General features: G+C 39.8%; 1 protein-coding gene across 1 annotated transcript; it reads left to right on the top strand.

The window, feature by feature from the left end:
• The first annotated feature begins 1052 nt into the window (after window positions 1-1052).
• Window positions 1053-96343, top strand: CLVS2 (clavesin 2). The gene is made up of 5 exons (XM_089686378.1): window positions 1053-2365; window positions 35896-36070; window positions 80188-80298; window positions 84369-84592; window positions 95252-96343. Exons 1-5 carry the CDS (start codon window positions 1977-1979, stop codon window positions 95340-95342), a joined length of 990 nt encoding a protein of 329 aa, XP_089542504.1. The 5' UTR covers window positions 1053-1976; the 3' UTR covers window positions 95343-96343.
• Window positions 96344-144179: the final 47836 nt, after the last annotated feature.

Here is a 144179-nt window from a genome sequence, read left to right on the forward strand (position 1 = left end):
CTGGAGGTGCCTACAAGATAGGATTAGACTGATGTCAGCTTCACCTTGTTGTCTAATTAAAGTGTTTATTCCAAAGTGTAATATTTGTTTTATTGTTCAAGGGGGTGATGGGCCCTATTTCTGGAGTGTATAAAAACTGTATTTCTGTTCAATAAAGAGTTCCAGTTTTGGCATCTAATCTATTCTCGTCTAGTCTTGGGTGCAATGCCTGGCTATAATACCTTCCTGTGGAAGTGCTTCTCTGATGGAATCACCCAATTAGGGTGACAGGCATTCCATCACAGCAAGTATGCCTAATCAGAATTGAGCTCAGGACCTTAGCGCTGTAAGAAAATATTGCTAAATACAAAGCCATTTTTTTCTTTTTTTTTGCAGGTCGAAAACCTCACTGTGCGGGAGGCTACAGGAGGGGAGATGCGGAGACCACAATGTCTGCGGTCAGTGAGTGCACAGTGGAGCCCAACCTGCACTACAAACATTGTTGATACACCACTGAGATAGAGCCAGAGCTTTGCTCTCATGTGAATGCAGAGAAAAAAATGTATTTAGGTGGTGATTAAATAGAAAACGTCTGCAGGGAGTATAAATCAATGGGAAAGCATTATTTAACAGGTGTGTTGTTTATGAAGCCATTTCTTCTGCTTTAAATGTAATCTGCTCTTTGCCTCTCTAAAGTGTTTCTTTTTGTGATTCTCACTAAGTGCATCCCAGAATACGCAGCACATCGGTTCCATTGATTTTACTTATAAAACAACTGTTCAACTAACAAAGACTTGAGAGATAGAGGGGAAGGAGGGGGCCGTGTGTCTTGCTTTCTGCACATGTAGCTAACCTTCTGGGGAGCTTGGACCATAGTGGGAGGGACCGTGCAGCAGGACCACAAAAGAGAGGACAGCAGGTGCAAAATAACAGAGATTGGCAACAAAGAATATTGAGTGGCATGTTGAGGGGGAGATAAGAACAGGGAGGATGCTGCATACTGCTGAGTTGTTGGAGGAAGCAGGCAGCTGGAGTCCCTGCTAAGGCTATGAGCATCATCAGCTCTAAGCAGAGATACTAACTGCATAGTATTGGCTCAGCCAAGGCTGACGTCACCCACCCTCCAGCAGCAGCAGGACCAGAAGTGATTGAATGCACAAAACAGACGGGCAGCCTCTCATCTCATTGCCATCCAAGCCACAGCAACTGCACAGCAAGAACACAAGCTGCACAGACAGACTGTCCACTTTCTAGCTGCAATGTGATGAACAGGCGTCATAGGATCTGATGCTGCATGTGAGGATAAAGGCAGTGGTCCATTCCCTTTGCCTTATCTCCTGGGAAGGTGCTGCGCTGTCATCACCGCTACATAATCAGCTGCAGTAGCCACATGTAGAGGGGACTCAGCCTCCTCCTTGATCTTTTTTTTTCCCTACACTGATGCTGTCTCTCTCTGCTGATGGATAAAGGTCATCTCTTACTGGAACAGCTACTGAAGGTTGCCGCATTAATCAGGATTTTTCCCCTGAACTTTGGATGTATGCATGTGGATTTGTGACCACTAGGATTACAGCAGTAGGATGGGAATTGTCAGACCATTAAAACACCCCAGCTGTTAAACATCATACTGTGGATGTTTATTCAGATACACAGGGATGCAATCCAAAAAATGATGTACTTCTGGCTTGGTATTAGTATTTTGGGATATAGGTGGTAAAATCATGGCCAAAATGCTCAATGTACTCTGTTCTTCTGATTATTAGTACTGCCTCCTGCTGCCTGGGGCTAGATCTTCATGTCTTGTAAGGCCAAAGGACACAGCAACGGGGTCTGTGTTTTGTTAAGAATATATATTTAGACAAACACTAAAGTATTGTTGTTATTCGCACTGTATACACGATTTTACTTCATTTTCACTGTTGGCATATTTATTGTTAGTTTGATCTGGTATAGTTTGCCTCTCAGGTATACAGTCAAATTGTTCTTTCCCAGACAACATGACTCACTTGCAGGCTGGCCTGTCCCCTGAGACTCTAGAAAAAGCCCGGCTGGAGCTTAATGAGAACCCTGATACATTACACCAGGATATCCAGGAGGTAAGGGACATGGTGATCACGCGGCCGGATATTGGTTTCCTCAGGACAGATGATTCCTTCATTTTGAGGTTTTTGAGGGCAAGGAAGTTTAACCACTTTGAAGCTTTCCGCTTGTTGGCACAATACTTTGAGTACCGCCAACAAAACTTGGATATGTTCAAGAACTTCAAGGCCACTGATCCAGGAATAAAGCAAGGGCTTAAGGATGGATTTCCAGGAGTACTCTCCAATCTTGATCACTTTGGCAGGAAGATCTTGGTATTATTTGCTGCCAACTGGGACCAGAGCAGGTAAAGTGGTGGCATTACCTAACAAATATATGAAAATGGTGATTGAGGTATAGGTTACTATGGGTTACTGTGCATCCATTGTACTTTGATCTACCTTAGTAAATGATGGATGGGTTAATATGGGTTACATGAGTACTCTCCAATCTTGATCACTTTGGCAGGAAGATCTTGGTATTATTTGCTGCCAAATGGGACCAGAGCAGGTAAAGTGGTGGCATTATCTAACAAATATATGAAAATGGTGATTGAGGTATAGGTTACTATGGGTTACTGTGCATCCATTGTACTTTGATCTACCTTAGTAAATGATGGATGGGTTAATATGGGTTACAGGAGTACTCTCCAATCTTGATCACTTTGGCAGGAAGATCTTGGTATTATTTGCTGCCAACTGGGACCAGAGCAGGTAAAGTGGTGGCATTACCTAACAAATATATGAAAATGGTGATTGAGGTATAGGTTACTATGGGTTACTGTGCATCCATTGTACTTTGATCCACCTTAGTAAATGATGGATGGATTAATATGGGTTACAGCAGGAGAACTCTCCAATCTTGAACACTTTGTTAGGAAGTTCTTGGTATAATATGCTGCCGACTGGGACCAGAGTAAAGCGGTGGCCTAGATAATCTATCTATCCTATCTATCTATCTATCTATCTATCTATCTATCTATCTCTACATCCCCCTAAAACTGGATGGGTTTCTGAAAAAAACCTTTGGGTAATCTCATTTACCAAAGATCTGTTCCAATGGATTTTCATCTCTGTCCTTACATTGATATAGTCTTGTTAAAGAGAAAGTGCAGGGTGCCAATAGACAAGATCTCTTACTGATCTTTCTTCTATAGGCACCTGAAATTGAATGGGTTACTATGGGTTACTGCAAATGACCACATCCCTTGCTACCTTGGTAAACAATCACATATCAAATAAACCTGTGGGTAAGCAGTCAGCACCATAATCTATTTTGGGGAAACGGTTTATTTGATATGACATTTATTCTAGTGGATACGATTAAGAAATGCATCTTTTCAGGATCCCAGTACAATGGCAATTAGACAGTCCGGGGTCCTAGAAAATGACACAATGGTGTTCAAGGCCCTATTGTATAAGAGGCCAAGCTTTAATTTCTTATTGTTACCAGTATAAAAAGTGGATTAGTGTGCAGTGTACACAATAGTTAATTTAACCAATTCAAATGAATCGGTCACATAAAACTGGTAGTTTGACTAATGACTGATCCTTGCCCTTAATCACTGTTGTCATCTGTGATGCATTTCTAGGAAAGCTTTGTCCACGAAAATACTGTAAATCTTAAGGAAAAATGAAACACTCAGTATGCAGTATGCACAGTGCACTGTTTACATGGATTTACATCTCTGTCCTTGGAATTGATTAGAGGAACTCATTAAAATGCAGATCTTTGTTCTCATTGTTACGTAACAATCCCCACATATTGATTTGTACAGCCATGTTTGGACCACTTTCAAGACAGATCTGGACATTTCTGCAACAGGATCCACCTTTTGTTCATATATTTAAAGAAATAGTACCAATAATATTTACATTGTCCTTCTATTAGATACACATTTTTATATGCATCTAGTACAAAACTCTGTGTCAGAATATTTGTGTATTTTGATCGTAAAGCAAGAGTTTTTTTTTTCTTTCTGTAGAACTTTTTGGTTAGAACAGGTTACTGGACAGCTTTAATTACAGGCTTTGATGAATCAGCCATTTTACATTGACTACATAAACCTAGTTTTGTACATTGCAAACTCCAGGAACTACAGGCTATAACTTGAGTTTGAATTTCCCATGATGATTCTCTTTTGAGAGATGATCCTGCTTGGGGTGGGAGGCATTTAGGACATTAAAGGTTGTAGCATCGAATTAAAGGTTGTTCACACCAAATGCGACTTTGAAATCGCACTACTTCAGCGTGATTTCAAAGCTGCTGATCAGTGCGACTTCATGTGCTGCTTGCCAGAATCTCAATGCAAGTCGCACATGAAATTGAAAATAATAGTGCAGAAACAAATAGGGTGCAGCTTGTCATGGGAATTTGACCTGTTAAGTCACTTGACAAGTCGCACTGGTGTGAACTGGGATTTACTGAGTGGTCATGTTTAATGGAAATTAAACACAAAACAGTCTTAAGGCCTTTGCATTAAGGACTTACGAATGATTGTCAAACTTCCTTTTTTGATGCCCATGCGTACAGTCAGTATTCCATCAAACCATTAAGTTCTAACTGAGAAAAGGATGGCAGCACATCAGGCAATTTTCACTTGTAGTACCTAATATTAAAGGAAACATATCACCCACGCTCCCAATGTGTTCCAGGCACCTTCTGTTCCCTTAACTCACTAATAGCATCGATGTACACCTTACTGTGTAAATCTTATGCACAGATTAAACTAACATTCTATTTGTGAATACTGCTAGCCTCACTCAGAACCCACCATGTGAGAGCATTCAGGCCTATTGTATACATAGGCAGGAAGCGCACTGCTTTATGGTAGGGCAGAAGTATCATGTGTTGCTTTATGCCTGCAAGTACTTTGCTTTTAAAGGGAAGAAGATTGAGGGCAGTAATGCTATTAGTAAGGTTAGGATGCTTAATACATAGTGGAGGATGTTTACTTAGGCAGAGCCTAAGTGTCCAAAGCACAGTGAATAACAATAATCCATCAGAAAACAGCTTTTATTACTCTGCACACACTGTTAATAAAGTTAATAAAAGTATGTTGACTGTTGTATGCACCCACTGCTCATTACATTTGTAAATAAATTAAAAAAAAAATACCATTCAAAAACAAATTTTTAAAGATTATAACCAAAGGTGGAAATCTATACAAGGGAAAATGCATATACTGTATCTTGGTCTTGGTTTCCTTGTAGATGGTTAATTGCTTTAAAGGTTCTGAAACATAGCTACTCTGAGAGCTCTCTGAGAATCAGTTTTGTTAAACGTCATCTAGCTGTTCATACATTTTAGAGTGGCTTGTGAGAAAACCAAGAGTTAAAGACAATATGGAGGCAGTTACCTCTCCTTTTGCCTGGCTGTCTAGTTGACTCACTGGATTCAGTACTATCACTGACCCAAAACCTACAGATTAGGAGTTATGACTTTGCTTTGCCTTTCCTGACCTGTAAACTTGTTTAGGCCAGAGTGTCAGTATAACAACCAGTCAACAACCATTTTCAGAAGCAGGTGAGCAATTGCGGCCCTTGTATTTTTCTCAGGTTTACTCTAACCTTACATGGCTTCAGTTCTCAGCCAGTTGATGAGCTGACCTCGGAAAACCTAAAGCACTAATGTCACAGGGGTAATGTCAGTAGCTCACAACCTAAACATTTTTATTGGATCACCATTATGATGGGCTCTGCTTTGTTGGTCAGTAGTAATGCTTGTGAGGCAGGAGCAGGTTGCCAAAGCCCATCACTAAAAAGTAGTGCCAGAGTTTTCATATTCAGAATAGCCCAGCAGGTAATCATATCAAAAGGCAATACAAGCTTCTGCAGGTATGCAAAGGGACCTCCATACCTAACCACATTATACCTGCCTAAAGCTTTCCTTTTTTAGTGACAGTCCCTTGAAGGTGAATTCCAGCTAAAATGTTATTGTCAAACTATGCTAAAGTGTCAACCTACTACTGTAATATGTATAAATAACCCTGTAATGAGAATTTTAAACTAGTGGCTATTACTTTCTCTTTAAGCCAGCACCATCATTCAGTATAAGTCTTTATAAAGTTATTCCGTTGATTCATCCAATGATCTAATTTTTGTCAAAGGCCTTTGACCCCTTCAATTGGTTGCTTTCTAGAGCAATCATCCCAACAAGTTAGAAAGCAGGCCAAGCAAAATATTCTTGTCCATGGATTGCTGGGGCCTTCATGAGTTGGTGAATAGTTGGGTTGTGCCTACACCTACACAACTTGCCACCTTCCTACACCTATTGACATTTGAAGTTGCCTTCTGAATAATATTTTATCTTCAACTTATCAAAAGTACGTTGTATACATCTATAGACAAAGTAGAACTCCCTTGCAGGACAGTTAAGTCAAGATAAGGCTTTTTTAATGTGTTGTGTTATTGAACATATTTGATTCTGTTCAGGAATAGCATTTTTTTTAAATATTTATTTTTAGCTAGGTAAATGTAAAATTTTGCATATAAATATTTCTTATTTACTATGTACATCCAGAAGATGATAGAATGACATGAGTTCTGTAACACTTCTGCTCAGTCACATATCACTTACTGTATCTTTCTGTAAAGCTTCAAGGATTGAGCCTATTTTATTCAGAACAAAAATTCAACTGAATGATTTAGAAGAGATATACACCCCTCCCTAGTTTAGGAATCGTCAACCTTTTTAAGCAAAGGGCCAGACTGTGGTCAATGGGAGTAAACCATGTGCCATCATTGGCTTTTGATAGGAGGAATTTTACCCCATTGTTGGTATTAGTGGGGGGACAAGCGCCTCATCAATGGTGTTAGTTGGAGGAATGATAGGCCACCAGGGACATATTTACTGCAAAGCAAACAAGGCATTTGTCTTGGGCAGCATTTTTTAGGGGAGCAGATTTGCTCCCAGGCAAAATGGACACACATGGCAGGTGATAGAGGAAGGAGAAGCAGGTGAGGCACTGCAGGAGCTCCTGAGGATGGTGTAGAGGAGATAAGTCATCTCTGGCGACACCGCCTCACACAGGAGATGTTATGTTTGCAGCAGTCTTCGCTGGGATCCACGAGAGGCTGTGGGCTGCTGGATGGTGCCAAACTCTCCCTCCTGGTCCTGATCATCGCTTTATCGGTGCCCAGCAGATGTCATTTTGTGAGCTGTGCCAGTGGTGGATGTCATTCTGTGAACTTTGCTGGTGACGGATGTCATTCTGTAAGCTGTGCTGGTGGTGGATGTCATTTTGTGAGCCGTGCCGGTGAGTGCTGGAACAACAACCCCCCCCATCCATCAGTATGCCATCACTGGCTCCAATTTGGATGGAGGGGGGTGCACCAAATGTTACTCTTGCCTAAGGCAGCATGAAACCAAAATACACCACTGCCCATCATAGGTGTCAGTTGGAGGAATAGTGCCCCAAAGTTCGGAAACAGGCAAGCAAAAGGCCACATCTGGCCCCTTGGCCTCAGTTTGGAGACCACTGCTCTAGTTTATGCATCACTGTATGAAGTTTTAGTTAGAGAGGGGCAATCAGAAAGTGAGGTTGAAATTGGGTTTTCTTATCGGATATCCCATAGAAGCATTCTGTATTAAAGTTTAATTTCTAAGATTAAATTGATGTAATACAAAAGACATAAAAAAATGTTGACAGATGAGTAAGCATTAAAAAATTACTGATCCAAACCAGTTTAGTTTCCCTTTAAATTATAAATTCACCTTTGGAAACCACAAATTTTTAAGGTGGAACATGTAACATGTTCCGACTCCCGGAGCCACTGCTCCCTCTGCTGCATCTAGTGACAGCTAGTAGGGGATCTTCTCCCCCCGCTAGCTGTCACTATTTAAAAAAAAAAAAGCTCCACCCGCCCATTCATTCACAGAGTTCTGTGAATGGGAAACTTCAAGTGACGACAGCCTTTGCGGCTATCGGCTTGTAGCTCTCAATGAACTACCAGGGTGCTGTGGAGCGCTGTGGTAGTTCATTGTCTCTTCCTGTCAGTGTGTATCTGGCTGCCCATATGAGGTATGAGCAGACAGATACACTGACAAGTCTGCAGGAGTCCTACATTGCACCTGCGATCTGCTCATCATGAGCGCAAAGCTTCCTAGGCTCCAAATAAAAGTAAAAAAAAAAAAATTAATTTTTTACCTGTGCATTTATTGATACCTTTTTTTAAAAAGGTGAAGTTATCCTTTAACTACCACAACATCATGTTCAACTTTCAGTTTGATGGATTAGGATCTATATCTTTACCAATCTCAGCTTTGTTTTTGACTACAGCTGACCCTTGGCTTTCTTTGTGACCCAACACATATAAGGGCAGGCATATAAAGCTTAAGGGCAGTTGCAGCACGAGCGGTCTTTCATTGCCAGAGCTGTACAGGTACTGGCTTAAAAACTGCAACAGATCAATAGTTACACAACACGAATAATTGTGTTAATATGCTAGAAAGGTATGCATACTGCTGCATTCAGTAAGGCAAATACAATTGACCAGCATTACCTCTATATCGTTAAAGGACCCTCTAAAACAACACAAACAGAGAACCTGGCCCCATTACCGTCTCATCCCTGGCAAGGCTTTTCACTGTACAATATCAGTCAGCTGTTTCTAGGCAACAATAATGGCATCAGAGCAGTCTGTGTGCAGACGTAATAGGTTTATCTTACCCAGGACTCCTTGGTATCTCTTCGGCAGGGTAGTACCACCCCATACACAGAGGATACTTGCTCTAAAATATCAGCCATACAAAAATTCTCACTGATTGAATCATTCAAAGGTGTTATGCACCAGTTTTTTATGTTAAGCAGGTGTGAGATCCTCATCAATAATTTGCATTAATTAAGGCACATTGAAAAAGGTTATACTCTATACAAATTTAGAATTTTTGAAAATCTGAGAAGATTTTATGCTCCAATTTAACAGCTAAGCTAAAGTCTGCAACTTTAGTTTTACGTAAATGTTTAGCTCTACAGAAAAATATGCATTGCAACTTACACAGCTTAAGGTTTTTAGTCCTTCAGTCCATTCTTGAACTGTACTGAAATTGCTTACAGTGGTTTCACTAAACACTGTACGCTTCTCATAGTGTGCATTAGAAGCTGCAACATGTCAGCTAGAACCTGCCTTATGAGGAAAGAACAAAGAGAGGGCGCACAGGCCTAGTGCATTACCATAAAAAATGTTTAATAAGAAATAAAATAGGTGTTGTACTCACAAACGACAATAAAGCTCTGAGGGCTCTGAGGAAGAGGCAAGTCCTCGAAACGCATCAGCCTATTGGATGTCTACATTCCCCATTACGGACTGTTACTCAGCGCCGTGTTGAGCCAGCTGTTCTTTTATGATGTGCCTTGACTTTATTGTCGTTTGTGAGTACAACACCTATTTTATTTCTTATTAAACATTTTTTATGTTTAATAAGAAATTATTTCTTTCCTCAGAAATGTTCTTTCCTCATTCAGTATATTTGGATTCCCCCGGTCTATTGAGGGCAGCAAGGTGTGCATGTTCCAGGGCATTCTTAATGTGGTTGCATCCTGCATCGAGTCCATCCCCAAGCGCAGGAGCATTTGTGTTTGCTGGTTTATAGAACCTGCCTTATGTACTGGCTGCAGGACATGCAGAATCATCTAGCTTTAAATTCTCCAACCTGACTCTTTCTGGCTCACCCATTTTATTCATTTTATTTCAGTTCTTTCATTCATGGAGGCTCATCATCACATGTGGTTGTTAACTAGGTAAATGAAGTCCCCTCCTCCAGAACGACATCCAAAAATCAAGCCATTTTTGATACTTTCATAACGCCTCACAACAGCCCTCAGCCCTGTTTGCTTCAGGGCTGAGGGCTCTTGAGAGGAATACTGAGGCAAAGTGAAAATGTAATTAGCATGTTGATGGGGAGGGGTGGGGACATAAATATAAGCAGGCTATACTTCAGCTTTAGGGTGGCAGGTGCATATAGTGATGCAGAAGAAAGCAACTCATGAGCTACGGTGGAAAGCCTCTCCACTGCAAAGATGGTGATTTCTCAAGGTGTTCAGTATGACTAGCTCCCAGATGCTGCAGAACCTACAGTGGATGTACTTTATAACAAGGATGGAGAAACTAAGTCAACCTATGTATGGCTGTTGCCCCCTAGCATCAGGGATTCCATTTTCTATTGAGCTGTTCTGTTTTTTCTTTTGGGCTTGCACTTTCCTGGCTATAATGAATCATTTTTTTGCTTCACAGCTAACTTGCTTAATGCTTTTCTTCTGTCTACTAGCTTTACTAAGACATGAAATTCTCAAGGATTTAGCTGAAAAACAAGGTGACCTTAGTCCCAAGAAAGCTACCCCTAGCCCCACCAAATACAGTTGCATTTTGATCTATGTGAAACTGGATTGCCCTACAAACCCTATATTACTGATACTACTGAAAAGCCTGTGTTATTGCCATCATGTTAAAAACAGCAATTACAGTATATTACTAGAAACTGCTGCTAAAAGAGAGACTGCAATACATAAGCTGTGTAGCGCAGTCCCTATATAGGCCCCACTGATGTGCCCCAAGTTCTCTTCCCAAATGGGTGTACAGACAGCCAGGCACATAATAACTCTGACAGTCTGACATCTAACTGACAAGGCAAGGAATGTCTTTTTATGCTTTAATGTTCATTGAACTTGGTTGGGATGCAAGGTGGGCCTAAAGAAACCACACTTTGTCTTGTCTACACTCTTCAGGATAATTCCCCTATTGGCAGACAATAGGAGAACAAGCAACTCTGGAACTCCAAACACCAAAGGAAAATTCCCAGTTCAGCAGCACTGGAGTAGATGCTTAAAGGATTAGAGCAGCTAACAGTCACTAGGATCCTACACTCAGGCCTATACTCACAATGTCTCTGTACAAATGAATGCCTCCATCCAATACTGGCCAGACGCTTCTGTGAATCTCCAGGCAAGATCCTCTGTGAATCCACTTTATTTGGCTCCAGATATTTCCAGAAAATAGCCCCCCCCCCCAGCTCTTACTAAGCTAGGACCTCATGAACTCCTGCAGACTTCAGCTACACTACCCAAAAGGACAGTAGACTTTCAGGCTGGAGTCTTCTCCTGCTGGACAAAAATCCTGCTGCTCCAGGCCCCAAACTATTTATGCATTCCTCAACCTTATACCGGGCAATCTCCCCCAGGGATTGGCTGAGACCACATAAATATTCAGGCCAAGGGTCTGCCTCTTCCAACCCACTACATTTCAGAATCTACTAGAAGGCGGGGGAAATAGTTAAGCCTACAGTCAGTGAGACCAGAACAGGCAAAAATTATTACACACCGCTCCAATGATTATAGAGGAGCCAAAGAACTAGATTTACCTGAACCTCTCTAGCAACCTATCCTAGGAGGGTGCTACATCTGCAACCTACAGAGAAAGTTGCAAAGACTCATCTACACAGAGACACCGCAAGGTCACGTCATATTGTGAGACTACTACTGTACCACAGAGAAAGAGATGGCTAAGCATTGTGCCATAGACTATAACAGGCTGTGACATACAGAAAGACAAAAGGGAAAATCGCCTCTAAGTGTAATATTAAAAGCAATGGTTTGTTAATAATCTAAATTGGCCACTCACATAGTTACAATATAATCAGGCTCATCATTGTTGCAGATGTCCACTGGGAAGCACGCCTGGAGTCCACTGTATCCATTCTAGAAGTCACTAGGAGGAAGGGAAAGCCGGATTGAGTGGACATCTACAACAATGATGAGCCTAATTATATTGTAACTATGTGAGTGGCCAATTTACATTATTAATAAACCACTGCTTTTAATATTATACTTAGAGGTGCTTTTCCCTTTTGCTTTGCTGTACGTCACAGCCTGTTACAGTCTATGGCACAATGCTTAGCCATCTCTTTCTCTGTGGCACAGTAGCAGTCTTGCAAAATGATGTGACCATGCAGTGTCTCTGTGTAGACAAGTCTTTGTAACTTTCTCTGTACTATGCAGATGTAGCACCCTCCTAGAAAAGTTGCTAGAGTGGTTCAGGTAAATTTAGTTCTTTGGCTCCTCTGTAATCATTGAAGCGATGTGTAATCATTTTTGGCTGTTCTGGTCTCACTGCGTATGTAATAATTCTCTCAGGAAAGGTTTCTTTAAAGCCAAATGGTAAAGTTTTATCAGACCAGAAACAGCGCTTACTCCCAAATTCATTTGAAATTCATTTGTTACTTTCATACTTTCCAAGACAAAATGCATTTATCTTACTCTTCTAGACAGGCTGGGAATGGGGAGTGCCAGCAAGCAAATGACATGTATTTAAGCACTACATATTCTAGCAGCATGTAAACCTCCTATGTTGTTTAATTTACAAAAAAGCAGATGTCAGGGTCATGATGTCAACTCATTCATGATAGTTGGGTCATGGAGGAAGTGGTGCATCATATCATATAGCCCCAAAGTCCAGTGATGTTCACTGAATTAATGGAAACTACAACAGGTAGGTTACAGTACATTGAAATACAGGAGCTACAGTTATAGAATAAGTATTTTACCAATATCTGAAAGTATTTAGTGCCAAGTTCCTTTCAAAGAAATAGTAAATACTTCCAATTTCCCCTGCCCGTGCCACCAAACACTACTCTAATGAAGAGAAATTGTTGCTTGAAATTTCTGTGGATATTGAAACATAGTGAGTGTCAGAGTCCTGATCCCCTGCTGCATACAACGGTTCCTCTCACTGATCCCTATGTCATTTCTGTAGCTACATCCAGTATCATATGTAGCACTACCCCCATTGGAGCTGCTGAGTTTTAGGTCCCCCTATAGTCCTGCACACCCAGGCAACACGCATTTTCCTTTTAAATTTGCATCCAGGAGACAGTAACCAGTGCTTGAGCTTGTTTTTGTTGGATTTTATTAAGGGGTTTAGAACTTGGATTGGATAAGGGGAGTATGGAATGCTGAAGGGAAGGGCAACTGAGGACAATCTTCCTGGAACTATGTACAAGTCTCTTTAACAACAAAAAGCTCTTCTTGTAGTGCTAGCCATCCTTTCCTAATGTACACCCCAGACCCCAGATACTCCTCTATCCAGCTGTCTGAAAGAATCCCTGGGCAGGGGATCTAGTGCCTGTCACTTTAAATACAAGACAGTCCCGGGTAGCAAGCTAATCCAGTTTCCCACTAGAGTGCTCATTCCCCTTTCTGGCCCAGGGGGTGTAGGTCTACTCACTCAGTCCTGTGTCTGTGAGTTGATGGGTCAGTGGCTGCTCTCAGGCCTTCTGCTGGGCTGCTTCTTCCTTGCTGCACAGAAGGTCCTCTGAGCTTTCCTCCTTTTTTGCTCCTCTGTGTGTAGGTAATCCTTTTCCCTTCTGGGCCCCCTCCCAGGCTCCTGTTCTCCAGCCACTCGCTTAATCTTCCACCCAAACTCTCCCTGCTGCTTCGCAGGCTCTTTCACTCTTAAAGGCTGTTCTGAACCCATGCCAAGCCTCCTGCTTGGGGAATGGCCAGGATCCCTTAAGAGTGCAGATCAGCCACTTCTCACCCACTTCCACTACTTCTAGAATCTTCTCCAAACTTCTTGAGTAGGGGGAAGTTCCAGAGAGCTGGTCTGCAGAGCCTCTCAGCTCTGACTGAAATTTGACCCCCATCTGACTATTACCACAAGCTACTACTCAGCCTCATAGTTGATAATTGGACTCTACCCCCCCCCCCCAAGCTACGTAGGAGGGTGCTTCACATAAATACCTTAACAAGTAAATGAAATCTTTATACTATAACTGTAGCTTCCAATTTTAATGTATTCTATTTACTATTTTCTTTGCAGGTGACATGTTATGGCACTTTGATTTTTTAAATTCTTTTATCTGGAGGAGGGGAGAAGGAACTTTCTCAGCTAGATACACCCTACTATATGTATGCCTGAGCTAAGGGCAGATAGGCTCCAGGAAGTAAATGCTACATTAATAATCTGCCCTTACTCTAGATCAGTGGTTTCCAAACTACGGCCCGGGAGCGGGATTAGGCCCTTTGCATGCCCTTATTTGTCCCTTGGGCACTTTTTCACTCACTGGTACAAGACCCTATTCCTCTCACTGACACCAACAAGGGGGCATAATTCCTGCTACTGACATCAATAACAGGTAATATTCCTCCCATTGACACCTACGATGGGGCACTATTCCTCCCATTTACACCAACAATTGGGCATTATTCCTCTTACTGAAACAAACCATGAGGCACTATTCCTCCGACTGACATGAACAATGGGGCACTATTCTTCCCACTGACACCAAGGATGAGGCACTATTTCTCCAACTTACACCAAGAATAGGGCAATATTCCTCCCCCTAATGCCAAAGATGCATTGTTTACTCCAAATGGCGCAGGACAATTTCTACTTCCAATGGCCACAGTCCGGCCCCCCTAAGGTCTGAAAGCCAGTAAACTGGCCCTTTGTTTAGAAAGTTTGGAGACCCCTGCTCTAGATAGTCACAACTAGAAATGCTAGGGAAGTGTTTTTCAAAGTGATGCCTCAAAAAATAAAGCATGCAGACATAGATGGATGGGTGAGTTGGCTTTGAATAACAAAAGTGAATTAAATAGCGTTTTCAGTTTGTGGTGCTCTGATACAGTTAAGTTCCCCTTTAAGTACACTTAAAGTATTCACTAGCATCTCATAGAAGCATGTGAAACCATTTTTATCTTTATGCTCTGAAATTCTTATTATTTAATAAAAGTATCTTTGGCCTTACTCATCATCTCAATGTTAAGCAGTGCTGTCTGCATTTTAATCGACCAAAGTCTGCAGGCTTCATTCACACATGAGTAGTTTTCCTCAGTGTCTTGAAGCATATTAATGAAGTAGCAAAAAAATATTTTTTTTCGTAGGCTCAGTTTTTACTTGTTTTGGTCTTCAGTTTGTCCTTTCAGGTACATTAACATCACATATTTGCACTGATTTACATGCAGTTAAAAAGTTTTAAGTGCCCTATCACCACAGGTTCTATACCTATAGTCTGTAAGTGCCGATTCACACTGATGTGAATTCTGTGCAAATCAGATGCGATCCAAAAAGCATAGATTTGCATGTAATCTACAAAAGCATTATTTCCAATGCAGGCTGTTCACATATATGCAGTGAAAATTTGATCTGATCCAAAAAAGGGTCCTGTGCGAGTTTAGTGCAGGTACAGTGCAAATTTCATCTCCTCCGATGCCTAGTCGCCTCAGAAATTGCATTCAATTGGCACCTATCACAGCAGAAATCTCACTGTGCTACCGTATCAGATTCTCACCACATCAGTGTGAACCGGGCACTCAAAAAGAAACTTACTTTCCTGGTAGTCCGTGTGGTAAGAAGTTGCTGCTTCATTGTTCCCTAACCACTGCAGGGGTTTGACATATGGGGTGGGTCAAATATCTACTACCCTGGCTGTATGTTGTGGTTTCACTCAATGGCTTATACACCTGTAAAGACAAACAAGTTTGTGGGGGGAATCACAGTGTGTGATGGGGAAGTATGTATTTTACACACCGGCAATATGGAATGCACAAAGCAGCTGGATTTTTCAACATATGAGTTGCCAGAAAGTAAGCTGAACTGGCTGAATTTTAATCATAGTGTGGGTAAGTGCAGCATGATGCGGCTGTCAGAAAACACATAGAGACCAAGTGCAATAGCAGGAATATATTGTAACTGAAGTCCAGTAACACACAACATGGCCAGCGGGAAAGAAACCCGACTGCAAACACTGACAGATTATGGCAGCATTGCAATAGTAGGTAGAAGACCCAGAGGTGTCGACAGCATCTTTCTCGAGAGGCAGAACACGGCCTGGCTGGTCCATTCCCAAATGGGGAGGCTTCCAGGAAGGTTGGCGTGTTCCTTTCCTTTCCCTAAAGCTAAGAACTGTCCCTGACAGATGGTCATCCTTTTCCTACACTGCCACTAGTGAAAATGCACGCCAAACCTGCATTTTCTTAAATAAACTCTGCCTGACTCAAGATGGCCACCAAAGTCACATGGAGCACCAGCGTCCAATCAGGTAGCTGTCTTCTTCTGACCACGAAAACCATAGAGGAACTAGGCTCCTCTTGACTTCCTCCCCCACTTGCATTGCTGCTGCAGGCGAGCGCCACCTACAGTGGAGAAAGTAGACTGCACCTGCCTACCATTGTATGATACTATTGCTAGCCAGTTTGCTAAGGTTGGAGTAGCAGCACAAGCCATTTGGCCTTGGGTGACAGGATATATAAATATGGTCCAGAGGGTAACACAATGCTTCTTTGCTGTGATTATAGAGACCCTGTCAACAACTTAAAAAAACTGCAGGTAAAAGAGGAGACAAATCAATTATTTTAAATGCTTGCTTTCATTGATTCTCTATTCGTTGCAGTGTGCCTTTGTCCTTGCTAGGGAATTTAATCACTCAGAAAAAGTCTAAAACGTTGTATACATGGGTTTCAAATCAGTTGAAATCAGTTTGTTTTACAGGAACTGGCCAACATTCAGCCTGTTCCACAGAAGCTGGTCCCACATCCAGCTCTTGTCAGCCTGGCATACTGAAAAACCAGCATCCATCCTGCATCAATCAGTGCTGGTATCCAGTGGCTGCAAGCACTGATCAGTGTGTTTCGGCCAGGATGGGGGGGGGGCACAATTTATCACATCACGCAGCTCCCATTTTTAAAAAAAATAAACTGTATTTGAAGTATACAATGTGAGACTTCATTAATTAATTAATTTATTTATTTTGGGTACTTGTATAGCGCCGTCAATTTTACGCAGTGTCTAAGGTCCCTAACTCACATTTATACATACACATACTAGGGCAAATTTATACAGGAACCAATTCACCTACCAGCATGTCTTTGGAGTGTGGGAGGAAACCAGAGTACCTGGAGGAAACCCACGCAGGCACAGGGATAACATGCAAACTCTAGGCAGGTGGTGTGGATTCAAACCAACGACCCTAGTACTGCCAGGCAGAAGTGCTAACCATTTAGCCACTGTGCTGCCCATTCATTCATATAACTGCAAAGAAGTGCAGCATGGTTTGCTTCTGTGTAGTTACATGTGGGATAGATCAGAATGGTGCAAAATTATGCAAATAGTTTGCATAATATTGCCCTGCTCTGGAACGTAGTGGAACACTGGGGGAGATTTACTAAAACTCATGAACACAGATACTGGTGCAGCTGTGCTTATTAACCAATCAGCTTCTAGGTTTTATTGTCAAAAGCTTAAAGTGGAGCTCCAGTCAATTCCAGAAAAAAAAAGTCGGTAGCTATAAAAACTGTAGTTGCTGACTTTTTAAAAACAGCCACCCACCTATTCTACGATCCAGCAGTATGTTCACACCAGCTGTGTTCACCAGCGCCGTCATCTTAAATGTGGGCACCTGGCTGCAACAGCTTGCGGATTCACATCCGGGTGCCCACTGCGCATGCGCGAGTAGCGCTGTGCCTTGTCAATGGTCCAGTAGTCTTCTGGGACCTGTCACATGTTCCAGAAGACTGCGGGGAGGGGGACACCTTCCGCTTGCCTAGGCTGTTGGAGTGGAAGTGGGAGGGGGTACCTGTCAAAATCGGGTACACACTCCCCCCCCCCACTCCACAAAGGTGCCAATTCCTCATGGGGAATGGGGTGCCAGTGGAACTCCCTCATTTGGGTGGAGCTCTGCTTTAATTGAACAAGCTGAAGTTAGAAGCTGATTGGATACTATCCACAGCTGCACCAGTTTTGGTAAATCTCCCTATATTGTTCTGGTCTAAACATGACACACAAAAAAATATTGTTTTCTGTGTGTGATTGCAGTTACCTGCATTTTTCCATGCAGAAAAATGAAGGCAACTACACCTAGTGTGAATGGGCCCTTACATAGCCAAAGGTTTCTCTCCCTGTTATCACACCATAGCCCTCTCCTCTTCCGAGAATCTCTAATTACTGTCAGTGCTGGCCCAGCAAATCAACTCCTCTTCTCCCCTCCCTGCATAATCTTTTATGTAGCTGCCGGGGATTAAACTAAGTAGAATACTATAGATTGTCACTTGAGTGATGGCTGTAAGTCTGGGCCTGCTGACATCATGCATGACATATTGTCAAGTCAGCCTGGCTGGTTCAGAGGACCATGTTACTGTAATTGAATCCCCTACAGGCCTGTCGCTATGAAACCATGAAGCTATTATTCGCATGTTTCACTATTAAACCCCTTTAATTTGCTGTGCTACATTTCGCTGTTTCCCCCTACATTTTATGGCTGCCTTGGGGGCATCAGAGGGCTTGCAGAGCAACTTGGAATTCTTGAAGCAAAGTTTAACTAAGCAAAACTATACAGCAAAATTAAAGCATAATATTGATGGAATTTCAGCAAAGATAAAATCTTTCCAGCAAAATGACTCTGCTCATCCCTATAAATCACATACACAACTGTAAGATGCTGCCACCTATAGAAAAGCTAGGTGTGCTTTTGTGTTTGTGTATAACTCTGGAGCTTTATGGACTAAACCATATTACAGCCAGTTGCCTTAATGTTTTTAGTATATATATTTACCCAATATCTATTGCTAGATGGGAATATACTTATGGTAAATTTCTGATGTTTGGCACTTAATTTGGACACGTACTAGGCAAATATGGGAGTATTAAAGTATTACCAGCAGTATACCTTTATTGTATTCTGCTGCACATGGTACAAAAATAGAAAAGCATTTTGCCCTGTGCCTGCCTGTCATAAATTATTTGAGCATGAACATAGCTGTTAGCATTTATGAATTGAGAGCAAGTGTGTTGCATAAAGGATGCTCCAAGAAAACTGCTGAGGAATGATCTGAAATACACAAGCTAACACTAAATGAATCCTTGAGGGAAAGTTGGTCCAGCTCTATGACTTGGTACAGATGATTTTAAAATCTGCATTTCTTTGGTGGTCATATGCTGCATGATATCCTAAGGGAGATTACTCGGTAAATAAAGTGGATCTGATTTGTTAACTGTCAGTCATATATTGAAAGCAGACTTCTTGGGGATATGAGTCAGATCCAATGAGATTACTGCAGGACAGAAAAGTCTGGAATCATTTTTTTCAATAATAATATGACTCCCATCAGATTTTATTGCACAATGATTTTCTATGCCAATATTGCATGGAAAGAGACTTTTTCTTAAAGTGGTGTTAAACCCCAACTCAAAAATGTATTATATTGTAGCTTACCAATTCTGACGATGTGTTGGCTGCATTAATTTCCTTTTTTCAGCTTTCTTTCTGCTATTTTCATCTGGTGATCCAGCCAGTAAATTAGTTGCATTTTAAAATAACAAGATCACTTGCAGAAGTTAGGTTTGAGACAAACCATTCAACACTGGCAGGAGTGCTTACATTGATCAGATTTATTTATTTATGTAAAACATTTATTTCAAAAAGAAAAAACCTGTTTGCTGTAACTGCTTATAAAGTGTTAGTTGGAGTTTGGCTTCAATGTGTTTAGTTTTAAATCTGCTAGTACATCTAACACTTCCCTACCTCCAGGCTGACAATGCTGCTGTCCAAAGCTGCTCCTGTGCTCTTTCATCCAGAGTGGAGGCACTCTAATACAAGAGGTGTGTTACAGGCCAGATGACTAGGTGAAAAAAGTGGAAAAAAAAGCTTAAAAAGAAAAACAATTTGGCCACCACAAAAAAGAGTTGGTAATTGATGGCATTCCCACTCTACCTCCTATGTGTTAACAAACTATTGTGCAGTTGTATTAATTTTGTGTAGGTTGCTGAAACCATCAAATTGTGTTTCCATAATGCAAAAAAAAAAAAAAAAAAATAAGATGATGCTGCACAACAGTTGCTGTATAAAATATCTGTGCATATGGTATGCAAATATACAAACCTGTTATTAAAGAAAAGTGTCCAATAAAAATTAATTATCTAATAAGTGTAACAAAAATGTTCAGTAAATAATAAAACATGTTCAATAAATCAATAAAATATAATCAGAACTCCTTAAAAAAAAGGGTTGGTAAGCCGCAATAGATTACATTTTTGGTTTGGGGTCTAATATCGCTTTGAGAGAATAGATTTTAATTAACGCATGTTATCAAGTCATTTGTATGGAAATGTAAAACTTGGGAGGAATACAAGCACAGCACACACAGTGTTGTCAGGGTGCTGTGAAATGATCAGTCTGATCCACTACATGAAAATCATCCCAAATTAACATGTAACTCATAACTGACAATTTAGGTTATATTTTAATTGAATAACTTTGTTCCTGACATGGACATGATTCGTAATACAAGTTGATGGGTACTTACAATTCTCATCGGCGTTAATTGGAAAATAATGTACTTTGAATGGATTCAATCGTTTTTCTTATCGCTCCCCATTTTGTTTGCATTGCTTTAATATGGAGGATGTTTAAAAGGAAATAGCCATCAGCAGTAATCATTGAGGGTTATTTACTAAAACTGGAGAGAGCAAAGTTTGGTCAGCTCTGCGTAGAAGCCAATCAGCTTCCAGGTTTTATTGTCAAAGCTAAATTGAACTAGCTGAAGTTAGAAGCTGATTGGCTTCTATGTAAAGCTACACAAGATTCTGAGTGCTCCAGTTTTAGTAAATCTCCCCTGTTGCATTCTGCTGGTGGGGAAGGCTAACCCGCCTGCAGAACACTATAGCAGTGCCTGAGGGATTCCTTTGTCAACACTAACTGTGTTGATGAGGGAATGAAGCAAAAATTGTTTAATAATATTAGAAAAGTACAGCGCTAAAGCAAATGAATAAATAAAATAAAACGAAAACCGGTATCAAATATATAAATTATAAACGTACAGGCGAAGTACAATAATAGGAAGTCCCCAAGCAGGGAAAAAATAATAATAGTCCCAAATATGTGATGTGATCAGCCAAGCAGATATATATATCAGTGACTTCTGTGTTTTCCACATTCAAACATATGAATTCTAAACATACAAGTGATGTACAATGATATGAAGCAGATAGCAGATAGAAGTGTGGGCAGATCCCTTTGAGAACGTGCGTGTGCACGAAACGTGACAGGAAGGAGCCTACGTGGTGACGTCACGCCACCGCGTCCACGTGACGGTCTGGCAGCCATCTTTGTAAATGTTTTTATACTTTGTCTGTCAGAGCTCCACATGGTTGCTGTATTTTATAATAAACATACTACACTATATGAGGCTGTTTCCGTTCTCGATTTATGAGCTTGCTCTTTAGGAGGAATCCTATCCTTGAATAAGCTTGGGCTGGAGATGAATATGGAGCAAGTTTATCCCTAAGTGTCAGTCTGTTCCCTTCTCACTTGCTGCTGGCTTCTGGAGAGATCTCATCCCTGGATAGACCTGCTGACTGGAATATGAGAATTAAGCGGAGTTTCTCTTAACCCTTTGAGGACCATAAGATTACGGAACGCCAAAAGAATCAATTTTTTGTTTTTAAAGTTCGTACACTTCAGTTGCTGTAACTAAGCTATTTCATGAAATAATTGGCAAAAAGCTAGATCCATTTGTTGATAAGAACTAATATTTTGACTCAAACCAAAAAAAAAAAAGTATTTTAAGTTCTTAATCAGATGATACAGGCAATTAAAAACATGGGACAAATACGTCCCTTGATCCTCAAAGGGTTTTAAGGGTCAGTCCATTCTATGCTGGCTTGCTACTTGCTTCTGGTGAGTGTATAATGGTGGAGGATTAATGCGGAAGTCATAGAAGTTACTCATATTTTCTTTGGCCGATCACATATTTGGGACTATTATTATCTTTTCCCTGCCTGGGGACTTCCTATTATTGTACATCGCCTGTACATTTACAATTCATATATTTGATACTGGTTTTCATTGTATTTTAATTATTCATTTTCTTTAGCGCTCCACTTTTCTATTATTATTTTCTGTTTGGTGGAGACGGAGGGTTTGCCACATTGTGCTAGCTGCTTTTTACATTTGTTCCTTGTGCTCACTGTTCACTTTATTACTAAAAATTGTTTAATGTATGGCATGCCTTAGTCTCCTTCAACAACAATAGATCACTGTAATAGTGATTAATTGTCAGCTGATCACAACAGCAATAGATTACCGTGTGGTTGCGTTTCCTGCTACTATAACAGGTTGTTGGGTGCCATTTAAAATAATTGGCACTGCAATGTCATGCGCATCAGTGTACACGTTACCGTGCGTTGTGGTACTGAAAAACATTAGCTTTATCATGCGTTAATGAAATCTGAAGATGTGAATGAACTATTTAAGTTCCAGTAACATTTAAAATAATAAGATTAGTTATTTTTTCTGGGTAAATTGCAATATTATGTACTAATGATACCAATTCATTTATTTTGCAGCCCACTGGGCATGTCGGTGGCTGCACTTGAGGCCTTATTGGCATTGGTTTAGATCTTCTGTTTCAGCAGTCTCAGAAAGCTTTGGATTGGAAAGGACAGGGAAAATAGTGTTTTCTTCTGAGCTAATTGTACCCACCTATATGTTAATTTCACACTTTAATGCCACCCATATGATCTGGATGTTGCCTCGGGCACTATATGCATGTGGCCATGCCTAAGTATCACATAAACAGATGTTGGGGGATTTCAGATAACCAGAGTCTGCTTGAGCCAAGAAGTCTGTATACAATATGAAACAAAAAATGCTGCAATGTTTCTAAATATAGTTTATTTATTATTTCTAGATGATCTCTATATGTCCCTTATAAACAATATAGGTTCCCTAAGATCTAGCATTGTATTGGTATTTGCCTGTTTTCATATAGTGTTTGGTTTATTTCCTTGAATTTGTTAATTTATTGGCTATAAGTGTAGGCTTAACGGAGAAGGGCAGGATATAAAAAAAATAAACATCTATATTCACCTATGTGGCTGCAGCATTGGTCTAATTCTGCAACTGTCCCACACTGGCTCTAAGACCAAGAATTGAGTCTTTTCACTCAGCAGAGAGCAATGACTGTCAGTCACCTGATCTGTGCTGTGCCCCTTCAGCACTCACTGTCCAGACTTTCAGTGGCACACTGAGAAGCTGAGCCAGCTGCTCCTCAGTCATTTGGGTGGATCCCTACAATATTGCCAGGATAAATCCAGAGACTTGAGCTGCTCGTGATGTCAGCTGAGAACAGGCAATAGCTCACTGTTGACTGAATCCGAGTCTCAGGAGTGCAGGAATAAAAGCTCCTCAAAGCATGACATTCCTTTTTGTCCTGTAGTGGAGTACCCATTTGCTCAGCATGTTCAGATACAGGCACATGCCCTTTTTTTCTGGTTTTCCAGACACATCCAAGAAAGAAGTGTTTTGCTTCCCACCCTCAGCATCTCAGAGAGGCCACACCTGGCGAGGCAGAGGTGACCTACAGCCAAGTTAGAGGCACTTTACTGTCAGAAATGGTGTGTGGGCAGCAAGGCAGAAACCCAATAACATGCAGATTTTATGGAAGACTCAGTTACTGTAGGAACACCTCCCTAGTTACTACTATAGTACATAGTTTTAGTGGGGTGGAAATTTATCTTTGGATCCTTCCAGTTGTTTCTTTGTGTTGCCAGAGCTACTTTGGACTTTGCTGTGAGGAACACTGTCTATGAGGATAATCATGATTAGCTGTGGTATGTACTGTGTTAGGTACTGAATTAATGAAGTAATGAGCTAGATTTTCTATTGTTATAGAGTCTTATAGAGCAATGATTCTACCTTAGGAAGACCTGAGCCTGGAAAATACTTCCAAAACCTTCCATGCCCCCCCCCCCCCAAAAAAAAAAAAATAAATAAAAGGGATAAATATTTTTATGATTGCAATTATATCAGACAGTAAGAGCTTAACAAATTGCAAAAACATAATATACAATGTTTCCTTAGTTGTGTCAAATTAACTCACAATTTTGCATGATATACATAGCTATCAACTTTAGAATGTAAGACAGAGAGACACATGAGTTCAAAATAAAAAGAAAACAGCAGCATGCACAGCCCATCATGGGAAAAGGATATAGGGCATAGGCACACTGGGGTTGAATTACTAGAACTGGAGAGAGCAAAATCTGGTGCAGCTGTGCATAGTAGCCAATCAGCTTTCAACTTCAGCTTATTCAATTAAAGTGGTTCGAAAAGCTTAATTTTTTTAAACATAACAAACATGTCTATACTTACTTGCTTTCTGCAGTGGTTTTTCACAGAGCAGCCTGGATCCTCTTCTAGGGTCCACCGTCAGCGCTTCTGGCCCCTCCCTCCTGTTGGGTGCCCCCACAGCAAGCAGCTTGTTATGGGGGCACCCGATGCTCTGTGTGTCCAATCATACACAGAGCTGTGGCTCGGCCCTGCCCCCTCTCTCTTCTCATTGACTCACTGGCTATGATTGACAGCACTAGGAGCCAATAGTCCCCTGTCTCAGCCAATGAGGAGAGGGAGTCCTGGGATAGCTGAGACTCCAGTACACGTTGATGGACTGAGAGGGGAATTAGGTCAGTATTAGGGGGGCTGGGGGGAGGGTGATGCTGCACAGAGAAGGTTTTTTACCTTCCTAAATAGAATGTATGAAGTTAAAAAATCTTGAGCCTTTAGAACCACTTTAAGCTTTGACAAAAAAAACTGGAAGCTGATTGGTTTCTATGCAGAGGTGCATCAGATTTTTCACTCTTCGGTTTTAGTAAATCAACCCCATTGTGCTGTATCTTGAGCATGGTTTGAAGAGGTGTGCTTAAAAAGAAAAAGGTTGGAGTTCAACTTAGATTAAAGGATAGTTTTACCTTTCGTAACATGTTACATGTTATACTCATATTCAGGGTGTAACATGTAACATGTTACGATTAGACCGGCCCCCACTCCAGCTTTCACCCAGCTAGCATGGGGGGTAGGCAGAAGATCCTCCTCTAGCTGTCAAAATTTAAAATAATACTTTGTGTATGAGAGACTACAAGACCCGACAGCCTTAGCAGTTGTGGAGCACCGTGGTAGTTCACTCATTCTTCCTGTCAGTATATCTGCTTGCTTGTACATCCTGTATGGGCAAGCAGATATACTGACAGATCTGCAGGAGACCTGCATGGCACCAGCAATCTGCAAAAATAATTTTTTTACCTGCAGAAACGTATCCTTTAACTGCTAGAATGAATAGAGATTAAAGTAAAATAGTTTTAGGTGAAAGCTAAGCTGTTAAGGTCCTTTTCTCCTTTTCATCATCCCTGCTATTCACTGTCATCAAAATAGGATTTTTTTGGTTTGATGGTTTGAGGCAGTTTTTAGTTGTGGATTTTTATGAGAGTTGAATTGTGATATAAATTATATGTTAATGTAGGAATGTACCCTTTGCCATATACTGTATATTGCTGATGTCAATGTCAAAGCTCTTTGTACAGTGTAACATGAAGTTAATTATTTCATAAGCAGTTTATTATAATATAATATAGAGGACAGAAAAATTACATTGGGATTGTTATTTCTTTATGATGATGTCAGATCACTGCTAACATGAAAATACCTATATAAGTTGTACCTTACGGGCCTTTGAACATGCATTTTACCCTAATTTAAATATAACCTTGTCACAAGAAAATAGATAATGTCCAGTAGGACTAAGAAGTAAATGTAGTATAATGTTCATATACTGTATGTGCACTAGCTCTGCTAGCTTAACCACTTCAAGTCTGGAAACTTTCACCTCCTTCCTGCCCAGGCCAATTTTCAGCTTTCAGTGCTATCACACTTTGAATGACAATTGCGCGGTCATGCAACACTGTACCCATATGAAGTTTTTAGCATTTTTTTGAGTCAGATAAAACTTTATTTTGGTGGTATTTATTCACAACTGGGATTTTTATTTTTTTGCTATATAAATGAAAAAGACCAAACATTTTGAAAAAAAAGTGTTTTTCTTATAAAATTTTGCAAATCAATAATATTTCTTCATAAATCTTGGCCAAAATGTATTCATCTATCTTTTTAGTAAAAAAAAAAAATAATAATAATAACCCAAATTAGTTTATAACCAAAAATTCTAATTTTTCAAAAATGTTTTTTACATTTTTATTTATTTATATTTGTATTATTATTTATGTTTTTTTTAACATACTGTCACCCTAGCAGTACAGTGTTACCACAGTGACACTGTACTACTTGTGAGGGGTGATGAAGATTTTTTTTTCTTTTTTTACACTGATTGCTTTTACACCAATAAAGGCTGTAAAAGCAATCATTTCTCCTTCTACACCCATAAAGGCTGCAAAAGCAATCATGTTTCCTTTTCTCTGGCTGCGTTCCTGCAGCCATTGAGAAATACTGTGAGAGCTGTGATTGGGCACAGCTTGTCACATGGTACAAGGCTGTTGTGAATAGCCTTGTACCATGTGACCTCTGTGATCATTCATAGATTTCACTAGTAGTAAGCAATGATGTCAGGAAGTGACATCTTGTTTACTACTATTCCTGTGATCACTGATTTGCCAATCACTGATCACATGATTGGGACCTCACACAGAGGTCCCGTACATCGATCGGTGTTCCGCTGTGTCCAGAGGACACAGGGGGAACCGATTGTGGTGCCGCATGCTCCCAGGGAGCGGGCACAGGCAGGGAATGCGGGGGCCATTTATAAACGGTGACCCGCTTCGGCACTGCTCCTCTCTGACAGTTTATGTACATAGGCTGGATGGGAAGTGGTTAAAGTGTATTTACACTTTTGCAGTCATTTTGGGTTAAAACTTTATAATTGGCACAGGTTGATGTTATTATAGCATAATAGCAAAACAATGCAGCTTACCTTTTTTAGATGCTCTATTTTTGACCCTTTGGTCAGGAAAAAATTCTAGACATTTTTCTTGGTTTGTGGGGGGGCTGGGCAGCTGAGTTCGACATATTTAACCCTGCCTATACTGTGCAGGCATAATCTTCATTATCAAATATAACTAGATTTGAGCAATGTCTGTCCAAAGGATTAAAGGTGTAGATGCTGGACTTCTTGCAATGCATGTTAATGAGGACAGACCAGGGACAGGTTCACCTTAATGTTCAAAAAAAACGTTTCAGTCAGCCAGTACACTTCTTCCTGTGAAAAATCTAAAAACATAATACATATTAAAAGTGAAACTAAAGGGATCAGAAGTTTTCCAACAGTTCCTCACCAGCGCCCTCGTCAAAAACAAAGTGTAATTCCCCCCTATTTGTTTCACTGAATTGTTATTTGGTTAAATTAGTGGTAAATATAAAATGTATAAAAGTAAGCAAATTCATGTATTACACTGAAATGAATTTCTAATATTTTGATTTGACAGATTTGTTTTTCCATTTGGAACAGGGTGACTCATGCATCTGTCAAGAACAAAATGTAAAAGCTTATTTAGACAAGCACTTAAACTAATGTCCTAACAGTGCTATCTATTGTAAAAAAACATGGCTCATCCTTGGCCTTACGCTGTAAGCAATTTTGATTTTATACATGACATTATTATGAGCCCTACATTCACTTATTTAATGAAAACGAATGAAACACTTGAAGATAACCAATACTTCCTATTTGCATGAGCAATTAATGCCTAGGGCTTATTATGTTCACAATAATTAAACTGGATAGTGCTGACATAACCAGCAATACTTTACAGAGGCATACATACAGGGAGTTATTTGCAAAAACTGGAAAGTGCAAAATCGGAAGCAGATTTGCATAGAAACTAATCAGCTTCCAGGTTTTATTGCCAAAGCTTAATTGAACAAGCTGAAGTTAGAAGCTAATTGGCTACCAGGCACAGTTGCACCAGATTCTGAGTGCACCAATTGTAGTAAATATACCCAACATCGTGGTGAGTTGTGATTGGACAACAACACATTTTAAGTTCGGCCTAAAAAAAACACACAGATCTAGAAGCCAGATCTAAAAACCTAGAAGCCAGCATTATGCAACCTGCACGTGACTGTATAGGTAGATGAAAGGTGCATAGCTAGTCAACTGTTCCAGTTGTATTGAAACCAAAAGCAAACCTTTATTATATTACTGCTTAACAATTCTTTTATGTGATAGCTGCATTTGTTTTTTTTTAAAGGCTTTCTTTCTTTTATTTTCACCTGGTGATCTGACCACTAAGGGCTCATGTACACTGCAGCTGATAAACTCATGTTTAGGAGCTGTTCAGGGTTTTTTCAGCAGCCCCTGAACTCACCCTAACGTTTTCCTATGTGCCCATGTACACATCTTCATTTACAGTCGTTTGCAGGCAGTTGAGGTTACAGTCGGTTTTTTTAACACAACAAACTTGCATTCAGGGGTCGATTGTATCAGCGTTTCAAATGCAAAATGCTTGTAAACGCGTCTAAACGCGGCAAATCACGTTTGTAAGCGTTTGAAATTTTTTTTAACTCTTCCAGTTCCCAATGCTGTCCAGAGCCTTTTGTCATCATGAAAAAGAGTTTTCAAGGTGCTCCGATGGACAAAACCTTTAACACAGGATGTTCCTACCAAGCTTGTCACATATTGTAATGACCAATTCACACCTCAGACCTCTCCCACCCTTGGAAACAAAAGATATGTTAATGTCCATTCACACCTCAAATTCCTGATGAAGACCCCCTGCCAGGTGACCTTAATGACTCACTCCAGCAGACACCTTCCCACCCTTGGAAACAAAAGAAATGTTAATGAGCAACTCACACCTAATTATCTCAACACATACTTCTGTATCTGCTTCTACTGTGTGTATTTCACTGAAACAGTCTGGTGTAGCTAATGATTTACCACTTTTCAGTGCATTCTGGGCATTTGGGAGGTTCTCCTGTGCTTATCTTTAAAAAATGCCTCTAAATGCAAACACGCATAAACGCGTTATGCAAACATGCCTAAACAGACGTTTTTTAACCTACGTTTTCCATCAGTCAGTTTCCATCGTTCAGAAACGCCCCGCGTACATGTGGCCTAAGTCTGTTGTTTTTCCAAAAAACAAGCTGCCCTACATACAGTATGTAGCAGTTGGAGGATTGAGATAAACCATTTAACACTGGCAGAGATGATTACAATGATCAGCTTTTATTCATTTATGTAAATCATTTATCCCAAAAGAAAAAAAAACTGTTGCTGTAACTTTTTAAAAAATGCTAGCTGGAGTTTGGTTTCAGTTTGTTAGTGTATTTAAATCTGCTAGTACATTTAACACTCCCCTCCCTCCAGACTGACAATGCTGCTGTTCAAAGGTATCTCTGTTGCTCCTTTATCCAGAGTGGAGGCACTCTAATACAGGAGTTGTGTTACTGGCCAGATCACCAGGTGATAATAGGGAAAAAGGCTAAAAAAAAACAGCTACCACATCTAATGATTGGTAAGCTGCAATATATTACATTTTTGGTTTTGGGTTTTTTAATACCTTTTAAAATCTCTGGGGAAAACAAAAATTCTCAGTTGCAGTGGGGATGCCCCTGCACTGTAAAGGTTAAATGCTTGATTGCGTCTAGGGTACCAAAAAAGCTGTTTACTTACCTGATTCCAGCTCCCCTGGCAGTCTGTACTTCCCACACTCTGGTTTGTGGACTGTCCTTTGGTGTTCCCATGCCTAATCCAGGCTTATGGGCCATTCATTGTAAATTATGATGTCAGAATGTAGATGAGTTCAAGGTACCCAGAGTGGAGAGAAAGCACACGGAGACCAAGGAATGCAGTGTATTTACCACTTCAATACCGGGCACTTATATCCCCTTCCTGCCCAGGCCAGTTTTCAGCTTTCAGTGCTGTCGCACATTGAATGACAATTGCGTGGTCATGCAACACTGTACCCATGTGAAATTTTTATCATTTTTTTCACATAAATAGAGCTTTCCTTTGGTGGTATTTAATCACCACTGAGCTTTTTATTTTTTGCTAAATAAAACAAAAAACACCTGAAACTTTGTTTCTGTTATACAATTTTGCAAATAAATAAAATTTCTTCACAAATGTAGGTCAAAATGTATTCTGCTACATTTCTTCGGTGAAAATAATAATAATAATAATAATAATAATTGACATTGTATTTTTTTTCAAATGTTTCTATTATTTTTTTTTTTTATTAAATGTTTTCTTTTTTTGATATTTTATTTTTCAGCACACTGTGACCAATGCAATACAATGTTACCATAGTAACATTGAACTATTCTGGGCAATGATCAGGATTTTGTTTTTAACATATTATGATTGCTAATACCAGTGTATTTTATTGATATTTGCAATCATTGTTACTGAATTAAACTGATTCATTCAGTCTTGTGTTGTGATTAGCTGTGATTGGGCACAGCTGATCACATGATACACATGGGCTGTGATTGGCCCTGTCTGTACCATATGACTGCCTTGACCAGTCACAACTAACAACACTAACAACTCAATTGGATACAATGAATGGCATGACAGGAAGCAATCCATTGTATACAATTGACATTTGATCTGCTGTGATTGGTCACAGCGGTCACATGACACTGGCAACAGGCTGGTGTAGTGATATGTCATCGGCTGTGCGTGTGGCTGTATGAGACGCTCGTTTTGACAGGATGTAATATGATGCCCAGTCACAACAGCGAGTGTCTCGCCCAGCTGTCAATCTGCTATAGGCCAGGCAGGAAGGTGTTAAAGTGTTATTAAAACCCAGGACCATGCATTCTCTATATCCGGTCTCCCACAGTAAACATGAAAATGCAATTATTTTAGTAAATATAAAGCACAAAATACCTTTTCTCATCAGCAGTTAGAGCAGTCTTGTGACTTCTATTATTGTCCAGCAGAGCACTAGTTAAAGCTTGTAGGAGACGTTTTCATTCTCCCCTGATTGTACTAAGAGGCTGAAGGACTCCTGACCCTCTGTCTGGACAGTGCTTATTGGCCCTGTGCTGATCACATGCACTCTCCCAAGCACAAATAAAACTCTCTACCAATATACACCAAATTGAGCATGTGCAGCTTGCTCCCAAGGCTGTGTTCTATCTGCAGATGGACTGGGGACAGTAGAAAGGGAGGATCAGAGATGTCAGGATCAAACATCCTTTTTACACAATGCAGAGGATTAACCCCTTAGGTTCCACAGTGAGTATAACAAGCATGCTTTGCTGCATATACAGACTGATTTTATTGTTGTGGGTTTAGTAACACTTTAGTAACCACACAAAAGGTCCAGCAAGCTGGAAACAGAATCTGTGGAACAAGGCCGAGCCCAGCACTGCAGTACCTTACAGAAGGTCTTGCAAATGCAGTCTTAGTATTACAGAAGAAACTCAAAGGAGGTGGCTGGAAGGTGGCCAGGCAACAAGGCACCTGAAGATGGGAAGAGCTCCTGACTGGAAACACAGGCATGCAGCTCCTTCTCTGTCCCTCTCTCACTGAAACCTTTCCCTACGTTAGACATGCTGTCCCTAGCCAGCTGGTTCCTGTCCAAGGCCTAACCACTTCACAGTTGCGCACCAATTGCAGTATTATTTATTAGCACTGCCCACAACAAAGATGGCAGTCAAAATAATCCAGGGCAGCAGCATCCAATCAGACAGCTGCTCTCCTAATGATACCTACGGAGGTTTCAGAGGAACAATTGTTCCTCCTGTCCTCCACCCTCTATGCAGCACCATCTGCTCAGGGAGGCCATAGTACACCTGCCTGCAAGAGTGCGTGAGACCACTGGAGTGTAGGTGAGAACAGGCTGTGAGTGTGGCTTACTGCCTGAGGTAAAAGTCCCTAACTAGAAGATTTCCATTTCACCAGTCTTGATGGAAACCTCAAATTTTAAATTTCCCCCTATATTAATTCCTGGTGACATTGGTGAATAGGTAAATCTCCCTGATCGGGTTATGGGGACACAGACACCATAAAAACCTTACAGTTGTTCTATTTCCTCACCACTCTATCCGAGACTCTAACAGACTTTAGGCAGTGTACTATCTTCCAAACTTACCAGCTGTCAAGACTGCAGTAATTCATAGAAACAGGTAAAATCATTTGTTTCCAAACTACTTTGGAGTGTATAAGTAGCGTAGAATAACTGCTGCTCATTGTGAAAGATTATAAAGAGACTCTGAATTCCCCTTTGTGCATCACTCAGGAAGAATTTAAGTCCTAACAGTTTCAAGGTTCATTGACAGCAAAACAAGCAGACTGCGGTAATGCTGCCTATAGGCTTCACGGGAACATTCGCTAGCTGTGCCTCAATGCAATCAGATTCAAGTTGATAGGACATATTCAATCAACTCGCATTACATCCATGCAAAGCAGTTCAATGCAAGTCTTCACAGCCAATACACTCCAAAAAAAGGCTGTGACCTTTAGAATTCTTTCTGCAGTCCACTGGAAAGGTATGTTATAAACCTTGCAACTGATGGGGTAGGTTGTGTGTGCAAGAGCTCCTAGTGAAAGCAAAACATCTATAAAGAAATAAAAAATAATAAAAGTGGGTAACAGCAGCCACCTCCTCCATTTGTTTTATGAGCATGGCTCCTGCTTGCCCAAGAATCCTCCAGCTCTTACTATTCCAATATTTGTTTTCTGAGCATGGCTCCTGCTTGCCCAAGAGTCCTCCAGCTCTTACTATTCCAAGGTGACTGAACCCAATTCTAAGCCTCAACAACCCACAATGCAAAGTGTGTTCCTTTGCTAAAAGGGGCATGATTTGCATTGTGGGAACTGGGACATGCCAAAGCACTATCCTGCATTCAGCTTCATTCTAATATTAGAACTTTTGAGGTGCCATAAAAATTAAAAATCAATGTAGTAAAATATTACATGTACAATTGTATTTAGTTGAAGAAGTTGAAAAAAAAACACATGCAGTATATGTAAAACTAATTTTCAATGGATAAATTGGAATCCATGGATAAATCAACATCTACAGTACCTCTAATGGTACCAACTGAACCCAATTCTAAGCCTCCACAACCCACAATGCAAAGTGTGTTCCTTTGCTAAAAGGGGCATGATTTGCATTGTGAGAACTGGGACATGCCAAAGCACTATCCTGCATTCAACTTCATTCTAATATTAGAACTTTTGAGGTGCCATAAAAATTAAAAATCAATGTAGTAAAATATTACACATACAATTGTATTTAGTTGAAGAAGTTGAAAAAAAAACACATGCAGTATATGTAAAACTAATTTTCAATGGATAAATTGGAATCCAGGGATAAATTAACATCTACAGTACCTCTAATGAACCACCTCTATCTGCCAATGTTCTATAATAAAGCATAGAAATGTACTCAAATACAGTATGCCAGCTCTGTATTGGGGCTGCTCCTGCACTGTAAGGGCTAAATGCTTATTAATGTCAAGGGTACCAGGAAAAAAAAATACTGTGCCCGCAGTCTTTTCGCTCCAACAGCCACATCATCAAGGAACACATCATCTTGTACAAATCAGGGCCCATTGACCTGCATTGGATGTAGGGAAGCCTTGGGACAGTCTACAAGAATGTAGGGGAGCTCTGGCTGCTAGGAAAGTGGGGATCAGGTATGTAAAACTTATTTTTTTGGCACCTTAGATATAAATGAACATTGAACACTTGGGGCAGTCCAACTGCAAAGGAGGATTTTTTTTACTTGGAGATGTATGTTTCTTCTGCATGCTGACAGGCCACAAAGCCCCTATGGATGGCTGCACATTCTTCCTCCAGGTTTTGAGATATCAAGACCTTCTGCCTCTTCTCAAGTTGTCATTCTCTCCTTTACCTGAATTACATCTCATATATACTTACTGCTGCCTATATCAGAAAAAAATGCTCACCTACAGGATAAAAGTGCTCTCTCTCCTGTTTTTTGTTGCTACATCCCAGGAATAACAGTGCTGTCACTTCCAGCTCATGCCCATGCACAATTGATCTGGCTTCCTCAGTGCTTGGATTAGGAAACCGTCTTCATCTTGCAGCTTTTTCTGCCACCTCCTTCATATTGTTTAATTTTCACACTGCTCCAACTTGCTCAACAACAGACGTGACATCACACAGCCAAATAAAATACTCATTTCAGTGCTCATCTATCCCCAGCAATAGTTCTAAAGGAACCAGTCACAAAATAATATTTTCAGTTTCCATGGTGACCTGGGGACCAAGACTTGGTCATCCCTATTTTAAGGTCACCCATTGAAACATGAGAACCAAATGCAAACAGAAGAGTTAATTAATAAACCACTTATTGGCATTTTAGCTTAGGGTTTATTGGCCATGAGTTAACACAATGGGTTATTGCCTTGGGAATCATAAAACTTTTTTTTTTAAAGTGAGCCATAGAAGGAAAAGCAACAGGGTCTCTTAACTTCTCCCTCCATAGCAGAACAAAGCTTTCATTTGCTTCCTCACTGCCTCGTTCAGCTGCTGGAATCGAAGACTATGTAGACACTTTGGGGTTGATTAACTAAAACTGGACAATGCAAAATCTGGTGCAGCTCTGCATAGAAACCAATCGCCTTCCAGGTTTTTTTTTTTGTCAAAGCTTAATTGAACAAGCTAAAATTAGATGTTGATTGGCTACCTTGCACAGCTGCACCAGATTTTGCACTTTCCAGTTTTAATAAATCAACCCCTTTATCTATCAGCATGTGATAGTGCAGGACCAGTGGCAAGGGAACCAAGTGAAGAAAAATATATAAACTCCAACATATACCAAAACCAGCACTCGGGTCTTCATGCTACACAGAAAACACAGAATCAGACACTCGCTAAGGTGCAGCCCTCAATAGATCGGGGAATCTTGATGATGGCAAAAAAGAGAATAAAACAGGGTGCACTCTCCTCGTGCATTACCGTGATAAATAGAAAATGTATTAAAAAATCACAAACCAAAGAGGTCATAAAAACAGAGAAAAGGAGCCAAAGATGATAGTTGCGGACAGTGGAGGTCCTTGGGTGAAACTCCCTTCCTCAGAGCAAAGGAATGGAGTTTGACTCCCGAAACACGTTAGCACATTTCACCCAAGGACCTCTGCTGTCCGTGACTGCCATCTTTGGCTCCTTGTCTCTGTTTTTATGACTTCTTTGGTTTGTGAGTATGCATTTGTGATTTTTTATACATTTTCCATTTATCACGGTAATGCACGAGGAGAGTGCGCCCTGTTTTATTCTCTTTTTTGCAAAGAAAAATATATGCTTTTGGAGGGGATAGGGGACCTTAAATAGATATCCTGAAGGTTAACTCTGTTTCAAAAACAATACCATCACTGAGCTTTCTCTACAGCGTAGACATTCCCTACCCCACTTTAAATTACACATTTTTCTTTTTTTTGTCTACAAATCTTATTTTTGAACTGTAAAATGGTGGTCACTTGATCCTTTTTGGCTTTTTTCCATATTTACGGGCCTGAAGGAGGAGCCATCATACATCTCCTTGTTACCATAACTTCCTTTCATTTGCTGAGACTACATTCCGCTACATTCCTTGTTTTTACATAGCCTGTGTTGTTCTAAGGGACATGTGTAAGGAAGGAGACGGAACATTTATTAGAGGGGAGAGTGAGCAGGAGTATGGCGTTGGGCATCGTTCAAAGTGGAGGAGATGTGGTGCTGGACCTTCGAGTATTGCGTCTGCTGGGAACAGCACTAGAGATAAAGTGAATATTGCAACTAAAACTGTATTTTTTACAATCACAGGAAAATTTATTTCCTAATCAATTCATGGGTGAGTAGGGATGTACAAGTAGGGCTGTACAAGCACAAGTTCACTTTAAAGTGAGTGAATTTGATATTTTCCTGTGTTCTTCTAGTGTACCTCTTCCAACCTTTGCTTACCAAAATTTTATACTGAGTTTGTTTCTCATTTTTACAACATTTAACCATTCTTCCTTCCTCAGTGCCATTCTTAAATCGTGAAACTGACCTTGTATTTTGTATGCATAAGCTTACTATACACAATAATTTTTTGTCTTTCTTAGATACACACTTGTGGATATTCTGCGTGCGATACTGCTGTCGCTAGAAGCTATGATAGAAGACCCAGAACTTCAAGTGAATGGATTTGTTTTAATAATAGACTGGAGCAACTTTACCTTCAAACAAGCATCAAAGTTAACCCCAAGCATGCTGAGACTAGCAATTGAAGGTCTTCAGGTGAGAGAACCTTTTTTGTGAAAAAGTTGCTCACTGTCTACTCTAAATCATATAAGATGACAATTCAGATAAAACAACTTTTTTTGGGGAAAAAAGGAGGTTCAGTCCTTTGTTTTTTTTATTTTATTAGGGGAATATAATTTGGATAAGGTAATAGGGATTATGGGATGCCCAACTTGACTGAATCAATGCAAGGGGACAACTTCCTTCCTATTTACAAAAATTTAGCTTCTCGTCTCATCTGCCCTGGAGAACTGCTCCCAGCTCCACAGCCTGCAGACTCTACCATCCCTCCTGGCTGCACTGAAGATCTCCCAGGGCAAGGATAAATGAATAAGCAGAGCGCTGTCCTTTGACAGCTTGTTACATGTGGCAGGCTCTTTCTTTGTGAATCCCAGGGTGTGATAATCTACTCACCTTGTCCTCTTTGCTCCCACTGTTTGCAGGCCATGATCCTGTTCATGACATACTGCTGAATGGATCCTCTTTAGCCAGCCTAAGCCCAGCCTGGAGGCCAGTCCCCCAGCCCTAGGGGACCCTTCCCAGGCCAGCAACAGTCTCCTCAGTACTTCATCTTCCACCTGACCCCCCCTCCCCCCCAGCTGGCTTGACTATCCCACATTCATGGGCTGGTCCACCACTCTACCTGGGCCTTCAAACCTGGAATTGGTTAGACTCCCACAAATATGCAGATTAAGTCTCCAGCTTTTCCGCCTACTGGCTTCTGGAAGGTCCCTATGGTCCTCCAGAAACAGGTGAGGGCAATAGAGTCCCAACCTGTTAGGTCATCTTGCTTGACCTGCAGTAACCCGACCTTAGTCACGGACTCACACAGTTACCATTAATCATACACAGATTTTGCCTACAATATTCTAGTAGCACACTAGAGGGTGCTACAAGTTTAAAATTAAAACTAGTTCTAGACAATGTTGTTAACCATTTGCCCTCCAGAAGATTTACCCCCCTTCCTGACCAGGCCATTTTTTTGCAATACGGGACATATACTGGAACAGTGACTTATAGTGGGATATTGCAGCTGACATTTTTACACTAACTGACACTTTGTGGGAACCAGTGACACTAATACAATGATCAGTGCTAAAAATATGCACTGATCACTGTACTAATGACACTAGTTGGGGAGGGGTTAACATCTAGGGTAATAAAAGGGTTACGTGTGTGCCTAGCTATATGCGTGGTGTACAGTGGATGGTACTGGTACAAGGAGAAGTGGTGACTGTCTCCTGTCACAACACAGCTGTACCTATGTAAACAGCTGTGTTCTTCCTCCCTGCCTGAGGATCTGCGGATGCAGGCAAAGATCTGTTCTCCAGGACTTGCAGATCGGCTTCTGCTGTGACAGTTCAAAGCAGAAGCGATCCCCCGGCGGCGCGTGTGTGCTCGCCCCCATCAGCCAGAACTGCAAAATCACGTATATATAGAGTAAAACTGCTATAGGGTGGAGTAAAAGTGGTTAAAAACAATATTATTCTTTATGTAAATAATGGCAAAAGATATGCTTATGAAAAAATATGTATGTCCACCCAAACTAATGGGGTTTGGCTCTATTGCTCCATAACTTTGTGTGTAGCTTTTGCAGCTTTAAGGCATTTTTCAAGCATGTTATTTAAATAATATGTGTACTTTGAATGTTGTCCTATAAGCCGTATTTAATTTTGCATTGGTACAGTACACATCTCCACTGTAGTTCCCAGTCACCCATGTCCATGCCCATGCCCATTTTTAAGTAGGTCTTGAAAATTAACTTGAATAAGGCCAGAAGAATAGAAAGATTTATCTCCTGTAGACTTTAAAGGGGTTTGCCTCCATGTTCAAGGTTTTCCAACTTCTTGCCAAGTCCATTGAACATCCAGCAAAGCAAGCTTTGTCTGGTTTGCTCATCCCTGTTTGTGTAATCCATGGTTTGTTATACTTTAAAGCTTAAATGCCATGGTGCTTTCTAGTGGTGTTTCTGCACCCTGCTTTAAGATTTTTTTGATACAGAAATTAATTAGCCTACTTACATCTTGCCTGTTGTATTGCTGTACTTGAACAAATTATCTTTTTTATCTAAAAAATAAATCTCTTTATGTTTCAAAGTGTTGTGCTACCCCCCCCCCCCCTCCTCTTAAGGGCTGCTCAGTATTTTTGGGTTCCCTGTCTGTCTTGAGCCTGCTTTGAAAACTCAGCCCCTGCTGCCACCACCGTAAAGCTTTGACCAGGAGGACTCCCTGGCTTGGAACCATAAATAAACACACACAGTTTAGGATGAACAAGTATTCTGATTATAATGAGGTCAGAATAATAAGTGTGCAAGCACAAAAAAAAAAAAAAAAAAGATGAGCATGAAATGCTCTAGAAGGTTCAACAAAGTATTAAAACACAGTATCACTTTAAGCAACTCCAAATTGTCCTGCAGGATCAGAATTTGAGATCAGTCCCAGCTTTTGAGATATCTCTACCCAAGTGAGTTGGACAGAATGATCAAACTGTCCGACTACCTCACTTTTGGACTCTCAGTTACTGATGACTGGGTTTAACTCTGGAGGCTAAGACCTTAGTGAAAATCAATAATGTTCCCTTTTGGCAGCTCTTTTTTAGAAAAAGTGTCCAATCTTCTGCACGCTCAAAGAGGCTCTAGTTGGTATACAGTACATTAACATTTAGAGTCCTTTTATTTTCCTTGTGTGAAATCAAGTTTCCCTCAAGATGGCGTTGTCTCAGAAAAGCAAAACTCCTTGAAGTGATGTTGAATTTAAGTGACATCTCTTTAATACAAAAGGTGAAGGCAAAGATTTACTAAGATTGTAAAAAGGGTGGAAGCAGACTTTAGCAGAGGTGAACTCCTCCTCTAAGGTGGTAAGCCAGTCTGAAGAAGCAAGTTTCTTGAGCTTTATAAGAAACTTTAAAGAAGACACTAAAGTTATTCTGTATACAGGGTGCCTACACTGTAGAAAAGTCCTCGGGCTTAGGATGCTAATAAAGCACTAATCAGTAGGCCGCAATAAACTGAATAGTCTGGGACTCAGTATAATAAGCTGTAATGTGAGGTGTACTGAACTGAAAGAAACAACTGAACCTAACACAGTCAATTGCAAGTTATGATGATCTGGGTATGGAACCCTCTCAACTGGTCCGTAACCTCAGTAGCGTAGCAGGTAGTCTCTCAGTTAAGGGGGCCCCTGTGTTCTTTTGGTCCCTCTGTTAAGGAGCGATACCGATGGTAATACCACAATCCTCCAGCCTGCAGGATTGCCTGTCCTGCTTGTCAGTGATACCAGTGGTCTGCGATCCCTCTCCACTTCTTCTTTCTGCAGCCTGGCCCAGTCTGGATCTCCAATGTCCTGCACAGCTTTCTGCACACACCCGTTCTCTGTCCCTCACCATCCACTTCCTTCCTGTAAGGTACCCGGGCTTTGAATATATATATATATATATATATATATATATATATATATATATATATATATATGTGTACACTCCCGCCCCTTTGCCAGCTCTTCTGGGAAATGTAGTCTGTTTACTCCTTGTCTGAGCACAAAGATCCTACTACCAGCATACAAAATTAACAAGGCTTTTCTTCAACAGTCTGCATAACTGAACCGCAGAACTCTTCATCTTGTGTTCACTTAACATCCTGCAACCAGTATTCATGCGGGGTGTTACAGAAGGTTTGTATGGTTGAATCTCCTGATGCTGTTTTGCAGCATTGAGGTTTTTTTTCTAAAAAATATGTATATGTTATATATTATTATATTATTATTTTCTTTTTCAACATTTGGAATCCTCTCTTCTAGTCCATTATTGGTGGTCATCCACAGATGCAAATACATGATACTCCTTTTCAGTGTTGCCACATTTAGTGGAGTGCTATTTGTTTCTGAATAAAACAGGTTTTTTTTTCAAAATTCCAGTCCTCTAAGGCCAGCCTTTAAAGTCTAAGTTCACCTTTTTTTTCTTCTTAACAGCTCCCCTATGTACACACATGCATTAGCATGCTTTCCCCAGCGTCCCTTCAGATGGGCTCAGACTGCATGCTAAACTCCGTGGGGCCGCATGCAGCCCACGTGACACCGCTGATGTAGTACAAATTCCTGCTTGATTGGATACAGAGTGATTGCATAGATGGTGTGCCCTCCTATTATATAGTTTTGGTAAATCTAAAGAAGATTGTACAGTCAGATTGTAAAGTGTATACCCACCTTTATACACCTAAAATTACGTAGTTGTGCTTTCAGTCTCATTAATTATTAATGGCATGAAGAATACATGAAGGTAAAAAATTTGAGCCTTTACAACTACTTTATTATTTCTCATAAAGGTTTGGTGCTAGTGGTACAACCCAAGATTTTGGGACCATTTATTTTTCATTTTTTTAGTTTTAAACTGTTTAAAAAAGGAAGTGAAGTTTTGGATTGAAGTGTATGAATAGCCAAAACTTTGTTTTTGGATTACTTTTTCATGTAGATGGATTAGGACACCTACCAAATTTTCATTTCTGTCTGTGTCCCTGCTGGGAAGATTCACCCTCTCTATTTGTCCTGATGAGCATAGTCAAAGAGATAGAATGTAATAGGAAATCTCAGATTTTACAGTTGTCACCAGAGCAAGAAATGGAGATAAATCTCACTATAGGGACACCAGTTCCTGTAGCAAGTTAGAGGTAATTACTGCTCACTTTTGAGAGATTTCCTCTCACTTCCTTTTGCATCTTCAGGGCAGGAAATGAAGGTGAATCTCTCTAAGACAAAGAAACAATTAACTGACAGTTATTTTAACACTTCCAAACTCTATGCAAAACATTTACTTTATACATACCATTTCTTGCAAGATGTCTCTTATTTAGAAGGCGACCTGAATTGGGCAAATACATAGCAAATGAGGTTTATTTTTGATAAAAATAAATATACTGTGTACTCTTGGGGGCTAAAACATGCATGATTTATATAATCTAGTGAGAGCAAAACTAGATGAATCAGTGTTGAAGAAGGTGTCCTGGCAGATCAAAGGCTTAATAGTCTTTGATCTAGAAGCTGCTAATCTGCAACTTCTAGAGTGGACAAGATACAATCTTCTATTAAAACAGTCGTGGGGTTGATTTACTACAGGAAAATAGGCTGTTCTTTTTGCAAAGGAATTTTCAGTTTGTAAGGGAATTTTCCCTTTGCTTAGTGAGTGTTGTGAAAATTCACTTTGCAACAAGTACCCAAGCACGGATAATAATACAAAAAAAAACCCTGTATTTTTGCTTTTGCATGAATGATGGAACTTCATAGAGCTTCAATATATTTAAGCTAAATAAAAATTCCCCTGCAACGTGAATAGCCTATTTGGCTTTAGCAAATCAACTCCCATGGACTCAACAGAGAGAGGATTGTGTACCTGTAGAAAGCATTAGTAAGACATGGAGATGCGCTGTGCATATAGCACAGATTTTAGCAACATATTTATTGATGACAATAGAAAAATATTTCAGAATGATTTCCACAAAAAAAATTAGATGTATTTAATTTTGTTAAAAAATACACTAAACTCTAGTAATAATATCCACAGACTGTAGGTTAAACACTGTTCCTGGTTGCTACAGCTGATTCCTCCTGTGCATACTGCTCTCTTAAAATGTATGTATTGCCCATTTTTGATTTGGATAGAGTAGGGAAGGGATAAAACCCCTTTCTAGCTTTTTTGCTGTTTGTGTGTTGGTGTGGAGATTTATAACTACTGTTGGAAATGCAACATGAAATGAGAGGAAATCTTGTCTGAGACAGTTGGCAGTAGAACATTTGTCCCCATTGGAAAATTTCCCCTTACCTCTCGCTCTTATGACAGCTATAAAATGAGGATTCCCCGTTTACTTTCTGTCACAGTTACAATGGCCCCCAGAACAAGTAGAAGAGCAAATATCCACAGAGGGGACACAGACCACAATAAAGAAGAGCAGAGGATCCTTCCCCACATCTTTCTAAAACAAAAAAAGTTAAGCCTTTAAATACACTTTAACTGCTTCCCATCTGGCCAATATATGAAAACGGCTATATGGGAGTTTTGTTGATGCGAGAGGGCACATATATTCAACCTCTTGCATCCGCTGCTCATGCATGGCTTCTGAGCTACTTCAAGCCTCAGACACAGTGGATCACAGATTGGAATACAGTGCCAGTGAAATTGGCTCTGTTCCATGTGATCAGTGTGACCAATCACAGCAATCATACTTGTAAACAAAGGCTGCAGGACTGTGTTAAGCACTTAGAGCAGGGATAGGCAACCTGCGGCTCTCTAGCTGTTGTGGAACTACATTTCCCATGAGGCATTGCAACATTACAAAACTGACAGTTACAGCTATGACTTGCAGAGGCATGATGGAACTTATAGTCCTGCAACAGCTGGAGAGCCACAGGTTGCCTACCCCTGACTTAGAGTGTAAAAAAATGACCACAGCCCACTGTTTTGATATCACTGTAAATAATTGCAGCCAGCCATTGTCTCTGATAACTGCCACAACACTACAATGTCACCACAGTGACACTGCAATTGCTCTGGTGACAGTATGTAAAAAAACAAAAAACAAAACAACAAATATATTCTTTTACATACTGTCACCAATCAAGTGCAGTATACAGTGACAGTGTACTGCTGTGGCAATGCTAATGTACAATGGCTGGCTGCTCTGATATCACTGTATATCTGTGCAGCCAGCCATTGTCTCTGATGACTGCCACACCAGTCCCAGTGTCACGACTGGCAAGCCCACTATGCCCACCAAAAGTGACAGAGGGTGTTGTTTTTTGCCATGGCTGTGAAGCCAAGCATCCCAGTAGTGGCATTTGTACACCCCCAGCCACTGCAGATAAAAGTGATAAGGGGTGGTAACTATTGTTCAACTGCAAGGATTTACCTCCCTCCCACCTCACATGTGAACAAGCCCGAATAGTGCAGCCAATCACAGTGTCTCCAATCACCACTTCACCAGCCACAGTGTCCAAAAATGTGGTAGGTAGTTAGAAAGTTAGATGCATAATTTATGCCTCTAGAAAACCTGAAGGTGCTCCTTGGATTTTGGGTCTCTCTTTATAACTAGGCTGTGAAATACATGTGGTATCCTCATATTGGGGATGAGTGCTAGAAAGTATTTTGATGTGTAATTCTAAGGATGGCAGTACATAATACAAATTTCTTGCATAATTTTCTTTTAGATTTACCAAAATCATATAATATGAGGTTAAACCTTAACACTTTCAAGTTGTATGCAATCAGACTGGCCCTTGCACTACATAGTTGAAGGAAAATCTAAAGGAAATCAAATAAGAAAATTGTATAACGTATGGCAAGCTTTAGTATGCCTATGCTGTATGTTAGAAATATCTTCCTAATTGACAACTTTGTGTAACAGAATGCATATTCATTTTTTTCTTGCATTTTCCAAAAACTTGTTGCAAAAAAATGACCCTTTCAAAAGATTCACTATACCTTTTAGAAAATACCTTTGGGTGTTTTGTTCTAAAATGTGGTCAGTTTGTCAGTGTTTCTCCTGTCTTGGGACCTCAGGAACTCAAGAAATATGATAAGTAGTCAGGAAATTAAATGTATAATTTATGCTTCTTTAAAGCCAAAAGGTGCTATGGAGACTTGGAATCTTGCTAGTATAAAAAAATGCATATATTATAGCATTGAGTGACTCACTGAATCATTTGTTTTATACTACTGATGAGGACCAAAAGACCGTAAAGTTTACGGAATGTGTTGACTCCTGTTTTAAGAAGTCCTACTGTACTTGCGGTTCTTAAAAAAAAAAGGGGGGGGGCTTCTCCGTTCCTACTGGCTTGCCTCATGTTAAGCTAACTATCTTAAACTGATACTAAAGGTGCAGATTTTTTGAAAAAAATAATAAACATACTTACCTGCTCTGTGTAATGGTTTAGCACAGAGCAGCCCTGATCCTCCTCTTCTCGGATCCTCCTCTGGCACTCCTAGCTCCTTGCCCCTGCTGAGTGCCAGAGCAAGCTGTTTGCTCTAGGGGCACTCATGCTTGCTTTCTCCCAAACCGCCTCTGTGTGTCTATAAGAGCTGGAGGCCCCACCCCCTGCTTCCTTCTCATTGGCTTTGATTGGAAAATGGCTCCTGCTGCTGTGTCTTAGCCAATGAAGAGGGAGAGACTCGGGAGAGTCGATGCTCTTTTGCACATTGTTGAATCGAGACCGAGGATCAGGTAAGTATTGGGGGGCTGAGGGGGGAGCTGCACATTGAAGGTTTTCTACCTTCATGCATAGAATGCATGAAGGTAAAAAACCTTCAACCTTTAGAATCACTTTAAGCTGGCCATATATGGTTCATTTTTTTCTTTAAGCCATTAGGCTGAACAAAAAAACCGAACCAATCCCCTATCCACACATTCAAGGTGGATGGGGGGATCCTCTCTGCTGTGCTACCGTATTCTGATAGTGAGGAGACTCTCCCACCATCAGAATACACAGATCAGCGCTGCAGCCATGTATGAATCAGCTCTTATATTACATTGTGGGTGCCAGCGTTCCTTTAATACATTAATTCCTGAAGCCTGAAAATCTTTCTTTCCAGCACACACAAACACATTTATAATGACATTTAAAGTCTCATAATTTATTTATACCAAAAAATGTATGCAGAGGGCATTTATCAAGATAATGACACCAATAATAAAACCTGTACACACTTTTCTGATGTAACCATATAATGCATAATATAACAACACTATAGTCTTTTTGGGACAGGGGTCCACCATTTTGTGGTGTAAATCTGCATTCTCAGGACCAGGGGCAGACTGACAACTCATAAGGCCCCCCAGGCAATAAGAGATAATGGGGCCCCCTGTGTCCCTGCCTGCACTCAAGCCACACCCACACAATGCCCCACCTACATATTGCAGCCCAGCTGCATAGAAGGGGCATTTAAATATTTACTGCAGCAAAGACTGAATGAATGTTCACACCTTCTTTCTGTAGAAACCACTGGGCACTTCCAGATGTAAAGATGGCTGCCATGTGAGGGAAGAGAGAGGGGAGAGAGAGAGGGGGGGGGGGTGAGAGAGAGGAGGGGTGAGAGAGAGAGAGGAGGAGGAGTGAGAGAGAGGAAGGGGTGAGGGAGGAGGGGGTGGGGGGATGTGAGAGAAGAGCGGTATGTTTTAAATTGCACAAAAATGGGAGTGGCTTGAAAGGGGTGTGGTTAACTAGTGTCTGAGATGACTTACATTGCGGAGTGTATGACAGTGAGAAGGATGTACATGAGAGGAGTGTGAAGGGTATAGCGGTGGATAGTATGTGCAGGATGGTGTCAGTAGGGCAGTGGATGGTGTCAGTAGTTCTTTATTTTTATTATTGTTATATTTGTTTTACAATTTTATGATAACATGATACATGTCATCCATGGGTGCAGGGTGTGTGCAGTGAACACCCTGCACCCATTGATGATATGCCACTGTCTCTCACCTTCCCACTGCCCACTGGCTCCATCACCAGCAGTGTGATGGCACTACCACTGCCTGGGACCCCGACTCACTCTGCCACCATGTGAAGTGAAAGGTGAGCTACTTCCAGGTCGGAATCTGAGACTGCCTCCTCCTCTTCTCCCCTCACTGTCACCAGACACTTCTCACAGTGCCCCCTACTGACCCAAGGCCCTCAGACAATGCCTAAATGCCCAAATTGTCAGTCTGCCCCTGCTCAGGACCCAGTATATATTGGATGTAGTTTAGCTTTGTATTGAATATTTTCTTGGTAGGTGGTCACAGGAATTTTCTCTAATGTCAGGAACAAACCACACTTGTATAACACATAGATATTTACATTGTATAAAAATTGCAATCAAATACATCATGTCTAGCATTATCACCATGGTAATCAATATGTGCAATATTAGTTACTTACACATAATGCTTAATATAAAGACAACAGATGGGTATGTGTCCAAATAGCACCAGATATGGTATTGCTCCCGAATGGGACCAGGTGCCCTCAGGCTAGATCGCTTCTATCTGCGAAAAGGCACAAAGAGGAAGGACCCATAGGTTAATGCCCATGTGCTCTACAAGGACCGCTGGAGGGGGAGAGTAAGGCAGTATAGAAATTGAGTACTAGTAGTAGATAGTTAGTGCAACAATAGCTGTGTACTTGTAGGCTCCTGGACAAAAACGGCCATGGTGTTGTTGTATTATGTATTATATGTTGTATTATATGTTGGTTGATTAATTAGAAAAGTGTGCACAGGTTTTACCTTGGGAGGGAATTCTTTGATGGATGCCCTCTGTATACATTTTATGGTATGCATATATTATGAGATTTTAAAGGGATCATTTAAATGTTGTTACAAATGAGTTTATGTGTACTGAAAAGAAAGTTAAATTTTTTTAAGCTCCTGAACTCACTATCCTAAATGATGTAAAATGTAAATAGCCTCTGGTTTAAAAAGCATACAGTGCTTTGCAGTATTTTGGAGGCAATGCTTTTCTAAATAGAAATAAATATTTTCTATTTTAAAAAGCATACTGTATTTTACAGTACTTTAGAGACAAAACTTTTTGGTTACCTTTGGCTCACCACACCAGCTGACCATGACTTTTTAAAATAAATGTACAAGCTAGTTGAATGGTGGTCTTCCTAATCTAATGAAATTTCTACTTTTATTACTATCCCCCACCCCTGTTATTTGCTAGGAAAAATCGACTTTAAAAGAAAATGATCAAACTATAGTTGCGTCCTGGAAACAAAAATACTCCCCCCCCTCAAGTTAAAACAGTGCTCCTAAATGCCTTAAATATCCATATGCTATTTGAACTTATGTCCACCATACAAATGGCAAGTTGGGCACCTTCTGGAAACAATAGGGTGGCTGGATGATGTACCATAGCTGCATAACTTAAATCTGTTGAACATTTTTAATACCTGCTAGGGCACCCCTCTATCTTATATTCTACAATTTCCATTGCATATCTGTTAAATTCAGTATGATAATTTTGTGGGTATCAGGAGGCACTCTACAACATCAAATACAGATGGAGTTAACACTTATTCTATTGTATATCCTTGTACTATAAAGGTGCTTTTCATGCAATAGGTCCCTTCCCTCCTTTTTAATGTTGAACTGAGCCACATATTGTTTTCTACTGTTACACCTGTATTTAGTTATTGGTAACAACCACTCTGCATGTGACATATTGCATTTTAAATGGCTTCTCTTTCTGTAGTGTTTCATATGTCTCAATGTGAAACCTTAAGAAAACATCAAGCTAAAAAAAGAAAAAAAAATTTCATTGGTAGGTTTTAGCTTTTTGAAAAAAGGCTGTTAAAGCCTACAGCTAGAATGTTTAGCATTTTATTCTGTATGTCAGGCAAAGACCCTATGTATGGACAGTGACAGTTAGATAAGCAAATACTTGGCTATTAAGCCTGTGGTCTTCCTTATCTACCTGGATTTCAACTTTAATCATTTCCCCACCCCTGTTATGTGCTAGGAAGAATCTCCTTTAAAAAGAAAATTATCTTTGGTAGGTTTTAACCTATTGAAAAGGCCATCATGCCTACAGCTAGAAAGTTTAGCAGTTATTCTGTTTGTCAGGCAAAAAAACCTTCATAAAGACAGTGACAAGTTAGATAAGAAATATATCTTCCATGTAAGAACGGAAAAACCTAATTTTACTCATATATCATAGTCATTTTTACATGGCTGAAGGCTTTAAATTCTACGTTTATTCCACTATCCTTTAACTTCCCTTAAATATACTGTCAGAAAACAAGACATTCACTTATTGCCTTATATATCAATATCTGTTCTACAGAATGTCATTGCCTACATTTTTTACATGTTTGGTTTATATACACCACCAGCTTGTATGCATTCATTTGATATATATAAGTACAATTTATTGTTCCATTTGGACATTCATTTGCTTCTGTATGATTTTGTAACAATATCATAATAACATTCAAAATATTTTCCCTACAGAACTTTGTAGCCACCCAGTAAATTTTTTTTTTAAATATTTATTTTTATATTTCGGGCACAATATTATGTTACACAAACAGTACTTAGTATGCACCTTGCAGCATACAGCTAGTTTTTCTAAAATGCAATCAACTGAAAAATTATTGAGGCCCTAACCAGTAAGTAAAATTGCACTAATACTACACCTCATTTCACCCTTGCTTTTCTATAGTGTTCTGGAACCCTTTATGGACAACCAGTAGGGCACCACAATATATTTTCAGGGTTTCACAATCCCAAGGCACTCTAGAAGAATACAGGTGGATGTGTAGAGTATTTTTGCAAATTTTGTGTTTTTTCAAATTTAGTTACTTTTAAAGTAGAACTAAAGGCGATTTTTTGTCCCAAGTTGGATAAAGTAAGGGAGGGTATAAATACTACAGTGGCAGAATTTTTTTTGTTTCTTCCATGTTTCTTGATATTAAGGACATTTTTTTAAAATTTGTGTATATCAATGCATTTTTGCATTAATGTTTATTGAGTATTTATAGATGCAATTTATTCTTCAGAGTGGGCAATCATTTATATATGCCCTGGCAAGGATCCTGAAAAAATGCCACACACTGGTATACAATGACATCATCTATGATGGTTCTCACAGAATAATAATTCATTGTCACACTTCATACATGTGGATTGTATTTTTTAACTTTTGTAATACATTGTTATTGAATTGTTATGTGGTTTTTGCCTCTATGAGGCACAAATTTTTTTTAGCATTTTTTGTAGCTTCTTTCCACCTATATAATTGGTGGACTGAGAGGTATGTGATTTTGTTCATAATAGGGATGGTACCTGTGACGGGCGCGGTGTCGGACCCCAGCCCTTCTCACCAACTTGTGACCGAAGGACTAGCCAATCTAAAACCGTGCTGCCACTTGCGTAACAATGCCACTCTCAGCTGCACCCTGCACAAAGCTCACTGGACCCCAATCTAGGTGCCAACAGCCTGAAAGCGATTGTTACTGGGTCAGGTTAATTATGCAATTAACCCTTCACACTGCCACCACCACCTTTTTTCAGAGAAGGAGGAAACTCACAAATCTTAGCAGTAACACTATGATGTTATAAATAAGCGTCTGTATACACACTGTCACCACAGAGAGATGTATCCAGAGGTTTTAAAACACACAGTGGCACTCTTCAGAGACAGGGATTCTTAGTTTGCATTAAAGAACTTTAGAAATAGTTCAACACTTTTCAGAAAATAGGATATATTACTAAAAAGGTCAAAATGGTGCAATGAAAATATTTACAGAAAAGATGTAACCAATATATACATATAAATAGAGAGAGCAATAACACAACAGAGAGATAAAAGAAAGAAGTTTAAGAAGGTAGGATACTGCAGAAGTCCTGTGTTTAAGCAGCGTTCAAGTGTCCTGAACAAAAGGGTTCCTTTTCTCCCAAAGTTGGCTCCTGATGTTAAAAGGGAGAATCTCTTCATCTCTCTCCAGGCACGACAGCCTCTTTTCTAGGAATCCAGCAGGGTGTCTCCTTAAAGCAGAGAACCAATCGCCTCATTTGGGGAGGGGTGTTTAGGCGGGGACTATAACCCAAATCCCTCACAAGTTTATACCATGGCCAATAACCTTCACTAGGTATATGTAGCAGCCTAGCCACTGGTAGATTAATATGCAGAATGATATCCTGAACGTCCAGACATCAAATATGACATATCTTACTGTTCCAGATAAAGACATATTGATTTCTACTCTCGTGTAGGTGCCACATAAGGGTGTAAGGTATCAGGTGACTCTTATTAAACTGACCTATCTGAATATATGCTTTTTTTTTATTGTACCTTGTTCCTGGCGGGATTTATGAATTTGTATGGAAAAGCGGTTTCAAGTGGGATGTATGTTTTACTGCCATTCTGGAATGCTTTTCATGTCCAGTGATGGACTGATTTATATCTGTACGACCAGGCCAAGGCAAGAGTCTGACAGACTTCATGGAACCAGCTAATTGGGTTTACAACCATGAAGCATATCCAGCTGTGTCGTGTACACTCCTGAACTTAGCACACACACAGACCACATTCCTTGCAAGGGGAGGGGGCTGGAGGGAGAGAAAATGATATTTGTATGATACAAGATGGTAGATCTTTAACAAAATGGTTGTTGGTGTCCAATCTGTGCGCACAATTATCACAGTACCTATAGAGGATATTTTACATATAACATTAAGCCACCTTTTCTTGACATAGTTATACATCTAGACATGCTCTAGAAAGAGCTGGAAAATCCAGGAGACCTTGGATTTTAAATTGAAAGATCAGTTAATATTGGAACACAAAGCTGTTACATTATTTATGGGTGCAGGGACTTAGACGTGTGCTTTTGGAGCTCTTGTCAGTGCAGTGGATTGAAACTTCTATAGAATAGGGAATAGAATTGAGGAATGACTATGACCACTATCAGAAAATAAAGAATAAACCTTCAAGTTTGGGATTTGTGATGGAAGTGAGACAAGCAGACACCTTCTATTTTAAGAAGTGTGTGGGCAGAGCCTACAACACCTGTGCACTAGGGGTTCATTTGCCCAAGGATGCACCCGCCAATGCCTGGGACTAGGCAGAAACTGCAATCGTGTACAGACTAACATTAGGTTGAGGTGAACTTCCACAGCGTATATTAATAAAGCAAAGTTGTGTCTTAGGTGATGTCCCATTGCTCTATGCACTGTGAATTCTACTTGTTGCATTGAAAATGATGGAGCCTCCACTAGCCAGCATACATCTGTAATCTCACTCCCAGTAACAGAATGAGATCCCGCAAGACACATAAGGAGGATGTTATGTATGTCCCTTGTTAACTCTTTTGCTCCCATATCATTTGGTTAGGCTGTGGGCCTCTGTAACACTGGTCTGCTCAAGGTTGCTATAGGAGATGGACAGCTAAGGAGGGAGCCCAAGGCAGTGACTACCTGCTACCAGAGGACACCTCACCTTACCCAGGTACCATGCCTTGCCTGGTCGCAATGTGTCATGCATATGTACTTGGTAACATATGCATGACACATGCATATGTACCTTGTTTTCCTCTTCTTACATGCTGACTTGACACTGTAGTGTAGTGCTTTCTAGGTCCAGGTTCTTTTGGATACGCCAGCCCCATTGTGCACCTTTTGAATAACTTCAAACCAGGCTCAAGAGAACTTTTGATAGTCTTTACTGATCAACTGTAATGCAACCATGATAAAAGTGCAAACAGTTCATTTTTTCCTAAGCCTGACTAACTGATACATGGCCCAGGCATAACTTTTAGGCGTTCATAGTGGCAGAGACTATAGTTGGCGGCTTCCTGGGATACTCGGTATAGAAGATAGTAAAGAGGCTCTCTCCTTGTCCTGGGATGTAATGAGAACAGCAGCAGAACACCACAGTGCATGGGAGACCAATTTATACCACAGGTAGGCTGGCAGAAAGCCCCAGAATGCCCACTCACTGGGAGCAGTGAACTTAACCCTTTTCCAATGCAGCCTGGCCTAGTAACTAACTTATTAGGCAGTCCCCAACCTGCTTACAAGTGTCTGCTGCACTTGAAACAAGAAAAAAAACTTGTTGCATTACATAATTCAAACTGGCATATACTGTTTTAAAATGTTCATGCAGTCCCACAGGTTTAGTGGAGGGCATTATGGTTCCTTTCTGCAGCCCTCTTCACCATAACAGTTTTATGAAAATGCTAATAAGTACTTCTGCCTTGATTCTGGGATTTTTTTTCTGGGATTTATAGTATATTTTAACACTTTTCCATGAAACTCTTAAAAAAAGAAGTTTTATAGTATATAGTAAAATGCCTTAATGCTAAGACTGGCCTATACTGAAGAAATGTTAAATTGTGTATATTACAAATCTTGGTAAGCCTCTTAATGCAGCAGCAATGCATGATCTTAACCACTGTATCATTCTTTTTTGTGATGTTTGTGTGTCAGCTTTTTATCTGTATTTGTAATCAATAAAATCATAGATTGTTTTCATTCTTATGTTTGGAACCTAGATTACAAAGCCATGCAGCTCATTTGTTGATATTCCTTCATGTAGTGCAAGATAAAATGTAGTTTGTCATCTTACAGACAGATCGATTTCTAAAGAGGCGCCAAAATGACTTGGTGACCTTTTTTCTTGTCGGTTTCTAATAGCTTCATGTGCCATCAATTAAGGCTAGTGACAGTCTCTTGAAAAGATGTCCTCCTGAATAAAGCCTCTATGTCTTTGATATGCTTCAACATTTCCTCTGGCTTCTTCCATATCACTTGCAGTGTACACAGATTTCCATATGCATTAATCACAATGAGGCACATATTATGTAGTCAGTAAAACCTGAGAAGTGCTTATATTACAGTAGAAATTCCATTACAAGGAAAACCAATGCTTGATAACAAGCTGAAATGCATGGGAATTTATACTGAGGAAATATAGAGATTAACATTGCTGACCTCTCCTTCTAGAAATGTTAGTTGCCTGTCTTCTTATACTGAATCAGTGGTTTTAGTGACTTTGGAGTAACTGACCCAAAACTGATATGCGAATCAGGAGCTTAGACTTCACTCTGATTTTCCTAGTCTGCATGCCATCTAGGCTGATAGAGTTCATAGATTGACGTCAGCAGCATAAGCCTTTATGTTTTTCTCAGTGCTGTACAGGTTTCCCTTAACCACTTTCGGTCTGGCCCATGTACAGAAACGGCTGGACGTGAGCAGTGCAGAAGCGGGTTGCCGTTCATAAATGTCGCCCGCATTTACAGCCTGTGCGCCCTTACTGGGAGTGCATGGAATCGATTGCTGTACGGGACCTCTGTGTGAGGTCCGATCATGTGATCACTGATTGGCCAATCAGTGATCACATGAATAGTAGTAAGCAAGATGTCACTTGCTGACATCACTGCTTACTACTAGTGAAATCTGTGAATGATCACAGAGGTCACATGGTACAAGGCTATTCACAACAGCCTTGTACCATGTGACAAGCCATGACCAATCACAGCTCTCAGAGCATTTCTCAATGGCTGCAGGAATGCAGCCAGAGAGGAGAAATACAGTAATTGCTGTGTAAACGTAATCAGTGTAAAAAAAAAAAATCTTCATAACCCCCCACAAGTAGTACAGTGTCACTATGGTGACACTGTACTGCTATGGTGACAGTATGTTAAAAAAAACATAAATAATAATATAAAAAATTAAAATAAAATTGCAAAAAACATTTTTGAAAACTTATATATTTTGGTTATAAACTAATCTGGGTTATTTTTTTTTAACTAAAAAGGTAACTGAATACATTTTGGCCAAGATTTATGAAGAAAGATTATTTATTTGCAAAATTTTTTAAGAAAAACACTTTTTTTTCAAAATGTTTGGACTTTTTCATTTATATAGCAAAAAAAAAATAAAAACCCCAGTGGTGAAGAAATACCACCAAAATAAAGTTTTATCTGTCTCAAAAAATACTAAAAAATTCATATGGGTACATTGTTGCATGACCGCGCAATTGTCATTCAAAGTGTGATAGCAGTGAAAGCTAAAAATTGGCCTGAACAGGAAGGGGGTAAAAGTGTCTGAACTTGAAGTGGTTAAAGTGATCATTGAGAATTTTACAGAAGGATACTGCGAGTGAATACATCTCATACTAAGTAATATGTATTCATTAGGAAAGAGTACTGGCTATGAAAATGTACCAACAGTTCGCAAAACTAAAGTGCTAGCAATGGAAAGTAGCTTTCATTCAATATTATGTATATTTTTTATTGTTAAAACAAAGACAAAGATTTGCTACAGGAATATACACTCACTGGTCTCTTTATTAGGTACACCTGTTCAATTGATTGGTAACACAAATTACTAATCAGCCAATCACATGGCAGCAACACAATGCATTTAGATATCTAGACGTGGTGAAGACAACTTGCTGAAGTTCAGACCGAGCATCAGAATGGGAAAGAAAAGGGATTTAACCACTTCCCTTCCGACCTTTATGGGTGTAAAAGCAATCAGTGTAAGAAAAAAAAAAAAATCTTCATAACCTACCACAAGAAGTACAGTGTCACCATGGTGACACTGTACTGCTAGGGTGACAGTATGTTAAAAAAACAAACAAAAAAAAACATAAATAATTATATAAAAAAATAAAATAAAAATGAAAAAACATTTTTTTAAAAAATTATAATTTTTGGTTATAAACTAATTTGGGTAATTTTTTTTTACTAAAAAGATAACTGAATAAATTTTGGCCAAGATTTATGAGCATCGGAATGGGAAAGAAAGGGGATTTAACCACTTCCCTTCCGGCCGTTGTATATAAACGGCTGGACGGTGGCAGTGCAGGGGCAGGTGGCCATTTATAAACAGCCTCCCCACCCCCTGCTTGTGCGCTTCCTGGGAGCGTGCAGTACAGAGATCCGGTGCCCGCTGTGCCCTCCAGACACAGTTGAACACCGATCGTTGTATGGGACCTCTGTGGGAGGTCCCGATCATGTGATCACTGATTGGCCAATCAGTGATCACATGAAGAGTAATAAGCAAGATGTCACTTCTGACATCATTGCTTATTACTTGTGAAATCTGTGAATGATCACAGAGGTCGCATGGTACAAGGCTATTCACTACAGCCTTGTACCATGTGACAAGCTGTGACCAATCACAGCTCACACTGTATTTCTCAATGGCTTTAAGAATGCAGCCAGAGAGAAGGAGAAATGATTGCTTTTACAGCCTTTATGGGTGTAAAAGCAATCAGTGTAAAAAAAAAAAAATCGTCATAACCACCCACAAGTAGTACAGTGTCACCATGGTGACACTGTACTGCTAGGGTGACAGTATGTTAAAAACAAAAAACATAAATCATTTTATAAAAAAATAAAATAAAAATGAAAAAACATTTTTTATATATTTTTTGGTTATAAACTAATTTGGGTTATTTTTTTTTACTAAAAAGATAACTGAATACATTTTGGCCAAGATTTATAAAGAAAGATTATTTATTTGCAAAATGTTATAAGAAAAACACTTTTTTTTCAAAATTTTTGGATATTTTCATTTATATAGCAAAAAAAAATAAAAATCCCAGTGGTGAACAAATACCACCAAAATTAAAGCTTTATCTGTCTCAAAAAAAATGCTAATTAATATGGGTACAGTGTTACATGGCCGCGCAATTGTCATTCAAAGTGTGATAGCGCTGAAAGCTGAAAATTGGCCTGGACACGAAGGGGGTAAAAGTGTCCGAACTTGAAGTGGTTAATTGACTTTGAACGTGGCATGGTTGTTGGTGATAGATGGACTGGTCTGAGTATTTCAAAAACTGCTAGTCTACTGGAATTTTCACACACAACCATCTCGAGGGTTTACAGAGAATGGTCCAAAAAAGAGAAAATATCCAGTGAGTGGCAGTTGTGTGGCCGAAAATGCCTTGTTGATGTCAGAGGTCAGAGGAGAAAGGATAGACTGTTTCAGGATGATAGAAGGCAACAGTAACTCAAATAATCCTTCCTTACAACCAAAGTATGAAGAATATCATCTCTGAAAGCACAACATATCAAACCTTGAAGCAATTGGGATACAACACCAGAAGACCACTCCGGGTACCACTCATGTCAGCTTAGAACAGGAAACGGAGGCTGCAGTTTGCACAGGCTCACCAAAATTGGACAACAGAAGATTGCAAAAACGTTGCTTGGTCTGATGAGTCGATTTCAGCTGCGACATTCAGATGGTAGGGTCAGAATTGTAAATAGCATGAAGGCATGGATCCATCCTGCGTTGTAGCAACGGTTCAGGCTGCTGCTGTAATGGCGTGGGGGATATTTTCTTGGCACACTTTGGGCCCCTTAGTACAAATTGAGCATTGTTTAAATGCCACGGCCTAACTGAGTATTGTCCATCCCTTTCTGTCTACAATGTACTCATCTTCTGATGGCTACTTCCAGCAGGATAATGCACCATGTCACAAAGCTCAAATCATCTCAAAATGGTTTCTTTAACATGATAATGAGTTCACTGTACTCCAATGGCTTCCACAGTCACCAGATCTAAATCCAAAAGAGCACCTTTGGGGTGTGGTGGAATGGTAAATTCACATCATGGATGTGCAGACGACAAATCTGCAACAACTGTGTGATGCTAGCATGTCAATATGGACCAAAATCTCTGAGGAATGGAGGAACCTTGTTGAATCTATGCCATGAAGAATTAAGGCAGTTGTGAAAACAAAAGAGGGTCCAACCCGATACTAGCAAAGTGTACCTAATAAAGTGGCTGGTGAATATAATTGTATCTAGAAGTAGCCTTTAGCTGATCCAAGACCCTCCCAAAATGCAAGGCTTTCTAACATAAAAGGTTTAAAATGATACTAAAGAGTGAAGTGTTAATTGCCATAATTAATGCACATAAATCATATATATCATTCCACTGTATTTTTTTTAATCCTCTACATTTCTTATTCCTGCAGTGCTGTGTGGTTACATGATCTTTCCGTATTCTTTGGCATCTACAGGGAAAGATCCTTGACAGGGGCTTCTATTACTTGGCTGATGTATGCTGTCTACAGTGTGAGTCTGTGTCTGGCCAGCCCTGATTGGTGTTGTGCTGGTCACATGACTATAAAAAGTTTCAAAAGAGCAATTCAAATTAAATTATAAATATAAAAAAATAAATTTACAGCTCCCTATAAATCTTTATTGAATATCAGATGTGTATTTTACAGCTGAGTTCAAAATAATAGCAGTCAGACATCACTAACCTGATCAATCACTGTTTTTGGTAGAAATTATATTTCTGCATGACAAATAATTTACTAGCAGGTGTAGCAGAGTAATAGAAATCCAACAGACCCAACAGTCATGGCATGCATGCTGCTGATTCTGTGTAATTGGATCACTAATTGAAAGGGGCATGTTCAAAACAATAGCAGTGTGGAGTGAGGGCATTAATTCTTTGAAAAACAGGTGGCAATTATTGCCCTTATTTAAGGAAGGAAGGCAGCAAATGTTGTACATGCTGGTTACAGTGCATTTCTCTCTGAAATTCTGAGGAAAATGGGTTGTTCCAGACATTGTTCAGAAGAACAGCGTATCTTGATTAAAAAGTTGATTGGAGAGGGGAAAACATATAAAGAAGTGCAGAAAATGATAGGCAGCTCAGCTAAAATGATCGCAAATACTTTAAAATGGCAACCAAAACCTGAAAGACGTGGAAGAAAGCGAAAAACTACCATTCAAATGGATAGAAGAATAGCCAAAATGGAAAGGACTCAGCCAAAAATCAGCTCCAGGAACATCAAAGAAGGTCTAAAGTTACCTGTGAGTGCTGTTACAATTAGAAGATGCCTATGTGAAGCCAAGCTATCTGCAAGAAGCCCCCGCAAAGTCCCACTGTTGAAAAAAAGACGTGCTGAAGAGGTTACAATTTGCCAAAGAGCACATTGACTGGCCTAAAGAGAAATGGCGCAACATTTTGTGGACTGATGAAAGTAAGATTGTTTTTTTTGGGTCTAGTAGCTGGAGACAGTTTGTCAGACGACCCCCAAACACTGAATTCAAGCCACAGTACACTGTGAAGACAGTGAAGCATGGTTGCGCAAGCATCATGATATGGGGATGTTTCTCATACTACGGTGTTGGGCCTATTTATCACATACCAGGGATCATGGATCAGTTTGAATACATCAGAATACTTGAAGAGGTCATGCTGCCTTATGCTGAAGAGGAAATGCCCTTGAAATGGGTGTTCCAACAAGACAATGACCCCAAAGACACCAGTAAACGTGCAACATCTTGGTTCCAGACCAACAAGATTGACGTTATGGAGTGGCCAACCCAATCCCCGGATCTTAATCCAAAGAAAACTTGTGGGGTGACATCAAAAATGCAGTTTCTGAGGCAAAACCAAGAAATAGAGAAGAACTGTGTTATGTAGTCCAATCATCCTGGGCTGGAATACCTGTTCACAGGTGCCAGAAGTTGGTTGACTCCATGCAACACAGATGTACAGCAGTTCTCAAAAACCGTGCTTATGCAACTAGATATTAATTAAGTAATTCAAAGGAAAGCAAAATCTTCAAACATTTTTCAGTTTATATAGTGAATGTTTGAGTTTATAAAGAAGAATACAAACACTGCTATTTTTTGAACAGTCTAATATTCACTTTTCTTCAATTGTTTTAGAGGAACAACACAAATTTGATATATTTTGCTTCAGGTTTTGATTTGGAATAGAATGTGTAGTGTTCCCAATGCATCTGTGTGTATGGAAATAAAAGCTATTAGAAGGATTTTGAGCTTTATTCACTTTTTTCAACACGCTGCTATTATTTTGAACACAACTGTATGTGTATTAATATAATCCTAACTTTCATTCTGTTCAGCTGGCATCTGTATCCAAGGATCTTTTTTATTTTATACATATTGGAAAAAAATGTATATACTTAATACTAATTTATATCAAAACTAAGTTTTTTTTGTAAGTTTCTTAGTAATGTAATCGATTAGCATTCTATATTCCGCTCCCATAGTGTTTAGTAATAGGAGGACATGGAGGAGAAGGAAGGGAGGGGAGTGTAATTTACCACTGTGTATATGCCCACATGTGTGACTTTATAGTCATGTGGACTGCACAGATAAGAAAAAGGAGGAAATGAAGAGCTTAATAGGGAACTGAAATATAAGCTTGCTTAGTAGAGGACACAACCTCGTCTACACAATCCCAGGTTGCAGTGGGGACACAGAAGATGGGAGGGACAGCTGAAAACAGGATCAATCAGGTGTATTTTACTCTACACAAAACAAATTCTTTATTGGCTTTGTGAGTATTTACACTCTGTTATATAGCATGTAATGAGAGTGTTTCAAAGTCTTGGTTTAATGACACTTTAATCATGAACAGATTGAATCATCACTTCAACAAGGATGTCTATTGACCCACAGGCATCACCAGAGGTTACAGATGATGCCCTGTAATATACAAAGTAAACTGACCTTGGTGGTGTCATTCTCAAAAATAAAAGTCTATATATTACTATCGCACCTTAGAACCTGTGAAAATCTTGTTTCTAGAAGCATTCCATTTGTAATGGCATGGTTCAGGACATGGAGAAAAATTTGGCAGTCAATGACTGACAATGGGATTTTTTTAACCTCTGTGATAAGTACAGGTTCCCGAATGTCACAGCAGTCATACAGTATGCAGATTGTGCTTTGGGGCAGACCAGAGCTGATTGACTTACACCTTGTAAGATCTCAAATTTCAATAGAAGTTGGCCGACTAAATAAGGCAAAAAGATCCTATAGTTAGATAAGGGGTGTCAAACTGGTGGCCCTCCAGCTGTTACAAAACTACAAGTCCCATCATGCCTCTGCCTTTGGGAATCATGCTTGTAACTGTCAATCTTGCAATGCCTCATGGGACATGTAGCTTGGCAACAGCTGGAGGGCCACCAGTTTGACACCTGTGAGTTAGATCTATGGACTATGATTTATTGACGTATGCTGTGCTGCAACAACAAAATTTGCCTTGAAGACTTATGGGATGTCAGACATTGCTCTGGCCTAGGCCAGAAACAAGGAAAAAAAAGTTTAACCTCCCTGGCAGTATGATTATTTCAGATTTTTGGTGCTGAAAGCGGTACCATTATTTTGCATGGAAATATGTAGCTTTTTTTATTGTAGGCCTGTAATTTTTAGGAATAACTCACTGAAATCTGTCCGAACAAGAGTCTAGTAAACATTCCGGATATGATAAAACTTGGATCGGAACACGGAAGCCAGATGCCGGCATTGGCCGGAGGAGATGGCCGGGGACGCTGCAGGGGACACATCACAGGAGCGAAGGACAAGGTAAGCGCTACAGGGAATCTCTGAGCAACGCCGCATGGTAAGCCCGAGTATAGCTCGGGGTTATCGCTTGTTGTACTGAAACTTTACCCCAAGCTACACTCGGGAATACCGCCAGGGAGGTTAAAACAAGCAAATATAAAATACCTTACTATCTATTTACTAATGCCAGCAGCATAAGAATTAAAAATAGTTAATATTGATTTAGAGAGTAAAGTTCTGCTTTATTCCCATCTGCATTTCAGCAAATGCTCCTATAATCCTGCATGTGTGTACATTTTTTTTTGTTTCTGGCCTAGGCCAGAGCGATGTCATACATCTTCATAGCAAATTTTTTAAAATTTCCTCTGGAAAAGGGATGGAGGAGCTTTCTTAGCTAAGCAGACCCCCCTCCCTGCATGTCTGCCCTAAGGGCAGATGGATTCCAGGAAGTAAATGCTGTATGAATCATCAACCCTTACTTAAGATGGCTAGAAATGCTAGAGGGTGTTTTTCAAAGAAAGTTATTAACAAAATAAAGCATTGAGACGGATGAATTAGTTAGCTTTGAACTTCAATAATTAATGTGGTAGCGTTTTCAGTTTATGGCTCTAATACCGTTGGGTTCCTCTTTAACTTTCATCTTTTGGTGTCTCTCATTTATCACCTAAATCACTTTGTGAAGTAGTACTGCTTGGACCTTGAAGAAGGGTACATACCCCAAAAACTTGTCCTGAAAATTGTATGTTAATGCAAATAAAAAAAGGATCATGGATAGTACTCAATTGTTTCTGTCACGTATAACCTAAAAACTGATGAAGAAACACTTGAAAATCATGTTTGGTCTGCATACCACTGCAGCATTATCACACAGTTTTCAACTGGCAAGTTTCCTATTCAGGATTTTGGAGCTGATACATTTCTGGGGGCTAATGCAGAGTTTATCAGTTTTATATATAAAGTCTAAAAATGTAGCTGAGCTTGAGCTGAATTGCTGGGGCAGGACTGCAATCAGTTTCATTCAGTTCTATTTTATTTCTTTTCTAATTTTCATTAATCTACATATACCATCTCTCATATGTATGTATATATATATATATATATATATATACAGTGTGTAATATACTCATACAGTTACAGTATGTAGCAACAAAGTATATAAAAACGTACTTACTAATATAATTAGTGTATAAAGATACTTTGTTGAATATGCATATTTTTGTGTTCCAGCTACTGTATATATGCTTGTTTAATGTAATTACTTTACAGAAGCAGACTGCTTCTTTAAAAAGCCCAAGCTTTGATAGATAGTCTGGGGAATTCATAAAAAAGTGTCCACAACACTCTGTACTTGCCACAAATCCATGTTCTTGTTGGAAATCCTCTGCCTTTCTCTGTATACCAGATTGAAATTGGTCTTAATTACCTCCAATTTCATTATCTTTGAATTGGGGGCAATTCTTTTTAAATCTGGTTCATCTTTAGTGGCACTTTGTAAAAGTGGCCCTATTAACCACTTGCCTACCGGGCACTTTTACTTCCTTCCTGCCCAGGCCAATTTTCAATTTTCAGTGCTCTCACAGTTTTAATGACAATTACACAGTCATGCAACACTGTACCCAAACTACATTTTTATAATATTAGAATAGAATAAACAGTAAGCGCTCAATACTGGTGGCAGCAGCTGAACATATAGGAAAACGCATAAGAAGTCCCACAATACATAAATATATAAATGCAGCGCTTAAGAGTGATAAACACAGTCCGGTGAAAGGAGTGCTCCGTGATTCCTAGTGCAAATGGTGGAAATTTACACTAACCAGAAAGCGTAAATTAAAACGCATGTGTGTATAAATCCTATGAGATCGCCTTCTCCACTCGGATCTGGTCAGAAGAATAGCCGGGAAAGGTAGATGTCCTGCGCCCTCATGTGGTGAAAGTATGGTCCAGCAGGTCAGAAAGATGCCAATCTGAGAAAAGTCTCCCCCGTCCTAGAAGATCCTGAGGGGCTGTGAAAAGGCAAGAAGCAGAAAGCGTAAATTAAAACGCATGTGTGTATAAATCCTATGAGATCGCCTTCTCCACTCGGATCTGGTCAGAAGAATAGCCGGGAAAGGTAGATGTCCTGTGCCCTCATGTGGTGAAAGTATGGTCCAGCAGGTCAGAAAGATGCCAATCTGAGAAAAGTCTCCCCCGTCCTAGAAGATCCTGAGGGGCTGTGAAAAGGCAAGAAGCTCCTCACAGGAGACACAGGGGAGTACTCATAGTGTAGTAGATAGTAGATATGGCTTTATTTATAAAACATCTGTGCACAATGAACAGGGTATAGGCAGATATGGATGAAACACACTGACCCCTTGATAACAAAGATGGCCGCCGGGCCTCCTCGTGGCGCCGGCGGCTTAGTGTCAACGGCGTCCTGGGTCCCACCTGACGCGTTTCGTGCGCACGCACTTCTTCAGAGGTAGGAACAAAGGAACCGCCGTGACCGTCTTTTCTGACATTTATACCGTAACTGGCGCATGCGCACTGATGCGGCTCCATCTTGCCGGAGTCCGGGCGTCCGCACTTATTCAAGTGCGCATGCGCGAGTGCCATTTTATCATGGGCCAGGGGTGAGTGCAGAAATATAAACGCGGCTCGCTTCTAATGGAGTCCGGGCGTCTGTATTTGCGCGAACGCGCATGCGTAGACGCCATTTTACCATGGGAACAAGAAGCCGTGGTGCCAAGCGCTGACAAAGGCCGTCTTGATGAGGGCAGATGTCATATGCGCTGAGATAAAATTAAAAAAAGAATAGTCTTTGTGGAAAAGACTCTTTAGAGGAGATATACAATGTGAAACGTTGTATGGGGGAAAAATTTTTTTTAAATTGAATAAAGGAATTCCCAAACAATATAAAATAGCCAGGACAAGGGCTCATAGAGTGAGTGGTGAATAGACCACTGTCGTAACTAGGGGGGCCAATATATTCAAAACCCCATAAAATAAACCGATGATAGAATATAAATTTTGATAAAATGTCACGCCCCAATCTTAGGTATAATCCTATCCATTAGGCCAAAACGACATGATAAAATGGCATTAAAATTGTTTGTAAATACCCTTCATATGGGGGTTCAAACCCACAATAGTAGGGTATTCCAAAGTGAGATAAATATCCGTTTAAATTGGCTAGCAAAATAATAGCAATGCTAAAACGGGCATATATTAAAAGCATGTAACATAAATGCAGAATAAAAAAAAACCGTCATACAAATGGCTGAAAATAAGTAACTAGAATGGATGCGCAAAGGTAAATTATCATGCATAGAGTAGAAATAAAAGGATAAATGTAAAATGGCTCCTAGTGAACTCAAAGGTATATCAGCATGATTTCATGAAAACCCACAAAAGTTCAGCTGTTATCAATGTAACAGTTGACATCAAGCTCAATGTTCAAACCTGCGGGATACAAAGTGTCCAATTCAAAGATATATTTGGTCTCCATCTGTGAGACTGCCCTGGTTTTGAAAGTTCCTCTCCAGTGTGAGGTGACTACATCAATACCAACAAATCTCAGACTGGAGGGGTCTCTATGGTGATGCTTCCTATAGTGGAGGGACAGGGAGTGTTCCTTGTATCCCTTTTTTATGTTATTGACATGTTCCCGGAGGCGGTCCCTAAGCCGTCTAGTTGTCCTTCCAATGTATTGTTTGGAACAGGGACATTCTAGTAAGTATACAACATATTTACTATTGCAGCAAATAAATTTATCAATGTTATATGATTTTCTGGTCTGGTTAGAGGCGAAAGTATCAATCTTTCTCTTCCTCTTCCCGTTGCACTTGCAAGCAATGCAATTATTACATGGGTAGAAGCCAGTATAGTTAAACAGGGAGGGAGATGGTGTAGGCAGAGAGACCACATTAGGAGCTATTTTGTCTCGCAGAGTAGATGATCTGCGGAAAATAACCTCGGGTTTATCCGGGAGAATCTTAGTGAGCGTGGAGTCGGCCTTCAGGATCCCCCAGTTTTTGGTAATTATATGTTTTAAGGATCTGTACTGAGTCGAAAATGTGGTGATGAATGGACAAACCAAAGTTTTAGGTGGTTTAGTCTGGGTACTCAGTAATTCCTGTCTATCCATGTTGGCTATTAATTCCATAGTGTTATCCAGCTTCTCCTTATCATAGCCCTTTTCAAGAAATCTGTCTTTAAGAATGTTTGCCTGCGTACGGAAGACATCAACACTAGTGCAGTTTCTCCTAAGTCTGAGGAATTGTCCTTTAGGTATTCCTGCTAACCAGCTAGGGTGATGGCAACTTCCAAGGGGAATGAAACTATTGCGATCGGTGGATTTGAAAAAAGATTTAGTAGCAATACGCCCCTCTAGATTTAGTAAAGTGAGGTCCAAGAAGTCAATTTCCGTATTACTATATTTATATGACAATTTGATGTTGACCGTATTGTTATTGAGAGTGGTGAAGAAATTAATGAGGGACTGTTCTGTACCATTCCAAAAAAGGAGTATGTCATCAATGTACCGCTTATAGAAAAGCAGTTCAGGCCAGTCCATAGCATAAATGTTGTCCTCCTCCCAAAAGGACATAAACAGGTTTGCCAAGCTGGGGGCAAACTTTGCCCCCATGGCAACGCCCTTGACCTGCAGATAATATTTACTATCGAACCACATATAGTTCTTGGACATAGCAAAATCTAAGAGTTTTAATATGAACTCAATTTGTGGGGGGAGTAACGAACTCTCATGTGTAAGGTAGTGGTTGGCAACAATCATCCCATCCTTATGATTGATGTTGCTGTACAGCGCCTCAACGTCCGCTGTGACCAGAAAGGCAGACGGAGGAATGCAGATATCTTTAATGGAGTTGAGAACATGTTTAGTGTCTCTTAGGTAGGAAGGGGTGTCAAGTACTAAGGGCTGTAAATGCTGGTCAATATAGGCGCCTATTCTTGAGCAAAGTGAATCGATACCGCTCACTATTGGTCTACCCGGTGGTTTCAATGGGTTCTTATGTACTTTTGGTAAAATGTACAGAACTGGAAGGCGAGGAGCTTTGGGGCACAAAAATTCCTTCTCTTTTTTATTGATAATAGAACTTTCATAACCATTTTTTATAATGGTCTTGAGGGTGCGTTTGTACCCAGGCAAGGGATCTCTATGAAGCAACTGATAAGTTGACGCATCCCCGAGGATGTTATACACTTCCGTTGTGTAATCTCTCTTATCCAAAATTACAACCCCTCCCCCCTTGTCCGCTGGTCTTATTACAAGATCTTTTTTCTCCAAGAGGGATTTAATAGCCACATCAGTCTTGGGATCTTTATATATTTTCTTAAGTGGGAGATTTTTTAGGTCTTTCAGTACTTGGTCTTTGAATAAACCTACAGCAGAATTATTCTGTGGTGGAGGGTTGAAAGTGGAAGCGTTAGCAAGGGAGGTGTATTGACCAGAGGGTTGTTTAGAAATGGGGTTATTCAGGAAGTGCCTTTTGATGGATAACCTTCTAACAAATTTTTGAATATCAATAAAAGCCTGGAATTTATTCATAGGCTTAGCAGGAGCAAATTTCAAACCCTTATTAAGGAGAATGAGTTCACTGTCAGAAAGGGGAGTTGCACTGAGATTAAAAATGCCTTTCCCTATCAAGTCCTTCTTCGCTTTGTTGGATCTGTTGATTCTCCTCCCTCCCCTCTTACCTCTATATTGTCGCTTCGTTTTCTTACCCTGCCTCTCTCTAAAAAACGATTGTCATTATTAGTGCGGGTATCCTGTCCATTATAACACCCAGTATAAACCCAACAAATCCAATAAACGCAGAAATAACTATAAGAATAATCACCACCAGGGCCCTGCTTATTCACAGAGGAATTCCTCGGACTATCATAATGATTACCATTACTACAATTCCCCACAACAAGGGTACTATAGAGACCAGTACCCCCGCGATTATCAAAATCAACATTGGAGACCACCTTATGATGAATATTATGCACCTCCCACCCCCAGAACTCCGGATACCCGCACTAATAATGACAATCGTTTTTTAGAGAGAGGCAGGGTAAGAAAACGAAGCGACAATATAGAGGTAAGAGGGGAGGGAGGAGAATCAACAGATCCAACAAAGCGAAGAAGGACTTGATAGGGAAAGGCATTTTTAATCTCAGTGCAACTCCCCTTTCTGACAGTGAACTCATTCTCCTTAATAAGGGTTTGAAATTTGCTCCTGCTAAGCCTATGAATAAATTCCAGGCTTTTATTGATATTCAAAAATTTGTTAGAAGGTTATCCATCAAAAGGCACTTCCTGAATAACCCCATTTCTAAACAACCCTCTGGTCAATACACCTCCCTTGCTAACGCTTCCACTTTCAACCCTCCACCACAGAATAATTCTGCTGTAGGTTTATTCAAAGACCAAGTACTGAAAGACCTAAAAAATCTCCCACTTAAGAAAATATATAAAGATCCCAAGACTGATGTGGCTATTAAATCCCTCTTGGAGAAAAAAGATCTTGTAATAAGACCAGCGGACAAGGGGGGAGGGGTTGTAATTTTGGATAAGAGAGATTACACAACGGAAGTGTATAACATCCTCGGGGATGCGTCAACTTATCAGTTGCTTCATAGAGATCCCTTGCCTGGGTACAAACGCACCCTCAAGACCATTATAAAAAATGGTTATGAGAGTTCTATTATCAATAAAAAAGAGAAGGAATTTTTGTGCCCCAAAGCTCCTCGCCTTCCAGTTCTGTACATTTTACCAAAAGTACATAAGAACCCATTGAAACCACCGGGTAGACCAATAGTGAGCGGTATCGATTCACTTTGCTCAAGAATAGGCGCCTATATTGACCAGCATTTACAGCCCTTAGTACTTGACACCCCTTCCTACCTAAGAGACACTAAACATGTTCTCAACTCCATTAAAGATATCTGCATTCCTCCGTCTGCCTTTCTGGTCACAGCGGACGTTGAGGCGCTGTACAGCAACATCAATCATAAGGATGGGATGATTGTTGCCAACCACTACCTTACACATGAGAGTTCGTTACTCCCCCCACAAATTGAGTTCATATTAAAACTCTTAGATTTTGCTATGTCCAAGAACTATATGTGGTTCGATAGTAAATATTATCTGCAGGTCAAGGGCGTTGCCATGGGGGCAAAGTTTGCCCCCAGCTTGGCAAACCTGTTTATGTCCTTTTGGGAGGAGGACAACATTTATGCTATGGACTGGCCTGAACTGCTTTTCTATAAGCGGTACATTGATGACATACTCCTTTTTTGGAATGGTACAGAACAGTCCCTCATTAATTTCTTCACCACTCTCAATAACAATACGGTCAACATCAAATTGTCATATAAATATAGTAATACGGAAATTGACTTCTTGGACCTCACTTTACTAAATCTAGAGGGGCGTATTGCTACTAAATCTTTTTTCAAATCCACCGATCGCAATAGTTTCATTCCCCTTGGAAGTTGCCATCACCCTAGCTGGTTAGCAGGAATACCTAAAGGACAATTCCTCAGACTTAGGAGAAACTGCACTAGTGTTGATGTCTTCCGTACGCAGGCAAACATTCTTAAAGACAGATTTCTTGAAAAGGGCTATGATAAGGAGAAGCTGGATAACACTATGGAATTAATAGCCAACATGGATAGACAGGAATTACTGAGTACCCAGACTAAACCACCTAAAACTTTGGTTTGTCCATTCATCACCACATTTTCGACTCAGTACAGATCCTTAAAACATATAATTACCAAAAACTGGGGGATCCTGAAGGCCGACTCCACGCTCACTAAGATTCTCCCGGATAAACCCGAGGTTATTTTCCGCAGATCATCTACTCTGCGAGACAAAATAGCTCCTAATGTGGTCTCTCTGCCTACACCATCTCCCTCCCTGTTTAACTATACTGGCTTCTACCCATGTAATAATTGCATTGCTTGCAAGTGCAACGGGAAGAGGAAGAGAAAGATTGATACTTTCGCCTCTAACCAGACCAGAAAATCATATAACATTGATAAATTTATTTGCTGCAATAGTAAATATGTTGTATACTTACTAGAATGTCCCTGTTCCAAACAATACATTGGAAGGACAACTAGACGGCTTAGGGACCGCCTCCGGGAACATGTCAATAACATAAAAAAGGGATACAAGGAACACTCCCTGTCCCTCCACTATAGGAAGCATCACCATAGAGACCCCTCCAGTCTGAGATTTGTTGGTATTGATGTAGTCACCTCACACTGGAGAGGAACTTTCAAAACCAGGGCAGTCTCACAGATGGAGACCAAATATATCTTTGAATTGGACACTTTGTATCCCGCAGGTTTGAACATTGAGCTTGATGTCAACTGTTACATTGATAACAGCTGAACTTTTGTGGGTTTTCATGAAATCATGCTGATATACCTTTGAGTTCACTAGGAGCCATTTTACATTTATCCTTTTATTTCTACTCTATGCATGATAATTTACCTTTGCGCATCCATTCTAGTTACTTATTTTCAGCCATTTGTATGACGGTTTTTTTTTTATTCTGCATTTATGTTACATGCTTTTAATATATGCCCGTTTTAGCATTGCTATTATTTTGCTAGCCAATTTAAACGGATATTTATCTCACTTTGGAATACCCTACTATTGTGGGTTTGAACCCCCATATGAAGGGTATTTACAAACAATTTTAATGCCATTTTATCATGTCGTTTTGGCCTAATGGATAGGATTATACCTAAGATTGGGGCGTGACATTTTATCAAAATTTATATTCTATCATCGGTTTATTTTATGGGGTTTTGAATATATTGGCCCCCCTAGTTACGACAGTGGTCTATTCACCACTCACTCTATGAGCCCTTGTCCTGGCTATTTTATATTGTTTGGGAATTCCTTTATTCAATTTAAAAAAATTTTTTCCCCCATACAACGTTTCACATTGTATATCTCCTCTAAAGAGTCTTTTCCACAAAGACTATTCTTTTTTTAATTTTATCTCAGCGCATATGACATCTGCCCTCATCAAGACGGCCTTTGTCAGCGCTTGGCACCACGGCTTCTTGTTCCCATGGTAAAATGGCGTCTACGCATGCGCGTTCGCGCAAATACAGACGCCCGGACTCCATTAGAAGCGAGCCGCGTTTATATTTCTGCACTCACCCCTGGCCCATGATAAAATGGCACTCGCGCATGCGCACTTGAATAAGTGCGGACGCCCGGACTCCGGCAAGATGGAGCCGCATCAGTGCGCATGCGCCAGTTACGGTATAAATGTCAGAAAAGACGGTCACGGCGGTTCCTTTGTTCCTACCTCTGAAGAAGTGCGTGCGCACGAAACGCGTCAGGTGGGACCCAGGACGCCGTTGACACTAAGCCGCCGGCGCCACGAGGAGGCCCGGCGGCCATCTTTGTTATCAAGGGGTCAGTGTGTTTCATCCATATCTGCCTATACCCTGTTCATTGTGCACAGATGTTTTATAAATAAAGCCATATCTACTATCTACTACACTATGAGTACTCCCCTGTGTCTCCTGTGAGGAGCTTCTTGCCTTTTCACAGCCCCTCAGGATCTTCTAGGACGGGGGAGACTTTTCTCAGATTGGCATCTTTCTGACCTGCTGGACCATACTTTCACCACATGAGGGCGCAGGACATCTACCTTTCCCGGCTATTCTTCTGACCAGATCCGAGTGGAGAAGGCGATCTCATAGGATTTATACACACATGCGTTTTAATTTACGCTTTCTGCTTCTTGCCTTTTCACAGCCCCTCAGGATCTTCTAGGACGGGGGAGACTTTTCTCAGATTGGCATCTTTCTGACCTGCTGGACCATACTTTCACCACATGAGGGCGCAGGACATCTACCTTTCCCGGCTATTCTTCTGACCAGATCCGAGTGGAGAAGGCGATCTCATAGGATTTATACACACATGCGTTTTAATTTACGCTTTCTGGTTAGTGTAAATTTCCACCATTTGCACTAGGAATCACGGAGCACTCCTTTCACCGGACTGTGTTTATCACTCTTAAGCGCTGCATTTATATATTTATTTTTATAATATTGTTCACACAAGTAAAGCTTTATTTTGGTGGTATTTAATCACCACTGGGTTTTTTATTTTTTGTTAAATAAATGAAAAAAACCATAAATTAAAAAAAAAACTTTTGTCTTTGTTTCTGTTATATTATTTTGCAAATAAGTAATCTTTCTACACACATTTAGACCAAAATGTATTCTGCTACATTTCTTTGGTGAAGATAACCCAAATAAGTGTTTATTATTTAGTTGGTAGGAAAGTTATAGAGTCCACAAACTATAGTATATCTAAAAACTGATAAATCCTGATGTACTACGTCCGATCACTTGAGGCCCAAAAATGTCAGAACAGTACAAATACCCACCAAATGACCACGTTTTGGAAAGTAGACAGTTTGAGGTATTTAGTAAGAAGCATGGCGAGTTTTTTTAAGTTGTCATTTTTTGTCATAATTTTGTGGAAAATGAAGAAGAGAAAAAATGTATCAACAAAGCAGTACAGCATCATCATATAACTGGTGTGGAGGTGATCAGGGATACTGACTGGTGACAGTATGTAAAAGAAAAAGAAATTAATCATTTTATCTTTAATTTTTTTATTACTTTTTTGATTTTTTAAATTAATTTTAAATTATTTTTTTCTACTCCTGTGACCGAAGCAATACAATGTTATCATAATAACATTGTACTACTCTGGACAAATGATCAGGATCATATTTTTTTTTTTACATTATGATTGCTTATACAAACGAATTTCATTGGTATAAGCAAGCATTTTTACTGAATTAAACTGATTCATTCAGTAGTTTTTGTTGTGATCAGCTGTGATTGGCCACAGCTGATCACATGCTACAGATGGGCTGTGACTAGCACAGTTGTAAGCAAAGTAGGGCATGACATGAAGCCATTCATTGTTTACAACTGTCATGTGATCTGCTGTGATTGGCCACAGTGATCACATGAAACTGACAGTGGGCCGCTGTAGTGATCTGTCATCTGGTGACAGCCAGTGACAGATCGTGCTGGAGCACGATCCCATTTGAGGCCTGAATCTCTAAGGACGTCATATGACATCCTCCCAGGATAATAGAGATCCTGCTTGGCCATCATCTTACAATAAGGAGTTATTGAGGGAAGGAGTTAATAAGTGCCTAAATGTGTTGCACATTTTGGCAAAGCTACTGAAACTGGCAGAAGGGCTTTTTTGAATTTGACACAAGGTATTTTTAAAGAGCCATGCCAAAAGAAAAGTGGCACAAATTCTATATTTGGAGGTATACTTATCCATAGGGAACCTATAAAGACAACTGTGAGTAAATAAGTTCTAAATATAATTTCCTTCATATGTGAAGTGGTTATAGTGATTGTAAAGGTTATATCTTTTTAAATATTAAAGGATAAGTTCACCTTTGGGAACATGTTACATCTCTTTTTAGGGTGGAACCTGTAACATGTTCGCATAGCCACAACCGTGCCCAATGCCCCCTCCCTCTGGCAGATAATACAGGGAGAAGTTTCCCCATACTATCTGTCAAGTTTGAAAACAGCGCAGCCGTGCGGAGCTCTGCCCATACGGTCACGCCATTCATTCACAGACTTTTGTGAATGAATGAGCTGTAAGCACCAACAGCATTAGTGGCTGTGGACTTGTAGTTTTCAATGAACTACCACAGCGCTGTGGAGTTTATTGAAGCTTCCCATCAGAATATCTGCTTGCTCACATCCCATACGGCATGCAGATATTCTGACAGGTCTGCAGGAGTCCTGCATGGCATCAGCTATCTGCTGATCGCTGGTGCAATGATTTACAGGCCCCTTTGGACAACTGTCTACAGAGTCAAAAGCTAAAGACCTCCAAACTTTGTGTGACCATTAGGTTAGCACAGCAACAGTGTGTAGAGAACTTCATGGAATTGGTTTCCATGGCCGAGTAGCTGCATTCAAGCATTACATCACCAAGTGCAATGCAAAGCGTCGGAAACAGTGATGTAAAGCATGCCGCCACTGGACTCTAGAGCAGTGGAGATGTGTTCTCTGGAGTGGCAAATCATGCTTCTCTCTCTGGCAATCCAATGGACATGTCTGAGCTTGGTAGTTACCAGGAGAATGGTACTTGCCTGACTGCATTGTGTCAAGTGTTAAATTTGGAGGGGGGATTATGATGTGGGGTTGTTTCCAGGGGTTGGGCTTGGCCCCTTAGTTTCAGTGAAGGGAACTCTTAAGGAGTCAGCATTCCAAGACATTTTGGACAATTTCATGCTACCAACTTTGTGAAAACAGTTTGGGGATAGCCCCTTCCTGTTCCAACATGACTGTGCACCAGTGCCAGGGGCGGACTGACCATTTGGAAACTCGGGCACTGCCCAAGGGCCCGGGGTCATTAGGGGGCCCCTTGAGATGCCTCTGGTACCTTTTTCATAGGCTTTTTTGAGTTTGGGCAAGGACACAGGGGCCCCATGATCCCCTAATGCCCGGGGGCCCCATGAGTTGTCAGTCCACCCCTGACCAGTGCACAAAGCAATGTCAATAAAGACATGGATGAGCAAGTTTGTGGTGGAGGAACTTGACTGGCCTGCACAGAGTCCTGACCTCAACCCGATAGAACACCTTTGGGATGAATTAGTATGGAGACTGTGAGCCAGGCCTTCTTGTCCAATATCAGTGCCTGACCTCACAAATGCGCTTCTGGAAGAATGGTCAAACATTCTCATACACACACACCTAAACCTTGTGGTCAGCCTTCCCACTTTTGGACAGCCTTCCCAGAAGAGTTGAAGCTGTTATAACTGCAAAGGGAGGTCCAACTCAATATTGAACTCTACAGACTAAGACTTCCAAGATGTCCATAAAGTTCATGGGCGTGTAAAGTCAGGCTTCCCAATACTTTTGGCAATATAGTAAATATATATATATATATATATATATATATATATGTATATATAAACAAACATTTGTTCAGAGAAGCAAATAGCCTAAAGAACATTCATTCACTGAACAAATGGCTATGCAATATTTTTGTTTTTGATAACGAAACCACATAGCATCTTTTATATCTTATAGATGTTCCTCCTTTGATAACACTTACCTTACTAATTTCACAATTCCCCTTCTATTCTCCAGTGGCAGGTTTTTAGCTTCAGCCAAATAATCGATTCAATGCTTTTACAAGTGTTGTATGAAATAATATAATTTGATTCACACTATGTAAATATATTGTATATAACATATCATTACATACTAATATATAAATTGCAATGGTACAGCAATGCTAGGAGCTGCCTGGATCTAAGGTCTCACTCAACACTGGCACTCCTTCGTTTAGCTTTTCCAAATGCAGGAGAAGTCATCTGATACATTTAAACAACTTTTTTATGCTTCCTAGTTCTCTTCTGCTTACAATTAGATGTTCCTGCTTTAAAGCAGTTTTAGTCTCAGCTTTTAGATGTGTTTACATATGTTTGGTCATATTTAAAGTTCTAATCAGAATCTGGGTCAACATAATTCTTATTTTTTCTAAGCACAGCTTAACTGCCTACACCTAATACCTAATTGCAAACACCCAATGTAAATGATACCATTGAAAAATCATTATAAGCATTTATATGAAATATTTGAAATTGTCTTAAAATAAACAAAAGGTTTGATAGTGCCAGTGGGAATGAGGCAGAGGCTTTTGTAAGGCTCTAGAGCAGGTCTTGGGTTGGAGTTAAATTGCAAGAGTCATTCTACGGCTGATGATGGCAAACAGAGCACTGCCAACCCATACACAGATTCTATGATCATTTGTATACTGTATTATTGCAGACATAAACTGGGTCATAGTGCATCTTGAAATTCAGCATACGTGCTGTTGGCCTGTTGTTTAGCTATTTTTCCTGCTCCTCTAAACATGATGTATGAGTCATAGGACTTTACAATGTAAAATCAATAAAGTTGTCCTGCAATGTTCTAAATTTATGAACATTTGACATACAGCTTTCAGACAAGTTTTAGGTGCTTCTTAATTTTCAGCCAGACGTTTTGTGCTCTCACCACTTTACTTGCCCTTTTGAAACTTTTGCTTTGACCTAAATTACTGGTATCTTTGTGTAGCTCTACCCATGTAGGGGCCACTGATATTAGCTGGTTCTTCCCTGAAAGTACAGAGCTTACCCACCACCACAAGCACTAGTTCATTTACAATAACACAATCTTTTTCAGTGAGCAAGACAGTCCTTCTGCAGACTAAATCCCTTGTGGTGAGGTCCTGAAATCAGCTTCTAAGCAGATTCATCAAGGCTCTCAGCCCTGACACCAGTGAGGTCTCTAGAACAGCTGCAGCCCCTCAGGCTCTATAACCCTCCTGGAGAAAAGGAACCCAGTTCTCCAATGCATCAGACTACTTATCACCTTTAGTTGTATCTGTAAACTTACTGAGGCTGCTGCAGGTATGTGCCTTTAGTTGCCCACACTTGATGCCTGCAGCAATAGTGACACTTCAAACTGTTAATTATGTCATCCACCTGGCTGTGCTGTTTTAGGGAGCTGTGTGAACCTTGGAACTGATTGGATAGAAATACAAATCCTGTGGCCTGTAAAACAGCTCATTTATATGTGTTTCATCTGATTACTATATTTATCCAGTTTGCATGCCGTTCAGCTTAAACCTAAATGCGTATTTTATGCGTGTTTCCCATAAATGTCCTTTGGCTGACTTATAGTAGAGATAACACTACAATCTGGTTATAACCAAATAATGTGGAAAAACTTGCATATTCACATTCAGTGGTTGAAAACAATAGTCACCAGCTAGACAAAATCTGGCCTAGTTAGTCATCGTTCTCCCAAGAAAGATCAGGCAGGGGAAACTTATGGCATGGTCAAGCATCAGGACTTACAAACATCCCCTGATCCAACTTTAGTGAGCCAGATTAGGCAAGCATTCTCTGAAATCAGTAGACACTTTAAGCCCTCAAGCACACTTGATGTTTTTACAGCTGCTGTTTTTGGCTTTTGATGTTTTTTTCTACAGCCAGTAAACCCCCCAGCATGTTATCCTATGTGTCCATGCACACATAGACTGTAATCAATGTTTTTTGGCTGGGATGTTTTTTGACTGGAAAAAAAAACCAGGACTAGTGGGTTTCTACAGGAGTTTTTTAGCTGTGAAAACGCTCTAATGCTGAAAAACACAGAAAAACGCAGTAAAACGTGGTAAAACACTGCAAACCGGCGTTTTTGGACTTTTTTTGACCCCCCAATTTTTAATTTTTGTGGGCAAAAAAACCCGCTAAAAACCGCAACTGAGGAAAAAGCCTGGAAAATGCCACTAATCGCGGCTAAACGCTAATGCAAAAACGCTAAAAAAGCTGAAAAACGTACGCTTTTAACGTGACTTTACACAGCTAGCATTATCAAAATTTCGTGTGCATGAGGGCTAAAGCACAACTAAAATTCTAATTGTTATTTTTAGTGTCCTTGACATTTTAAAAACAAAAAGCTCTGGATGAAATACTCACCTCCTCTCCTGTGCTGTCCCTTACAGTAATTTCTTTCGTCGAATAGATGTTTCCAGTCTTATAGGTTGAATATACCCACCCACTGCTTGTGAGTGCATTATGGGCCTGCCCTGTAGGAATGGAGGGGAGCATCAAAGTGGCACTCTGCACTCACAATACAATGATGCAGAGTGCAGTGTTGCAATACTGACATCCATCCAGCTCTGGGTAGAATAGTACTCGGCAAGTACGTGACCTGCCTAAAGATATTAGAAAAAAGTTACGTATAACGCAAAAGCAAAAAATGCATACAGGAGTGGGAGTTAACCTATTTACAGTCAGTGTCATTAGTGCAGTGACAGTGCATATTATTAACACCGATCACTTTATTAGTATCACTGGAGATGTCAGTGGCAGTTAGCAAGTTCCCACAAAGTGTCAGTTAGTGTCAGATTGCTCACCGTCCTGCTGTAAGTCATTGATCACTGTCATTACTAGTATAAAAAAAAAAATTAAAAAAAATTCCAGTATATATGTCATAGTTTGTTGACGCTATAACTTTCACTCAGACCAGTCAATATACACGTGTTGGGACTTTTTTTTTACCAAAGACGTAGCAGAATACATTTTGGCCTTAATGTATAAAGAAATTTGATTTTACATTTTTTTCATTGGATATGTTTTATAACAGAAAGTAAAAAATATTGTTTTTGTTCCAAAATGTATGCTCTTTTATTTATATGCACAAAAAATAAAAAAAAACTAGTGTTGATCAAATACCACCAAAAGAAAGCTCTATTTGTGGGAAAAAATGATATAAATTTTGTTTGGGTACTGTAATGGTTTTGCTCATTAAGCACATAGAAGCTGTAGGTGACATTCATCTTGTCAGGTCAGGCCATTTTCTTTTCATGAGCCCAGTGATCTTACCCCCTCCCTCCTCCTGCAAACTATGGAATTCATAGCCTTAACTTTTAAATACTTCAAAAGAGCCTTTTATCTCAACTTAGGGACAGCAGACACCAGCACACAGGCCTTTGTGAGAGCTGTAAACCGCCAATTGAGTCCGGCCTGTCTCTATGGACCATAAAATTCTACAGATTAACACTTCCCTCTGACCTATCGTAAAAAAAAGACAAAATCCATTTGTTCTGTCACACATGATGTGTAGGACAATTAAAGCACAAGGTCATACATGACTGTGTAAGCACATACGAAAGGGGAGAAAGCAGTCTCCTCCCTCCTGGTTGACAGACCCATCTGAAATGCTCTGTGTTTGGTATCTCTGGACACAAAATACTATATTGAAAATAATCTACCAGTTTCCAGAATGAAACCTGTACATAGTGAAAGATATAAATATTAGTATAAAACTGTGTGTAAGAGAGGGCCCAATACAGTCATAAACGTGGTGACCTCCAAGCCATTACAACTTAAACCGGGTAAATGGTCAGATGGCCTCTGTCAACACCTCTTTGATACGAGACAAAAGGGAAATATCAGAACCCTCTGACAGCTCTCATTTTAACATCAACCAAGGAACATCTAAACAGACCAGAGAGAGCCATTGCACCATTTTTTCTTGGACAGTTGGACTCTGCTAAAACCAAGGACTTTGCAAGTATTCTTCCTTTTCATCTCTTTTTTAATTCTCTGCTGTTTTGCAGTTTCTTAATTTCTTTGTAACACCTTTTTTTCTGTAAATATTTTACTTGCACCACTTTGACCTTTTCATAATTAAACCCTATTTTGAAAAATGTTAAATTGTCTCTAAAGCTTTTAATGCAAACTAAAAGAATCCCTGTCTCTTGAAGAGTGCTACTGTATATGATAAATCTCTGAATACACCTGTCTGTGGTGACAGTGTTTGTCCAGAAGTTTATTTTTCATATTTGTTATTTCTAAGATTATAAGTTTCCGCCTTCTCAGTCAAAAGGTAGTGGTAGCTTAAAAAGTGTACATAGGAAACAGAGCAGGGCACCAGATTAGTGTATGGTTAAAAACAACATTTTAATTCCATTTGTCACTTACATCTGAAAGACCTGTAGACTGCTCCGGGTGTCAGAGTAGTGGTGCGATATGACAGCTCACAGCAATCTGGATGGATTGATAGGGCTGCAGGGCACAAGAAGGGCCCCCTTGCAAGATGGTAAAGTGGCGATGTCTCTATCAGTCCATCCAGATTGCGGTAAGCTGTATATTGCACCACCACTCTTACACCTAGAGCAGTCTACAGGTATTTCAGATGTAAGTGAGAAATGGCATTAAAGTGTAATTTTTAACCATACACCAATCTGGTGCCCTGCTCGGTTTCCTTTGTATGCTTGTGAGGAATTTCCCACTGGCTAGGAGCTGCCAGACAGAGGGTGTTTCCCATATCCACCTTTCCAGCCATCCATCCACCTGCTTGTGAACTCTGTGGATTATTCACTGTGGACTTGAGCGCTGATTGTGCTTTTTTAATCACAAGTTGAACCTGTAGTTTAAAGAGTTAATTACTCAATTAACTTAACCCAGTGACAATTGCTTTCAAGCTGCTGCCACCTGGATTGTGGTCCCACAAGCTGGAAAATTTTTGTGCTGGGTGCAGCTGAGAGTGGCATTGTTACGTAAGTGAAAGTGTGGTGTGAGATTGGCCAGTGAGCAAGGTAAGGGTAGGGCCCTGCATTCATCACAGTTACAGCATTGCATGACTGCACAATGCTGAACAGCAAAAAATGGTCTGGTCATAAAGGGGGTAAAATCTTCCGAAGGGCATGTGGTTAAGTTATGGTTATCCGGGCTGACTTCTTCCTAGAAGTACTTGCTGCTGCTATTTTTAACTTTTTTTTTATTGATGTTCCAATTTCCCTCACTCAGAAATACTTAGTAGTAATTGCTTTTAATGATTATGGTGCTATATAATTTCTAAATGTAGTATTATTTATTTGAGACTGAGCTCCGATATGTCTTGTTATCCAAAAAGTATAATGCCTGGTTTAAAATTTGGATAAACTAAAATGTCTTATTTTTTTCCCACAGGACACAATTTTATTGCTTAAGCCAATGTTTGCCTCCTAATTGCTGTTTAAATATATATTTAGGGAAAGATGTCTTTAATTACACATTTCAGTTTGTTCACACTCATTGCCAGTTATTTAGCAACAAAGGGTAGATGAAGTGAGCTAGATCAGACAAAAATAGCAATTTATTTACAGACTGCACACAGCAAGCTCAAAGGAAACCCAAAGGCAAGAGTAAATTATACATAAAACCAGATTTTCATTTACTGGGTGGTAGGTTTGTGGATTCTTTTATAGGTTGTTCAAAGTCAAATACTTCTTACAGATAAATATATACAAGGGAAGCAGTTTCTGGTTTTATCTTTGATATTTAAAGAGCAACTCCACTGACACTGGACATATAATCTTTCCTCACTGTTGTTCAGGTCTCTTACTAGAAGCTCCTCATTTGGTTGCGCAGTCAACTCATTTGTCATCAGCCAGTGTGTGCTCCACATGTTCCTATGGGTTGTTGATACAGCCTGTGCCTTCTTTCTTCTGCAGCCTACCACCAATGTACAGAAGCTGTAGGTTGATAACCCAAAAGGGATACTATAAAAGACTTGAGAGCCCACACCACTCACCGTAGATAGGTAGGTCAGTGATAACACTTTCTCTGAGTTGAACAAGCAATACAACATGGTCACTGATACTCCCACAGCCTGGCCAGTGACCAATGTGAGAATATCACTATACTAATAAGGTGATCATGCTGCCCTGTCAGCAAGTTAGATTGACAACATTATGTACTATAACCTGTCTGGATCACCCTGCTGTCCTCTTTTCAGGACTCAATTAAATAGCTAGATTTAATGATAGTATGTTATCTACCTAGATCCCAATTTTATTTTTATATTTTTAAACAATTGACATTTATTTATAAAAAGCAGAACATATAAATATCAATGAGCTATAGAAACATTTTGCATGTTATGCAGTCATGTAGTACAAAGTAACAAATGTTGGTTTCTGAGAAAACTCAGTAGTACAATCCAATCAGTGGTCTACATGAGGCATTTACATATTGAAATGTTTACAAGTTGCAGGTACAAACATCAAATCTGACATGAGAAAGTGCATGCACAGAAGAATTAAAATTTAGTAGAGAAAGAGAGAAAACAGCAGTCGTAAGGACAGATCCAACTCCGCAAGTAGTTTCCAGTATCCATCAGCATGGTGCACATACCAAAGAAGAGAAATGCTACTCGCCCATCAGCCCTTTATATGTTTCAGAGAAGGTGAGAGCATACCAACTGGACCAAAAATTGTGAAATCTGGCAACCATGTCATCGGTCATAGCCAAAGTTCTTTCTAATTCCTGAATGACATTGACCTCTCTTATCCAATCTTGAATCGAGGGGGTATGATTGGTTTTCCAATGCCTGGGGATTAAGGACTTAACCGCATTCAATAGATGCCGAACCAAGGATTGCTTGTACGATTTCATCGAGCACTCAGACATATGGAGGAGACAACATTCAGGGGTTTAGGGTAATGCAGTCTCAGTAATAGAGTAAATCAACTCATGCACTTTATCACAAAATTGTACAAGCTATGGACATTGCCACCAAACATGGAACAGGGAGTCCTCAGCTGATTCACAGTGCATACATAAGCCTGACGTCTGGGGATAGATCCCAATTTTAAGCAAATTCATAATGAAAACATCAATCTTTTGTATTGTTTTTTTCCCTTAAATACATTTTATTTCATTTCATTTTATTTTTCAGGATAGTTTTCCAGCTCGATTTGGAGGGATCCATTTTGTCAATCAGCCATGGTATATTCATGCATTATACACAGTTATTAGGCCCTTTCTAAAGGAAAAGACAAGAAAGAGGGTAACTTTATTATATCATTTTATAATGTGTGTATGCTGCATTAAACATCTATTGTTTTAACATTTCCTTACAAAATCACTATTTAAAGTGTTACTAAACCCAGGACTCTGCAGTCACTAAATCTGGCCTCCCACAGTACACAGAACATGCAAATGCAATTATTGTAGTAAATATAAACTGCTAAATACCATTTCTCATCAGCAGTTAGAGCAGTCTTGTGACTTCAGCTGAGAAATAGTTAAAGCTTGTAGGAGGAGTCTTCTTTCTGCTCCAGGAGGATGCAAAACCACTGACCTCTGGACAGTGCTGATTGACCCTGTGCTGATAAGATGTACTCTCCAAAGAAAACAAAAAAAAAAAAACCTCTGTAGCAATACACACCAAACTGAGCATGTGCAGAGTGACTCCACACAATGTATCTTATCAGGAGATAAGAGGGGGGCACTGGAAGAAGTGGAAGATCAGGATCAAACATCCTTTTTACATAATGCAGAGGATTAACCCCTTAGGTTCCACAGTGAGTATACCAAGCATGCTTTACTGCATATACAAATTGATTTTGCTGTTGTGGGTTTAGTAACATTTTAATATAGTATGTAAGCATGGTTGATATTGTGGGTTTTCATGTTTAAAGATGCTTTAGACTAGAACAGGAGAAATGTAACTTGGATCTGCAATATTATAAAAGAGGACATTGTAGCTTATATAGCTATTGTTATTATTATGTACGCATTACAACATCGCTGCTGGGGAGTGTTTGATAACTCTAAACATTGGATATGCTACAGTAAAGTCTCAATCACATGTGCACTGAAGGTTCATTGTAACTGTGGTAAGAGTTGTGAGTGTAGTTTTCATCACTAGGACTAAGTTTAGAAAAAGTAGTCTGAGGAATCACATAGACCTGAAATCTTAGGTCACCTTTTCAAGAAAGCTAAAAAATTTTCCAGGTGCATAAACAATGTCCAGAGTCCCCAAGGTTTTCTGTTTTGATCACTTGAATGTGATAACTCCACCTGTTTTTACTTTTTCAGGAGTAGATACACTCCCTGCTTCCTAGCAGTTACACTGATTATACCCTTTTTTGGTATCCAATATATTACACTTCCTCCCTACAATAAAGTATCATTATCGGGAAAAGCATATTGTTGTCTCTTAACTGTATGATATTATTACATGCAGTAATATTATTAGTTATATTAATTCTTTTATTTCAAGAACTATCATTCATTTTTTCACTGTTCTTTGTTTCGTGTTCCTAGGTGCCTCCTAAGCCTAGTAAACAGACAGCTGCTTTATAATAGCAACTTGTCTCATCTCTTAGCATTTTCCTAGGACAAGCGGTGGCAAAAAGAATGCAGAAGGATGGGAGGCTGACAAAGCATTCATTTTGCAACTGAGTATCATGGGAAAGTGTTTTTTGAGCTGAGACTAACAGTCATCTCGCTCCTAGCTATTAACAAAATCAAAACAATATTGTCCATATGTTTTGCTGTTGCTTTTGTTAATATTCTCAATTGAGACACGGCACCCTTCTTCCTTTATCTTTGAGTTCTGCACATTGCCACCCAGTGGTAATCCAACCCCAGCTTCTTTATGTCCTTCCTAGCTATGTTGTTGGATAGCTGCAAGAGGGGGGTGCTTAGGGGGTGCCCAGTTCTAACTCATACTCATACTTAGGAAGCACCTAACTCAATGGGGCAATTTACTACATGTAAATTGTCCCACACCAGACAGAATAGTGAAAAAAATTCTAATGATAATTCTTTCTTAACGGCTTCCTGCCTGCCTACAGTACATATACTGCAGGCAGACGGCATGGGCAGGCCAAGCGACGTACCTGTATGTCGCTTAACTTGTGTGCACTGAACCACCCCCTGGGACTGCAGAACGCAATAACTGCCCACTTTGAGCTATGTGATCACATGATCTCATTGTCAACACAACTGTTATGAATGGGCTTCATTCATAACAATTGTGCTTAGTATTGTGATGCTGTAATTGGCCAACAGCTATTACATGGTACATTGGGCCAATCACAGCACCCTGTACCATGTGATCACAATACAAAGTACAGCTGGTATTTTATGACAGTACAATGCATTGTTGTTACAGTGATCATCACTGTAACAGATATCAAAGTGTCAAAAAAACCTGATCATCCCCCCAGAGTAGTCCAGTGTTACTATGATGACAGGATGTAATAAAAATGTAAAAAAAAAAAAAATATGTAAAAAAAAATATATAAAAATTGAAAGAAATTTTTAATTTGTAACATTCTGTCACCAGTCAGTATCCCTTATCAATGCCACAACAGTCATATGATGACACTGTACTGTATCATCATCCTGGTGACAGGATGTAAAAAAATAAGTGAAAAAAAAATTGTTAAATTTTTTCATCTTCTAAAAAATTGTAACAAATAAATTACAACTTCAAATAACTCGCCATGTCTCTTACCATATACCTCAGACTATCTAATTTCCAAAAAGGGGTAATTTGAGGGGTATTTGTACTGGAATTTTAGGGCCTCAAGAAAAAGGCTGTCAGTACATCAGGATTGATCAATTTTCAAATATATAAGCCAAAGTTTGCAGATGCTATAACTTTCACACAAACCAATAAATTTACACTTATTGGGATTTTGTTATTCCACACATGTAGCAGAATACATTTTGTCTTAAATTTATGAAGATGTTTTATTTTATTGGATATGTTTCATAACAAAAAGTAGAAAATATTGTTTTTTTTCACAATGTGCAGTCTTTTTTCATTTATATATTAAAAAATAAAAAACTCAGTGGTGATCAAATACCACAAAATGAAAGCTCTGTTTGTATGGAAAAAATGATAAATATTTAATTTGGGTACAGCATTTCATGGCTAAGCAATTACCAGTTATAGTAGAACAGTGCTGAATAGTATAAAAGTACTGTACATTATTTGATAACCAACAACCAGCCCAGGGCTTGGAGTCGATGCATCATTTTATAACTTAGGACAGGCTTATTTACACTACAATTTTTTTCTGTGTGCACTTACTACAGGGTAAACAGCAGGAAAATCTAATGTTTGAGTCGTTAGCCCGAATTAGGTGCACAACTATCTACAGTATATTCACTGCATCTGATAATTCCTTGCTATTTGAAATGCAGCATCTTATTGCAGGATTAACCTTTTTAACATGTAACTCTTAGTTATTCACATGGGGAGGTGAATATCTGGGGGGTTCCCTTATTTCAAAGTAGACTTCCAGTTTCTGATAAGCTCCCTGCCAGCAGAAACCCATAACCACCTGGCCAGGGTGGTCATCAACAACAAGGTGCTTTACAAGGGGAGAACCCCTCCTACGTTGAGGGCATGTGGCCTAGTATGGCTCAGGAGAAGGTAGCCACACACTCAACCCTCATTTCCTGGCCTGCAAGGCTGTTTGCTTGAATAAGGGTCTGATATGGAATTTGTGGGGGATGCTACGCTTTATTTTGCATGAGGACCCCATTAACATATTTACCAGAACATTCATTAGGATAAGGGTCTGGCATATATGGGAATCTCTGACTGTATGCTTAGCTTGAAATATACCAACAATTTAATCAGTTTGCTGTAGAAGGTTAGATACATTGTACTGATATGTCACTTTACAAGCAGGTTAAGGGCATACCCCAAGCATGTAATTTAAATGAATTTTGCATTTTTAATGTTTCACTTTAAGCACAATTAAAATTGAAGAGGTATCAATTTAGTTAAAAGACTTTGTTGATTATATTTTGCGGTTAATATCTTGGGTTATGGAAAGGGTGTATCTAAGTAGAATGGCAGGAACATTTATTTTTTTCTTTTCCTTCCTAATTAAATCATAGGAAATATAAATGATGTTTGTATCTAAGTTTACAGCCACGTGCTTTGATCTTTGGGGGCAGGGATGCTCAGAAACTGAGGTGGGTAAATTTGTTCTCTTAGTTCTGGCACATTTGTAGCATGATGCAGTTAAAAAAAGAAAATTATTTGATAAAACATCAACTTAAACGCCAGTTACAAACTGCTAAATAACAACTTTTTTTTTTTTACAGATATTTTTACATGGTAATAATCTTAACAGTTTGCATCAGCTGATCCACCCGGAGATCCTACCTTCTGAGTTTGGAGGAATGTTGCCCCCATATGACATGGGAACGTGGGCAAGAACACTTTTGGATCATGAGTATGATGATGAAACTGATTATAATGTAGACTCATATACTATGCCAACAAAAGTGGAAATGGAAAAAGATTTATCTCCTAAAAACATGAAAAGGTATGTTAATATAGATTTAAAGTGAAGTTTTGGATAAATGATCATGTCTGCATTGATACATTCCTGATATCACAATATACAGCTACAGTATCATTTTTTAAGCTACAGCTTTTACTATTGAAATGCAGTTCTTGAGCTCCAGTCAGTGACTTTACCTAGGCTCAAATGATAAAGAAGCATTGTGTGCTGCGCTACTCACTTACTCAATAAACAAACAACAGAGATGACAACAATAAAACATAACTAATAATCACATATGTGGAAAAAATAATAAATGGTAGTAATAAACACCTAACAGTGGTGTAAATAATCAAAGTGCAATGTGTTGGGTGAACCCTATAATAGAACACCTGCCAGAAGTGTGTGAACACTACAACACATGAAAACAAAAAAAGTTTTTAATTCAGATTGCACACACCTGAATGCATTTACCAAGTATATATGTGTGTTGTCCGGTTTAACAGTTTGGTTTTTATAAAGCACAATGTAAGTGTGAAATGCGTTAACCTGTGCCCTCCCCTGCTTGTACATCTGTGTGCTTTTTACAGATGTATTCAATAAAGACTTTTTGGATCTTGTTGCTGGGAGTGCAGCTATCCAGATTTCCTTTCTCCTATATAAAATATATATGGTCATATGAGTTGGTGCCACTAGGACATATACCAATGAGTCCTGGAAATACAAATGCATAAAAGAGATCCTCAACATACCCAGATGCATGAAGTTTATAGCAACAGATAGCCACACAATGTGGTTATGGGTACATGGTGCAAGTCAATTAAAATTGCAGGGGTAACTAGATTATATGCGATCTGTAGGAAATCCCATCAATTATATGTGAAGTCCCAAAACTGTTGTGAAGGGCCCAAATAATCCATATATTGAACACAAAGCAGGTACTAAAATATTATGTCCTCATCATTGAGAATAAAGATAAAAACATGGCTGGTGTGCCACTTACATCCAGAAGGTGTAACAAATCTACAACTCCACGTGCAACCCAGTTCTGGTGAAGCGAAGTTCCATCTATGTCACCGATGGGAGGATGGATGGACCAGCTGGGAGAAAAAATGTCAATGGTGAGTAGTGTGTATTTCAAACCAGGAAGAGCCGTCAACCAGACTGAAAATGACATTGCAGGAAATGATGTCACAGGAAGTGAAGTCTCACCTACTAGAATCCAGGAAGCTGAGAACTGTGCTGGAAGGAGGCAAACAATCTCTGTGTCCATGGTAGAAGGCAGGCAGGAAGAACATTTTCTCATTCCTCTGTCCTCCAGTGATCAGGCTTCAACACTATCATTTTTAGAAAATTACAAGGTGAGAGGGATGTAGTAGGGGTTGATCAGTATACAGCATTTGTAAATATAGTAAATAACTGCACAAGATATACATGATTGTTTTAGATCCAATATTCCAGTCCATAAAACAGATGTCCAAACACAGGAACAAAGGGGGCATTGGATTAAGACTTTCTAAGGGTCACTGAACTTGTCACTGGGCATGTTGGCTCCAGTAGGCAGAACTCTACAATGCAAACACCACCTTAGACACAGGGAAAGAACCCAGAGTTGATAATCTACATACTGTACATACAGTTCAGTGTGAGCACCGAACAGAGTCCAAGGTTTTTAATGATAAAATTATTTTCTGCCATAAATCAATTTTATTATTAAAAATCTTGGACTCTTGGAGTAGACATGTTTCTGCAGAAATTTTTATTTCATTTTGTATCATTTCAGATGCATTTGTTAATTAAAGAATTTTGTTTTGTCATATTTGTTATGTTGAACAGATTTTTTTTTTAAATTCATTTTGTATCTACGGCATTCGTTTTGTAAATTTGTTAGTCCAGATGGTTTCCAAAACTATAACGAAACTATTTGGAAGAAGTCAATATTTTCAGATGCAATATAATAATATTAACAGCCATGACAAAACAAGCCCCAGCAATAAAAAAGTATTAAAAAAAAAACAGCGTGGGGGGCCTCCTCTCAATTTATACCAGAAACTTTAGGTCTGGTATAGTTTTTGAGGGGAGTCCCATGCCAAAATGTAAAAAATGACATGGGGTCCCCCCCAAATCCATACCAGACCATTATCAGAGCATGCAGCCCCATAAGCCAGCAAAAAGGGGATAAGCGAGTGTCCTCCTCCTGAACCACACCAAGCCAGATGCCCTCGAGATGGGGGGTGCTTTGGGGGAGGGGAACTCCTTCCAAAGCACCTTGTTCCCATGTTGATGAGGACAACGGCCTCTACCCCACAACCCTGGCCCGGTGGCCCCCATATGGGAGTGCAGGGAGGGGTGACTAATCAGAATCTGGAAGCCCCCTTTAACAAGGGATTCCTCAGATCCACCCCACCCAGGTGAATTACTATGGGGTACATAGTAACCCTATTCATTCACCAAAACAAATTCAAAAGTAAATTAACTCACAAAGACAGTTTTTCACAAGGTATGAATTTTTTTTTTTGGGGGGGGGGCATGCCATTTAAAAAAAATTTGCTATGGGGTTCCCTTTAAAGTCAATACCAGACAGGAAGGGCCTGGTATGGATTGGGGGACTCCCATGCTATTTTTTTTTAATTTTTTTAATGCTGGCATTTGTTTTGTTTTGTTTACATTCTGCTGACAGTGGGGAATCCCACTGACAGCAGATGAGTCAAGGTTGTATGTATTCACATACAAATATAAATAATCCTATGCTCACTTTAAATAAAAAAAGTAAAATGACATCTAACTGCTGCACTCAAAACTGTATCTTGCAATCCTCACATTGTACCATTGACGTAGTTTTCTTTGCAATGCTGCCACTCTCTACCAGGTCTCTTTATATGTTTTTTTTGTCAACCAATGTAACTAGAAATGGCAACACAGCCATTTCTCAAACACCATTATTCCACAATCTGATTTGATGACAGCTTTCAGGAGACAGCACATCTTGCGTGTTGTTAAATTATTTATATTGTGTTCCATGTTTGACAGTTATAACACAACATAAAATAAGAATGCAACTTAAAAGGAGCCTGTGAGAATATGTACAAGGGATCTGCCATTGCCAACTGGCTTTTTAAGGTATAGGAGCCGAGATTGATGTTATCCTTATCTTGGCTTCAGGACTTGGTCTCTGTCCTCATTAGCAGTGATCTTTCAACTTTAAAAACAAGACAGCAATGGTAGCTTACATATTTATATCCTGAAAGATTCATTTGAAGCTGCCTTTTTAAAGTGCAACCAGAAACTGTGAAGGGTTTGGTTAAAAAAACTAGAATTGCAAGATACCTAATATCTACTGTATATAAAAATGGATGGAGGTAGGGTAAGAAGTGACATTTCTGCTACATGCAGATGATTATGGCATTTTAGCTTCATCCATCTGTGAATTAGAGTTCAACCTTGTTTCATTCACTGCTAAATGTCAAGTAGTATGAAATAATATCAGCTACTCTACATCACTCTGTTAGGAAGGAATAGACAGTTGCATACTACTTTTGTAAATGACTTTTATTATTTCATAATCATCTGCACATGTGATTGAAAGGAAAAGTGTGATTGTAAAGTGGATTAGATAAAGGGCTACAAGTTTTCTGATACCGCACAGGTACATGAAAGGAAAGCATGAGATAACATTTTGTGCAGATTTCACATTTTATAGTTGGTTTATGTCCCTATCCTAACCTGTGTCTATCTGTAATAACTATGCATGAGGAAGGTCCAGTATGAACTGGGCCACCTAGTAAGATGCATATAGTGATGGATGTTTGGAGGAAGATAGAGGTATTGCTTTATTGTCTGTTGGGGGATACAGGAATTCAGACAAAGTTGAGTTATACTGTGACCTTTTTCACAACTAGTGAAAATTTAACCTTATTGCCTAACATGAAGCATGGATGTAGACCTTTTATCTTGTTATGACCACCTTTACCCCCCAGGTCACCCAACAGATATTTACCGGCTAGGTAGGATTGATAGCTAAATTGTACTTAAAGTTGAACTTGTAGGAGTGTGCTCAACACAGAACTGTAGCAGGACTAACTGGTAGCAGACTGGACTGTACGTAGACTCTTTATTTGATGATTATCTCATGTACCGCCAATGCATTTTGGAGGAAAGGACTCCCCCTTGTTCAGAGAGTAAACATACAAATAAAAATATAGAGATAACTAGATAGATAGATAGCAGTCTTTATCATCAAACAGTAGTATTAGTAGTGGTGACATATATATATATATATATATATATATATATATGTATATATATATATTATATATATAATCCTACATTTCATGAACAAATTGTGCAAACTGTTGGAGTTATACATGTCCTGAATAATAATAATAATAATAATACCTAAACTATTGGGAGGTGGAAAAGAAAAGGACTGGATTAATTAATGTAGTGAAACTATGAGAGAAAAGTGGTGTCAAATGTCAAAAAGAGGAGAGACTGATAGGGATGTGCAGATAAAAAGTAGAGGGATTAAGACAGGCTAAGGACCAGAATTATGGCACAGCCCCAAGTATGCCCCTATCCCTAAAGACTGACTTTGTGAGTAAGGCTGGTCAGGCTGAAGCACTAGAATCTACCTGTCTTTTTGCACCTTTTGGTACCTCTTCAAATGTCTGGCCACGGCTAGTCTATCATGATAAGGGTTAAGGCTGATGGACTGAGCACTGACATCATCTGCTGGACTGAGCAGTGTGTGCACTCTGTGCTTTTTTTCCCCATCATTCATCCAGGAGGAAGTCTCCTCACTGCTACACCTGAAGCACCACTTGAATCTCTGGTTTACAGTCTGTTTCAATACTCATCTACAGTGACCCGGTCCCCGTCTGCCACCTGAAACATTTACTAGCACCAACCACCGGGTTTTGGGTCTAGTTACATAAGGGCTACATGGAAAAGACATGTCTTTCTTAAGACATTGAGGGAACAGTCCTGTTGTCATGGGTGACTTCAGTTCATACCCCCATGTAGTACTGGGAGTGTTAATCTGGTATGCCTAGAAGGAACTAACAACTGCAATTTAGAACCTGGGATTCTTGCTGTTACAGGATTGTAACCATCACTGTCTTCCTCAGCTCCATAAGGTGAGGCCTCCCCAATGTCTACAGAGACCTGCATGTGCACTATGGACATAGCTGGATGAACTGATGAAATCTTCTGGAGAATTGAGCCTGTAGAGGATCCAAGTTTGCTCCTGAGCCACCTCCTGCAGAGTCCTTCTGAGCCTAACTAGCCTCTGGATTAGGCCTGATCTATGGCTCCTGTTACCATCTCTGATTCAGAGTCCCAGCAGTCTATTTCTAAGTGGACTGTTTTTGAGCCACAAAGGTCTCCTGCCATCACTTCAGATTTGTGGGGGATTGTGTCAGACCTTATCAGTGCAGTACATTCTACCCTGCATCTTCAGGATCAGCCTGCTGTTTATTTTAGGGATCCTTCAGCTGAAAAGCCCAGAGTGTGCTCCTGCCTCAACACAGTAGGTCTATAAAGGGGTTGGAGGAACCACTTCCTTCATTTACTTCAGCTGCAGGTACTCACAGGCTTGCAGAGCCTGACTTCCACTTGGTCCATAGGGCTCACAGCCAAAGGTCAACTAACACCTCTGAATTTCATTCTGCACAAATGTTTGTATGTTTCTGGATGGGTCCTTGAGCATTTCACCTCTTTGAGCCTTGTGTTTAGACAACACATGCCTTAGCCCACAGGCTAAACCCTTTTCCTGGCACCTCTCTTTTAGTATTTCCTTGATATCTAACCCCTGCAAACAGCTTCTGTTGCCTTTGGTGTTTCACATCAGGGACAATGTCCAATTGAGGACTTGAATTTTAGAGCTTTACCATTCCAAAACCATCTTTCCCTTCCTCAGAATGATCCTCTGCTCTTGAGCTCTGTTAAACCCCTGGTGGCAAAGGCTAGCTCTCAGCATCCCCCCTTTCCAGATGGAATTCCTGATATGCAAAGGCAAACAGAACCAGTCTTGGCGATCCCTTTCCTAATGATCTGGCTCCTCAACTTCCTCCAGAGGCACTTGCTACTTCTCAGAGTATTGGATCTTGTATGTCCCCTAGTGCCCTTTCCTGACTGTGATAATATGAACTGGGCACTCCAAAAACTGTGTGAGAAGACACACAACAGTCATGTTGTTCGTAATTCATAAGTCAGCCATGACATTTTTTAGCAGCAATAACCCCTTTCCCAACATGGTTGTAACATGACATGCAGCTCCTTTTAGCTCCGTTCCAAAACATTTCGTATCAGTACATTGATAGGACACAGCAGAACCTCTTAATTAAATTAACCAACATCAAAACAGCATGGCAAACAAATAACCTTTTAATTTATTCAATTAAAAATCCCATAAACAGATCCTAAAATAATCCCCATCTCAGTCTGACTTTAATAGTCGTCATAAAAGTTTCCAGGCTTGAGTAATTAGAATCTGAAGCATATATCTGTCTTAGCGAACAGTATCAGACTTAGCACCTGCTGTAAATAGTTTGCTGGAATAGTTAGCAAATACACATCCTTGGCTGGCTATATCTCCTTGTACAATCAAAACCTAAGTGATTTTCATAACTCCTGAGCTAATAACAGTACAGCCAGAATAAGGACATCTTTACCTGTATCAGTTAATTAGCAGCATTTTAAGCCCAAACACTACTAATTTAGAAGGTACTGGAGGCAGGTGGGACAAATTACATCTTCTAGGTGAAATACCCATCATATTCCTTCAAATGGTAATTTAACGTTGTACAATAATATAGGAGTTACCAGACTGTAACCTGTAGGTATTCCAAAATATTAATACATGTATACAGAGGCGTCCCTAGGGTAGGTTTCACCCAGTGTGGTAACACTGGGTGACACCCCCTCCGACGATCCCCACAGAATGGATCGGATTTGCAGATTGAGCATAATGGATCGGACTCCGATCCATTATGCTTAATCCGCAGATCCGATGCATCCTGCAGGGATCGTCGGCTTTCTTTACAACTTACCTTTTCTTGGAGCGGGTCCGGTTTCACCCTGTATAGGTTGCATGCCGACGAGGATCGTTGGCATGCAATCTATACGCGGTGACACTGGACCCGCTCCAAGAAAAGGTAAGTTGTAAAGAAAGCTGACGATCCCCGCAGGATGGATAGGATCCATCCTGTGGGGATCGTCGGCTTGCTTTACAACTTACCTTTTCGTGGAGCGGGTCCGGTGTCACCCCTTGCGGTCAGTGTCACCCGGTGCGGACAGCACCCCCTGCTCCTGCACCGGGACGCCACTGCATGTATAAAACTGTATCTGAGGGTGTGACAGCTATATAGTCATAAACACTGTGATATCCTATTGGCCATTTCTCACATCTCTTGATTGGTCAGATAATTGATGTCAACACCCTCCTCAGGGACCAGGAAAGAGAGACTGCATCAGCAGTCAGGAACTTTCCTTTTCTATCAAACAATGACTGTCAGCCAAGATTTATGTGAGCACACTGGTACATCGTGCTCATTGACTGGACCTCGCTGTACTCACAAAACCAAGCTTTGCTAAGTGTTTTCCCTCCTAGACCCTTTTTTTTTTATGTTGCATTATTGTCTCTGTTTCTTTTATAAAATATTTTTTTCTGTAAATATTTTGTTTTTTACTTGTTTTTATTAAACATATTTTAAAATCATGAAATTATCTCTGATGCACTAATGCAGAACTTAAATAATCCTTGTCTCTTCAAATGGTGCTACTATACTGTAAATCTCTGGGTATCCCTGTCTGTTGTGTCAGTGTGTATTACAGACATTTAATTAAAATCATAATCGTTAACTCTGATATTGTGAACGTTGATATTTGTGACAAACTATCTAGTGGCAGTGCAGCTGAATAATTATGTAATTAGCTAAACCCAGTGATGATCACTCTTTGTATGCTGGCACTTAAATTATGGTTCCGCAAGCTAGACAATTTTTGTGCATGGTGAGGCTGTGTGTGTCACTGTCACGATATAGTGACAGCACAGTGTGGGTTTGACCAGCCATTTGTCACAAGTTGGTCAAGGTGGCCGTGGTCTGACACTGTGTCTGTCACACTGGCATCCCTGTTGTAGATTGCTCAGAAGATCTTGTTTGAAGAATGTCATTTTTTGGCTGCTTTCATTTTTCACCTTCTAAAAGGTTTTACAGATGTTTATACAGTAAGTAGCTACTGGTCCCAGATGGATGAGGTTTTGCATCTAAAACCCTTGCTAAAAAGGTCCTCTCCCTGTGTTTCTTGATTTTTTTTATTGCCAGGGTTGTGGTAGGCATTTTGCGAAACCTCCACTCAGAAGGATCTCTCCTTCCTTTGTTGGTCCTCAGTCTTTCTCAGCTCCCTTCTCCTTTTGCTAGAGCATGGAGCTCTAAGAGAGATATTCACATTTTCCATAAGGATTAAGTAAGCCCTGACATTACTTATCAGTCTTCTTGGGTGTATTGGAAAATAGCTCTCTTTATCTGGTGGTCTCAGCTCTGGGTGGGAGGTGTGAGATCTGCACATTTGGGTGCTCTTCATCTTCTGCAGGGCAAGCAGTATCCTTCACTGGAGGGTTTTGTACTCTGGACTGTCAGAAGACAAAACACCCTCAGGCTCTGCTGCATTTTCTCCCTGTTAAGGATAAGATGTGTCTAAAGGATTTTGTTGGACCTAGCTGTTTGACCTATGACCTACTTCTGTAGATGCTTTGCACCCTTGTAAGGATGACTCCTCATATACAGTCCCCTGATCTACCTTCTACCAGGTGAATATAATTGGCAGTGAGGCTAAGTTTACTGCTTCTCATATGAGTTGACCTGCTGTGTCTATTCACATATTATTGCATATCTCTTTAACAAGAAGGGTTGTCTGTCTAGACAACCTCCTACCTTGTTGGAAATTTTCCTTCTCTGTATCCAGTGGATTGGGTACATAAGGTTTGGACCATTTTATGTAGACAGCTTGGTCTTTTTTTTTTTTGGACCTGGGTTTTCCAAGGTTCTGATTGAAGAACTGTTCTTCTTGAGCTGTCTCACTGTTTTTTTCTTGTGGGTCTGTATTTCCTTGCTTTTGGTTCATAGCATCTTGCAGGTATTTTAGGCTCAGTGTTCCTTTTGGTGAAAGCATCGCCCACTAGCAGTGCTCTCCTCTTTCCTTGTCTTGTGCATGAGGTTGATTCTCTGCTGCCTCCCCCTGGTCAATAGCAACTTCCATTGTCTGGCAGACGGTTTCATTTTATCTGGTCAGATGCAGGTGTTGCGTCTTCAGGTTATCCTGAGTTGCAGAATGTTTCCAGTTCCCGTGAGGATCCATCAGTAGCTGTTGCCTATCCCTCAACTGCATTGTATTTGCACATCCCAACTTTATCGGAATGCCTGTGTCTTTCAGTGGAAGATAAAGAAAACAAGACTTTTGTACTTACTGTAAATTTCCTTGTAGTGAATGGCGGAACACCTGTCTATACCCTCTCTATTTTTTTCTCTTGCCATTGGTACTGTTTTTTCACTAAATTGGGGCATGCTGGTCTGAGTAAGGATTATACGGAGGTTGGATTATGATATTTTTCTGGCTGCCTATGTCAAAGGGGCAATATAACTCAACCATATTTAAATTCCTGTATCTCTCACAGGAAAAAGTTTTACAATGAGCTAAAAACATCCTATTTCCCTTCATCTTGCATTCTCTTGTTTGCTTTTAGCAGTCAAAGAGGAAGAAATGGATTCATGCATGGTTCACTATAAGAGATGTAATGTGATATAATGAATTGCCTGCCCATTGCCAATGTTGATTTTATGTTAATGTCGAGCTAAACGCAATCAGCAGCATCTAATATAAGCTGTAACAAGTTAATGTAGTACAAAGATTGTTTTTAGTCTTTTTTAAATACGCAGCTTTCATTAAATAGTATTTGATGATCCTGCCATGGAGTCAGGTACTTCCTTTTATGAGTTGACAGTTTTCTCCCAGTTGTGCTGTCATGCTGTTGTCTCGATTAAGAAGTTGGTCCAGAGAAATGCAGTATAAACAGTATTTTAGGGAAATTGTCATGGTATTTCTTTCTAATACATTTGTAATTTACCAAACTAAGGGGTTTATTTACTAAATATGGTTCACTCAGAATCACACGTCTGCATAGAAACCAATCAGCTTCCAGGTTTTATTGCTAAAGCTTAATTGAACAAGCTGAGGTTAGAAGCTGATTGGCTAACATGCACAGGCACACAAGATTTTGAGTGAACCAGCTTTAGTAAATAAACCTCTGTATGTCATCTAATTAGGGTTTTTCATCTACTTTGAATGCATATGCTGTGCCATATGTGAAGGTTTGCATAATACACATCAAGAATGTTTATATATATTGTGTTTATTAATATGCCTAAATGCTGTCTTCTGCTCTGAAGCAAGTGTCAGGTTTACTTTCCAGTCGACAGTAGCTCTTTTTGCCTAGCAACATGCATATGAATAGGAAAGAACTAGCAAGCACTGTGTAGAAACATAATTTCACTGCTTTTTCCAAGATATGAATATGTATCACTGCTGAAATGTTTTCCATTGCAGATTATGGACACATTAGTGAAAATCAAGACATTATCCCCAGGGTCTTTGAGAACATTGTGCTGATAGACTAAAAAACATTTCCTTTTTGTCTGTTTGCAGATCTCAGTCAGTGGTGGATCCAGGGGTGTTAAAACACAATGACAAAAATGAAGACGACACTACACAGCAGCCTCTCCTGTCACTTGATTAGCAGACTGCGCTGTTGCAAGACTCGCAAAGGAGAAGATTTTCTCTTAATAATTAAACCCTCTACTGGAATGTACCAACTGGAAATGTATCACATATGTTAATGTTGTAAAATGTATTCTTACAAAAGGGTTTCTCTTCTTTGCAAGTAATAAGGGGGCCACCAGTTAATGCGTTTACTCTGTAAGTGCCAACTCGTTGTTTGTAAATACAATCCAAAGTAATCTCTCTCTTTAGAGTTATTGTTCTAAGTGCTCTGTTGAACACTTCTGTGGAAAAAAAATGGATGAACACCACTGCGTAGTTAAAATTGTGTAATGTACAAAAAAAGAATTACAAAACAAAAAAATATATTAATATAGTAGGATTCATTCTTTTATATAAAGCCATATAGCAGATACCACACTGCTTTTTATTCTGAATATTGAATAAAGACATTTCAGTATGTAATTGCTTTACTCCAAACGGGAAACAGAACGGGCTTTTGTGCCTCCAGTATTGAAGTATCAGGTTAGACTGCAAGGCAATGCATGTTGATTTTATTAGGGACAACAGAACAAAATATATCTGTACTGTGCCAAATTAATTTGTAATTGAGATTTGTGACGCTAGTTTCTTTTTTAAACAGTATTATTATTACAGCAAGCCAGAAAAAAATAGAGTACGTAAAACCAGTGCCATCAAGTAGAAAATGTTTAGACGTGCTCTGAACTATTTTTGAGATCTCTCATTTGTCTGTCTGCACAGATGATCTTGTCAGGTTAGTGCTTCTCAGTTACAGAATTATTCTATGTTCATGATAGTCATATTTTCTTCAGTATTGTACATTGATTACTACGGGTTATTGTGTGATCACAGACAGCAAGCAAAAATCACGATTTGAATTTAGCACATCTGTTCAACTATTACTGTGGCTCCAGCTAAGTCTTTGTGTTTCCATTAGTGTTTCCATCCACTTTTCTACACTGTTATTCACAAATTTGTAATTAAATATTACAACACAGAGTGTCGCTGCAGTTCTGCTATTTAGTGTTGTGTGCAAGGTTCTTTTTTTTTTTGTATCTATTGTATTTTATGAATGGCAACTACAGAAATAACCTATACTAATATAAAGGAATGAAATTTAACAAAGCTATGTTACTTCACAGTATTGCTACATTTTTTACATAATATTTTACTATACTGCTTGTTCAAAGTTCATTGTACCCTGTGTATAGTGATTTTTGGACATGCTGTTTGGGTTGTAATGGCAAAACACATTTTCTTTTGGGTGCTTATCAACTCGTTTTCTAGAAACTGGAGGTATGTGTACTGTGGTAGATTGGGTCATCTGTTCTTTTCAACATCACAGAAATTTAGTTTGACAAGCATATTCAGATTATGTAATAGGTAGTGCATGGTAAGAACACAGTATCTTATATGTATTTGTTATTTACAGTTTATCAGAATAATTAATGCTTATCCTACAAGGTAATGTGGCCAAAAATCCTCTGCATTTCTATCTTATATTTGCTGCAAAAAAAACAACTGGCATTGGCCAATATTCCAGTGAGTGTCTCTGAAAAAGAAAATCAGTGACATAACTGCTGTCATGTTAAAAGGCATAGTGTTAGAAAAGACCAACATCATTTTTTTTCATTACACACTTTCTTTTGTGGTCCCATGAGTGCTGCCTGCTATCTATACAGTAACTGCATATATAATGTACGATAATATGTACTCCAAGCAATTTGCATTATATACTTTACAAAATATCACTAGTTGCAGGCAAAGGACTGTATGGCATAAAATGTGGCCTACAAATAAAATAGACTGCACGCATTGGAAAATGTTATATTATGTCATTCAATTTGTTTTTAAAGGCTAAAGTATTGTTATTATTATCATTATCATTAAATATGGTATCTTAATTAAAAAAAATAGGTATACTGGTCCCCCTTAAAGCTGCAATTACCACTGTGATCCATAATTAAGCCAATATATCACCTATCCTTGTCCTGCAGTTGAGTCCACCCAAGTCCCATTGGCAACTGCCTCACCTTCTCTTCTGTTTTTTAGGAAGGGTCCAATCCATTTGGGGCAGAGGAACTGACTGACTCCCTCTGCCAATTAGGGTGTCTGCATCAAACAAATATGTATGTTCACTACAGCTAACCAATGGAAGAAGAAGGGAAACAGTAGGCTCTGAGACTCAGGGGGGTGCTACTCAAAGACAGATTTAAGTATATTGGTAGGTCAGAGGTCTCATTCTTGTAATAGCAGCCTAAAGGGGGTCCAATAGACCAAAAGTCTGTTTTTATATTCAGGTACATTTTAGGAAATCCTGATCTTGTAACCCTTCATCCCTAAGTTGTCATTAATATTGTTCTTTGTTGCTTTTTTAGTATATGCCCTACCTAGCTCCTTCTTTTTAAGCCACATTTATACAAAGTTATCTAATTATGAAGCACTTCAGACACATTATGTATATACAGACTAAGTGCACCACCAAGGTCTTTAATAACTGAATACATGAAATAAGCCCCAATAGCCAGATCATCAGATAGGTGCTTTCAGCAGTTTAGTGTAGTGAGTTACTGTGTGTCTGGTTGGTTGTAATGGGTTGTCATACATTGCTGCACATTTCAATGTTATTTTGAAAGTGTAAATGTAAAAAATAAAATTAGAATATAAGGTAACTGAGTGCTTATTATGTGGAGATGCAGCAAGAACATGATGTATTTATATACAGTAACATATAAATCTTACCTAAAAGTATAAACTGGGCTTCACAGTGGCTTAGTTTTGCCCTGCAGCAATTGGGTCCATGGATCAAATCACAGGACATTATGTGCATGGAGTTTACATGTTCTTCTCTGTTCCTCCTTTTCCCACATTCCAAATATGTTGATTGGCACCTTTCCAAATTGGCCCTAGGATGTGTTTGCTTGTATGCATGTGAAATAGAAACCTTAGATTGTAAGCTCCTTGGGGGCAGGGACTGTTGTATGAATGTATGCTGTATAAAGAGCTGTGTGACTTGTTGGTGCTGTAAAATTAATTAAAATTCATAATTTTTCTGAATTATACACTTGCTCCTTAGTGGAAAGATTGCCATTGCAAAATTGAAGGTGAATGGCAAGTGAAGCATCCTCTTTTTTTTAATTTTTTGAGGTTTGTGAAAAGGTTTTTAGTGTGCCGTGTATCTATAAAATTTTGGAATAGCTTTTATACATGCCATGAATTAGAGATTGAAGGCAGTGTTTTGTTAACTGAAATAATAAAGGCTTTGTGGAGTGGCATAACACAATCCTTAAGATATTGATGTTGTTTAGAAAATGTCCTAATTATAATCAATGCACATAGGCAGGAACCATGATTAAATGTGCTTTGACATTTACAGTACATAACTTACAGCAATTTTATAGGGAACCTATGTTTGTGACAAATACATGTCCTTAATGATACCACCTACAAGAACTCTTATTGTTGACACCGCTCGAAAATGTAATTTTGCTTTTTCACAGATAAACTATTTTTGCTCAGTAAGGTGCCCATTTTTGATTCATTTCATGCATAGTAGGCTAGGGTAATTTTTATTCTTTTACCACATAGGTTCCTACTAACTGTTTTCTAAAATGCATTCTATTTTTTTTCAGCTTTATAAAGACTTAAAGCTAACCTCTAGTCAAGTAACCATATGCAGTTGAAATATATATATGGGAGACATTTCAACTGCCAAATGATATATATTTCTATCATTCCAGACCTACGTTTTAGACAGCATTACCCAGCAGCACAGTTAGCTTTATGACATGACTTTTCTCTGCAAGAGTTAACTGTATCACTTTCCCCACAATCAGCATGTGAATAGACAGTGAAGTAGCAGCAAACTGAAGTCATCACTCTGTTCTCTAATCCTGTCAGCATGTTCATTATCAGATCTGTGCTGGAGCACATTGGAATGGCCCCTAATACTGACCCTCATTTGTTCAGTTCTACAGTACAAGAACAGTACAGGGAATAACACAAGGCAGATGTCAATGCATACCCTAGCTGGATTTAAAAATACTTTAATACTTTGATTGAGAAGGCAAACCTTTTGAAAGAGTACAGGCTACCACTTGTTTTATTATTTAACCATATTTATTTTTTATGTAAACTCGAAGGACATATTTATAAGAAATGATAATTTAATTGCTAGAGAGTTGTTCACACTTGACAGAAAATGCTAAAGCTTAACAAGCGCACATATAGCGCTAACACGTTTAACACACGTTAAAAACGTTTCCCCCAAAAAATGTTAAAGGCAGATTAAAACTGCACCACAAATGCCTATAGTAAACTGTAATGTTATTAATGCGTTGCAACTGGACTTGAAATGCCTGCCAGCGTGTTTTTGAACCAGTATCATAGATCTGAAATTTAAACTTCTTCAGACGTGACATGAGGCTTCAATTTTGAAGTGGAGTGATGCTAACTCTTCATGTTTTGATAATGTGAACAGCACTGTGTGCTGTTTATATTATCATTTGCATAGGCGCCTGAATAGCGTTGAAAATGCCATTCAAACACCTGCTTTCAATGCCAGTGTGAACTAGACCTTACACAAGCAATCCCTACTTCCTTTCTTGTTGGTAGGTCGCTAAAACCATATGTTTTCACTCCTGTACTGCTGGACCTGAGCTTCCAACAGTTTTCTTGTTCTAGCAACAAGGCAGGATTGCTAACTGGGAGTTTTTAAGCCAGGATTCTTGGAGGGAAGGGGGAAAGGGGGGAGGGATGGTCTAAAGTTAATAAAATGAATCAACATTTTACAGAGATGCACAGTGTTTTATTATTTACTTGGGCCCCTTGACTGCAAGGGCTATTTTTTTTTTCGGAAAAGGTGAACTCCAACTTAAACAGAGGTCAATTGTTGTTAAAAATTAAAAATTGTAGTCATAGATCACAATAGGTAAATAATTATCCCAAGAAGAGCATTCTTTTTCATTTGGATATGTATGAATGTTTTAAAATATTGTTTTATTAATGTGAATTGCTACATATTTTGTATATAAACATAAAAAAGTAAAACAAAATTAACTCCTTGGTATTGCTTCACTATCCAAAGATTAAACTAGATCTTCTACGCACCCAGTGTAAATGTGTAAAACAAATGCATGGTGCACAAAACTGCACAGGCGCCTCAAGGCTGGAAAGTTTGTGTGCAGTCACAACAGTGCCTGGGATTTTTCTGGCTTTAGTCTTGTAACCAGAGGGGACAAGAGGAACAAAAAATATCCCAGACATGGCCGTGTCTGCACACAGACTTTCCAGCCTCAAAGCACCTATGCAGTTTTGTCACCATGCATGTGAAAGGCAATAAAAAATAGAAAAGAAGGTGCACCAGCCTAGTGCATTAGCCTCAAGACTAAACTTTATTAGTAAAACCATGGTAAGTATTATACTCACAGACCAACAGATGTATCTCAGCTTATCACAATACAGCCACAAGTTCCAATCCCAGCCACAATACAACTGATGGTAGGAAATACGAAGAGCCAACCGGATGACGCATTTTAAGACCTTGCCTCTTCTTCAGAGCCATATACATTTTGTGCATTGATCCAAAACAAACTTCAAGTGCTCCAATCCAAAAACCATTCCTGGTCTTCAAAGGGTCATGTCTCTTTAATTACGACATCCCATCTGGGCTCTCCGGTATTGCCCTTGACATGCATGGTGCACAAAACTGCACAGGTGCCTCAAGGCTGGAATGTCTGTGTGCAGCCACAACAGTGTCTGGGATTTTTCTGGCTTTAGTCTTGTAATCGGAGGAGTTGATAGGAAGAAAAAAAATCCCAGACATTGCCGTGTCTGCACACAAACTTTCCAGCCTCAAGACACCTGTGCAGTTTTGCACACCATGTGTGTAAAAGGCAATGCTGAGGATCCCCATCGGATGCTGTAAGTAAAGAGATGTGACCCTCTATTCTGTTCCTATGAGTATGTCTATGGGAGACAGTGTGGAGCTGATGGAGGTGTTTTAAAGACAAGCTGAATTGAAGGAACACGATGAGAAAGTTTTTTGCCAAACAGTAAAATAAGAGGCAAATGCAATTGGTGAGTGTGGTGTCTTGTGGGGAGTGGAATGCAAGTGTGCAATCCAAACGCGCACGTTCCTACGTTAAAAATGGCTGTGTGTATAAGTGAGTGCTGCATCGACCATCAGCTGGAACCAAACAGAATCAGAAAGGGAGAATGTCACCTGCACACCGAGGATCACCAATATGGGTCCAAAAGTTTTAATGAACGATCACATAGTTACAGCAAGTCAACGTTTTTGGAGTCATGCAGTACTCCGAAACGTTGCCTTGCTGTAACTATGTGATCATTCATTAAAACTTTTGGACCCATATTGCCTGATGAAGGGGTCCTGTGAGACTCCGAAACGTTTCCTTGCGAAACGTAGTCTCCCAGAACCCCTTCATCAGGCATGCCTGATAAAGCGGCCTGCGAGACTCCGAAACATTGCCTTGCTGTAACTATGTGATCGTTCATTAAAACTTTTGGACCCATATTGCCTGATGAAGGGGTCCTGCGAGACTATAAAACTTTGCCTTGCGTTCATTAAAACTTTTAGATTCATATTGGTGATTGTCGGTGTGCTGGTGACATTCTCCCTTTATGGGGAGTGGAAATCACTTGGAGCACAGTTGTAAAAGTGATCTGAAGACCAGGACTGGTTTTTGGATTGCCGCACTTGAAGTTTGTTTTAAGTCAATGTGCCGGACATTATTCATGAACTTTTAGTAGTCATCACAGTGATGGACATTTGTTTTGCACTTTTAGCACTGGGTGACTAGTCCTTGGAAGATTACATTTAATTTTTGGATAGTGAAGCCATACCGAGGGGCTAATTTTTTTTTTACTCTTTTACACTTATGATTTAATTTTTATAGTATGATGACAGAAAATGATTACGTTTAATTATTACTTTATTTGAGTTTACTGAGCGCTGGGTATTGGGTTGGAAAATTTTCTATATAGTGCATGGTTGTTTTTAAGTAAATTGTATGAATGAAATCCTTCCTCATGTGGGGCTAAATAATGAAACCTGAAAGAGAGAAAGGGTGGACAAGTTTCCTAATAAACCTGTCATTTGGCTGCTGAAAGGTAGGTTATTGACTCGTGGTCAAAGGATAAAATTGATTAAAATGCTTTAATTATTAGTTTACCTGCCATTTCTACTTGAAAATATTGAATAAAGTTCAGAAGGTGGGTCATCAGGTTATAGCCTGGGATAGATTTTTGCATGCTTTGGTGATCTGGAGGTTAGATATTGAGCAAACTGGGGACTAAGAGGCTTAAAGACATAGCAGTAAAACAACCATTGCAGTAAGAAGCAACACCTTTTCCTTTTCTCTAGCTTTCATGGATCGGCCTCAGAACAATTAAAGATGCTTTTTTCAAACAAGTCAGACTCCCTAACACTTTCAATTGTAAAATGGCTAAACACAGGAATATCAGTCACCAAAATATGTTTTAACAATAAATATAACAACTCATTAGGTGTACTTCACAGTTCTAACCATCAAGGCACTTGTTTGCGTCCTGCTGTTTAGGATTATTTTACAGTTTATGTCTAGGATTTAATAAGATATCATTCTGGCTTCTATTTAAAGGATACATATATTTGGTTAATTGCTTTGTTTCATTGTGAGTCACCTAAGGGCGCAGTAGCCAACATGCATAGAACATGATCAATATATTAAGAGCTACTGTCTACTGTGTGACAATAAACCACGCTCCAGAGAGACTGTAGGCCTTAGAGTGTAACTATGGTAACAGAGTGATTCCTGCTGACGCTCCACTTCTGCAGTACATTATAAATATTTCATGTAAGAAAATGTCTCTTTGCTTCCATCCTTAAGATAAAAAAAAACACCGTCCTTTCTTTTGCTTGACTAACTATAATTCATCTTCTTGAAAATCAATGTAAATCTCTGTTCATACTATCCTTGTGAAGCAAGACAATTCCAAGTGAAATATTAGCACTTTTGCCAAAGTACCATATGGCAAACCATTATGAGATATTATTTTTTTATAAAAAATGTTATAATATTACATCTGAGAGCAGAAATTGACTCTGTTTGTCAGAATGTCCTTTGCTAACTGGCATTTTATATCACTGCTATATATTTCAGTAGAGGGACATCTTACATTATTAGCACCATGAAAAATGATGATTATCTCTGAGTGCCAAAACTGTGACAAAGATTTTTTTTAATTATCTCTCTATGAAAAACAAACCATCAGTTCACTGGAAGGAGTACATATTTTCCACATAGTGCATAAAGCCTTGCTAGAGAATCCGATACTACAACACCCTTTTACTGGGATAGAGAGGGGGAGGTATTCCGTAGTCTTGTCCTAGAGTTATTCAGCAGCCAAATTTCACAGATGTAAAACTCTTAATTCATTCATTGAGCTGTTTAGAAGAAATTTACATGATAAAAAAAAATCTAGTCTTTTTCTTAATTTGAAGCATATGGTTCTTTTTGATGATGAATTAGGATAGTTTCTGCAATTTCATTTAGTGTTCTTTGTATCTTTTTATGTGTTCAAACATTTTGTGCGCATTGTTGCTTTAACTTTTTTATTTAACTTTTCTTTTTGTGAAAAAAAAATTAAACAATGTGGCTAATGAGAGGTTGTTTTGGGCTCAAGTTAGTTGAAAGAAGCTTTAATAAGCCTTGGGTACTATTTAAAGCCTTTTTCACCCTTAAAACCATCAAAAACATTTTGCCTTATCTAATGACAACAATGCATTTTATCAAAATTACATATTTTGCCAAACTTTCCTGATTTTGACTGGAATTTTTAGGCAAATGGAAAAACTCAATTTCACTCACCCACAGGACGGGACATCACATGTACCTTTGGTACATTTGTGTAAGTGATTATATTGCCAGGCTTAAATAGAGCTCCTAGTGTCCATGATTGTTGAATTATTTTGGTATGAATTCACACTGCACTGATATGTATTACGTTTAGTGCAGCATATTAAGAGCTGGGCTTTGGGAAGAAGATCAGGTATGAAAAGGGTCAAAGAAGAGGGAAAACCAATTTGGAACAAGCCTAGCCAGGCCTTCAGCAGTAGCTGCTGATTACTTTATACAAGCACGAGATGAATATGTTGGTAATGATTAAATGCATTCAACATCAATTAATGCTTCTCTGGAGTGAATAGAGCTTTGGTATTATCATCAGTTGTGTGAAAATGGGAAAGTAATTATTTCTACTAAATGTATTTAGTTATTGCTGGTAACAAAGTGTTTCACAAATATGTCAGGAATTTGCTTCTGCTTATTTAAATCAGGTCAGTCCAAGGCCATATGGAATAAAGGCATTGAGACTGGTGAAGATGAAGCATGGAATGAGGGCAGATGGAAACTATTCCAGGTCTGCCATAATCTCCATTTTAGGAGTAGGAGAGTGCTATCCCAACATTAATGTAAAAACATTTTTATTAGAAATTTTTTGTGTCTTGAGGTGATATATGCCAAAAATTAATTTGAACACTATGTAAAGTAGAGCAAAACATTGCAGTTTTTCTAGAGAGAATTATAAACACTAGGGGTACATTTATGAAGCAGTGAAACTGACATTTGCTACAGGTATTTTAATTGACAGTGATTGATTCACCACCAGCAGGAAATGTTTAATGAAAATCACATTCACTGCTTTATAAATATGCCTTTATGTCTATTTGAAGTTTTTCCAAGTAGCAGACAAACTTTTTTTTATTATTTTAGTAATGTTAGCCTACATAAGAAGCTCTTTGGCCCATTTCTTTATCTAATAAAATTAGTACAAATTTTTTACTGTAACAACAATGACGTGGTCTTGGTAATATTTAGGACATATGGGAGCACTACAAAATAAACGTATCCTAAACATCCTTTACATAGATGAATGCACATCACTGCTTCAGTGGTTTATTTTCAGTCTGTAACATGGTTTGCTGCAACCCTCTGTAGCAACATGACAAATCGGTTTCTGCTTTATTTTTTTCTTGACAATTGCTGTAACTCTTCGTGTAAGAGCTGACACTTATGTGATGCTTGTGAATTGTTCCAACTGAAAAAAAAATATTTTTACAAACTTCCAATGACCTGTTTAAATATAATTGAAAAAATGTTAGGATATAAATCTATATTTTATTTTATTTGTATTTATTTAACTTATTTTACCAAGAATAAACTTATGCGCATTCTGCCAGTTTATGTGTCTTGAAATGTATTTGTGTATTACCAGGTTGTAAATCCCAGGACTAAAGGACCAAAATAGAAAATATATAATGTATTTATTAAGGCAAAAGTGATTTGCTCTATTAACATTACACATCCACTGCAACTGTTGGAAATGGACTTTTTGGAGTGTTCCTAAAGGGAGGTGATTTTACACATTTTTAGATTGAAGAGGGTGATATTTTACATATCAGAGAGTGTACATATTTTGTGTTGGTTTGGTGAGTGAAAACAAATGTCAAACTGTAATGTCTGGCCCGCTAGAAGCTTTGGGCTTTCAAGGACATTGATTATGTTTTGAAGAAGTTCTATGAGACTAAATCCATTTCTGCAGGAGCCTGGCACTGCACCCACAATCCACTGATTGTGGGTGCAATGTTTTGTAGGCTTGTGTAAAGTAAATAATAATAATTTCTCTGCAGAAATATGTGCATTTATTATTACGTTTTATTAAAGACAACTTAGCCTTTAATTTACCAGTTGCCCAGGAGAGGTTTTTAACCATTTGCCCTCCAGAGGATTTACCCCCCTTCCTGACCAGGCCATTTTTTGCGTTATGGCGCTGCGTTATATAACTGACAATTGTGCGGTCATGCAATGCTGCACCCAAATGAAATTTACATCTTTTTTGTTCATAAATAAAGCTTTCTTTTGGTGGTATTTGATCACCTGTGCATTTTTTATTTTTTGCTTACTTCCTTCTGAAAATGCTAGTTTCCTGGCTATCTCTGACCTTTAGTATTGTTTGAGACAGAAAACATGCATGCAGTCAGTAAATCAGAAATCTTGATACATACAGTGGATATAAAAAGTCTACACTTTGCCACTCTACCCCATAGCCCAAACATATGAAGAATACGGGAGATTGTTTTCACCTCTCCAAGACCTTTTTATCGTCTTTTCATCAATTTTGGAGGGAGATCCAGTAATTGGAAATGTCACATATTTTCTCTACTTGATGATGACTGTATTCACTGTGTTCCATGGTATATCTAATGCCTTGGAAATTCTTGTGTACCCGTCTCCTGACTGATACCTTTTAACAATGAGATCCCTCTGATGCTTTGGAAGCTCTCTGTGGACCATGGCTTTTGCTGTAGGATAAGACTAAGAAAATGTCGGGAAAGACCAACTAGAACAGCTGAACTTTATTTGGGATTAATCAGAGGCACTTTAAATGATGGCAGGTGTTTACTGACTTCTATTTAACATGATTTTGAATGTGATTGCTTAATTCTGAACACAGCTACATCCCAAGTTATAAGAGGGTGTGAAAATTTTAAGCAGCCACATTATTTTAGTTTTTTATGTTTACTTCCCCTCCTAAAAGATTTCAGTTTGTTTTTTAATTGAGTTGTACAGTTTATAGGTCACATTAAAGGTGGAAACATTTCTGAAATGATTTAATTTTTTACATCACAGAAACCTGACATTTTAACATGGGTGTGTAGACTTTTTATATCCACTGTACATGTTTCAAGCATACACTTAAAAGCGTATCTAAACCTAAGAACAAAAACTGATAGTATTGCAGATTACCTGCCCTTAGATAAAATGGCCGCAACAGTTTTCTTTTTTCACACTTTTTCCCATTTATTTTAACCTGGTAATCCTGCCATTAATGCACTTCCTGTTCTGGGGTGACAATTGTAATAAGCAGTGTTTTCCCCCTAGGACAGGGAGTGTGTTAGGACTACATAACTCTGTGTTAGGACTACATAAACCTAATTGAACACGTTGAAGTTAGAAGCTGATTGGCTACCATGCAAAGCTGCACAATATTTTAAGTGCACCGGTCTTGGAAAATCTCCCCCATAATTCTTTAACAAAATACTTGTTATGGGTCAGAAAATATTGAAGCCAAAATGTCAGCATAATAATGAGGCAACTAAAATGTTTGGAGAGAGAGTCAGCAATGGCAATCTATACATTTTATTATGATATGTTTCTTTTAAAATATACCATGACCAAACGTGTTTCATTTGCTGATTAAATATACTTTTTTTTGTTGATATCTTAATTTCATAGCTTCCGGAACATACAGAACTTCATTTTGGCAACTGTAAATAAAGTACACAAGGCTAGATACTATTTGCAACGTGATCTGCTGTAAGGGCTAAAAAAAAAATCTTGAGTCTAGGGAACATATAGAGCAGCATGCTATAAGAATACTAATGTATTATCAATTTCTATATAATATGAAAAAGAATCAAAGTAAAGGCAATCAGTACACCCAAAATAAATTCAGCAAGGCTACTTTATTGTCTTCAACAGACTAAAAGCACCATGTACAGCATACCACAGGTTTGATTTGTCAGAGCAGAAGCTCATAAGTAGGTGCCGACCAATGGATGACCACTGGCACCCGTTGATCGGTGAGGAGACACGCAGAACAGACCTCTACATATGTAAACAATGCTGAGCTCCGTGGGATGTGCTGGAAATCCAGCATAGCCCTTAGTGAAAACTCCTAAAATTAAACACATAAACACTGATTAGGCACACAGTTAACCCTTTAATCACCTTAGATGTTAAACCCTTCCCAACCAGTGTCATCATTAGTACAGTGACAGTGTTTATTTTTAGCACTGATCACTGTATTAGTGTCACTGGTTCCCACAAAGTGTCAGTTACTTTGTCCGCTGCAGTATCGCAGTCCCGCTATAAGTTGCTGATAGCTAGTATAGAAATGATAAATAAACATTCCAGTATATATCCCATAGTTTGTATATGCTATAACTAAATATGTAGCAGAATACATATTGGCCTAAATATATGAAGAAATTAGATTTTTTTATAGTTTTATTGGATATGTTTTATAGCAGAAAGTAAAAAATATTATTGTTTTTTTTTTTCAAAAGTGTCTGTTTTTTTTGTTTATAGCACAAAAATAAAAAACACACAGGTGATCAAATACCACCAAAAGAAAGCTCTATTTGTGGGAAAAAATGACATACATTTAATTTATGTACAGTACTGCATGACTGCACAATTGTCAGTTAAAGTAATGCAGTGCTGTATAGCAAAAAATGACCTGGTCAGGAAGGGGGGTAAATCTTCCAGAGGTCAAGTGGTTAGATACTCACTTTAAAATACATCAAGCATAATGCACCCAGCACAATTCCGGCACCATCGCCTGACCCGCAGCATAGCATACGTGATGACTCCGTCCAATGTGTTTTGTGTCTTCAGGGGACAGCAGTGTATTTTTTGACACTAAGTGCAGGTGGTTGGGCAACATATGTATCAAACAAAACTTGAGTAAATTGTCTTTGCAATTTTAAAAAAAGAAATACATAACTAAAACTAAGCTGCACACGTGGATTACAATGATGTTTGGTGATCCACTGTGTTTGACATCGCAATTATCTGTACACATTAATATTCTGACTCCAGAAATAAACTAAAGCATAGAACAGTATTTTCAGTTCCAGTGATTTCCACCTCCAAGATGTCATGTTTTTACAATTATCTTGAAAAGATTCTATACTTTGCCAATGGTTTCTATGATGAACAGGTTCTGGCTAATTTTACAGTCAGATCCTTAGTGGAAATCTGATTAGTCCTCCATCGTTATTGGTTTTCTTTAATTTCTGGAAATATGAAGCAGAACAATTTGTCTTGTGGGAATTTATGTGGATACATTAATTTCCACACTGTATTTGGAATGCCATATGTAGAATTTGCTATATAGTGTACCTTGACTTTACTGAAGGACAGCTAAATCTTTAAAATAAGGTTTTGATGTATTTACAAAAGAGAATATACAAATTATTTAAAAGCAAATTAAAGGAAAGGGATAAGAAGAATGGAAGATGGAGTGGAAAAGGTAGGAAATTGTTTACTACCTTTGGACATTCATTCTATCTTAATCACACATAAATGGGCTCCCTTGAAACATTCCAATCAGCAAGTCTATCAATAAGGCTTGATCAAAAAAAGCTGTGAAATTTAACATTGAAATAGGAATGTTTATCATTTGCTCCCAGTTTTCAGAAAAAAATGCTCAGTACAGCATTATCCCTATAGTGTCCCCAAAAACTCCAGCTAGGAGTTTATTAGTTAGTGTTACTGTTAAGCCAGCATTTGATAGCTGCTTAATTTCCTGCCCTAATTTCCACAAAGCTATTTCTTGTATGTTTGTTGAAAAGGTACATAGTTTAATATAAAAGCTGTACATACATTTTTATCAGTTCCAACACAAGCAATAACTTCACCTAATTCTTCCCCTTCTTTGCTATTTTTTACGAACATTCTCTTCACTCATGTCTGAGCAAACAATTATTAGGCAGGCCTATTAATTTCCATATATGTCCTGAACTTCAACTGAGTATATAACTGTTCGCCTGCCAGTTTTAACCCCTTTGTACTTACATTCAGTCTCAGACATGGTTCTTAGATAATCTACAATCCAGCTGAGAACTAGCTGTATGCACTATCAGTGATAGCTGTGGTTCTCACAGTCAGGGCCAGGGGCGGACTGACCATTCAGGCACTCGGGCACTGCCCGAGGGCCCCGGGTCAGTAGTGGGCCCCATGAAATGCCCCTGGTACATTTCATAGGCTTTTTTTGGGTGTGGTTTGAGTGTGGGCGAGGACACAGGGGCCCCATGATCCCCTATTGCCCGGGGGCCCCATGAGTTGTCAGTCCACCCCTGGTCAGGGCCATGGATAAGGGGGTACCACCAGTCATCCTGTACAGGGCCCAGGCCAGCAGGGGGGCTCAGGCAGCTGGGTGAATCAGATGTAGGCAGGGAGATAGTTCAGCACGATGGTGGGGTGCTAGAACCAGTCCCCTGTATGGCTCTCTCTGCAGCAGCTGAAAGCTGTTTCTTCTCCTTTCTCTCCTGCTAGCTGCAGAGAGAGCCATACAGGGAATCAGTTCCAGTAATTGCACCCCCCGTCATCTTATCCCGGTCCCTGTGCACCATACATTCCCCCCTGCTGCTCAGGTCCCCCTGTGTGCCCCCACCCCCATAGTGCTGTCAGCTTACCCACAAGCAGCTGCAAGCACTTAATAGGATCCTTCAGAATGGAGAGTGAAGGAAGGGTCCGGTAAATATGTCACATTTACCAGGCCCCTCCTTTCAATAATGAACACAATGAGTGATCGGTACCAGTCACTGAATAACTGAAGCATAGTAAACTGTGTCTTTTTTTTTCTGGTAGGGGGCTCCCTCAGGTTGGCTGAATGGGGCCCATGGTTTCTAACAGCAGCCCTGCTCACAGTAATGATCAGGAACTAGTCAATACGGTTTCCAATCATGTAAACACCATGACAGTCAATCATAATGATCACGTGAGGTTTGTTTACAATCATGCCTGTCACTTTGCTACTTTGCCTGTGCACTCATTGTGCACACAGAGAATGGCACAGTGACATCTGCAACCTGAAAGTAAATTAGTTAATATTGACACTGCCAAATTTGATCTGATCATCCAAACTTCATTGATCTCTGGTCATGAAATTATTAGGGAAAAAGTATAATTTATATTTTTATCAATCTACAACTACTAGCCCAGGAGAAAATAAAAAGCGGCTCTTGCTACAATACATGCTGTCAGTCTGGAGTTGTCCTCTGCAATAATTCCTTTCTGTTAATAGATGTTATTTCAGGTTAAAAGATGACCAGCATCATTCAATCTTGACAGTTTAGACCACGGGTGTCAAACTGGCAGCCCTCCAGCTGTTGCCAAACTACAAGTCCCATGAGGCATTGCAAGATTGACAGTTACAAGCATGACTCCCAAAGGCAGAGGCATTATTCGCTACATCTGGAGGGCCGCCAGTTTGACACCCCTGCTTTAGACTATCATGGACCTGCTTTCTTGGGGAACGCCATCCCACCAACCTGGGCTCACAGTACTGTAGAACGGAATATCAGTGATTTGTTATTTATAAATAACATTGAATTAATTTACAAACTATCAAAGTAGGAAATGCCTGGCATCTAAGCATTTTTTTATTGATGCATCTTTTTATTGATGAAAGACTTGCATTTTCCAGCTAGCTGGCTAAGAAACAAATTCTGTTCCATTCAGCAATTTGCAAAAAAACCCATACATTTTTGTTGCATAGTTTTGAAAATATATGTGGAAGCTACACTGGCTTGTCCAGCTCCCTTTTTTTTTTTTAAATGAAAATTGTTGAAACAGTTTTTTTTGCTTGCTAGCTGGTATAAATGTTGGGAAATATTTGTGTTGTGTTTGTTCTGTGAAAAACCTTGTCCGTGTGTACCTTGCTTTAAAAAGCTTGGATAAACCAATTAGAGTGGTTGCCAATTTTGTTTTGCTTGCTAGACTTGGTACAGAGACACATTAGAGGTCTTCAGCTGCTTTTGTGCTGTGCTGTGCTGTGCTGGGCTTTTGGTATACCTGCCCTCAATTTTTCACAGAGGAGCCTTGACAAGGCAGTGTGGCTTCCACATATATTTCTTAGATTGTAAGCTCCGAGGAGCAGGGCCCTCCTAACCCTCTTGTATTGAACTGTATTGTTGCTGCGTATTGTCTCCCGTTATAAAGCGCTGAGCAAACTGTTGGCGCTATATAAATCTTGTATAATAATTATAATAATATATCTGCAAATAACTAATAGCTCTCTTCCTAACAGAGATTTTTGAAACAACATAGAATGTTTTTTATTGTTGGCTAGCTGGTAGAAACGTTGGAAAATTTTTCAGTTTTGCTCATGTTTACTACAGTTTCAGATATTATCAGGCCTTTCTATTGAAATAAAATAATAAATACATAATAATTAGCTATATTTAGTGATAAGTCTTAAGCTTCTCAAGTACAAGGGGCATTAAAACATTGGTAATATTACGAGGGGCGTTCAAGTCAAACCGGGACTTTTAAGTTTATATATATTATAATAGAGCAAATTTCAAGGAGTGGAAACTGTATTTATTTTTTTTTACATACTCCCCTGCTATACACTTATCCCAGTGTTTAACTAATGCCTGGAAAGCGTCAGCCTAGAAAGGTTTGTCAATACGCCTGAACCATCCTAGAACAGCTTGCTTCACTTCATCATAATTGTGCTCACCGATCTCACAGAAAGATTTGTTTCTTGTGCAATTTCACGACAGGTTATGCATCGTTTATCCAGGATCAGGCATTCCACATGCTGAATGTTCACAGGAATGATTGTTGTGGGCTGGGAACCACCACAGCTGTGGTTGTCACTGACAGACGAACGGTCACCTTTGAAACATTTACACCATTCAAATGTCTTACTGCAGCTGAGCTTCTCATCAACGTACTGTGCTTGAAGTCTTCTGTAGGTATCCACAGGTTTTAGGCTTTCATTCACAAGAAATGTAACCACTTGCCCTCCAGAGGATTTACCCCCCTCCCTGACCAGGCCATTTTTTGTGTTACAGCGATGCGTTATTTTAACTGACACTTGCACAGTCATGCAATGCTGCACCCAAATGAAATTTACGTATTTTTTTCCCACGAATTGAGCTTTCTTTCAGTGATATTTGTTCGCCTGTGCATTTTTATTTTTTGCGCTATAAAAAAAAAAAAGACGGACAATTTTGAGAAAAAAAACAATATTATGTCCAGTAAAAAAATTTAAAAAATCAAATTTCGTCATAAATTTAGGCCAAAATGTATTCTGCTACATGTCTTTGCTAAAAAAATCCCAATATGTGTAAAGTAATTGGTTTACGTGAAAGTTATAGCGTTTACAAATGATGGTATATATACTGGACATTTTTTTTGTAATTTTTAGTAGCAATGACGGCGATTAGCAACTTATAGCAGGACTGCAGCAGACATTCTGGGGGGGAACTTACTTGGTGTCACTGACATCCACAGTGAGACCAATACAGTGATCAGTGCTAAAAAAAAAGGACTGACACTAAACTAAAGGCACTGGGCAGGAAAGGGTTAACATGAAGGGCGATCAAAGGGTTAACTGTGCGCTGTTTTACTATGTGCTGTGTCCATGTGTTTCACTGTAAGCACACTGCTTTGGATGGCTATGCTGTGCACAGCCATCCAAAGCAGTGTGCACGAGCTGACAGGGAAGAGAACTGTTTTGTTTACAAACAGTTCTCCCTGTTGGAGATGCTTGGCAATCACCGGGCGTCGGGACCCATTGATTGATAGCCTTGACCGCGAATGGCAGCATGGGTATGGTGCGCGCACACCCCCTACCTCGAGATGCAAAATCACATACAGTCATGGCCGAAATTGTTGGCACCCTTGATATTTCTCCAGGAAATCATGTATTTCTCACGAAACGTATTGCATTAACACATGTTTTGCTATACACATGTTTATTCCCTTTGTGTGTATTGGGACAAAACAAAAAAAGGGAGGAAAGAAAGCAAATTCGACATAATGTCACACAAACCTCCAAAAATGGGCTGGACAAAAGTATTGGCACCCTTTCACAACTGCGGATAAATAAGAATGTTACAAGCATGTGATGCTCCTGTAAACTCACCTGGGGCAAGTAACAGGTGTGGGCAATATAGAAATCACACCTGAAAGCAGATAAAAAGGAGAGACGTTCACTTAACCTTTGCATTGTGTGTCTGTCTGTGCCACACTAAGCATGGACAACAGAAAGAGGAGACGAGAACTGTCTGAGGACCTGAGAACCAAAATTGTGGCAAAATATCAACAATCTCAAGGTTACAAGTCCATCTCCAGAGAACTAGATTTGCCTTTGTCCACAGTGCGCAACATTATCAAGAAGTTTGCAACCCATGGCACTGTAGCTAATCTCCCTGGTCGTGGACGGATGAGGAAAATTGATGAAAGATTGCAACGCAGAATAGTCCGGATGGTGGATAAGCAGCCCCAAACATGTTCCAAAGACATTCAAGCTGTCCTGCAGGCTCAGGGAGCATCAGTGTCAGCGCGAACTATCCGTCGACATTTAAATGAAATGAAACGCTATGGCAGGAGACCCAGGAGGACCCCACTGCTGACACAGAGACATAAAAAAGCAAGACTACAGTTTGCCAAAATGTACTTGAGTAAGCCAAAAGCCTTCTGGGAAAACGTCTTGTGGACAGATGAGACCAAGATAGAGCTTTTCGGTAAAGCACATCATTCTACTGTTTACCGAAAACGGAATGAGGCCTACAAAGAACAAAACACAGTACCTACGGTAAAATATGGTGGAGGTTCAATGATGTTTTGGGGTTGTTTTGCTGCCTCTGGCACTGGGTGCCTTGACTGTGTGCAAGGCATCATGAAATCTGAGGATTACCAAAGGATTTTGGGTCGCACTGTAGGGCCCAGTGTCAGAAAGCTGGGTTTGCGTCCAAGATCCTGGGTCTTCCAGCAGGACAATGACCCCAAACATACGTCAAAAAGCACTCAGAAATGGATGGCAAAGAAGCGCTGGAGAGTTCTGAAGTGGCCAGCAATGAGCCCAGATCTAAATCCCATTGAACACCTGTGGAGAGATCTTAAAATTGCTGTTGGGAAAAGGTGTCCTTCCAATAAGAGAGACCTGGAGCTGTTTGCAAAGGAAGAGTGGTCCAAAATTCCGGGTGAGAGGTGTCAGAAGCTTATTGATGGTTATAGGAAGCGACTGATTTCAGTTATGTTTTCCAAAGGGTGTGCAACCAAATATTAAGTTAAGGGTGCCAATACTTTTGTCCAGCCCATTTTTGGGGTTTTGTGTGACATTATGTCATATTTGCTTTTCTGCCTCTGTTTTATATTTGTTCCAATACATACAAAGGGAATAAACATGTGTATAGCAAAACATGTGTTAATGCAATACCTTTTTTGTGTGAAATACTTGATTTTCAGGAAAAATATCAAGGGTGCCAACAATTTCGGCCATGACTGTATATATATGATTTTGCGCATCCGTGGCGCCCTGTAGCAGTATTTCTGCGATAGGGCGGTTGGGAAGTGGTTAATTGCCACACGCTGTTCCATGCAAGCACTAACACTGTTGTCTGCCATCTTGATTACCCGTCTCCGGACTGGCCCACAACATGTGTTCCACCTATCAGTAATAGGACACCAGGGGCGGACTGACAACTCATGGGGCCCCTGGGCAATAGGGGATCATGGGGCCCCTGTGTCCTTGCCCAAACCCAAAAAAGCCTATGAAAAAGGTACCAGGGGTATCTCATGGGGCCCCCTACTGACCCCAGGCCCTCGGGCAGTGCCCAAGTTTCCAAATGGTCAGTCCGCCCCGTAGGAGACACTTGCCACTTACTACTGCAGGTAGTAAGCATCCCTTTCTATACCTGTAAAATTAAAAGTCTTAATTTGATTTGACCGCCCCTCATATTACTTTCCAAGATACATTTAATAAAAGAAAGAAGTTTTTCAGTTTTATATATTTTATAATATTGTTTTCATTTTTTTATCATTTCAAATAATTTTTTAAAATTGCTCTATATTATTTTTGTATACAGGGGGCACTTTCTGTCAGGAGGCCTGGGGCATTTGCCACTGTTGTACCCCTAAAAATCCAGCACTGCCTGCTGCAGCCTGTGAAAAGAAACACATATCTGAATTATTATAGAAATCAGATACTGAAACCATGTGCAAATATGTGTATACATTTCTGAATGTCATGTGACAACATCATTAAAGAAAAAAAAATAAAGACAGGCAAATGACTGCACAGATTTGCACAGATCTCTAACCACATCTCCAAGTGTACTTCGCCAGGGGACCAGGTATGCCAGCCATCAGTAAATTCATGGACAGTTTGTAAAATTCATGATTTTATTTTTGTAATGGATAGACAGATTTTAAAAACTGTCTGTGAATTTACTGACAATTGGCAACCCTATGGGGGATTGATGTAGGGATCAGAAAACAGTATGCCTGAGCTCTGATCTGTGCATTGGTCCGTCACGGCTGAACATTCAGGAACGTCTGTGCCCCTGTGCGATTAAAGACGGCCCTGTGCACATTGATATGGACCAGTATGCTTCTGTGAAGTAGGCATAATATCTGCCTTGAGTTTAGCTTTAATTAAGTTGAAATTTTGGTATATAGCAATATAAAGTGATACTGTACATCAGATGGATGGGGTAAAACTAAAAATATCAATTTGTCTTTTTAAGTTGGCAGTATACACAATGTATAAATAACAGTAATTTTGTATATGATGAATCTTTTCCCTTAAGCTTTACTGAGCATAATAAAATGAAGAAAACATGATATTAAGAGGAATATATTGTAAAGGTCATTGCTTAGCTGAGTAACTGAACTGTAAACAATACAACATTAAAAAGGGAGTCCATTTTCAGTATGAATAAATTTTATTTATCTCTAGATGTCTGTCAATGACTACCAAATGGTTTATCTGCAAATCAAAAATATATATTTATCTAGGGCTCTTTTATAACTTGTCTTTTAAAAAATATGCAGGGAAGAAAAATCTGGACTTTCTAAGGTATGTTAATTTATCCACCAAAGATAAGCGTTCCCAGATCTTGAAATGCTATTATTCTTTTTATTGCAGTTTGAATAACAAAAGATAATATCATCTGTCATCCAAAATGATGTGCAGAAAATGATATGTGAAGTTGGGTCAGGGAACAGAATTGTGAAGATTGTGCATCTTCTAAAGAAGATGAAAGCATTGCAAGATAACATGGTCTATGCTTCTTGTTTCACATTTTATACGTAAAGATATCATCCTCAGATATTTGTCTCTATTGTATATTATATTGTTATGTAGGAATGTGATAACAGTTGGTAAAGGTGATTCTGAGACAAGCTGCTCAGTAACATTAGATAATAATCAAACATTAGGAAGTGATCAGACCAATATAAGATTCTAACTTATAACACACTACGGTACTTTTTATACCAATTACCCTCAAATGTTTTAAACAAATGTTCAGTTTACTGTCTGTCGGGCTGTTTGGGGGCTGGACTTTGGCCCCAGCATTAGTGGAGGTAATAAATTCCACTGCATCATTGGAGGTCTGTGGTTATAGTAAATGCCACTGTTCCAAAGGATAGTGGGATTAAAAAACTGCCCCAGCATAAGTGGGAGTAAAAATGCTCCTGTGTCAATGGAATAAATGCACTGGCATCAGTTGGAGTTATAAATTCCAAGACATCAGTGGGAGTAATAAATTCTCGATGTCAGTGGCAGTAAAGAAATGCCATGGTGCCTTAATGAGGTCATGGCATGAAGGATAGAGGCACCATCAGGCAATTTATAACTTCACCTGACAGTGCCTGATACATACGTGCTGGAACACTCTGCATTCAAGTATCTGACACTCACTGCTTCTCTGCAATCAGAGTAGCATGTAGGGCCTTCTCACTGCATGGGCTGGTCCAGTCTGCCAGTCTGAAGCTTGGGGACTGCTGTTCTATACACTGCTGATGTGCTGATGAACATGACATATGGATAATGAAAAGGGTAACACACATTTTCAAACATGCTTATGCCCAATTTGAAACCTGCAATTTTAGAATGTTTTCATACAAAATACTTAAATTTTGCATTAATAATGCCTGCAGTGCACATACATAGTCCTCACACTATCTTACAAATATAAAAGCCCCATATAATGAATATACTAATAATCATGATGTTTATATTAATACAATGAGGGAGAAAGAATAAATTACACTTGAATAAACACTAGATCATAGATTCTGGCCCTCAAAGCCAAAGCTAACCCTGCAATGCATATTTCTGTGCTGATTTATTTTATTGTCTTTGTTGCCAAAGCTATTTTGGGTGTACAGTGTTAGGAGAGATGGATGCACTTTCTCAGCTGCAGCCACTACTAGGAGTTTGACTCACACTCCTACATAGTCAGTGGCCGTGCTCACTTCCTGACCTGACCTCCCTCCCCACTGTGATCAGCCAGAGGTGGTGCATCTTCAAAGTCAATGTCTCAAGCCGCCCTGTATCCTTGCTCCTGATTGTCTGTGGCACTTGATATGAGCCTTACAAGCCCAGAGCACTGGCCTGTAGTAATGTTTGCTATCTAGCTTTAGGTATGCATTGTTTAGATCCACAGAGATCATTTTAATTTCACATATTCAATATTTTAGTATGCTCATTAATGATGAGCCCCTCTTGAATATTATCGTCCATAGCATTACAAGCCTCTTACTTTTAAATCGCTGTTTCTTAAATATATATCATTTACACTGTTCCTCTAAACTATGCATAGACTCTAGCACACATTGTTAGTCAATCCCCTGGGCTTGTCCATCTCCTTTGGTCTCCCAATATAAGACTGCCTTGTGTGATAGCCAACTGGGTTTGATAAAGAAGTGGATACCTTGAAACGCATTATCCTGTTGTCTGTGGCATTCTCCACCTCCCGCTGATGTCACTTCTGGTCCAGCAGCTTTCACGTTCTACTCTGGTCACCGCTGCCTTCCTTCCATCAACCTGGCTCTCTTTGACTTTCCTAAGGTCATGCCAGGCTCAGGACTACATCTTGGGACCTCATCAGATGACCTTGGGACACTCTGAAACACTGACCACAGAGATTCTCATGTAAGTTGTCAATTATCTTAAAAATAAATCCATGATAAATCCATTAATTTACCTACTACACTTAGTCTGGGGCCCCTGTGTGTTCCCTCATGTATCTGTGCCTTGCCCTGCCTTTACTGTACTGACCCTAGGTTTGAATAATGGACTACACATTGAATGCTGCTTTTCCTGACCCTTGCTGCCAGCCTTGCACCTTGCATGGATTTTTAGGACACTACCTGTTTTGATCTTGCCTGGGATCATAGATTACCTATCTTTTGGGTCCTCTATCATAGTACTTGAACTGTTCCTTTGGTGGGCCCTGGAAGTGTCTCAGTTGTACAAATATAATTCCCAAGTTCGGGAAGTATTAGCTTTAAAGTATGTGTGAATCCTCACCTTGTTATATATATATATATATATATATATATATATATATATATATATATATATACACACTGTATTGCCAAAAGTATTGTGACACCCCTCCAAATCATTTGATTCAAGTGTTCCAATCACCTTCATGGCCACAGGTGTATAAAATTAAGCACCTAGACATGCAGTCTGCACACATTTGAATGGGTCGCTCTCAGGAGCTCGATCAATTCAAGCGTGGTACCATGATAGGTTGCCACCTGTGCAATTAGTCCATTCATGAAATTTCCTTGCTACTAAATATTCTACGGTCAATGGAAGTGGAAGCAACTGGGAACAACAGCAACTCAGCCACAAAGTGGTAGGCCACGTAAAATTACAGAGCGGGGTCAGCACATGCTGAAATGTACAGTGCGCAGAAGTTGCCAACTGCCTGTAGATTCAATAGCTAAAGACTTCCAAACTTCATGTGGCCTTCAGATTAACACAGCAACAGTGCGTAGAGAGCTTCATGGAATGGGTTTCCATGGCCAAACAGCTGCAGCCAAGCCTTACATCACCAAGTGCAATGCAAACCGTCAGATGAAGTGGTGTAAAGCACGCCGCCACTGGACTATAGGGCAGTGGAGACTCTGTCTGGCAAGAACATAAATGTCCATAAAGACATGGATGAGCGAGTCTGGGCTGGAGGAACATGACTGGCCTGCACAAAGCACTGACCTCAAACCAACAGAACACCTTTGGGATGAATTAGAGCAGAGAATGTGAGCCAGGCCTTCTCGTCCGACATCAATGCCTGACCTCACAAATATGATTCTGGAAGAATGGTCAAACATTTCCATAGACACACTTTTAACCTTGTGGACAGGCTTCCCAGAAGAGTTGAAGCTGTTAGAGCTGCAAAGGGTGGGCCAACTCAACACTGAACCCTACAGACTAAGACTGGGATGCCATTAAAATTCATGTGCGTGTAAAGGCAGGTGTCCCAATACTTTTGGCAATATAGTGTGTGTGTGTGTGTGTATATATATATATATATATATATATAAATATATATATATATACAGTGAGGAACAGAAGTATTTGAACACCCTGCAGTTTTGCAAGTTCTCCCACTTAGAAATCATGGAGGGGTCTGAAATTCACATTGTAGGTGCATTCCCACTCTGAGAGACAGAATTAAAAAAAAAAATCAGGAAATCACATTGTATGCTTTTTAAAGAATTTATTTGTCTTGCACTGCTGAACATAAGTATTTGAACACCTAAGAAGCAGCAAGAATTCTGGCTCTCAAAGACCTGTTACTGTGCCTTTAAAAAGTCCACCTCTACTCCACTCATTAATCTAACTTAGTAGCACCTGACTGAGCTCTTTAAAGACACCTGTCCACCCCACAGTCAGTCAGATGCCAACTACTACCATGGGCAAGACCAAAGAGCTGTCAAAAGACACAATTGTGACAGAGACAAAATTGTGGACCTCCACAAGGCTGGAAAGGGCTACGGGGCAATTGCCAAGCAGCTTGGTGAAAATAGATCAACTATTGGAGCAATTGTTAGAAAATGGAAGAGGCTAAAGACGACTCTCAGTCTCCCTTGAACTGGGGCTCCATGCAAGATCTCACCTTGTGGGGTTTCACTGATGATAAGAAAGGTGAGGAATCAGCCCAGAACTACAAGGGAGGACCTGGTCAATGACATGAAGAGAGCTGGGACCACAGTTTCAAAGGTCACTGTCGGTAGAACACTACGCCGTCATGGTTTCAAATCATGCATTGCATGGAAGGTTCCCTTGCTCAAGTCATCACATGTCCAGGCCCGTCTGAAGTTTGCCAGTGACCATCTGGATGATCCAGAGGAGGCATGGGAGAAAGTCATGTGGTCAGATGAGACCAAAGTAGAACTTTTTGGTCTAAACGTCACTCGTCGTGTTTGGAGGAAAAAGAAGGATGAGTTGCATCCCAAGAACACCATCCCTACTGTGAATCATGGGGGTGGTAACATCATGCTTTGGGGGTGCTTTTCTGCAAAGGGGAAAGGACGACTGCACTGTATTAAGGAGAGGATGAATGGGACCATTCATTGTAAGATTATGAGCAACAACCTCCTTCCCTCAGTCAGAGCATTGAAGATGGGTCGTGGCTGGGTCTTCCAACATGACAACGACCCGAAGCACACAGTCAGGATAACCAAGGAGTGGCTCCGTAAGAAGCATATCAAGGTTCTGGAATGGCCTAGCCAGTTTCCAGACCTAAATCCAATAGAACATCTTTGGAGGGAGCTGAAACTCCGTGTTGCTCAGTGACAGCCCCGAAAGCTGACAGATCTAGAGGAGATCTGTGTGGAGGAGTGGGCCAAAATCTCTGTTGCAGTGTGTGCAAACCTGGTCAAGAACTACAGGAAATGTTTGACCTCTGTAATTGCAAACAAAGGCTTCTGTACCAACACTGATTTTCTCAGGTGTTCAAATACCTACAGTATGTTCAGCAGTGCAAAACAAATAAATTCTTTAAAAATCATACAATGTGATTTCCTGAATTTTTTTTTTAATTCTGTCTTTCAGAGTGGGAATGCACATACAATGTGAATTTCAGACCCCTCCATGATTTCTAAGTGGGAGAACTTGCAACATTGTAGGATGTTCAAATACTTCTGTTCCTCACTGTATATACACAGATATTCCAAATACCTTTTCCCCCCTTTATATAGGTAATAATATACCCTCTGTTCTCAGCTGCATAAGGAGCTCAGAGAGCTGGGAGAGGAGATACAGCAGCACACTTATCTTTCCAGTGAATTGCTGTGCAGGGGGGACATGCCAGCTGAAGTCTGATCATTGCAGGAGAGCAAGCTGAATACTCAGCACAGCCAGAAAACAAATCACATTGTGCTCTCTTGTCTGGTGCGGTCAATTTGAAATAGAAAAGTTGAGGGACTGGCCGTAACACCAAGTATTTCAAGGAAGAAATACAAAGAGAACAGGACACTTTTTTATAAAAGTACATGGTACAGCAGGCACATATCAGGAATATGAAACATTGGGCTGACATATCCTTTAAGGAAAAGGCAGCTGCAAAAGGTGAAATTATAATATCATGACACTATTTTCGCAGAACAATTCCTACAACAGAGTCAAGAACTGCTGTTTTGTAAGGCAACAGAAAAAGAGTACATAAAAATGGGTGGTACACTCATGTGAAATAGTGTTGAAGAGACATTTATAAAAATTCTCCTGAAATTCAATATGAATCTAGTAATACTTGGGAGGGCAATTTGTGTATTCTATACATATTTTTAGACCGCGCCACCAAAAATGTGCTTTATTGTTGAAATACAAAAGGGTACACTGGATGACAAAAAGGTTTTAGCTGTTGATGTGGCTACTGGAGATTTGAACTGTGTGCATTCTCTCCACGATGCACAACTGTCAGTGCAGATGTGTCTTTACAACAAGAAGTTCACTGTGGCCTACCCTTGGGCTACAAAACATTACATCCTTGGTTATACTTAAGGTAGCTAGGCAAGCAGAAATATGCAAAGACAGCAATGTTGTACTATATTAAACAAAAATAGTATGTTAGATTTGTACAAGGTATTATTATGTATTAGAATATGAAGCAAAATGTGAAACTTCATCTATCTTATTTTGTTGGAATTATTTATTAAAACCAGACATTGCATTACAACCTGTGCTTCAGGTACAGAACAAACACTTGCCTATGGGTAGTACCAAGTAATCTCTTTGTCTGCTTTATCAGAACAGAAAATATAATATTACAGCCAGTCCAATGGCATACATTATCATATTAATCTCAAAATGTGTTTGTTGAGTGCAATGACAAATGGTTGCACAACTGCAAGTATTGCATGCTAAAGTTTATTAGTGTTTGGCAAAGTGCAATTATGTTTAGCAACCCAATGCCAATTTCACTGGTCCCTATTTGGAACCATCAGAACAATAAAATATATTTGCTGATTGGGGTATATGGGTTTCTGCACTTTGCTCTTCTCGTTAATAATATGTACCTCCAAGATATGCTACCAAGTAGGTGAGTTGGAACAGATTACTGCTTGCTGTGAAGGTTATGCAACACATAAATCTTCAACTGACAATATTCAAACTGGTTAATCAGAAAATAGTTGATTTCTTGATTTGCTTGACTAAATACAAATAAAATTGAGAATGCTGTTGAAAATTATACATTTTATAAACCACAGTTGACTGAAATTCTGAATTACATGATTCTTTGCAAAAACACAGGCAGACAAAATTTGGCAAATCAAAGAAAATGTATGTGTCTTACAGAAAAGGAACTCTGCAACATAATAAAAAAAAGTTATCCTTTGAAGGATGAAGAGTACAAACACTACAAAATAGGGTGTAATGAGTATTTCTAGAAGCATAGGGGTTTATTTACTAAAGCTGGAGAGTCCAAAATCAGACTCCCTTCTGCATAGAAACCAATCAGCTTCCAGGTTTCATTGCCAAAGCTTCATTGAACAAGCTGAGGTTAGAAGCTGATTGGTTTCTATGCAGAAGAGAGTCTGATTTTGGACTCTCCAGCTTTAGTAAATAAACCCCATACTGTCTACCTGTGATGTTTGCCTAAACAGAACACACCCCGATTCAAATCTAGCAGGGTTTGGGGAACATAAGTAACATTTTGGGACCAAATTCGTACCCCTTTGAAGTCAATTGGAGTTGAATGTTAGAAATTGTTTCAGCCCATTTTCTAGACTACTAGGCAAGGGGTTGTCAAACAAGTTGGAGGGGGGCATGGGTCGAGTTAGACACTGCCCTGGAGAACATATGCCAAAGCAAAAAAAAAAATTAGCAGTGATTTTAATAAAAGAAACATTAAAAATGCTAAAATTCATTAAACATGCCTGGTGGACCCCCTGACCCTGTCTGTGAAGTGGCATATCTGTGCAACGTATACAACAAACTACAGAAAAACTGTAATTTACAAAGAAAAAGTGTGTTTAAAAAGTTCCTTTGTTTTATTTATAAACAAATGGTCAGGGATTCAGGCCCTTCAGGTCTGCTATGAATTTTAAGGAGGACTTCACACACAAAAAACACAAAACAAAATGGCATAAGGCACCCCCCAGGTCTGGCATGGATTTTAAGGGGAAATCCCACAAAAAATCAAGAGGTCCCCCTAAAAAACCATACCAGAACCTTATCCAAGCATGCAGTCTGACAGAAAGCGTGGATGAGTGTGTGCCCCCCCCCCTCCTCCAGCTATACCAGGCAACATGTTCTCAACATTGGGAACAATTTCAATATTTGCACAGCAATATAGTACAATGTTTTGGAGCCACTGAGGACCCCTTCATTGGGCATGTGGAATACAAAACCTTTCTATTCTTACACCCCCCAGGCAGAGAGCAGCCACTTGCCTGCAAGTGCTACTAATGCTCTCTTTTCCTACACTTTCTCCTCCTCAAGGGCACATAACAGCCACTTTTTTTACAGTGCTGCTCATGCGTCATCCTCGGGGGTGCAGAGCAGCAATTTGTCACTATGCAAGACTTAAAAAGGCTACCCACCCTTCAACAACACAATGGGAAGGGCAAGCAGAAGCAAACAGATGGAGAAACTTATTCAGCAAGGGAGAAAGGCAGGCAGCAGCAAAAATGAAAGTTAGAATCTTATGGCCATGGGTTCTGAACAAGATAACGCCCTCTGCTCAGACACTGGCTTCAAAAAGTGTTCTCACCTACAAGGTTCAATACCTTGTAGATGAGAACAGAAAGAGAAAATAGAAATGTATTCAGGAAGGGAGAAGGGCAGGCAGCAGCTAAAATTAAACTTAGAATCCTTTGGCCAAGCGTTCTGAACAAGATAAGGCCTTAAGCTGGCCTTTCAAACTGTTCTCACCTACAAGGTATTCAATCTCGTAGGCAGGGGCGGACGGACAACTCATGGGGCCCCCGGGCAATAGGGGATCATGGGGCCCGTGTCCTTGCCCAAACTCAAAAAAGCCTAAGAAAAAGGTACCAGGGGCATCTCATGGGGCCCCCTACTGACCCCGGGCCCTCGAGCAGTGCCCGAGTTTCCAAATGGTCAGTCCGCCCCTGCTCGTAGGTAAGAACAGAAAGAGAAAAGGGAAAATTATTTAGGGAAGCAGAAGGGCAGGTAGCAGCCTATCCTGCTTCTACCTAGTAAACCGCCATTTATTTTCTCCATCAGCTCATCCCCCCACAGCTATTACCTTTTGTATCACTTAACCTTTCCTCCTAGATTGTAAGCTCTAATGAACAGGGCCTTCTGTTTCCTCTTGTACCAAATTGTATTGTAACTGTAATGTCTACCTTCATTTTGTAAAGCGCTGTGCAAACTGTTGGCGCTATATAAATCCTATATAATAAATAATAATAATAATAAAACTTAGAATCCTTTGATCATGGGTCCCAAACAAGATAAGGCCTTCAGCTCAGACACAGCTTATCAAACTGTTCTCACCTTGTATGTAAGAACAAAAAAGAGAAAGATCTCTTATGTTAAAAAGACCATTCTAAAGTACATAATTAAAGGGTGAGTGGACAACAATCTTTAAAACAAGATAGAAAGGGAAGAAAAATGACCTATCGAGTCCTGATAGTTAAAGTGATTGTAAACCCATTCAGATTAAAATAGAAATGAAAGGCAAAACAGTTATGTATACAAATAAAAACATTATAAATAACTTTTTCCCCTTTTATATAAGTGATCACATTCCCTCTGTTTTCAGCTGCATACTGTAAGAGCTGGAGGAGGAGAAACAACATAACACTGATCTTTTCAGTGAAAGGCTGTGCAGAGGGTGCCAGGACAAGACTTATTATTAGAGGAGAACACACTGAGTTGTCAGCATAGCTAGAGAACTAACCACGGTGTTCTCGTGCTTGGTGTGGTCAGTTTTCAATAGAAACGTAGACGGACTGGCAGGGATATCAGGGATTTTGCACAAAGGAAGCAATACAAGGGGAAAAGGATACCTTTCCATACAAGTACATGATACAGTAGGCACATATCAAGAATATTAAATATTGGGTTTACATACTGTATTCTTTAAATGCTCATCCAAAGCCAGCCATTTTGCTGCCACCAATTTTTTGGTTTTAATTTTTTTACATTATTTACACATAAGCATTTTCTATCATTTTCATGTTACCTAATGTACTCCTACCCTGGTCAAGCAAACACAGTGAGCAGAAAAGGCAATGCTATAGCTAAAATGCTTACAAGAGATCATATCCATGCAATACTGCATGTCATGGATGTACCACCGGCTGAACGTTGTTAAATATCTGCTTGAGGTACTAGCCTACCCCTGTCATTTAATACAAAAATAAGCAATATGGTAAAATGTATCACCATTTAGACTGTTTTTGCAAACATCCCACTATATATAGACCAAGAAAAACTAGAAATGTGCCCCTGGGACTTTGTATGACAAAAACCACGAGTATACAAAAAATATAAAACAGTAATGTTTATTACAAAAGAGTGAAGTGAATAATTCAGTGTATGAATTCTCCCCCCATATTGCTGCACAAGCAGCATCATGGCTGCAATTGGCGGTCCCCTGGCCCCACGAGCGCACAGCATTTCTAGTTTTTCTTGGTCTGTCATTTAATAGAAGGCATTCACTTCAGTGGGGAGAATTTGTGAGAAGCTGAATTTTATTAACCTGGTGTGAGGGTGCGTGATGTTTTGGGTGGAGTATTTTTACTTTTTTTGTTTTGTTTTGAAGTGCTGTGATAAAAGAGGCAGTCTTGAACAAACTGCCAGCAACAACTATCTGATGTGGTCTAATTACTCCAAACTAAAAAATTGACCAGCAGCAGGATATTTGTAATCATGGAGAATTGTCAAAAATGTACCAGAGATCAAGAGTACAGGCAAGTGTTTTACTGCAAGAATTAAAAGACCACAGATGACAAAGCAGTGTAAAATTTTGTCTAGCAGCAGGGCAATTTTAAATGGCAACTTTAGGCCCAAATTTATTATGAACAAAAAGCACAGTAAGTTTTTTTTACAATAGGGCTTCATGCACACTGCTACTCCTAAACTCATGTTTTTGTTGGGTTTGGTGTTGTTTTTCTGCCCCCGAACTCCCCTCTATGTTGTGCTATGTGTCCTTGCACACATAGACATTTACAGAAGTTTAGCGACAGGGGAGTTTAGAGGACGTTTTTTGTGAGCTCTAAAATTGCATTCAGAAGAGGAAATTTTGACTAAAAAAAGTTGAATGTAGAACTGTAGCTCAGGAAAGGCACACATGCGGGCAATCACCTGTGAGGAGGCGGAGCGAACATCAAGTGAGGGAGAGGCCGGAGTGAAGAAGGACAGCTGACAGGTAAGTGTGCCGTGCAGATGGTGCTGCTGCAACCAGGTATGCTGGCTGCAGCAGCAAGATGCTGCAGCAGGGGTCAGCAAGTTAAGTGTCATTGGTGTCAGTGGGGGGGAGGAATAGTGCCCCATCGTTGGTGTCAGTGGGAGGAATAGTGCCCCATCATTGGTGTCACTGATACTAATGATGGGGCATTATTCCTCCCACTGACCCCAATGATGGGGCACTATTCCAGCCCCCACTGACACCAACGATGGGGCACTATTCCTCCCCCCACTGACACCAACGATGGGGCACTATTTCTCCCCCCCCACTGACACCAATGACGTACTATTCCTCCCACTGGCACCAAAGATGGGGCACTATTCTTCCCACCGACACCAATGATGGGACACTATTCCTCCCACTGACACCAATGATGGGACACTATTCCTCCCACTGACACCAATGTTGGGACACTATCCCCTTCCCCCACTGACACCAATGATGGGGCACTATTCACCCCCCCACACTGACACCAACGATGGGGCATTATTCCTCCCCCCACTGACACCAACAATGGGGCACTATTCCTCCCCCCCCACTGACACTAATGATGGGGCACTATTCCTCCCACTGACACCAATGATGGGGCACGATTCTTCCCACTGTGCCTAAATCTTATCTGATCTATGTGGATAGGCAGGTGCAATGAATATGAGTGATCTATTATAAGATAGTTAAGGTGCACACTGTTTTTAACTTTTTTCTTTCAAACAATGAAAAAAAACTAATGAACTGACATTTAGCAACAACTGACTGTTGTGCTCTAATTACCCCAAGCTAAAAGTTATACCGTAATATAACAAAAAATTAAGGGAAAATACCCCATTTTTAGAAAAAAAAATAGCTAAGGTGTTGATCAAAGATTTAGCTAAAAATCACTTGTTGCACACAATTATTAGTCCTTAAAAGGATTTTTGGGTGTACAGATCTGTGCAAACGGGTAGGGAATATAAAATAGGTACCCCAGCACTGAATTTTAAAGTACTCAAGCATAGTTTATTACAATAGATGTAAACCAACAACTAAAATGTCAAAAGCTTTAAAGGATAGGTTCACCTTTGTGAACGCGTTATCTGCTCCATCTTTTTTTAGGGTGAAACATGTAACATGTTCCCAGTGCTGAAGCAGCTGCCCAATTTCCCCCCCCCCTCCCCCCTGTCAGCAGTATGGGGAGAAGTTCCCCATACTAGCTGTAACCTTTTAAAAGCAGTGCAGCCATGCGAGGCTCCACCCATACGGCCGCGTCATTCAGAGAGGTCTGTTAATGAATGGGCTACAAGTCCCGACAGCCACAGTGGCTGTTCGCTTGTAGTTCTCAATTAACTACCACAATGCTGTGGAGTGCCGTGGTAGTTCATTGATTCATGTCAATTCATCTGCTTGCCCATACATCCCATGCAGGAAAGCAGATACACTGACAGGTCTGCAGGAGACCTGCATGGCACCAGTGGTCTGCTGATTGTTTGTGCAATGCTTCACAGGCTCCTGCAACTAAAAATAATTAATGCACAATAAATGTCAAAAGGGGAACTTATCCTTTAACAGTTTGTGATACGGACATAGAGTAAAGGTCCTTGTTTCGGCACTTTATGTTATGATTTGCCAATACTCTGTCCCTGTCTCTTGACTGTAAATACCCTGTCATTTGCCTTCCCAAAGGAAAAAATAAGCTTCTGTGCTGATGCATGTTGCCTAGGAACAGTGGTGTATTTAAGTTTTGTGCTGCCCTAGGCAACACAAAAATCAGACGCCCCCCCTCCCTGGCAGAGAGAGCCTGATACCGACCAACAGCAGACCCCCCCCCCTATGGAGAGAGCCTGACACCGACCAACACCAGACCCCCCTATGGAGAAAGCCTGACACCGACCAACAAAACCCCTGCCCTCCCACCCGGGAGAGCCTTTTACTAAACCCCCCCCGGTGACAGAGAGAAAGACACTCGCCTTCACAGCTTTGGCCATCCCCGGGAACGACAGCTGGGCTCTGCATATACCATCAATCAGCCCGCAGCCTCTATCGCATCCCACCTGGTCCCCATGCCGCATATGTCCCTTCTTTCAGAGGCCAGTGCTTCCCCTCTAAAAAATGCCGCCCTAGGCAAATGCCTTGTTTGCCTTGTGGTAAATACACCCCTGCCTAGGAATAGTACACTGTTTTTAACCAAAAAGCCTTTAAAAATTTACAGCCAGCACCAATTAGGACATATACTCTGTAAAAACATGTAGGGCTATCAGTGAAGTTCATGCAGCTGGAAAAAAATAGGAGATATGCCCTGTGAAAATATACAAGCAGCCTATTATGACTGTTGACAGTGTGGGTGGAAAGGCTGTAAAGAAAATACAGAAAATACATTAGCAGCAGGAAGATGTAAAAATCCTTCCCTCTCCCCCACACCCAAATTCCCCAAGATACACAGCATCTTGGTATTTAACCCTTTTATTGCCACTGGTATATAGCATACACTCATTCCTGCTATGCTCCTATTTGAGAACCAAGAACCTGTTGTAGGGTAGAGGGGATAATGATTAGTGATAATGATTATAATAATAACAACAATAATAATAATAATAATAATAATAAAATATGAGGTATACTCCCCCTTGTTATTCATTAAAAAAAAACTAATTAAACACAGTCACAACATAAAAAAAAAATCCTTTATTGAAAAACAAAAAATGTCCCAAATGTAATTCCAGCATCAATGACAGCCTCCAGCAATGTAGACCCATGTCAAACAGGATGATTGTTGTCTGACAATATCAACCTACCACACGATGATACTTCTGTAGCAAATTACACATCCCCACCAGTTTCTAAATAAGCCAACAGGGATCCTGGGTGATGTTATTGAGCAAACTTGGCTGTATGTTTGTAGTGTTACCGGCAGTAGAGTGACTATGCTACTGCCACAAAATTGCAGACTTTATAAACAAACATCATCCGGAGGTTCAGGTGGGCGAATTGGGCAAGTATGCAAGTTTGTGCACTCATTTGTAAAACTGCAAACATGCTGGGTTCAGGTAGAACTCATGTTCAACCCAAAGCTTATCCTTAACTGCTTCCCATTGCACATGGACGGCAGATGGGAAGTTTTGTCGATGCGGGTTAGCATACCTGTAGATCAGCCCGCATTGACAGCTCCTGCGCAACTCACAGAGTGCGTACCCAGAAGCCCGGACACAGCGGATCACATAACCATTTACAGCACTCACATTGTAAACACTGTAAAGTGAAAGTAAAGATCGTTTCTCTCTGCTCTCACACTAAGAGCAAAGCCTGTGAGTGTACAGCAACCTGTCAGGCTACTTGTACACTCACAAACTGCAGTGCCAGTCACCCCAGTGCCACAGTTTAGTGCCTCTGTGTCCCTGATTGCTGCCCCAGAATATCTATAATAAATAAACCAGCCAGCCCCTGTCACCTGTCCCAGTGAGCACAAATACTCCCCTATACACCATACCAATGTCCTGATCACCGCCATACACCATACCAATACCCTAATCACTGCCATACCCCATACCAACGCCCTGATCATGACCAACCACCATACCAGTGCCCTGATCAGTGCCATACACCATACCAATACTCTAATCACTGCCATACCCCATACCAATGCTCTGATCATGACCAACCACCATACCAGTGCCCTGATCAGTGCCATAACCCATACCAGCATTCTTATTGCTGCCATGCCCCATACCAACATCCTGATCACCTCCATACCAATGTCCTGATCACTTCCATACCCCATACCAGCATCCTGATCACCACCATACCCTATACCTGCATTCAGATCACCCCCATACCAGCATTCTGATCACCACCATACCCTATACCAGCATCCTGACTACCACCATACCAGCTTCCTGATCACCATCGTACCTCATGCTAAGTCACCACCATACCACATACCAGTATCCTGATCACTGCCATAAGTCATGCAAGTGTCTGGCATTTTAGGGTCTCAATTGATGAATTTTCAAATATATATCCCATAGTTTGTACACTCTTTAGATTTCACACAGATTAAATAATATACACTGTTTTGGGTTAGTTTTATTCCAGCAGAATACATTTTGGCCTAAATTTATGAAGAAAAATGATTTATTTGCAACATTTTGTTACAAAAACTAAGCAAAAAATGTTTCTTTATTTTTTCATTTATATAGCAAAAAATAAAAAACCAAGTGGTGATCAAATACCACCAAAAGAAAGCTATATCTGTCCCAAAAAAAGAATAAAAATTTAAAAGGAGTACAGTGTTACATCACTTAAAGTGTGATAATACTGAAAGCTGAAAATTGGCCAGGACTGGAAGCGGATAAAACTGTCCGTAAGTGGTTAAAAAGGAATGCTCATGCTTGTACAGCTCTATTTAGAACACATTCAATTGAATGAGTCAGAAATTAGATGCTCCTATATTCAATCAAAAATCTATGTCTTATGTGCTGTTCACTCTGCAGTGTATCTCAAACAATGCTATCAGTCCTGCTTAGTTCACGTCTTTAGACAACAGAATGGTGGCCTTCACTTCCTCCTCTAGAATGATAATACAGTTCTTCCTAGATACAGTACGGTGAGTGAGCATGGCCACCCTTGGACAGGAAGCATGTTACTGACAGGATCACTACATAAAAATAAGGGGAACAATTTTGGACAAAAAAAAAGTGTATACAGTAGCAATGAATTTGAGAGTGGACATGCTTTGGAAGTAACCCCTTCCTGCTATAGAATCACACCAGAAGTTCAGATTGCTCAAGGCAGCTGGAACACCCCCAGTGTCTGCACCAAATACATCCAACCAAGAAAATACTATGTGTGCCAGAGTATCTATTTCTGCACAGAGACTAGCTATTTTCTATGCAGAGGTATTCCCACAGATGCATTTACAACCTGCCTTTAACCAATGTTTAGCAAAAAATCTGATGAACAAGAGGCAGCTTAAAAAAATAAACACCAGGACTTAGCCTTACACTCTATTTGCTTTGAAGCATAAACTCAATCATCCTTTTCTTTTTCTTTTTTTATTTTAATAAAGCTGTGTCATTAAGAATCTCAACTTGAATGTCAAGTAGGTTTAAAAAGAGCTCTCCAGTACACTAGAACAAATGTCATTTGTTTAAATTTCAGGACCTAATTCACATATGCATTAAAAACCGAAAAATGAGATTATCTTTTTTTCTCTACTTGAGCTGAAACAATTTGTAGTCAATTAAAATAACAGGGGCTTAAGTCCTGTAAAAGCAAATCTTTCTATGATTAAAGCAATTACCTTCTATTGCAGTCTTTTAATGTGCAGTGTTGTTGAAGACATGTAATCAGAACTGCATGGCTGGGGGCAGAGAGGTGCAGCTGTTCTATATGTGCACCATCTTATTCTGTGGGCTCTGCTACAGCTGGCCTTCTGTAAATAAGAACCAATGACTGGATAATTTGCCACCTTTCAAATTTTGAACTCATAATAAATGGAAAAACAATGTACTAAATATATGAATAGGTTATTGTAATGCAGTGTTAAATACCTGCCATTGATAACAACTGAAATACAGTATATGATAAATAAATATTCTAGGTTTACACTAGAACAGAAAACTAGTTTACATGAACCAGGGGTGGACTGACCATTTGGAAACTCGGGCACTGCCCGAGGGCCCGGGGTCAGTAGGGGGCCCCATGAGATGCCCCGGTACCTTTTTCATAGGCTTTTTTTGAGTTTGGGGAAGGACACAGGGGCCCCATGCTCCCCTATTGCCCGGGGGCCCCATGAGTTGTCAGTCCGCCCCTGACGTGAACCCAAACAATCATGTGGTTTCTTTGCGAGATGGAAGAATCTTTCCAGGTTCTATTTAAAAAGGGTTTGATGAATCTTGTGCGGAACCTAATGTTAGAGGTGAATTCAATTTAAGTCTATGAATGAAAAATCTTGATTTTTAACCACCTCCCGCCCGCCATATAGTAATATGATGGACGCAAGGTGGTTCTCTCGCTTTGGGAGGATGTCCTCCCAATCTCACGGTGCATGCGTGGCTCCGGGAGCGCGCAGCTCGGACACAGCGGATCACCGATCATGGAAAGAGCCGAAGATGTCGGCTCGGTCATGTGATCAGCTGTGTCCAATCCAAACAGGGAAATGCGGGTTATCAACATTTCTGACAGCTCGAGAGGAGAGGAGAGCTGGTAATCTGCATTCCTATGAGGGGACATGTACACTGATCATCAGAGCACTGATGATCAGTGTGCCCTGATGATCAGTGTAGCCCCAGCAGTGCCACCTGTCAGTGTCCATCAGTGCCTTGTGTCAGTGCTCATCAGTGCGTCGTGCCAGTGCCCATCAGTGCCACATCAATACCACATATCAGTGCCTACCAGTGCACATCAATGCCCCATATCAGTGCCCATCGGAGCTGCCTTTCAGTGCCAGTCAGTGCCACCTATCAATGCCAACCAGTGCCACCTATCAGTGCTGCCAATCAGTGCCACCTATCAGTGCCAGTCAGTGCCACCTATCAGTGCCAGTAAGTGCCACCTATCAGTGCCGCCTATCAGTGCCAGTCAGTGTCGTCCATCAGTGTCCATCAGTGCAGCCTATCAGTGCCCATCACTGCAGCCTCATTAGCGCACATCAGTGAAGGAGAAAAATCACTTATTTACAAAATTTTATAACAAAAACTAAGAAAAAACAGGGTTTTTTTTCAGGTAGATTTTGCGGCAACACAAATAAACAAAACTTTCCTAGCACATTTACCAGCTAGCCTGCTAACAAACCAAACTGTCTAACAATTCAAGTTTAAACAGAGGTTTTCATTGCACACATTTGCTAATATATGTGGAAGCCGCAGTCCCCACGTGAACAAAAAATGGTCCTGCACCTTTTTGGTGTGGATGCGATTTGAGTCATACAAAATGCATGGCTCAAATCCCATCGCACAGACATCACATGTGATGTGCACAGGAATGCGTTGCGGTTCCTGTGCGAATCACATGCGATGTGCCATACCACATCAGTGTGAACCCAGGCTTACAGATGTGAAGCATTCAATATATTCAGGAGCATAATGAAGACTGTTTTGATTTGACTGTGGACTCCAAGGGAGTATGATCACTTGAGGTAAATCCCCAGGGGGAGAGTGCAGGTGCACAAAGAGGGGCCATCAAGAAACCAAGCTAGGCTCTGTACACATGATGGTGTCCATTTATGCCCTCAAAACTTACTTTATCCTTGTAATACAGTATATTAGAGGACAAGCAGTCTGGGGCCTTATTAACCTCCCTGTTGGTATTCCCGAGTGTAGCTCGGGGTTAACTTTCAATACCAGAAGCGGTAACCCTGAGCTACACTTGGGATTACCCTGCCGCGTTGCTCTGGGATCCCTCCAGCACTTACCTTGTCCTGCGATGTCCCTGCAGCTTCCCCGGCCATGTCCTCCGGCGGATACCGGAATCATTCTTCCAGGGTTCCGTTCCCTGCGAACGTTGGGATGTACAGGCCGTACAGGGGACGGGACCGGCGGGGAATTCAAAAATGTAAAAATGTGACATTCACTCAATACATTAAAATCTATTACATTACTGTATCAAACCATTTCACATACATTTTGTCCCTACTGCTTTGTCCTGTGCCCTGCCTGCATTTTTACCATTCTTTCTGCCTTGAAACTGAGAAACGTCCATGGCGTCTAAAAAGCGTCCCTTTAGGTCAAAAGCAGTTTCAGATCAGCTAAAGAACAGCGATAGTAAATTAGAACCACTTGCAGAATTGAGTGATAATGATTTGTGGGGAAATTCGTCATCAGACACTGAAAACGATTCTGCGACTGAGCTCAGCGATGTCCGAACTTGACGCTCTATTTCAAATTTCAGTGTTTTTGGTTTGATTACATTATTGAATTAAATTGATTATTATATTATTTATTTTGATGATTATTTATTATATTATAATTTATGATTTTGTGTTTCAAATTTTATCATACCTGGGATGTTTACTAGACTCCTGTTCAGACAGATTTCAGTGAGTTATTCCTAAGAATTACAGGCCTACAATAAAAAAAACAACAACATATTTCCATTGAAAACAATGTACGGCTTTGAGCACAGAAATACTGACATAATCAGACCGCTAGGGAGGTTAAAATCAGTGTCCCATATAGGTTGTCACCAGTCTCCAGTCACAGTTACTGGGATGGAGGAGGGTGCAGACCTTCCTACTTGCATCTAAGCCTGTGGTCAAATTGGGCTGTAATATATTACAAGGATAAAGAAAGTATCTTTTTTGTGAGGTATTATTGTGGCATTGACAGAATGTAAACGAAGGCAGCTCTTACCAACCAATAATTCTATGTTATTAAAGTCAGATTATTACTCCTATACATTACTTAAATCACCATTGCACTTTGCCCTACACTAAAGCATATCTAAACCCAAAACAAAAGTGTAATATATTGCAGAGTATCAGTCCTTAGATGTGGTGGTTGCACTACTATTCTTTTTGCAGGTTTCATTTTCTTTATTTTTGCCTGGTAATCCAGCAAATAACCCAGTTTCTATTTCTGGGTGGCAATATTCACCCCTACTCTGTATTTATGGAGAGATACATGGTTCTTAGCCTTGGGTAGCAATGTTCAATCCTCTGCTACATTTTTGTAGGTAGCCATTGTTGTCATCCATGCTGAACTTCAGACATGTCTGCCTTTGTTCTTTCTAATAACATGGAGGACTACATAGATTGCATAAGAAAACTAAAATTGCTTTTGCTTCCATTTCATTTTTTACAATAAGAGACAAAGACACAGCATTTCTGATAAGGTCAACGGGTATTTTCTCTATTTGCTAAAATCTTCTTCCCTGAAAAAATGCGTAACAGAATGTTCTGTGACATCATCACACACGCCAACTGGACCTGTGTTGGTGCTTTGTATAGTGTCCAATGCTTTCATCTGTACATGTAAGTGTCTTTATTCTTTTAATAAATTGTGTGCAAATAAACTATACTATGAGGTTTCTCTTTCATCTTGTTTATCTTGTGGCTGACATCTGCAATGCACTGTCAAGAAAAGATTTGGGTAGAACTATTGCAAGTGACATTTCTTCAGTGACACAGATCTGAAGTTCATGAAAGACACCTCAACTGGGTTACAGTAAAACCCATATAGGTCTCTTTATGTTGACATTTTAAATTTTAGTAAGGAGGTGTGCATGAGGGATGAACATTTGAACACTGGAGCACTTTAATCAAAGTGGCACTGAAAGCACTTTTTATTTTCACTGTGGATTTTTGCTGGTCTATGTAAAGCAGGATTTTTATGTGGACTATAAGCATATTTTTTACCACTTCAATAAAGGGCACTTTTACCCCCTTCCTGCCCAGGCCAATTTTCAGGTTTCAGCGCTCTCTCACTTTGAATGACATGCAACACTGTACCCAAACTACATTTTTATCACTTTATTCACACAACTAGAGATTTCTTTTGGTGGTATTTAATCACCACTAGAGTTTTTGTTTTTGCTAAATGAACAAAAAAAATCGACTTTTTTTTAAAAAAAAATGTTTTTCTTTGTTTCTGTTATAAAAGTTTGCATATAAATAATTGTTCTTCATAAATTTAGGCCAAGATGTATTCTGCTACAATTCTTTGGTGAAAATAACCCAAATCAAATCATAAATGGGAGTTCTTCAAAAGGACTGTATGTGAACACACTGCAAAATATATTCCCATGGGCAACAAGTTTTAAAGTCTAAAAATCAAACCTATGTGGCTTATGGCCAAAGTTAAAAAAGCTATAGATAATAAGAAAAGAGCTTTTATTAAATATAAAAATGAAGGAATACTATCGTTTAAAAATTACAAAGAATATAACAGAATATGCAAGAAGGAAATAAAGGCTGCAAAAATTGAAAACAAACGACAGATTGCAAAAAATAGCAGGACCAACCCCCAAAAATTCTTCAAATATATTAATATTAAAAAGGTCTGGATCTGAGCATAAGGGCCCTTTACAAAATAATCTAGAGTGGGTGACTGGGGACAAAGAGCAGGCAAATTTATTAAATACCGTCTTCAGCTCTGTGTATACAAAGGAGCATGGGGGGAGCTCTTGTCCATAATGAGCATGGTATTGACGCAGCTCCAGAAGATCCACATTGGCTCACAATTGATATGATCCAAAAATATTTAGATAGTATAAAGGTGAATAAAGCACCTGGACCACATGGCATAAACCTAAGGGCCCTTAAAGAATTCTAATTTTTAGGGACTCTTTAATGACTGGCATAGTACCACTGGATTGGCGTAAGGCCAATGTGGTGCTTATATTTAAAAAGGGGTCAAAATCTTTACCAAGTAATTATAGACCTGTTAATTTAACTTCTATAGTTGGGAAGATACTGGAGAGCTTATAAAAAAAACACATAGATGAGTTTGTGCCGGAAAAAAATATTTTAAGCAACAGACTGCATGGATTTATGAAAAACAGAAGTTGTCAAACAAATCTGATTTCTTTTTATGAGGAGGTGAGCAAAACCTTGAACAGAGGGGAGGCGGTGGACGTGGTATACTTAAATTTTGCAAAAGCGTTTGACACAGTTCCCCACACACGGCTAATGTGTAAGGTAAAGTCTATGGGGTTGAAATAATCTGTATGTAAATGGGTATAAAACTGACTAAAAGATCGTATTCAAAGAGTAGTGGTTAATGATTCATATTCTGAATGGTCTAGGGTTGTCAGTGGTGTACCCCAAGGTTCAGTGTTGGGACCCTTACTTTTTAATATATCTATAAAAGATATAGGGTCTGGGATTAAAAATCCCATTTCAGTCTTTGCAGATGACACCAAGCTGTGCAGTGAAATAAAGTCCTTACAGGATGTCTTTAACTTACAAGCCGACCTCAATGCACTGTTTAATTGGGCAACTATGTGGCAAATGAGGTTTAATGTTGATAAATGTAAGGTTATGCACTTGGGGGCTAAGAATATGCATGCATCATACATACTAGGGGGGTACAACTGGGGGAATCCATGGTGGAGAAGGATCTGGGAGTTCTGGTAGATCACAACCCTAGTAATGGCATACCAAGCTGTGGTTTCTAAAGCGAGCAAAATCCTCTCTTGTATTAAAAGAGGTATAGACTCTAGAGAGAGAGATATCATATTACCCCTGTACAAATCATTAGTAATACCTCATCTGAAATATGCAGTTCAGTTTTGAGCACCAATTCACAAAAAGAACATTAGGAAACTGGAGAAAGTACAGAGAAGGGCAACTAAACTGATAAGAGGCATGGAGGAGATCAGATATGAGGAAAGATTAGAGGAACTGAATTTATTCTCTCTTGAGAAGAGGAGGTTAAGGGGGAATATGATCAACATGTATAAATACATCAGTGGTTCATATAGTGAACTCGGTGTAGAGCTATTCACCCTGAGGTCATCACAGAGGACAAGGGGGCACTTTTTACGTCTGGAGGAAAAAAAAATTAATCTCCAAACATGGAAAGGTTTCTTCACAGTGAAATCTGTGAAAATATGGAATAGACTCCCTCAAGAGTTGGTTCTGGCCAGCTCAGTGGATTGCTTCAAAAAAGGCCTGGATTGTTTCTTAGATACACAGAATATAACTGGATACTAACATTTATAGGTAAAGTTGATCCAAGGAATATCCGATTGCCTCTCAGGGGATCAGGAAGGATTTTTTTTCCCAGCAGGAGCAAATTGGATCATGCTTTGCTAGGTTTTTTGTCTTCCTCTGGATCAAATGTGGGTATAGGTTTATAACTTTTTTTATATAGTTGAACTGGATGTACTTTTGTCTTTTTTCAGCCAGACTAATTGTGTAACTATGTAAATCAGTATTTATTATTTAGTTTGTAGGAAAGTTATAGAGTTCACAAACTATGGGATATATCTGAAAATTGATCAATCCTGTAGTACTGACAGCCAATCTAATTTCTTGAGGCCCGAAAATGTCAGAACAGTACAGATATCTCCCAAATGACCCCTTTTTCCAAAGTAGACAGTCCAACGTATTTCATAAGAGGCATGGCAAGTTTTTTGAAGTTGTAATATTTTTGGCATAATTTTTTGGATAATGAAGAAATTATAAAAATTATTTTCCCAAATTCGTTTTTACATACTGTCACCAGTGCAATACAGCGTCATCATACAACTGGTGTGGCGGTGATCAGGGACACTGACTGGTGACAGTATGAAAAAAAATTGATAATTTTTTCAATTTTTCATTTATTTTTCTATTTTTTTTTATTTTTATGACGTTGTTTTCCCTTTTTTTAATTTTGTTTTTCATATTACACGATGACCAAAATCATATAATGTTATCATAGTAACATTGTACTACTTTGGGGAAGTGATCAGTATTTTTTTCTTTACACAATTTGCTATTTACACAATTTGCTTATAGCAAAGAAGTTCTTTGGTATAAGCAAGCATTTAACTGAATGAAATTGATTCATTCAGGTTTTTTTGTTGTGATTAGCTGTGATTGGTCACGGCTAATCACATGACACAGATGGGGTGTGATTGGCCCAGCCTGTGCATGTGATCACTGTGACCATTCACAGCTAGACACACTTGTATACAATGGATGCCATGAAAGGAAGCCATCCATTGTTTACAACTGTCATATGACCTGCTGTGATTGGTCACAGCAGGTCACATGGTACTGGCAATGGGGCCGGTACACAGATCTGTCTTTGGCTGTGTCCGAGGTACACAGCCAGTGAAAGATCTCACCACAGTGCAGCCCTGTGGCCACAAGCAAGTCACAATCTGGGAACAACATCATATGACGCCCTCTCGGATCGACAAGAGTCCCTCCCAGCCGTCATTTTCCTATTGACCGGGTGGGAAGTGGTTAAGGACATTTTAATCACCTGTTTATTCATATAGTTTGTAATGGACACAAAAAATCAGAGAAACCAATTGGCTTCCAGGTTTTATTGGCAAAGCTAATGAATTGGCCACCTAAAAAGGCAAAACAATTATATTTTAATTATTGTCACTTTTTAAGAAAACCTTCATATGACAGATTCTTCATGGTACTTTGAAGACAGCACAGTGGCTGCAGAGACTCAAGCTGACCATGGATAGTCAGTTTTTTCATTCAAACAGTGGGTTGAATGACAAAAACTGGCCTGATTCCCTCAGCCACACATTTAAGGTGGATGGGGAAATCCTCTCCTCTGAGTGATTGTATTCTGACAGTGGGGAAACTTTCCTGAGTGCTGATCGAGCAGCAAATATCTGACAGGGTAGTTGTACAGAAGTTGATTGGTAGATTGACTTCTGTTCAACCACAATGCCCATACATGGATCGAAATTTGGCTAGTCCCTGCTGATCATTCCAAATTTTGATGCATGTATTGGCAGCTTAAGAGATTGATTTAGTAAAAAAACAGGGGCTGCTCTCTTAAATATTTGCTTTGAAAGTGTCTGTTCACATCCCAATGTAAGTTTAAAGTCAGCCATACATGGACTGAAATTCAGCCAGTTCAGCAGGGACCATGTCAATCCATGTATAGGCACCCTGGTTGCACAGAAGTCAAACTATCGAACAACTTCTGTACAATGACCTTGTCATGTTTTTACCACATAATCATTGCCGCTGACTATAACTGATTGATCATTGTGTTCTGACAGTGGGGAAGACTCCCCTCTTCCCTTAGGAGAATAACCTCTACCCCTTTATTAATTGAAGCCTCCACTTCATGTACACTTGTTGTCAGAGCCTGGGTCCAAGCCTGGGTCTTCTGCAGTGAGTGGCAATGTTTCTTCTTGCTAAGCCACCTGGAATGCTGAACAGGTCCCTTGACAATTATTTGGATGATCCTATCTTGACCATGTTTATCATGAACCTTGAACCCCTTGCTCCTCCCATGAACTTCCTGATAAGCCATGTCTCTGCACTTCCTGTTTGCCAAATTTTTGTGCTCTCCAGCCAGTATTGTGCTCCTTATCATCTCTGCTGTTATCCATATTTTGCTATCACTCATTATTGACCCTTGGCTTGTTCTCTACTACGCTTCTGCCTTATCCCAACCTGTGACTGCTCCTTACCGACCTTGGCTTGTTTACTGACCACACTTCCGTTTGATCCTTACCTGTTTATACGCTACTGGACCTCCGCTTGCTCACCTCCTGGTGGGGTGATCCTGAGGACCGCGACCTGATGCTAACACGCGGCCCAATCCATCTCCACCATTAGGAGCTCTGGTGAACACCAGTTGATACTTAGACTCCGCACCTCGGGTGATCCCACTCCTCTGCCACAGTGACCTGCCTGTGTATCTATCCTGCTGGTTTCAGGTAAACCTTTCCACTGCTATAGCAACTGGTCTTTGAGCCTGACCCCTGATCATGACATTTGTTATACACTTGTTGCATCATTCTAAACCTGTTGCCACCAGTGTCACACATCTATGCATTATCACAACAGTGGACTTTCTTCTGAAATGCTACATACAGTATATGCGCTCTGGCATTTATGCTGGAAGCACACTCCACAGAAACTGATCAGGTAGCGCTATTCATATCCCTTTGTTTACATGGCCAGGGATTCCCAACCAGGACATTTAAGGACATTTGCCTGTGCAGTGATCCAGTGATGTCCTCACCCGAGCCGATTCTTCAAACGACTTTGGGTGCAGTTGTCGGAATCTTCAGTAAAGGAAACCGGCAGTGAAGCTTTGTGGCTTCACAGTTGGTTTCTTACTGCGCATGTGCGCAATGCATTGTGCTTTGTGAATTGTCCCAAAGACTTCTAGGACCTGTGAAGTGTTCCAGAAGGCTGTGGGGGAAGGAGGGGGGGGGGGGGGCATCTGGCTCAGATTACCGTAGCGCATCTAACCAGAAGTCATCAGAACTAGGTAGCCGCTCTCACTCCAAAAGTGCCAAATGTGACAGTGGAGGGGGGGAGGATGTAAACAAGCAGAAGCATTGACAGAGGAAGCTGTCTTATACTGTACAGAAACAGGCACTCGCTATCAGAGCAGTTGCCTTATTGCTAGCTGTAGTGGCAGTCAGATACGAGCAAAGGGGGAGGAGGGGAACACCCCAAAAAACATCACATCTACAGTATCAGGGAACCTACAAAGATGGGACAAAGTACTACATGGACTTCATCATCAGGATCTATATAATGTACAAAGATAGTAATAAATCTGCATTAATGTGTCTTTATATCTATCAGTAAGGATTTTCACACATTTCATAGAGCCTGCTGTCTGAATTATAGAGCTGCTAAGAGTAGGAGTTTCAGGAGGAGGAGTCAGTACAGGGAACATACCACATCATCACTGCATACAGGCAGCAAGTTGGGATATGTAGTCTATAGAATTTGATAGTAAACCAAAGGAATAAGCAGAGGAGAATCTGAAAAGCATGCAGGGAATCCAGAAACTTGTGAAAAGCGATGGCCAGCAGACAGGCAGCACTTACAACATGAAAGGAGATTTTTTCAAGTACGCTAACATTGGATTGTCAAAAATAACTTTTTATTTTTCTATCTATATTTCTATTTTAGATCTATATTTATATTCCTATTACAAAGCTGATGTATTAAAATGAAGTGACTTTAGATCCCCTTTAAATGGATTCCTCTCCTGAGATACCTGTTCAGGCATTCTCCACTGTATGATTAATACTAGAGATGAGCGAATCGAACCAGGCGAACCGGAATTCGAGTCGAATTTCAGGAAATATTCGATTCGCGGCGAAACCGAAATTTTGCCTACTTCGGGTGCGCGAATCCAACATTTCCCGATCAGCCGGCAAAAGTGTCCCTGCAGTGAGCTCCGCTATTTCTGACAGTTCTCTGACAGAAGGAACACATGTTTAGCGGTTGAAACATTGTATCTATTAGTTTATATTTAGGATACAGATGTTTCAACCACTGTTCATGTGAAGAAGCTGTGAGAGAACTGTCAGAAATAGAGGAACTCTGCACATACACTTTTTGCCGGCTTGGAATTATTCTTCTTTTCATCCTACTTCTTCTTCTTCTTCTTCTTCTTCATCCTCATCCTCATCCTCTTCTTCTGAGGATGAGGATGAAGAAGAAGAAGAAGCAGTAGGATGAAAATAAGAATAATTCCAAGCCGGCAAAAAGTGTATGTGCAGAGTTCCTCTATTCTGCAGATACACTTAGAGGAGCTCTGCACATACACTTTTTGCCTGTTTGGAATTAATCTTATTTTCATCCTACTTCTTCTTCTTCTTCTTCTTCTTCTTTATCCTCATCCTCAGAAGAAGAAGAAGAGGATGAAGAAGAAGAAGAAGAAGAAGAAGAAGTAGGATGAAAATAAGAATAATTGCAAGCCGGCAAAAAGTGTATGTGCAGAG

The sequence above is a fragment of the Staurois parvus genome, unplaced genomic scaffold (assembly GCF_062004578.1).
Source record: "Staurois parvus isolate SC_StPar_1 unplaced genomic scaffold, SC_StPar_1.0 ptg000397l, whole genome shotgun sequence".
In the NCBI taxonomy this organism is placed as follows: Eukaryota; Metazoa; Chordata; class Amphibia; order Anura; family Ranidae; genus Staurois; species Staurois parvus.

Coding starts and splice junctions, on each gene's coding strand:
- CLVS2 (XM_089686378.1), top strand. CDS start 1,977: ATGACTCACTTGCAGGCTGGCCTGTCCCCTGAGACTCTAGAAAAAGCC. Junction 36,071..80,187: donor TAGCAATTGAAGGTCTTCAG/GTGAGAGAACCT, acceptor TTTATTTTTCAG/GATAGTTTTCCAGCTCGATT. Junction 80,299..84,368: donor AGGAAAAGACAAGAAAGAGG/GTAACTTTATTA, acceptor TTTTTTTTACAG/ATATTTTTACATGGTAATAA.